General features: G+C 46.6%; 2 protein-coding genes across 3 annotated transcripts; one reads left to right on the plus strand and one right to left on the minus strand.

Moving 5' to 3' along the window:
- Positions 1-11,315: 11,315 nt before the first annotated feature.
- On the plus strand, positions 11,316-93,084 carry AHNAK2 (AHNAK nucleoprotein 2). Of its 2 annotated transcripts, XM_086462658.1 has the most exons (18): positions 11,316-11,370; positions 61,507-61,595; positions 62,370-62,459; positions 63,203-63,259; positions 63,856-63,997; positions 64,753-64,934; positions 65,713-68,443; positions 68,492-69,561; positions 69,610-70,639; positions 71,786-72,835; positions 72,884-73,933; positions 73,982-75,031; positions 75,080-75,537; positions 76,612-78,345; positions 78,394-79,423; positions 82,766-83,815; positions 83,864-84,913; positions 87,158-93,084. In XM_086462658.1, exons 1-18 carry the CDS (start codon positions 11,316-11,318, stop codon positions 93,082-93,084), a joined length of 19,845 nt encoding a protein of 6,614 aa, XP_086318784.1. The 2 variants fall into 2 exon arrangements, with proteins under 2 accessions (XP_086318784.1, XP_086318782.1); XM_086462656.1 differs by lacking the exon at positions 11,316-11,370 and adding an exon at positions 19,374-19,455 and having other exon boundaries at positions 65,713-71,145; positions 72,220-73,356; positions 74,416-76,650; positions 77,710-93,084.
- A 5,682-nt stretch (positions 93,085-98,766) lies between these two features.
- On the minus strand, positions 98,767-121,493 carry PLD4 (phospholipase D family member 4). Its single transcript, XM_086462968.1, has 13 exons — positions 121,415-121,493; positions 120,231-120,292; positions 113,969-114,028; positions 110,868-110,957; positions 109,017-109,225; positions 108,146-108,329; positions 106,632-106,752; positions 106,137-106,264; positions 105,763-105,963; positions 105,228-105,367; positions 101,724-101,889; positions 100,607-100,703; positions 98,767-99,275 (listed from the first exon to the last, which is right to left on the minus strand). The coding sequence occupies exons 1-13, from the start codon at positions 121,491-121,493 to the stop codon at positions 99,067-99,069; spliced, it is 1,746 nt and encodes a 581-aa protein (XP_086319094.1). The 3' UTR covers positions 98,767-99,066.
- Positions 121,494-122,189: the final 696 nt, after the last annotated feature.

Here is a 122,189-nt window from a genome sequence, read left to right on the forward strand (position 1 = left end):
GTTTAATGGTCCATTGCAGGTGGAAACCGGGGGTACAGAGACTAGGTGGCCAGCAGATACTCGCCGCTGCTGGAGAGGCCTCTGTTCAAGTGCACAGTTACAGAGTCTCTGCTTGAATGCTCAGAATCTCTGCAAGGCACAACACTGTGCTGAGATGCCCTCACTTTCCATAGAGTAGAAGGGGGTTATTTCTTCAGAAGTCCCATTACCTCTGATGGTACAGGAGCTAGCTTCCCTCTCACCAACTGCTTATCCCTCCTCCGACCATACACATTTGTCAGTTATACAACAACTTCCGTGTTTGGGATAATTTTTTGTTCATAAGCAGAGTGTTTTCCTATGGAGATCAGTACAAGAGCATTACATGTTTGATTTTTGTCCCTATTCTCTCAAAAATAGTGCAGCCAGCCTGACAGTGTCACGCCAACCAAGAAGAAAAGCCATCTCTGCGTGCCCTCCTGTCTGGCTTGCAGCCCGAATCAGCGCTGTGCACAGTGACAGATCCTGTTACCAGCAGTGCAGGAACCGGTCCCAAACTTTTACAGCAGGCCATGAACAGCAGCTGCAGCTAGTGGTGTGTCCATGTGTGCTGGCGGCACGGCCGCCCCTCCCCGTGTGCCTGGCTGAAGCCGTAACTCCCTGCGGCAGCAGCTGAGTCACTCTCACGTTTTTCCCTTCACAGAGGTACTGCCCATATGAAATAAATAAATAGCAGCAGCCTGCTGAAAGGCTCGTGCCTCACTGGAGACCAGGTGAAAACCCCAGCAGGCAGCAGGATCACCTTTTCTGTGCCTCTCCCTCCTCTGAGCTTGCTCTCCCAGCTCTCCTCTGTGAGCAAAAAGGGACAAAAATCCTACAGCCATAGGCAGTCCCCATCCTGATGGGAGAGGGGATGCCTGGGCGTGGAGGGGCACAGCTCTCACTGCCAAGGAGAGGTGGGAGAGTAGAGTAAGAGTTGCATGAAGCCTGCTTCAGGGTTTCAGGCTTTGGCCTTTTAAGCAGGAAGCAAAATGCTCTCCCCTCAACCCTGGGAGAGCCCCCGAAGTGGGAAGGGTTTTGCAAACACACAAGATATGGGAGCCCCACTCAGAGACATCAGTGGATGTTGGCCTCAGGGCCCACCTGAGGTCAGTCTACAGCATGAGTGAGCAGGATGGTGAGATCCCACGTGCACAGGGAGCAGTTGCAGTGCTTGCTGCACACCAAACCCTGGCCTCCGGGAAGCTGAGCTCATGCTGTTCTCTGGATATCCCATCCCGTGTGAGTCACGGCTCTCCCTGCTGCGATAGAGCCTGGCGAGCTCAACAGCTAACAGCTCAGTCGGATGCTGCAGAGGTTGCAACACTGAAGTGATCCTGCAGCCCTTCTCTGTATCTGGGTCTAATAACAGCGCCAGGCACTGTCCCTCCTCTCTCCCCAAGCAGAGCTACTATTGCAGCGCAATATGAAAGTGCTCAGGTTTTCGGAGAACACCACCATGCACAACTTGATCTCCTGAGGATAAGTAATTATAACATTGTCTGCTGGTGCCTGTGGGGACCAGCAATGCATTTCTTGGCAGCACCTAAATGTTGTTCAAGTCAGGTTCCCTGCATAGATCCAGGTGCTGGCTGTCAGCCACAAGTAGGATGGAGACGAATGTGCCCGCTCAGGAAATGATAAAGGAATATGCTTTTGTTCATGAAGCAGCATCACTTGGAGAGCTGTGAGATCCCCTTCCGGAGGCAAAGGAAAAGTATGGAAACCACAAGCAGCTCCTAACCTCGTGCCACGTGTTGGTTCTTGCTGGGTGAATGGCATGCATGAGCTGGCAGCTGCCACAGTGGTAGCAGCATCCCAGAGCTTGCCATGGGCAGAGCAGCACCTTGCCCCTCTGCCACTTCCAGCCCTGCCAGGGGTCCCATCCCAGCCTGGTCACCAGTGGAGATTTGGCATCAGCACCATGAGCCACCCCCATGGGGTCACGGAGGGACGCCACTGCTGTAACGTTGTGTGTTCGGTGATCCCCAGTGGGAAGGACTGACCCCAGGTCTGTATTGGTTGAGGTTCCAATACTGAGACTTCTTGTTACCTCAGCAGAGGAGCCTTGAGCAGGAATGAATTTTCTACCCGATGTCTTAACCATTAGACAGTTTTCTGATGCATTAACACTTGCCCTGGAAGCCACTGTCTTAAGCTGTAACAAAGATTTACTTGAAGTGTTGCAGTTACTCCTATAGTCCTCAGTCACAGAGGATGGCTTCTGATTAACTCAGATATTAACTTTCATCAGCATTTTGTTCATTAATACACTTTTCTTCTGGCTTACTGTGTGCTTCTTGCCACCTGGTAGGCACAGGCTGAGCGTAAAGTACTCACACAGCAAAACAAACCCATCAGCCTTCTCTGCCTGGTCACTGAGGAATTACTGTGGCTGCACGAACTGCGCATGCAGGGAGCCAGCACAAGAGTGTGGCAATCAGGTAACACTCAAAAGGACCTTAATGCATTGTCATCTCCTGAGTGGTCCCTTTGGGAACCCCACTGATGGGGAAGGGAGATGGCCAGAAGGATAGTGATCTTGTTATGAACTCATCCCTGTAAAAGTAAAATATTTTTCTTTACAAAGCCAACCTTGGGAAATCAGGGGATTTGGTCAGGAAATGGTCTTGGCACGGATGAAGCTGAGAGAAAGAGAGCATATGTAACAAAAGCTAATGGAGCGGGAAGCATTACACAAGTGCCACATGAGTCTACAGTAGATAGAAAAGACATATCAGCAAAGATGGACAGGGAGGATTTCAGCACTGGGGCAACACATGAAACCCTGGGGTTAAAAGTAGTTTTTCTTGTGGAAGATTACTTTGCAGAGATGAGTCTTATCCATATAAGCTTTACAGATCAACCATCCTCCAAGCCAGCAAGCGCTAGATCAGGGCATCTGGCAAGACAAAAAGAAGAGGTGCCCACCAGCCAAAGCATTTTCCCAGACGTGCAAAAACTCAGTTCCCTTTCCCTGCTGGGTTAAGGGATGTTTTCATGCAGGGCACAGTGCCTCTTTTCTGCTGCAGTGGTTCTCTGTGGTGTAGCCGATGCACACAAAGGACTCTTGTAAAGCAAGAACTCACCTTCAGGCATCCTTCTCCAGGAAATGGAGGGAATTGCTCTTCAGCTTTCCGCCTACCAGAAGAGTCCTCCAAATGCTGAGCTATTGCATGCAAAAGGAGACAGGCATCTCCCCAGATATGTTTTGTGACAAAAGGGTGACTTGGACATGATCTCCAGGAAAGAGTCCATGGTTACAAATCCAAGGTGTGAGCAGGTACCTCTACAGCACAGAGCTGAGTGTCTATATCTCTTTGCAGGTCCCTGCTACTCTCCTTGCCATTTTCTGCAGGCTAACATAGGTGATTGTTCCTTGTTGGCTTTGATGAATCCCACTTGTACATGTCCAGCTCTCCCAGGATCTGCACAGGACTCAAATCAGAACTAGAGATGGAAACCTACGAGGTAAAGCCCTGAAATACTCAGCCCTGCAACATCTGAGTCCTTTCAGTCCTCTGTATCTATTTGGGTAATGCATATCACCTGGGTAGCTAATAGATCATTACTTTTTTGTCTGGTTAATGGAGGAGCATTGATCTGACTACTGTGGAACAAGAGGTCTTTCTGCACTGATATTTTCTCTTCAGCTGGGAAGAGGAGATTGGGAAACAGAGCTATAGAAAACTAACAGGTTTTATATAACCAATGGGAATTTTTCCAAGTTCATAGTACATTTTCATAGCCCAAGGAAAATAACAATGAAAAATATGTTCTTGTGAAAGGGAAGAAATTTCTGTAATTGATTTTCTGGGACTCAAATGGCTGAGACAGAAGGAGAAATATGAACTATCCTTGTAACTGGACAAGTCAGAGTATGCAGGTAGATTCTTATAAAAATGAAAGCTTTGATATAGTTGAAGTTGATACATTTCACTCAGAAACATTCAGATATATTTTGATGAAACTTTCAAAGTTTTTTTAATAGAACATTAACTAAAAGAGTCTGTCTGGGTAAAACATTGAGACATTACACCTGGTTGACTCAAAAAAGAAGCCTGAAAGTGAATATATTTTACTAGGAATATCTGTACTGCACTTTTGCATTACTACAGTTTGACAACAGAGAGGAGACTAAACCTGGCCTAAATCTTTCCTGTGGTTTAAAGCAGTGAAATCTCTTGTGCCCAAGCTTTTTGTATCTGCCTAAAGGCTTGTCAGGAGGAGGCTAAAACAGATGGTAGAGAGGGGACTCGTGTAAAAGGCACGAAAAGCAATAGTAGAAATTCTCCAAAAAAAAAAATTGGGCCACAGAAGGCCCAGTTACATCAACAGCAAAATCCGGTATCTTTACAAACAATAATCATGGAAGGGGTCAGTCTCTACAGGTCTTGCCTAGTCCTCTGTCAACCTGAGTCAGATGCTGAACTATATTGAAAAGTCCAGAATCTAAATGGCTTTCAACAGCTGGTCAGTGGAGCTTGGCCTAAGGAATGGCTGAGTCAGGACATCAAAGCCTGACCCTACAGACCCTCACCAGACACTGTATATTTTCCTCCTCCCTTGCCCCATGGATGTGCAATACACACTCTCATGCAAGCACCAAATACATATGTGGAAAAAACCCCACCCAAAATAACAAGATCCTTGAAAATCAGGACCCATATTCTGGAGTCTTCACTCTGTCCAGCAAAGTGGTGTGGCCCCAAGTAACTAAAGCCTGGAAAAGATCTCAGTCTAGAGAAAAAACAACAGTGTAAACAGCTGGCCCAAATTTTCATAGAACATTTACATTTTGTGCATCTGGACTGTACAGGCTAAAGACCAGTGCACCTGGGCTCCTTCAACACCAGAAGGGCTGCAGCAGAAACCATGTGGTGTCTCACATCTTCACTTTGGATGGTGCATGTGCACAGCTCCAGCAGCTGAACAAATCACGGACATATTTAAAAAGGAGGGACAGGGCAGGAAGGGGGAAATTGAGAAGGTCTTTTTTTGTTTCAGGCAAAATATTTTAATGTTTTATATCTATTTTTCCATGCACAATCATTAGCTCTGCCTGCCTGTAGGAACAGTTTCAGGCAACTTCTAAACTTCCGCCTAAGTTCTCCATTCCGTTCTTGCAGTGCTGTTTAAAGCAGAAATACATAGCAGAAAAGAGTGACACCCATTTGGCTCCAGTGAACTTTGTTGCCTTACTTTTACATTGCGTTTGTGCCAGAAAAGGTCTGTACATCTGAGATGAGAGCAGCTCCCTAAGCAGATTTTTACCTTGAGGAAGTGGATGTTACCAGCAGAGGAGATTGATAGCTCAGCAGATACCAAATCAGAAAAGCCAGGTAGGAAAATTTACTGGAGCTTGTCCATGCCACGTAGACTAAAACACCTGATCATCTAGAAAGTTAGGTTAAAAAAGCAAAGACAGATATAGCTAATAAGGCAATAGTTAATTCAGGAGAAGCTGTAGGATCTCAAATAGCTGAACTGGCCAGAGCATAAATCTAAGCAGAAGAAATCTAGCAAATAAGAATGGGCACATTTCAGGAGGTCATTGAAGGGGAGAGGGGAGGCTGGGGAGGTACTAGCTGCACCTTCTATTGGACATGCCAGTGTGAGCATGTTTCCCAGGACAATGCAGCAACCTGCTGGTCCCAGTGGAAAAATCTCCTGCCATCCGTTTTTCGTATTTGCCCATGCAGTGGCAGTACTGTCTGACCAGCAATCAGCAACTGAGGATCAATGGTAAAGAATAGAGGGAACCCTGCTTTGAAAGCAACAAAGACGGGAAGGAAGAGAGAGGGATAAGGCCTTTACAAGAGCAAGGATATTAATTTGGCTGCTAGAGTCCAAATGTGGAGAGGAATGTAGGACTCGAGGCTGGAAGATAGCTGTGCAACCTGGGAAGTTAAAATGCAGAGTGACAGTGACATCTGGGCCTGTGGAAATGAAGGAGCTTCTCCCACTTCAGAAATGTACTGTTGCAGAGCAGCTGGAGGGCTAGAGAAGACACTGACAGCCTCACTGAGAACAGATGCCGGTGGCCAATCAGCTTTCACCCAGCTCCCAAGTTTCAAAGGTGCTAGCTATGTTCCCCGTGTTTTGCCCATATATTTGAGGATCAGGGAGGAATTTGGCCCCATTAACCTCTCAGTGGTATGAAAACTGCAAAGTAGGACAGCTGGAATTCTTCCTCCTGTACATATCGTTGCTGACCTATGGGAAAGTCATCTGAATGCATTGGTTTTTGGAGACGTGGTGAGGGCTGACCCAGCCAACACTTGGGGAATTTGCTCAGGATACCTTCAGGAAGTAGATTTCTAGCCCGAACTCTCTGTACTATTTGTATTTTTGACAAGACTATGGCATTATTGTGCAAAACGACTGGCTGCGGGAGGAGATCAGGTGTGCCACAGCCAACACCAGTCGGTGGCTGCTCCATGCCCTGTTCTCATCCTGCCGTTGTGCTCCTGCACACACCATCTTCCTCCAATGATGTGGAGGGAACGTGGTGTGCCTGGCCAGAGCCATATATCCTACTGGAAGAGCCCTACCTGTGAAACAATCTAGATCACACATTCAAAGAAAGAATTTTCTAACAAGAAGCCCAATTGCTGTTTCTATCCAGTAAGCACATACAGAAAGAACAGAAACACAAGCTCCTTTGAGGTCCTGTCTTCGCACGTATTTCAAGAACTGGGAAAAAGGAACTCAAACAAAAGAGGTAGGAATTAATGTAGAAAAATATACAGCTCAGAACAATTGCAGTCTACACATTATTCAGATTGTCAAGATCCAGAACAGATGTGTTGACCCAGGTTTAACAATGTAAAAGTGAGACCTCCTTGGCTAGGTTCAGTTGTTCAAACATAGGCAAGTGGTGCTCTCTGAGTTGGTCAGGGTATCCTGCCTTGCCTCGGCTGGCCGGTCTGGAAGGGGACACATATTTCCTGGGTCTCGTGTCAGATCTGCCAGCCCCATGCCATGTTTAGGGGCCCTAAGGTGGCTGGATGGGCACTGTGCACCCATGCACACACAAGGAAATGGAGAAACTGGACTGAACTCATCCTTCCAGGCTCCCTGTGCAGTAATGGAAAGGTGCGTGTCTTCAACACCCAGTGCTGGAGACGGGGCAGGAATCCTCCTTCAGAGGTGCGTTTCTATTTCTAGGCACTGTAAAAAGATCTTTAAAAATTAACGTAAACTGTGCATGTCCCTCTTAAAAGCTAAAGACACTTGAGTTATTCCCTTCTTCAGTCACACACTCATACTCCCTCCAATATTTTATTCCTGGGACTTGTAGACTCAGTGGGAAATACCACACCAACAACCTCCTTCTGATATGTAATGACTTCGCTCACTCTGGGACATTGCTCTCTTGGTGGCCTGGTCAGGCCTCACAGCCCTGACATACCATGGACAACTCAGCCTGGTCTAGTGGACTGAAGTCATGACAAGCAATGAAGGGATACAGAGCAGCATGGCTGCGCAGAAGATGGAAAAAGGCCCCTGGACAGGCAGTTTTCCCAAACCACAACCCACTGGGTCACTTGCACCAGTGGCTGCTCTCCTGCTGTGACCCTTCTGGGGTATGAAATGTCATGAGAAAGGTCTGGTATTGTGTTTTTTACCTTATTCTTGTTTGCAGCCCCTGAGGGAGCGTTAGCACATTGCAATTGCTTTTCCCTATTCTTCTGTCATCTGTCGATGTTGTCATGACATTTTTGCCCTGAGGCCATCAGTCCCAGCTGCCAGCCCTGAGGGCATCTTCACTTGGCTGAATATAATGAGCAATGGAGAGAGGACATTTTCAGAGGATAAGACATTTGGATTTTACAAAGAAAGGGCATGCTCAGAAAATGCTTGCAGAGAGCAGCAGGAAGGCTGGCAAGAGCCTAGAGAGGACAGACTCAGTTTTGGCTCTGCAGAGGTTCACCAGCAGGTCTCTCCGTGTGGTTGTGCAAATACAACAAAAGAGCAGCCCAGCTCCACATAGCCAGCAAGTGCAAACAGAACATGCTGGAGCCCACTGATTGCAGCTGTGTGCATGCTGTGCGATTTCCAAATCTTGGTCCCTCCCATCAGCACCTCAGAAAACCCCATGTTTCAGCAGTGACTACCACTGTGATGATGTGTCCAACAGCAAGGAGCTGCTGATTTCTTGCCATTTCCTTTATGAAGGGGCTGTCACTTTCCCTTCATCTGCATTCGGGAAGACTCTGCAAGCAAGAGGCACAGACTTTTCATAATGGCCTCAAGAGAAAATGCTTTCCAGACCCAATGCTGCTCTTTATTCATGTCTCTGGTTCTTCTGAGATAAGGAAGATGTGGATCCAAACCCTAACCCTCGCAAAACAGACTAAGAACTGAACCTGGACCATCAGCATGCCAGGAGAGTGCTCTGTGGACTGAAGCATTATGATAAAAGTGGGTACAACCCTAAACCACTGCAGGTGGAGAAACCCAAACCTGCTAGTGTGGATAAAGCATGCTCCAAGGACACCTAACAAAACGTCTCTGAAGATCCAGTGGACTGAACTTCTTCCACATGACAGCTGTGGGCACATGCAGGAGCAGACCCAGCAACAGAAACGAGGTACCTCCAGAGTATATTTGTGTTCAGCATTAGCAGCCCAAGCAGAGAGCTGGGGTGCTTGGCAGCACAGCGCTGGACTAATTTCTGCACACGTCATACTTCAAGCTCCGAAATCTCATTTGTCTTCCAGGTCCTGCCCTTCTGCTTCTTGTCCTGGATGGTGACATATTGGTGTATTCCTTATCCTGCACACTTTCTGCGTTCTACAGGAATTTGCTGCAGATATCAGAGGCAAAAATAAAGATAACCAAAAAAAAAGACCTACAACAAGAAGTGTTTTGTCTTTGTAGGTGCAAACACATGGACGAAATGAATAAATACAGGGAATCTTCCAGCTGAGCTGTTCTCCTGAGTGTGTGCACATGTGTGCTTGTATTTGCATTTTTACTCAAATTGTTGTCGTCTTCACTAAATATATTACTGTGTTCAAAAGCATAATTTTTAAAGGGCTGTCAACACTAGGAAACAACACGTGGGGTTTTATTCCTCTGCTGCACTAAGAATAATTTGCTTGTCAGATGCCACACTGCTCTCCCGATCAGCTGATTCTGTAAATAGAGAGAAACCACATCCTATGTGCACAGAGAATCCCTGAGTCACCCCTCTATCTTCTGATTCATCTTTCCTGTATTCAAGCGGTGACAAGCTGGGGGGCCTTGGACTGGCTCTGCTGCCCAAGGTTATATGCCATCAGGCATGGGTGGCAGAATATAAAGCATAGGAATACAATACTCTAGCAAAATATTTATCAACTGCCACTACTGCTCCTACCCAAGTGGTGCCGCAATAGACGGCACTGAGATGGTGAATATCCTCTATTCAAGCCCTGTTGAGGTCCAGGTGGGTGTAAGGGGATCGCACAAGCAGAGCAGTTGTGACCTTCCACTCACATCCTATAGTGAAGGCTGTGCCTGTCACAAGCACTGACCCAGCATTGTGGCAGTGGGTTAATACGGGCTGGTGTATCTAACACAAAGTTCTGTCTCATCTCTTGATCCTCTGCAGTAGCTCACCTCATCACAGGCATCTACAGTCCCACAGACACCTGCGGTGGCATTCCTCTCACCTAGCTGTAGGTCTCTACACCTAAGCTTGGTGTCTCAGCTCCCAGGGTAGTTCAAGGTGTCAAGGGTCTACAGTCAAGCAGTCGACTGTAGGTTGTATGGTCCATACAGACAATGAATTCAAAAGCACAGTCTTAACACCCACATATGGTTGGACGACTATAGTCCTTTGAATACAATGGGACACCCAGAGTTACAGAATGTCAGGGATTTTCTGCAGACATCTGAAGCCATGGGAGTTGAACCTTACCCTCAGACATCCACAGACCCAACTTCTGGTGGGAGTCAGCTCTTCTAAGCTCTTTGAGGACCCAAACGCCCACAGTCCTGGCTGGGCCCAGCTAACTGGTGTCGTGGGGGTTATGGCCATTAAGACGAAGCAAATGCTAAGTACAAACTAAGCTGGGTGCCAGAAGCAGCAGAATCATGTGTGTTACCTTTATTGCCATGAAATGCCAGTCACCGGGTGACTGGTTACTGTCCAACTCCAACATGAAGCCTTGAAGTCCCTTCCCACCCTGTGCTGCTTGCCAGTACCACTGCAACAGTCACGATCAGAAAACAGGGGTGATGGTACAGGCAAATTCCCTGCCTTCAGCAGCACACACCTCCTGGCTCACACTAGTTGCTCAGCTCCCATGAGGATCACGGAAACCTGACCCACTGATCTTGGTGGGCACTGGATTGGACCTAGTGTGCGTTCTTGCACAGCAGTTGGTTTTGACCCCAGGCTGGTTGTATGTGGAGCAGGCAGTACAATTTCCATGTTTTGTAAAAATTACTAACTAAAGGCTTTGGGATTTCTTTGTTTAATGTGCAATGCGTAAATATCTGAGCATTATCATAAGTAAAATACTGAAGATCTACATACAATTTATCTTGCTCTTTTTCATCCTTGATAGTGGCAAGTATCTGGCTACAAATTGTTCATGCCCAGGACATGTCTCAAGCTGCTTTCTTTGTTGGTTGACTAGGTTTAAGTGTGTGATTTTTAAGCAGTGGCAGATGAGCAGGAACCCTTCTGCTGGCTTCAGTGGGGTTTGGATCATGCCCTGCCTCACAGGGAAGGGAAGATCTCGGGGTCTGCTCCCCTTTCTTGCACGCCTCCCTGCGTTCTCCCAGGGAAGCATGCAGAAAACCTGCCTTGCCACTTCTTGGTCCTGTTCCCCCTAGGGCTGTCCTGGCTCTCTCCATCACTGGGAGGCTGCTGCACTCTCCGTGTCAGCTTGCCCTCTCAACTGGAGCTTGGGGAGTGCAGCAGCCAATCGGGCAGCCAGGCAGCCTGGGTATCCTTCATCAATCTCTTTAAGTGTCTTTGGGCTCTGCTAGGAACATCCACATCACTCCTTTTCTCTCTCTGCAATGACCTGAAGCTCCAGCTCTGCAAGCAGTGATCAGTCAGGCATAATGCAATGCAGGGCAGCCCGGAATAATCTGGTTGGCATCCAAGGATGTATATTCACCGAGAGGCTAAGGAGTGTGTCAGCATTTAGTTTCAGTCTAGCTGCACTTTTCCTGCAGCACAGAATCACAAAGTCTCCGTCTCCTCCTCTGGATTGGGACTGATTCTGCACTGGGATCCTCTGAAAAGACAGTTTTCCTCTCTTGTTATTGCTGTACCACCATAATCTACCAAGATGTGTGACTGCTTTCATCTAGTTCTTCCTAACTGGCCAGGATCTCCAGCCAGTGGTGGGCTTACATTTTCTATACTTTTCTGTATTCTGCTTCTGCTTCTCTGTGCTCTGCTAGCTGCGTATCAACCTCCGAGGCAAACTCTGCAGCTTCTAGGGTGTGGCTTTCTCTGATGCTGCATGAATCAGATAAGGAAAAATAGAGTTAAGAAAAGCCTGTCCTTACCTCCTCTAAACTTTCTTCTGTGCCTGCATTATGTTGAAGCTAAGCTTAAGGAAGCCTTTGACTTTGTATACAAATTAAATTCAGTTGTGTCTAAATTAACTGTTTTGGGTTGCATGCCTCAATTTACATGCTTGCCCTTCATTTCTCATGGCGATTAGGAAGCGACTAGCAGGATACAGTGCATGATAGAATCTACCTGGCATATACAATAGCTAAAAGCTGTGCTGTGTAGTGTATATTTGCAAATTCAACGTGTCCTATGCTCTGTGTTCAATCTGTTGGCTGAACAATACAGCACACTGGAAGAAAGGCTTTTTTTCCTGTCTTTCCCTACTGCAGAGCAGAAGGAAATTAGCAATTTTAGCATTGCAAAATTAGCAATAACCTCTTTTTTAAAGGGGAAAATATACACCTTTTAATATAAGATATTGCTGAAGCAGAACAGTGATGACTGGAAGAATGAGTCAAAAGAGTAATGAAAACCAGTTCTTAGCTGGCAGAAGCGTATCAATAAATTACAAATCTGTTCTTTAGCTTATGCACAGATTAGCCTTTTTTAAAATAAGCAACTAATAGTCTTAAGGTTGTGTCTACAAAAATGTCAAGAATCTGAAATTTGTACAGTATCTTTTTTTCTCTAAAATATACAAAATCTATGTTTATCTACGTTCTGCAATAAATTTCTTCACTATTTATACTGGTAGAAGAAGTTATAATCTACAAAACACAGTCTGTGTACATTTTTATAGCCTAAAAGTGGAGAGGTTTTTTTTTTCAAATATGCCTTATTATTTCTGCTTTTCTTTTGTAAATAGTTTAGGATTATATTTTCCACAACAATGGAAAGTCAGAAATTGCTTGTCAGACTCCCAGTCATACGAAGTAGCATCTTATTGCTTAAGTTGCCTTGTTGAAATCAAGGAGACGACTCAAAGAATAAGTCAGTTCTCTCCACCCAGCGAGAAGATACAGTCCAACCCTCTGCTCGTTACCTGGCGTTTAGATTAAGTAATTGAATTGGTATAAGCAATTATAGCAAATATTTTAGGACTACACCCAGACAGTAACTTGATTTACTCAAAATATACTCGATGAAAGTTTTGGAGGAATGATTTTCTTTTATAAACGTGACTTTTTTAGTAGTATCATTTTCTTAATGTTTGTCTGCCTGCACAGATTTACTCATTTAGCAAACAAACGAGTTATGTGGCTCTTACTATTCTCTACATCAGAGAAATTGTTGGGACTTCTAGGTGTTACCTAATAGAAACAAATAAAAACATAATAAGAACAGAGCGCTCCACGTAGCCGCCCTCCAGGCTTTCCCCACTGACTAGCAAAACATTTGGGTTTTGTTTTTTTTTGCTGAGGAAACAAAATTCTCCTACGTCACGAACGTGGTTTGTTATCTTTCCGGTGCCAGTTTTTTGGTGGTGTGAAAGGATGCTGCGGTGGGTCACATGCAAGGGGAGCATGTTCTGCACCATGTCACGCCACGGCACCGACCGCACCCCGGTGCCTGGTCTGGGAGGCGCAGAGCAGGAGCAAGGCGATGGTATCGACAGTGGGGTCTGTGATGGGAAAGGACGCGGCAGGGAAAGCCGGTTGCATGTGAAACTTGACAGGCATCTGTTTTCCAAACAGTTATTGCTGATGTTTCTTGACAACGGGTTATCATCCTCAGAGGTCAGGGTGCGGCAGGGAAAAGCAGCTTTGTTTTTCTCAGACAGGTAGGCTGGCTGGCTGCCTGGGGCATGTGATATGTGTTTGAGAAAGCCTGCCAAGCACAGGAGAAAGAGAGAAAGAATATTAGCATGGTGATGAGGCTGGCTCATCCAAACAAGGGTGGGGAAAACCACACCATGAATCCCACATCAAGCAGTGCATATTAAATCCCTTGTTTCCTTCACAGCATGGAAGGAAGGCTTGTTAAAAATAGGCTTGTTTTGTAAGCTGCTGTCTCTGCTGGCTATATTAATCTGCCCTCACTTTAGCTGACTGTCATGATGACACAGGTGAGAAACAGATAAAAAAAAAATTTGCCAGTTTTCTTTATTAGCCAGGCAAGCACAAGCATGCACTCAGATCTAACATCTGGAGGATGCCGGGAGCATTTTGCAGTTGTTGATGAACCCCGAGACAATGTTTTTAATGGATAATTTTTGAGTTAGAACAACAAATACATGAGTAGGAGAAGAGAATGTCTGCATCAGCAAACTGTGGCAATTGGCCAAATCCCAAAAGATAAAGTTTTTTCTAGCACATGTGTTTTCTAAATCTATTTACCTTGTTTGGGGCATGATCTAAATCCCCCCCCCCCCCAAAATGGCATTCAGTAAGACAAGTTTGTATGGCCTCCTGATTGCCACAGGACTGGAGCACAGGGTCAAAGCAAAACGTGTATTTTAGGACTTTGGTGAATGGGCACTTGAACTGCAATGGTGCTGCTTCTCAGCTGCCAGCTTCATCGTTGCACTGTGTGAGAACAGCCCACAAGTGGGTTACTGAGATCAGCCAGAGCTGTGAAAGTCCCTGGCCAGGACATTGCAAGCTGTGACATCCAGAAAACACTAAAAGCGAGTTGATATGCCTTCTCCTCTGGTCTTATCTGTGATGCCAAAGGCACAGCGATGGCTGGGTGTCCATTCCATTTTACGAGCTGCTGAACATGGCCCACAACTTTTGAGGATCTAAACCAAAATGCTAGCTGAGCTGCATTTTTTCTTATAAATGTTTTCTCGAGAAGTTTGTCTACGAGCTGCAACAAGGTCCATTCCAGCCCCATTACAGGACAGAAATAAACAAAACCTGTAGGAGACAAACTCACAGCTCGGGTGAGGAACACCCTCCCCGACTCTCAGGAGAGGCTCTGACCTGACATGCCAGTGTATTTCATTTTCCCTCCTTTTACTTCTTTCAGTGAGTGTAACTGTAAAACGACACAAGCTGTTTCAGTTTCAGCAAACACTCACTGTCTGTCCAGTAACGCTTCCCAAATACATGCTCGTTCTACCCCTGGTGACACCAAAATAACTGTGGTGCCAGCACAGACTGAAAGGGAATCTGATTCATCTGGCTCTGACAGAGAGCTCCCTGCCAGCACCATGAAGCAAGCTCAATAAGTTGCACGCCTCTGGCTCCTCTCTGTTCTACCTTACTCCAGTTTTTTATTTTTGGTTATTAGTTTCACACTTCTATTTCCAATGGGAACACAGGCCCTTTGGTGACATATGAGCAGCAAGGGGAAGAGAAACATCAGTGTGACAGAGTCCCACAGGCAACAAGGCTTTCTTTGTCCATCCACTGTGCAATAAAGTGTATTGCTGTTCTCCATCTAACTGCAAGAAATGAGGATGGTATGTACCCGTTAGAGGCACAGCACATTGTGTTTGCCACAGTTTCTGATTCATACAAGGAAGGAACATACCCTAGGAGCAAATCAAAACCAGCTGAAAAATGTTGATTTTTCTTTACTTCTGCATTTCAAACTTCAAGGAAGAAGAAGAATTAATAGAGATCTCAAGTCAGCTTTGGTAGAGCACTCCTCCCTGAGCAATTTGGACTTGTGATGCATTGGCCCAGGGTTTTGTGTGCTGTCTGTTTCTGTCCAAAGCACTCTGGCTGCAACAGCCTCTTTTTCAGGGCCCTTGTTACTGTGTGAGAGGTGGAGGAATGCACAGCGAAGGCCAGGGAGAGCCCCTGCCAGCGAGGGCCTCCGGGCTGCTGCTATTGCTACTCGCTCTGGTGAGGGCTGCCACTGCCAGAGATAAATGACACCGTCAGTTTGATGCGGAGACTCGCTGCCAAGACAAACAGTTAACAAACAGCCAGGCTGGGCTTGTCCGTACAGAGGAGCAGCTGCAAAATAAGCCCGGATCTGAGCTTGCAGCACACACGGTCACCCACTGCCGGTGTCTCATGCAGAGGGACCTTGTATTTCCTGGCACCACAGTCCCGTGCACCCTTGTCCCAATCACAATCCCATCCCCAGAGCATCTTTCCCGTGGTATCTGCTAGCGCAGCCGCCACGGATAACCTGAACACGTGGGATGCTCAAGGCTGCATTATTTAGCAGCAGGATATCCCCATGTGTTTCAGTTGGCAGTGAGATTGCAGGAAGGTTATTTTCACCCTAGTCTGACTTAGAGTGCACCTGTGGGGATGATGGGGCAGTGAGGAGGTGCAGGAGAGAGGATCATGCAGAGCTCCTAAGGCCAGTGTTGCTGTCAAATAAAAGGCACATGGAGCTGGTCTTCTGCACAATTGTATTCCGTTATGAGACACGGATAAGTTTGAAAATGCCTACAAGATCCTGATTTTTCTAGGCTTCATCCTATGTGCTTACTAGTAGTGGATACTACTGCTAAATAGTAGTATCTATGTACCAAAACTTACTGGCGTAACGTCTTTATTTTGTGTCAAAGTGTCTTTGGGGCCATAAAGGTTGCACAAGAGCAACCTTTCATTTCTGTTTGTCCATTAGTTTGTTCCTCTACTAACCCTGCTAGCCCATGTGCCTGCACAGAGCTTCACCATGCAGATAGCAGCCAGGTTTGAGGTTAGAGTAATTAGTCCTGGCTGGGCTTGCAGGGTTTTCTTCAGTACAATTGCACCATTAGATTTCTATCAGTGTGAATTCCTCTGTCAGAACAGGCTGAAAAAAATCTGTCCAGTTGTTAAAATCACTATGGGATAAATATTAGTAAATTTATGCTGGTAAATTAATTGTAAATTGTAGCATGTACTCTTTTACCTGCATTTAATGCTGCATTCATAAAATACGTAAGAGGCAGGAAAACAAACTACTTCATCTGTCCTTCGTGGCCACAGGGCTTTCCATCTCACCTCAATACAAACTTTTTCTAATGGAACACACAGCTGGGATGGACTAGCAGATTAGACCAGCATGAGAGCAGAACACGCACCTATGTACCAAGAAAAGAAGAGGAAGCAGCCCTGTCACCTTCACCCTTTTCTTAGGGCACAGAAGGCAGATGACTGCATAATCTGGGAAGTTTTCCAGACTCGATCTCTATTTTTTTAAAGTTCATGACACACAGCATGAAGAAGAATGCTTTAAAATACTGTGGCATCACACATTTTTCAGGAGAGATGCTGTGAATGCAGATGAATACAGAACAGATCAGGTTCCCCACACTTTTGTTTTCAAGGTCTGGCAGTACCAAAGCAGTGCTCATCTTGGACTGGCGATCAACATCAGTAAATCCCTTTGGGATTCAGCAGCAGTATGAAAGGGGTAAATCCACCCCAGTCTCCCAAGGGACCAGGAAGCCTGCTGCCATGGGCTAGAAGAGGAAATGTGATAGCCCCCAGTGAAGCCAGTGCTATATGGGGTGGTTTGTCACAGACATTCATATTCAAGTTCCCTCTACCACTGTTTAATGAAACAACAAGAAAGGGGTCTTCCACCAACCCGAAATTCAGTATGACTGTGCCATGAAAAAGACTCAGCACTTCTGTGGCACCCGTTTTCACAGTGGGATCAATGTTCTGGTAGATCAGGCACTAGAGATGAGGACTCTTCTGTTGACTCCTGTCACTGACTGTGACCTAATAAAATCAATGGGGGATTTCACCACAAAGCCAGCTTGGACCCTTGATATGTACCTTTGAGAACATTGCTGTTGCCTTAATGCCTCACCCTAAAAATGATTACCCTTGTCTTTATTGGGCTCCCATATTTAATTAATGGCTGAAAAGCATCTGGAGAAGGTTGAAGTAGGCAAATTATGCAACTTCACTCTAAGTCTGATGATTAGTATCACCATTCCCAGACTACAGTCTCCCTTTGATATTGGAAACAACAACGAGAAAGATGCTGACGATGGTGACATTGGTTTTGGCTCTAGCTGATGGAACGTAGTCATCTCATATCTTAGAATCCCAATTACACCAGCAGATTTACTCCGGATTCACACTAGTGTAACTGGAAGAGGTAGTTGGACCACAAAAAGCTTTAGTAAATGGGGGTTAAAGCAATGATTATGAAAACAAAAAGGATTAAAACACAAGGTATGGAAAAAGATGAAAAAGGTGAGTCTCAGCAGCAAAGTGTGAGGAAGCTGGATCTCAAGCTGTGGTGAAGTATGAAGAAATTGGTGAACTGGTCCAACAGTCAGAGTTTCTGAGCCTTCAACAGCTGTTCTCCGTGTTACAGAGAAGGGTCAACAACCTGATGGAAGAGAGAAGCACGGTTGGACTCCAGTCACTATACAGATAAGAAGAAGCAGGAGAACATAAGAGACTTGGACAGCCACACAGATCCCACATCACCAGAAAGGCAGCAGTAGCATTAAAGGGAGGAGGAAGAAAATAGCCTAGGAAAGCTTTGCTATGAATGATCATGAAATTATGTCAAGCAACCTATAAACAGTCTCAGGGAGAAGCTAAATAACAAAACTTTTCTTGTCTCCCTCCCTTTGCCTTTGGGTCCTCTCTTAATCCAGAGTGACTGTAGCAAAACAACACAAGGATAGTTGGGCTCCACCTAATTCAGACTAAGGGTAACTCACCTCCTCCCCACCCTGTTTCCAATTCTTTTCTGTAACTGTGCCATGCTTGTCTTTTACACTCTGATCTCTGTCCTGAGCCACAGCAGGAGTGAACAGGGAGAGGAGGAACATTAACCTTTTCCTTGATAAGCAGAACAGAACATGACTGGTGTGAGGGGGAGCATAGCGCCTTTGCTTGGCCACTAGATTAAACAAGTAGAGAAAAACTTCCATTTGCATGTCACTATCCTGATTTCCAAAGGCGGAAAAATTCATGGAAGAGATTATGCTCCTCACCACCATCAATCCTGAAATTTAACTGAACTTTAGCAAAATATTTGCTGTGTTATGTAATAGAGATGGATTACAACAGCCTGCCACATGGCTGAAAACTGCAGTTTTAACCCCTGGACAGACTGCCTTGCGATAGGTAAAGATAAGAAATATCATGGAGTTATAAGAATAGTCCAGCTCAGACAAACCTCCAAAATACAGTTTGAGGGTCCATCTGATAGAACTGCTCTAAATATCTGAGGCCACATTTCTTACTGATCTTCTTGGCTATGTATAGCCTTTCGATCTTTCTCCTCACCTCTCCTCCTGAGCAGTCTCAGAGCAGTTCTTCCCATTCCCCAGGTGCCTCTTTCTCAGACTTCCCACCCTTTCTGGCTGCTGAGGACCCCTTGAAGACGTTCTCTTGGAACCCATGAGTTTACAGTGTCATCCTTGATGTTACAGCCACCTCTCCTGCAACCAAAGGTGTTGTTAATTACCTCATTATTGCCTTAATTCAGTGATCTGTGCCAGGACTAGGAGCAAAGATGTGGTAGTTTTGGCTGCAGGGCACTGCAGAAACCAAGGCATGAACCCTACAATGGTCATTAACCTCAAGACACCATATCGTCTCTGATGTTGTTATATGCATTCAGCTGGATGAATCTGCCACAGGCAGAGTAGCACCTTCATTTTTCAGTATAGCTGCAGCCTAGGCTTTAAAGTCTCTACATCTGGTCAGCTATTATTTGGGGAGCACTTAAAAACTGGAGAAGCTGAGTATTGTAGCTAATTAACTGAGCCAGAAAGACACAAAGAATGTTTGAAACAGAAGAGAAAACAAACAAAGTCTTGGAGAACATTCAAAGGCAAGGCAGACTCGCTGCAATTTGCCGCTCAACACACAGAGAGGCTCATGAAGGCTTACAGAAACACGGGCAAAGGGAGTTGCCTTTGGGAAGACCTAGCTGAGAAGGGCTCACATGATGCAAGGCGGGGTTTGGAGCCGAAGCCGCCCCATCTGCCCTACCCTGTGACTTGGGCCCATGAATGACCCAAAGCACCTCATTCATCACGGCGGGGACAGCTGTCAGCCAGGAGACTGAGACTGAGACCTGCCCACGGCTTCCAGGTAGGAGCTTGCTTCTTGCAGCATGTCTCTCATTGCCTTGCCTCATGCTGCCTTGCAGTCACTGCTGCAGACGTTCAGGAGGAGAGGCACCTAGTGCCCTCAAGAAGATGCATTTTCTTGCTTCTCTGAGCACATATCACATCAAGATCTTCCACCTGTGTCTTAGGTCTCCTCTCTCTTTTCCCCAGCTCCTGGGGCTTGAAAATCTTGCTGAATGTGTGCTAAGGCAATAAACTGGTTTTATTTCCCTTCTCCTGGTGTTGCTGTCATGACAGAGGAAGGTAGGATGCCCTCTGTCTTGACAGAGCAACCTATGTGCTGCTGTGACATGTACATTTGCTTTCTTTACAAATGCCTGGAAAATAGAGTGGCGAGGAGCTTCTTGAAATGGTTATGAATCATTGAACTTAACTGGCACCCACCCAGGCCCCCAGATGGGAGAAGAGGAGCTTTTTCTAAGCCCTTCCCACATTCCTGTGCAAATAGAAGGGATGAATGATCACCATACCCAATGCCAGACGTTTTTCTGGGCCAAATTCACACATGAGTCTAAGAAAGCCAAAGGGAACTGAAACTGGTGTAGCTCTCCCTTTCTTCCGCTTCTTGCAATGACTATATTTCATATGTTCAAATCCTTCTGGGATTGCTTAGACTGACTTTGTGTAATTATTTTCATCCTTGGATTAAGCAGGCCAAATATGTAAGCTGGATCTCAGCTTGCTGAGATCTTCTTTTACACCATATTTTGTCCCTCTGGCATATACATTACACAGCAGCAGATTGGATAGAAGTAGTTTTTTCAGAATAAAAGTCTGTCTTTGCTTGAGGGTGTCAATTTTCTAGTAATTCTTGCTGCTCTATCTTGTATGGATACTTCAAAGGACCGTGGAAGAGTCCTAAACCAGGCATCTAAGCACACTTGCTCTCTGTAAACACTATCTGACACCCCTCCAGATTTAGAGCATGCACACATTTCTCACCCTAGAGGTTAGGGGGAAGGTGTGACTTGGTGCAAAAGCATTTAACTGCAACCTTATTTCTACCAACTGTTCTTGTCCTTCATTGGTCATATCAGCTTGTGATCATTGGTAAGATGTGCAGATTCATGGATGTACCTGAACCTGGAGGATATCTTTATCTGCAGATGAAATAGAGAATGGCGCTGGTTGAAATTAAAGACAAAAGGATACAAAAGCTGTGGGACCTCCAGGAAGGAGCAGTGGCTTTGAAGTCAGCTTTTAGTTGCCTTGTTAGATGCCAGTAGGTATAGCAGAAAGTGTGGACTTCCAGTGTATCATGCTATGGGAAGTCCTGAGTCCGTCCTGTGTGGAGTGGCACGGTATTTATGCATTATGAAACATTTAACGTGTTCCGTCTGCCACCAGGTCAGGGTCAACAGGTGCAGTTAAAAATAAAAACAATATTTTTGATGTGCACCACCTTTCTTGATGCTGGCACAGTGCCACTTAAAAGCTTAAATCTTTCATGATTGAAAATTATTTACTGAGCAGCCAGAGATTTCTAGGCTTTTCCGGGAAATAACAATAGTTTTGAAATCTCCAGCTGTGGGTCCTCTGTATATTGGTCTTCCTTAATTTTTGTCATGAGCATTTGGGGGCTAAAATTGGAATTGTGTTGCTTGGCCATTACTGGAGACACTTTGGCTAGAGAAATCTTACTGTCCAGTTTCTACATCTACTATTAGTACATGCTCAAAGTCTTCCTTTAGGCTCTTCCCTATGAACTTGTGTGCTAGATGATTTGTTAAATCCAGTTGTGATGGGCAGAAAATGCACAAGGGGCAAATCTCAGCTACACATCCGGGAGGACTCTTTCCCACCAGACCCATCTCTCCAAGACTCCCTTCCTCCTTGCTCCACACAATAAATTCCAGTTTCTTCTGTGCTGCTGACATCTGTCTCCACACGTACCTAGTTCAGTCCAGGTTGAAGATGCGCTCTCCTTGGCCAAACCTTGACCAGGTCCAGCTTGTACCTGACCCTAATCCATCCAGCAGTAATGCCTGCCATTGGGGTTTTTTCTGCTGTCTCCTTTCTTCAGCTCTGTAATCTTGCAGGATTTGTTCCAGGCAGGGGCTGATGTGCTGCCAACCTCTCCTGCCCCAAGACGGCTCCCGGTAGGGACATGTTCTGTCCAGAAACAGAGAAGTTTTAAGGCAAAACAAACATGGCCACTGAACTAAGTCAAGTAGCTAAGAAAATCTTGCAGTGGTTTGGAAGGAATGGCTGCTTCAGGCTCCTGTCTGTCTCATGTTGGCTTTATCAGGAGCACATACCGAATGGTCTCACCATCCTGGCTTGGGCACTGTTCTCTTGGTCTGCCTATTGCCTGGTCAGTCTGGTCTTCATAAAATGACTGTGTCTTAAAATTCATGGGCGGTCTTGCTGGTAAAACTCTAGGTAACATCTGGCAGAATGACTTTTTCCTTTTTGCAGATCAGTGGATGATGACTGTGGGCCTTGACCTGCTGATTCCCAAACCGGTTCTGGTTTGTAGGCACCCCAAGGGCTGTTCTGCAGTGCTGCTCTGTTCTAACTTGTTTCCTTCTTAAAAGTCAAAAGCTCCTCCAGATTAAAAAAGTGTAAATAAGAACATGAAAGATTAATGCTGTACCTGAAACTAATCTCTTTTCCAAGCTGTCTTTTATGGTTTCACTGAGACTTCTCTTCCATGCATTTACCCAGGTCCAATTCATCCATGCCCTTGTTCCTCTGTCTCACAACCCTTAGTCCTCTCTCCAACTTTACTGGCAAGTTAGATGAGTGCTACAGAATGCAAATAAATCTTTGAAGGTATTGCTGGCATCTGTACTCTTCCTCCTTCCTCCAAATCAGTGCAGGGAATTAGATTTGCAGCTTGGTTGAGATTTAGGCATTTATGAGGCTGTAAATAAAACATTGTTCAAACTCGTCTGTGATATCCATGGTCTTCTGGATTTCTGGATTTGCTGATTTTGCACCAGGCTCATGCTGCTATTTAAAAGTGAATTGACTGTCCTGTCTCATCTCTTCCTGGATAGCATGACTCATATGAGAAACCTCCTCACGGGTTTCTAACAACTTCGTTATGGGGTGTGCACATACAACATCTTTTTGTTGGTCTCGGAGTTTGTGAGATGTGGCTAGATTTTCACAGAGACCACACAAGGTATGATAATAAAACTGACCAATTGGGCATTTGGGATGTTTCACTCCTTCATTCTTTTGCCAGTTTTAAAGTGTCAAGTTGCTGCTTGGGGACTTCTCATTGCCTCCAAGGGCTTGTGGTTTTCTGTGATGCATGATCAGTTTGGATATGGAGATGGTTAATGGGTCCTTCATTTCTTGCTGAAGGATCTTTAAGGAAGGAATAAAGTGCAGGAGAGGAAATTCATTATTTTCCCCAGTGAAAAAAAAAGACCATTTCTCTTTGAGCGAGAATTTTATATCTGAATATAAACCATGTTTAATTGGCTTTTCCCTGTTGAAATTTTGCAGTTTCAGCGGAGGGATGACAAAACCTTTTCAGCAAGGAGTGACAGGATACTCGGGAAAAGACAATCTGCAGCCTTTTTGCTGTGATTTATTGACAAAATAGACTATAGAAATAGTCTAAAGCAGGGAAAGAATAGTCCTAGGCCACAGCATTACAGATGTGTTTCCAGAATTAGTCTTGGAGCTGAAAATGCTGAAAGCAAGGTGAGCAGAAAGTTGTCTCTGCAGGGGTCATGCTGGAAGCACTTAGCGCCCGATGCGAGGTGCTCAGTCCCTCCAGCCCCCTCCTGCAGCTCAGCAGGAGGCAAGGTGGTGATGTTCATGTTTCTTACTGAACCCCCGCAATGAGAAGGGCTCAGAAATGAATGAGAAACCCTCTGAACTGAAGATGAGAGGAGTAGGGAACACAAGACAAATCAAATCTGGTTAATTGTTGTTACGTTGCTGTTTCCATGTGCTAGGCAAAATCTGCTCTGCTATCTTATCCCCATGTTCACAGGGGTAGAATATAATTGCACCTCCCTCCGCCATCAGGGAGAGCTGAAAGGCACCTGGGGAAACAGATCTAGTGAATGAAGTCTCACCCGGGGTGCATGTGCCATTTTTACCCATGCGTTTTTCAGGACTGAGAGAAAGATAAATATCGTTGTTAATAAGATAAATTATTAGGCCCTGTAGTTGTACCTAATTCTACAGAACGACAGACCTACACCCAGTGAGGCCAGTTTTCCACACAGCATGAATCACTTGCTCGTTGTTTTGTGCTCACTAGTTTCACATTTTGATTTTCCATTCCCCTGGCTTTCCTCATGCGGATGAATAATGGACCATTTATAATACATCAACAATATTGGAGCACACGATTATGGCTTCAGCCTGTGTAATCCCTTCAGACAGTTCACAGAGCACGAACGCCTGTCGTGCAGAGCCACATCCTATTTCCACAAAGAAAACAGAAGGGGTTGCCAGCCTGGCAGATTCTCCCCTCTGCCACTCAAAATAGCTCTCAGGAGCTGAGTCATGAAGTGGATCCCAGAATAACGGGCGATTCCTTTAACCCAGGGACAATAATCAGCTGTGCTAACAATTACAGATGGAAATGGGCTTCAGGCAGTAGTTTATCATAAGACACGCTGAGCCCTTCTGTTGCTGTAAATAAATACCTGGGTGAACTTTCTTTGAATCCAACTAAATAAGGCTGTGTAATCGAGCTTTATTCTGTTGCATCAGGGGCTGAGCCTGCTTCTGCTGCACGTAGCTGTGACGACTTCAGTGGGTCGTTGTGCAGAGGCAGAAGCAGCCCCGAGGACCGAGCCTGTGTTGTTTTCCCACGTCACTGCAGGACCTGCGCTGGATACTGGCACATTCAGCATCCTTATCTTTCATGGATACTGCTTTAAGGATAACATGCTTCTCTCCACACATTCAAAGACCTTAATTAAGGACTACCAGATCAGACTTAAGCATGTGACAGATGCTAATTGCAGTTCTGCTCTTCTATTTCCTTATCACACCATTTCTTCTGTCATGTATTTGTTGAATATTTGGAAAAGAAATAGTTCCCTGAAACCAGGACTTTGAGTTTGGAAAACTGTAGGGTCAGTGCTGCTCAACTGAATCACTCTATACATAGCATACAGTCAGCAGAAGAAGGTGATGAATCATGTGTCTATTTAGTGTGAAATGGGAAGCCTTCACAGAGCTGCTTGTGAGTTATCACATGCGTTTGTTGCCTGAGTCACTCACATTACTCAGAAACATAGGCTGGGATGTGGCCCACGGGTCTGCCTGGGAAGGAGCCTGGTCCTTATAGGATCCTGCAACTGCCAGTGTGACTCGGAGGGAGCTCAGGATCATGTGAGCAGAAGGATCACCTAAGTGATGACATAAGGAGCACTACAGGCATCCATTTTAATTTCTTCAGCAAGAACTTAGCAATGGTCAAAAATGACATTTAAAAAATTCCCCAATAACTCTGTCTTACCTATTTATCGATAGGAATACCCATTATAAATAAGAAAATTTTTCCCATTTTTTGAAAAGAAAGGTGTTTAAACAAAGTAATTAAACTGACCAAGCATGAGATAGAAAACAGCAAAGCTACATACCCTCTCCCTTCTTTGTATTTTTTTGCTGGTCAATCTAGGTGCTTCTTGGGATTCTTTTAGTTAATAACATAATTTTATATAACTTCTTATTTGAAAAAAAGATAAAGAAAAAGATAAACTATCAGTACTTCTTGATTTAGCTTTCCAAATACTTTAACGAACGTTGTGGAAAAATTCAGTTCTCCTCCTATTCCCCAAATACTTCCAAACCCCCTTTTTTAGGAGAAGGAAAACTAAAAGATTTTTCTTTACAAGCAAAGAAAGACTGAAAACACAAGCACTAGTGTGAGGTAACAGATTATAGAAGAACAGGACTCACTGCTGACAGCGTTGAGCTTGCTGTACTCCCAGAGAAAGTGCTCTTCTCTGCTCCCAGCCCCCTGGCCATTCAGGCTCTGCAGTTCTTCTCAGCCTGCATTCACGGAGTTTGCATCAGAAACTGACAGCACTTCTGCTGTCAAAACTCCACAATATATGTAAATTTAAAAAATGTGAGTTATTTGCCCTCATTTCATTGATCCCTATCTATGGGCAAATGCAGCCAGAATCAACACAGCACTTTGTGCGGTGCAAGACTGAGCAGCAACTCTGTTTACCATTAGCATCATTATCAAATTATGAGGAATTAATTATTACACATTGTGTTTGTTCGTTCAACCAAGTAGTTGGCAGCTAGCTCAAAGACATTACCATCAGTAATATTTATTATTCTCCAGCACCAGCCCGCTGAAAGGCAGCACGATGTATTTCTCACCCCTGACTGAGGTTAGTTCCTGTTGTTCTTTCTCCTGTTCAGAGGGAGAAAGTTGGGAACGAAGCATTAAAGGGCTCAACCTTGCTCCCATTAAAGTTGAAGGCAAAACTCCAGCTGATTTCAGTGACAGCAAACAGGGCGTGAAAAGGCCTGAATCTTTTTCAGCACCGAGATGCTACTGTGCAAATGTCAAAAACCTTAACGCGCAAAGATTTCATTGCAACTTTGACGATGCTGAGAACTGCAGAGAATGAAGCCAACACTGCACCACAAATGCATCGTGGAAGGAGCAGTCTTTTTCTTACTCACTCTTGGCTGCCATTTCCCACAAGTTTCCTTCCTGGGGCACCAGCGAGCCAGTTCAGCCGAGTAAGTTGAAGTGCAGAAGTCAGATAAATGTGCAGATTATTTGGTTTTGTTCACCCTGTACTTCTGGCTTTTCCCTTTCCAAGGGAAGGCTTATGTGTAGTGGGGTGTAGGGCTTTGATGTGAATTCCATGTCGTAGGAAAATCAGTCTCAGCTGTATAAGGAAGCAGGAGACATCGCAGCCCCGGATGGAGTTAATCAAATTTCCGTCTCTCAGGGATGTTGTTTACACAGTGCAAGCCAGTCGAGAGTGGTGAATAGTATATTTAAAACAAGGTCCTCTAATATTTGGATCCACCCCATCATTCGACTTGACAGATACTTGATACTGATAAAGTGAATCACTTCATTAAGAAATAAACCCTGCTGTGTTGCTGACCTCCAACAGCAAACAGTGAGCCCCATTGTCATCTGCTGAGTCCTTTCTGTGTCCCAGCCCACGCGCCCTGAAGATGCACACCGAGTCACGGGCACAGCAGCAGCACTGACCCTGTTTTTCCACGGCGGTGGGTGCCAGCCACAGACACACAGCAAACCCCTGTGTGCGTAAAATACCCTCGTTTAATCCCCGGTCTCCCTGCATGCCCCTGCAACGGAGGGGCAAATCAGGGTGATCATTCATGATACGGAGGTAAACCGTTTATTTTGTTAGCAAGACAGGAGCTGGTGCTCATTCCCAGTTTAAGGGAGTTCCTCCTGTTTTTCCCGTTCGTCTGGGCTTCTTACTTTTGCTCGACAGCAGCATCTGCCAGCTCCTGCCCACAGAGCAGGGCACAATATAGGCCATGAGTAATCCAATACCAGCTGGTATTCAAGATGCATACAAGGACCTGGATTAAAACAATCCGAAAAGAAGTAACTGTAAGAAATGTCCCCTCATGCTCAAAGCTGCTCTGGCAAACAGCCCTTTCCTGAGCAAGGCTGCATGGTACAGCCAGGCCCTCAGGTGAATATTCACACCCCTTCCACCACCAAGGGCAGGTTTCACTGGGACTCCGGAGCCAGAGGAAAGGGATTATTTCAGTGCAGTTCCCAGTTGCTCCTTTGTCTGCTCCACTTCAACAAATGTACTAATCACTGGTGGTTCACTAAATGCCATGGAAACCCCAGGGCACATAGTGAGATCGTCTGCCAGTACTTTTTTATTTTAAGTTTTTTGTTTAAGAACTGTTTTCAAGGCTTTGGGAAAACAAAACAAGGGAGGGTTCACTGAGAATCATTTCCACAGCTAGAAAAAGACTTCGTCATAAGCCCTGGCCATACAAGCCCCCACAAAAAGCAAGAGTTTATACACCTCTGTACAGTGACTGGTAAAAAGAAAAAGAGCCAAAGGAAAAAAAAATCATAATGAAGCAAACAAAATGTGTTTTGTTGTAATAACTGAAACCTTTTACTTTTTTGCAATGGCATCTGAGCTACTACATGAAATGTTTATACTTTTATCAGTGTCTGATTTTTATATGAGATCTAGAACCATCAGTGGCAACATCCTTTACCTTTCAGTTTGGTAGAAAAGAAGTGTGTCAATCAAATACAACAAACGTCCCATAAAGATTCTTAAAAGAACTGTTCTCTTCCGAAATATCCAACTCAGTGGACAGTTGCTCTAAAATACAGAGCTTGTGAATGTTGTATTCACAGTTTGGCAGGCTTTAGGTCTTTTTTTCCCCTGAATTTCCAAACTGAAGAAACATGACTGACTTGGCGATAACTAGAAATACCAAAACTGTGGCAAGAAAAGGGCTTAAGGCAACATAAGGACATTGCAGAAAGATAAATAATTTGGCTCAAATTGTTAGTTTTTCAGATACTTGAGCGTTACCACCTAGTACAATCAGGTTGTTCATGTGTAATTAACACCTATCTTTCCAGCTTGAATAGATGCTTTTGGTCACATGGTGTCGGCTATTGTCACTAATATTCACATTTTAGGGAGGAGCCTGGTTCTGCCTTCTATCCAATGTCATCGGCTTTGAAATAGTAAAATAATAAAGGTCCAGGATCAGCCAGCACTGAATGTCAGTTGAGCAGAGAGTTAAAAACAGCAGAGAGAAAGGGAATGAGACGGTTGAGTGAAAAATGGAGTAAATATTAACTTTTAATTAAAGCCCTCCACAGCACCCCGTCCAGAGACAGATCTCCACCAGCAGAGGAGGAGGATGTTGAGGGTTAGGTGACCACAGGCCAGGGTGTGTGAGGAGTTCTGCAGGCAATGGCTCTGCTCCGAACGAGCTGATACCCAGCTGATGGGGCAGGAAGGCAGCAACTGCACGAGCACCACGGTTTGCTGCAATTCCTGTACGGGCCTTGCTAATTGTAGCAGTTTTCCCCCAAGTCCGTGGCCACAGCTGCATTGCCCCTTGGTCTGGCTGGCTCCTTTTTTTGATTCATTCTGTCTGGGCTATTTTGACTGGAGAAGGTTAACGCCAGCACCGTGAGGGCCAGTGGAAACACATTTGGGGGACAGACGGAGATGGAGCATTTGTCCCAGGACAAAGTAAAAGAAACTGTCCAGAGTGAATTAGTTTCCTTTTTCTTCTCCTCCTGTTAGTGAAAGGATTTGCCTTGGAAATGTCTCATTTAGTTTCATTTCTAAATAATGCTTTCTCTGTTGTTGTTGGGGTTTTTTTTATTTATGCTGATTGTAGATCAGCATTTTTAGCTTCCTTTTCTTTTTTTTTTTTTTTTTTAACAGCAAGAATATTAACCACTGAAGTGAAAAACTATGTATCCTGAAAACTATGAATCCTGAAAAACTATGAATCCTGAAAGAGAACACTTGACTTTCTGAAAACACACAAGTCTTCCCTGAGTTTGTTTGGGCTATTTTCCCTTGAGTTTGGCTCTTGCTACTCCATCCCTGAACACTGTGGAGTTGACATTTTTTTATCTTCACAAAGGAGAAACCTGTTACTACTTGAAATACTAGCAGTTGCAGCTTGCTGTCAGTGCAGCATGCACGTAGTGTTGGTAGAACCTACCAAGAGCAGGTAGACACTGAAGCCTCTTTTGAGTGAATTCTTAGATGAAAACGTTATAAAGAACACAAGACTAATTTATTGGAGGACAGATTCCAGTTAGGTTGCAAGATATGTGAATGGCACCCATTCACTTTTTTTGGGGGGGGAATTCGTCTGAATTGACTAACTTCAGAATGAGGTCTTTGAGTCCAACACCAAGTCTTCTTAAAAGAGGCAGTGATGAAACTTCATTTCCATACCTGGCTCTCTCTGTGAGGTTATATGCCTACTTGCAGCTGGAAGAGTTTTATGCAAAAAAATGTTGAAGCAAATCAATCAAATTAATGGCTTATGTATTGCAAAAGAGAAGAAATTCAGAGGAAGTTTGTGTGACTGGCCAACATACTTTTTTAGTTCAAAACAAGTGATTGTAAAATATATAAACATATACATTTCCATGTCTTCACAAAATGTGGAGTCATGGGAGACAAAGCATAGGAGATGTCTGTAAATTGGTGGTTAATATTATATTTATCTTCCTCTGGACTTGGTCTGGGAGTTGGTGACCAGATCCCTCCACAGTTGTCTATTCATTCTTCTCGTTGCTAGTCCAATATTCAGTTCCATCTACTCCTCTGCATCTTCTGTTCACACTGATCTTGGCTTTCTCTTCCTTTTTCTTTCTTCTGTGGTTCCTTCCCTTGGCAGCCCATTTCTCATTAAGCCGGAGGTCCTCAATTTTTTAACTCCTTTCTGAATTGTGGTGACAAGTTTACTTTCTGTAGCTGGTCTTCTCTGCTATCCAGTCTTGTCTACATGTGGAAGTTTGTGGCCTCATTTTTTCCACAAATGTTTAAAGATTCATAATTGCTAAAAAGGAAAAAGATTAGAAAGAATCACCCTCACATTTTGTCTCTCTCTCTTTGGACCAAAGAAAACACAAGAAAATTCCCATTGTTTTTAATTTCATTTTTCAATTACTAGTAAAGCAACACACCCTTATGTGCAGGCCTAACAACAATCCGTTCACAGCTCAGGGTGTGAATATCACTAATAAAGGAAAGCTTGTGTTCAACTGTGTGTTCTCAGCCTTACCTGTGAACCTGTGAGTAAAGAAAACAAAGTTGTAATATTAGGGAATTGGGAAGCGGGGTTAGAGGTGGAACAGAGAAATGTGAGATACAATGGTACTCCCTGGCAAGGCAATAGAGCAGAGAGGAACTTTCAGTATTGCCTCAGCATAATTCAAAGAGTTTCTCGTTTGATATTTAGATGGCTACCAAGAAGAGTAAACACAAGGCCTATTTGGAGTGTGCCCACTGAATAAGTCATCTCTGTTGTGGTGGAATCATTTGGAGAATTGGAAATCATAGTCTTGATAGCATTTTTTAATAGCTCAGTAGATAAGCAGTTGATTCAATAAATATGTTAAAATAAATCAAGTGAACATTATGCATTCCTGTCCATCAAATAATGTTATAATAATTTGATAGTCACAGGACTCCACTATATTGGCTGACAAGAGGGAAGATTTTAAACCTGAAGTTATGTGGGGTTAAATCTCCAACACAGGAGTTGCATTCACTGGAGTTAGAGCAGCAGGGTGCTGCTCAGACGTTAGGGCTTACATGTTCAGTTCCAAGATGAAACTGGAAAAAAGACCAGTGACAATGAACGTAGATTTCCCAATACCTTGAAAAAGAATATAGTAATTTCTTCTAGGTTTATGGAAAAATGGTTGGCGCCTTTCAACTTAGCCAGGGCTTTGTCTCATGCTTTAAAAAGATCGAAACAATGCCCATCAATATATTTGGCAAAGGGAGTTGAAATAAAGCGTTGAACGGGGATCGAGCACACTGCTGCTGTTACACCACGGTCCTCACCCTGCTGAATTGCTGCTGCTTGCACTGCTGGCCCTGGAGGTAGGAGCCAGATTTCTGCATCCAGATGAGCTGTCTGCATCAAACCATGGTGTCAGGTTGGGCTTCCTGGTTTGCATGTCTGTTTCTAAAAATACATGTTTGTCAAGATGATGTTGAAAGATAGTTCAGAAAGGCTGGACCTAGGTATAGTCCCAAGGAGTGAGCATAGAGATAGGGATGGCAGCAGACCAAGCCAAAAGCTAGTGATTAGAGAGGTCTTGCTCCCTTTCCCAGCCATCACAGTTTACTTTCCTGTGCTGACCACACCTCAGGAGGCCTTTATGGCTTCTGGTTGCCTCCATGCTTGAGGCAGCTGTGGCAGGTCTCATGTGAAACATGCCACCTTGAAGAGTCTCATATCCCCTGTGCTGGCACAGTCCCGTCACCACATCACCCTCCTTCGCTGCCATACTTCCCTGCACTGGATGCAGCCATCATATTTTCTCTTTCTCAATGTGCATGCCACACTCTCAAGAAGATAGAAGTTGCATATGACCTGCATAGTGCTTCACATAATAGTTATATGAATTATATATAATTATATAGAGTATATAATCACACATTATGTAGATTATATATTATATATTTATATATACACAATATAATCATATAATAAAAAGACACATTTTATGAGGCTCTATTCAGTTCATATGCAAACAAACTGTGTATATTAATTAGATAAAATTACATATAGTGTTTCTAAATGAATTTATATATGTGAGCTTATATAATTAATATATAATGTATAATTAAATACAATAATACACATTAGTTAAACAAAGATCATTAGAGAATTGGCTTTAATATAAATACTGTAGTTCTGTTAAGACCCAGCTTTCACAACATGCCTGTGTTAAGTATCCACACAGGATGGAAGCAGAGCTGTATGCTCAGTTTTCACTGTCAGGTTTCCACACGCCCTCTGCAGAAGCCACATGCGCCCATTCTAAACTTGGGTCCAGAAATCCCACATCTACAGAATTTCAGGTACTGAAACATATTCAGAGCCAACAGCATAAAAATCCCCAGCTTGACATCTGACTCAACGTGAAGTGAGGCTGCTCTGTAAACACGGGGGTTTTCCTTTGGCTGGCGTGTGTTTTACCTGTCCACGTCCTGCTCTGTCGTGTTGGCAAAGAAGCTGGAGTGATTGCAGGACACTCCCAGGGCTGCTTAGGTGTTGTTTGCACCCTCTCTCACCTCACACATATTTGTCAGCATGCAAACAAACAGCCAAATACTTCTGTGAAACAAGGAAGCCTGAACTGAAATCTGTTGCTGTGATTTTTTTAAAGCTTCAGGGAGGAGGAATCAGAGGATCAGTGGAATTCCTCGGAGAGGGAGGAGTCAGCTGCATTACAAATTTCTTTCCTTTACAGGGGGTCGAGAAATAACAACAGGTGAGAGGAGGGGGTGGGAATCTTAATAAATCAATTTCTGCAGACGCTAAACATCTTTCTTCATGTGTGCGTATCAGGACACACTGCAAAGGCAGCCCTAAGCACACTGGCACTCCCACGCTGTGAGCCATGGTAACGCTTCATTTGGTGTACGATCTGTCACTCAGCATTCAGGGGTTTTTTGGAAAGTATTAAACAGCTGACTAAAAATGACAAGGAAAAATGAACTTAAAGAGGACACTAGAACAGCCTTGAAACTTGTTTCAACCACGCTGTTGTGACAGACTGCTTCCTGTGTGTGTGCATGCTTGCATGAGAATTTACTAATCCATATAATGTAAATTACCCACTTACGTCCTGAAGCAAGGCTGGGAATGAATTTCAGGAAAAGAGATGTTTGTTTTGCGCGGGTGCCCACATCCCATATACTTTCAGTCCCGAGGAAATTGCCCCGTATCTCCACCCTGCGCGTGCTCGTGCCTGTAGTTGTAGTCAGTGAGCGGGGAGAAGACACGGAGCTTTCAGAAACCCACATACTCCTGTTCCTCCACGTCCCCCGGCATGGAAAGCCTGACCAGCAACAAGCCCGGGGTCTACCCGCTGCTCCCGCCTCAGCTGAAGCCGTACAGCTGTTGCCTTCACGGAGAAAGGGATTGGGTTTCACAGGCTGTGTAATCTGCGACAGCGCTCTTTGGCTTGGGGATTGCAGCAAGCCTCACCCAGGCTTAGCCATCCCCGTTCTGCCCGTAGAGGCACGCCCCAGTCGACATAGAAGGAAAATTGTTTGCTGAATTTCTGTACAGCCCTCCTTCTCATTGCTGGAGAGAGAGGGGGAGTGAGAAAGAGAGAGAGTTTAAGGCAGGCTCTACACTGGTGTTCTGGGCTATTTCAACTTCAGGGCAACTTTAGAGAACTTCAGTTGTTTTTGGTAAGTTGTTTTTTTTTAAACAAACCCCTCTCTCTCTCTCTTTCTTTCTTTTTAATCTCTGATGCAGATTGAACAAGTTTGCAGTAGATGATGGGCTTTTAAAATTGCAAAGAGACGTGGGCGTGTATATTCTGCGTCCTTTGATACAGAAACTGGACATTCCAATTATAAAGACATAATGTTCCCGGCTGCTGTACTTCATAAGCGAAATCTGAAGGTGCTGTGCATTGAACAATACTGCCAGGGCAAAGTATGACCAGAACTTCAGCCAAGGTGCATCCCATCTGGTGTAAAGCTTTGCTTCTTTCTTGTGTCTGGGAAGAAGTGAGATCAGGGATGAACGAATGTGTTCAGCCTGCTAAAAAGTTTCTGATCCACATTTTTGATGCAGGGGTTTCAAGCTTGTGCACTAAGCCTCCCAAAGCTTTCAGAGGGATGTTGATTCTCAGTTGTATACACACCCCTCCATTCAGTAATCTCTATTCCAGATCATGCACATTGTTTTTCTTACTTCCTCTGTCTGTATACTTAACCCATTGTACAATCTCAAAGTCAGTGAAACTCTCTTTTGGAGTACGAAGAGCCAGTCCCAGTTGTTGCAACGAATTGCAAGGTGCAAATTGCAGTTTACTTACAGTGAAGGTGGTTTCTGATGAATATGAGTTTTCTGTTATTTGTTGTCCCCATAGGTATGTTTTGGTTTTTATAGTATCTGTGCTTCTACAACAGGAATTCTATTTGTGTGGATACTATATCTCATGATACCATCTGGAATGTATATATGTATTAGAATAATCTGACTTGGCACTAGGATCTCTGTATGTTAGTGGTATTTGAGACAAAGATTAACCTTGAAGCATTTAAAAAACAGATCCATAACCTCATCAGTAGAAATGGGATCCTGTGTGTGATCACTGCGAGGCTGCTGAGACTACTTCACAAAGTACTAGGAAATAGGCTGAATAAAATTATTCTGTCCATCTATCTAGGTACTTTGCCCCATCCATGTACCTTAATATGTTTCTGAACACATGAATACAGATGATCAGAGGTAGATTTGTATCTGTAGGCACCTGTAGAGAGAATGAAAAGTATGTGTTCTTAAAGCTTTGATGGAAAAGAGAAAAATCATTATGGACATGAGAGAAAGCACCAAAAGTCTACCACTTTATGACAAAAATAATCATTCTTCTTTATAATTGATGAAACAAGACACAGAAAGTTGGAAGGTGACTCTTAAGAGATATAGTAGTTAGCTTATGATCACCTGTTGCATGCACAAGGGAAATCTTCTAACTATTGCCCTGCTATATCTCTTACTACAATTAAGAAAAACTATAAGGAATTTTGCAGATCCAAGGAAATTAGAGGAAGTTTATGACAGCCAATTTACTTCCAAAATCTACCCTAACATAGGTCAAAGATCCAGCATGAAAAAGTTTCAGATGTTTAACAGCACAGGAAAACATGCAACATCTCAGAATTTATTGGGTTTTATTAGCTATATTTAAAAATTATAAGTGTGACTGGAACTTTTAATAGCAGTAACTCTATAACAATGGAGTTAACAATAACTCTTCAGCAATAAACTGAAAACTACAAATCTGCGCCAGGCGCTCTGCAGTGCTGACATCTTTCATGATGGCTGTAGCTTTTCTGTGGAAGCATGTAGATTTGTTAGCTAAAATTGCGTTTTACTATCTTTGGTGTGGCACTCTCATAAAGTAAACTCTCCTATTAGATTACAAGTCTTGTGTAAATCTCTGACTGAAGTCGGTTTGACTCTAGTCAGTGCTCATAAGCAATTCATCAAGGATGGCTGCCTTCCAACCTCTTCTACAGCGGGTGTTAAAGTCTTTTCAGTCGGACGGGGCAGCGGTAACTTCTAGCACTGATTCACCAGGGGTTTGGAGATGGCATGTATTTGCTGCTTTTAATTGTCTTGGACGCTCAATCTATATTCACAACTATGAGGTCAACGTGCCTCTATTCACTTTTGGCTGTACTTGAAGCTCATCACTGAAACAAAATCCAACAGTCTGTTATACACGGTCAGGGGAATAGCTATGATCTGAGTTAACCTCCTGTTGACTTCAGTGGTTTCAGCACCCCGTACTTGGATGCACCCTTCTCTGGGAAGCCACGCCAGGAACTTCACAGGCACGCTACTTAACATCGTCACTGTGAGTGGAGGGAGTAGGACGTACAGCATCAGGATTTTACTGAAGTGTCATGTCTTGTATGAAGCCACAGGAATGTATATTCCCTTGGTTTGAGCCTCTAAGGATTCATAGAGCTTTGGGTTGGGTTTTTTTCCTCAAGTTTTCTACTAGGGAAAAGAAGTCAGTTCATCCTACTCAAGTGTAAAACACCGAGGGATTTAAGTAAGATTTTTTCCAGGATTCCTCACATCAGGAGACCTAAATAATCAGGATACAAGGCAGCATATTTGAAAGGTGTGAAAGTTACTGGCTTATATTCTGAGTAAATATTTGAATACATAGATTCAATCTATTTTTAAATCTAGCTATTTTTACATTCCATAGTGTCTCTCACATCAGAGAGCAGCAAAATATGCCCTGGAAAAATCAGGTTTTCCACCTTTAGAAAAACATTTCACTGTGTTTCTGGGCTCTATGTTGCAGGTTCAATCCAAACCAGTAAGGCTGACAAAGGCCTCAACATTAGCCCTGCTCTGAGTGAGGAGGGGACCTGGCCCTCCGCACCAGCACAGGCAGACTGAGAAAGGGCGAGCTTTTGCTTTCAGGCAGTTTGCCATGTCCCTGAGTCCTAGTGCACTAAAAAACTCTTTTCCTGACAACATCATCTAACAACTAGCGCCTTTCCTGCTTCCCTTAGCTGTAACTTCCAATCTGTCTAGCAGGCTTTTCCCTCCAAAGCCAAGTGGCAGAACAGTGCCGAGCAATGTAGGGGATTCAGCTCCTGACGGAGCAAAGATTAAACCCTACCAAGACTAGGTTGCCATCTCTCCACATGTGACAGAAATCAAGACAACATTCTTGTAATAAGAAAGATCCTTTGGATGACCCACTGCTGTGACTAGCCCCACTGTGTAAGGATTACAGCTGCCCATAGGGGAATTTGCTGAATTCACATGTTCGCTTATCTCACTCCGGATTTTAAAGGCAAGGCTGAAATTCACTATTTTATATTGGAAAAGAAAACCTCAGGCTAGGAGAGGACCTTTCACATACTGAATACTTCCTACCAACATGTTTACTTCCTGAAAGGAGGCCATAGGTAGCCAAATATCTGGAAGTAACCACTGACTTGTTGCAGAGAAAGGGTCTACAGTATTCTGTCAGGGAAGGGGAACCCATGGGTTCACCACCCAAAGCTGACAAAATGTGTAGTCCAGAGTGGCTGGAACAAGTCAAAGTATGTTAAGGTTGTTGTGTCATGTAAGGAATAAATCTGCTCCCATGGCATAGGGATGGCAGCTCTGCAGGGAGCGAGTCCCAGGCGACAGTAACAGCCCAAATCCCAGAGAAATTCCACAGAGCAGGAATGTAAGTGCCTGAAGAAGAGCAGGCACTGAGCCCACTTCATCTGCCCAATAAAGATAGCAATGTCTTCAGAGGGCAAAGTTATCTGTTTTCCAAAAACACAAACAAAGAGATAAGGTTTATATGGTTTCCAAGCCTGCTGATAAATGCTCGAGACTCCAAAGACGGAGTAACTGTTCTTCACTGTTGGGCAAATGTTATTTCTTCTCTGTAGTTAAGAGAACAAACACCACTTGATTTTCATAGAGGTGGGCTGTGCCTGATACTCGCAGAGTCAGGGGAGCACTGTTATCCATGCAGCCATCTGATTTTAAATACCTTTCTACCTGCTCACTGACCTCAGCTCCCCCCCCTTGAAGAGCGGTATGTTTGCGGCATTGGTCAACCAGCACTGAAAAGCAAAAGTTTCAAGCTGCAAGTATTTCTTCCCATTTCTATGAGTCCTAGCTAAATAGTCAAATAAACTACCGTAGATATAAAACCTTCCACCTTGCAGGGAGTTTTGAAAGCTCACACGTTTTATTAGTCCAACCATCATTTTTCCTAAGTATCCGTACTCCGTACCAGCCCTAGAAAGCTAATGTCATTCAGCTTTCACAGGTCACCTCTTCGTTTACTTGCTGTGTGGTTCACCCCAGCACCCAGCCCTTTGACTGTCAGCCAGGCACAACGCTCAACTTCTCCCTCAAAATAAGCACATGTAGAAACTTTTCTTTTCCTTGCCTCATGTCGTTCTCATTTTAATCCTAAAATTCAACTGTAGCAGAGTTACTTGGAGGAGTGAATTCTGAAATTGAAATTTTAGCATAAAGAAGAAACTCAAAGGGCATGCACACAGGAACAAAAATGAGAGTTTGGTAGCATATGGGATAATGACTTTCCTAAACAGCAAGAGTTGCTTTAACTCATGTTTGCATTAAATTCTGAAGGGGAAAAATGTCTAAGCAGGATTAGGTATCATTATTTTGAAAAATAGTTCAAAATCAACTTTTGGTGGACCTCAGAGAGGTTAGCAGCTCTCCCTCAGATCAGATAAGCATCCAAAAGGTTGGGTTGGGTTTTTTGTTTGAAATGTGTGTGGGTTTATTGGAAGGCATAAGAGCCAAAGATCTGTGAAACTGTCACAAGAAGCTAGTGGTTTTGATTGCTGATATTTCCTGGTGAGAGCTGAGCTTTCCCTATTCCTGCTCCTAAAATCAGCTGAAAGCAAATAATTTACAAGAACACAAATATGTCATTAAGCATTCCCCAAATATTTTCATATATGTCAGAGCTGATCTGATTTATGCTTTAGTGAAAGGTTGCAATGATTTTTATATGAACTGTGTCCTCGCACTCTTTAACGCTGACTTTTTCATATAATGGTCCTGATTATGAGAAAAAAATTATTTGCGCAACAAATAGCTTGGACAACTCAATGCCTAATTAAAGTAACCAGTTAGTCAAAGCTCATTTTGGAGGCAAACTGGGCAATTTCACATGAGAATGACTACATGTGGCATTTGTACTTGTGGTGATGGATGACTACAAAGGCAATGATGCATGCAGTTGTGATACCAACTCGTTAATCAGGCTTCCTGTGAACAGACAGTGGTCATGAAGTGTAATATGTTCTTAGGCTCTGCTATCAGTCTCTTCTTTTAGGGCATGTGTTTGACTAGAAAATTATTGACTGTGTAAGTGGTGTAAAACAGACTTTTGAAAGTTATTTCACACACGAGTATTTATTATATATTATATCTCTGTGATTTACAGAGCTGGACGGAGGCAGGACACCCACCCCCCCACCCCCCCGAACTGTTATGAAAGGAATACATTTAGTAATGGCACTGTGATCTTACATCTATATTTGGATTATATGTCCACAGTGGATTTAACAACTGCTTCAGTCAGTCTAAGAGGAATCTGTGAATGAAATGGTTTGGACAGAGATAGCAGGAGAAATCATATTTTTCTTTTTAAAATTATCCTTCCTCAGAGATTAAAAAGAAGATTTTGGATAACTGTACTGGGTTATGCCAGGAAAGCTCATCACAGAGATTAGGGCATTAATTACATAATTATAATGTATACATTGCATGCTTCACCAACCAAATATATAAGCCTTATTTATTCCAAATAAACCTCAAAGCCCAGAGAATAAGCCTAGCACTTGCAGATAAGTTCAAGAATGAATGTAATCTCTCATAAATACACCAGCTTCTTTCTTAGAAAGGAAACAGAGTGCTCAGTGGATATGACGACAAATCGTCCCTGGGTCTCATGGTGGGGAGATCAGAGCAGCCATCAGGAGTCTCCGAGGAGCCCAAGCAAACTGTCCACAGCACATTTTCCTAGGAGCTCTGCCCTGTACTCCCTGCTCCTTCTCTCCCTTTCTCATTTTTTCTGTTTTGCTACTGTGGATAAACAGTTCCAGTCCAGCACAACTGCTCAGATTCTGACCATGTGGCCAGCCCTAGTCCATTGGGTTTGTCCTGGAGACCTGGAATATTGTCCCTGTTCTGCTGCTGCTGAGCACAGCAGGACTGGGAGCATGGGCAGGTGCATGGATGCATGGGGTATGCCTATTCAGAGGTCAGGCTGCTCAGAGAGTGTGGGAAAACACAACACCCCAGAGTGGCAGGATTTCAGCAGCTGGAGGTAGGGGGAATCTGGTAGCACAAATGTTGTTTGGAGGGCATCAGTGTTTTGTCATTTTGGGGCCAACGCCCATAGCTACATGTGTCAACAGTGTTTACCGTACATCCAGTCAGTGCCTGGCAAGATGATGTTCCAGTCAACCTAGGGGCTCTGGAGCATGTTGGCATATGAATGCAGAAATACATCTCCCTCTTTTGATTTAAAAAATGATGCAATCCCTCTCTTTCGGCATAGGGCCATGGCTTGCCCAGGAGACAACTGCACAGTGCAGCAGCATGGAAGGCTGTGGCACACAGATGGCAGAGCAGATGGGTTGATGGTTCAGCAGGTGGGGTGTTTGCATACAGGCAAATGGTGCTCAGCCCGGCAGCACAATGCTGGCAGGGGTGTTCAGGGCACTAGCCACTGGAGGAACGCCAGGTGCTCTGAAACAGATCGGTCGAAGTAGCTAAGTCTGATTAACTTGTTGGATGTGGACCATAGCTGTTGGCAAACCTTGGGTAGGAAAACCTGTGGAAAAAATCTGAGTTCCTAATTTCAGTTTCTAGAGTTTTTTCTGAAGAAGAGTTTAAATTCATACAGCACCTGTGAAGGAACCTTGTGGCAGGCCCACCTTGAAGTCCTTTGCAGGCTGGTGTCTCTGAGGCCAGTCTGCCCGTCAAAGGCAGCATTGAGAGAAGAGACCCTGGCAAAAAGACAGGTCTGGGAGCAGGAGAACCCACAGCATGCCTCACAGCCACAGACCAGTCCCTCAGCAAGGCTGCCTAAAGGTGCCTGCAAACCCTCGTGATGCAGTGACGGAGTCAAAGACAACCCTGGCGCAAGGACAGAAGCAAGTGACAGGGAAAAACTCAATGATTTTGGATTATTTCTCAAGGGTACTGAGAAAGTAGCCAGCAGGGACACATATACACCCATCCAGCCACAAAACAGTGAAAACCAGTGTCGGCGAGAAAATGCCACACAGCAAAATGCCCTCATTGCCCCCATGGGCCACCATAGCCTTTCCAGGCCAGAGGAAACACCTTGTAGGTGTTGCATCAGACCCAGGCACCACAGAGCTGTATTGGCAGGTAAGTAGCAAGACTCACAGCAGTCCTTGCAGCAGTCAGGGTGTTTGGGGTGTTTCTGCTGACTTCTGCCCCCACCACTCTCAGCTGTGTTTTATTCATTTATTTGCATTCCTTTGTGTCTGGGGCTCATTTCTGGTTCATGCTCAGTCTCTGCCCTGCTTTGAAAAATGGGGATTGGAGTCAGCAGATCTCCACCCTGCCGTGTGATAGGGAAGCAGCACTTTTGCAATGCTCTCCCAAGTTGTGACAAGCATTGAAAACAGGTCTTCTGCCAGAAGTCCTCTGTGTAGGGAACTGCGGGTTAATTCAGGTGCTGCATGAACACCTCTCTGCTATCACACTGTTATTTCATGGCCTGGGCTGACAAAAGTCAGGCCTCTGGGCAGCACACACAAATACAGCCCATGAGTCTGGGCCTGGGGCTTTTTTTTTTTGCATCAGAGCAAAGGGAGAGTGAAAGAGATATAAAAAGCCATGGGCATTTTCTCCTTCCCACAAATCTTTCTTTTAAATGCCTGATAAGGGATGGAGAGGGAGGGAAAACCACCATCCTCTAATCCAAAACAGGAGCTGGCTTTCACACCAGCACAAACAGGCCACGCTAACTCCTCCACTAACTTTGTTCTTGCAAGCAGAGATGGAGTGTGATAAGGTTTTGGCTCTCGGACACACTTGGAACTACGTGCGAGGTCAGCCAGAGCCTGTGCTCTCAGGGGAAGCGAGCTGGGACTTGCTAAGTTGGCACTGAGAAATTGCAGCAAGGAGCAATGTCCTTGACCTGGCTGCAATAGCTGCGAGGAGGAGTGAGAGTTTCCTGCTTTGCAGAGACTTTGCAGAAGGCAATGTCTCTGGCCTGAAGGCAGGCTCAAATCTGTCAGACTTACTATTTCACAAAAATGGCACAACTCAACCATGTTTGTCAAGACTTATTCTTGTCATCTATTGCTGCTGCAGTCTGATCACAGGTTAAGGTCCCCAATGTGTTAAGTGATACATAGCCACCTACCTAGATGTGCCTCAGAAGACTTACAATCTTTGTGTCAAGCAAGTCGAGCAAAACGGAGGTGGCAGAAATGAGGAAATAGTGGAAACAGCTTTACAGAGACAGAAAGAAGGCTTTCCTGGGCTGTGTTTTGGTTTGTTTCATTGTCTAGAAGATCTCAGAAATCCTCAGTCATAATAAATCCCCGTTGGCTGGAGCAAAGCTGTGGATGCAGTTCTCCAGCATGGGTTCATGCAAAGCTCTCATGGTGGAGGCACACAGTACGACTGAGCAAGAGCACTGTGATCTTGCTGTGTGTGGGATCTCCTGCTGCTGTCCTGCAGAGGGAGAGACCTCTGCTTGGGGACCTGAATGCAAAATCTTGCATACGCTTGTTTTCTAGTCAAGAAAAATGAGGGAGCTCTGCAAAGAGGAGTTGAATATTCTAGGCGACCTGCAACGGCTAAAGTTTTTTGTTCCTACTGTCATGCCCCTCAGATGTTCTGGGGAGAGAAGGTTACAATGTGCAATGCTGCATTTCTTTTTAACTTCTGTCCAGCTCCCCTGAAGTACCCTTCGGTAGCCACAGCAACACATTGACAGTAGAGTTTCAACAAGAGCAACACAACACCTACAATTCCCAGCTGGACTTTTATGATGACAAACAGGAAAAACGGAGAGGCATCACCTCGAGGGTGAAAAAAAGGGCAAGAGTTTGTTCAACGGCTCAGAGACATGGACTTACCTTGGGCTGACAGCAGTAAGGATATTTTGCTGACAGGACATCAGTTATTCCATGGAAATGAGATTTACATTGCTTTTGGAAAATATATAGAAGTGGTCCTCCACACAGACACTATAGACAGCTTAATGAGCAAATTTTAAATATATGGGCATTCTGTTCACAAAATAAATTAATGGAAAATTAATGCTAATTAGCCATCAATCTTTAGGCAGACCTGAGTGGGTTCAGTGCAAGAACCATCCTGACAGATCTTCCTACCTTTCAACAAAGTAAAAAGATATAGAGGCGTGATTTAAGTCTATATTTACAAAAACCATGATACAGTATCTTATTTTTTTTTAATATTAGCAGATCAGTGTATTCACTGCTCAGCTGAGTTGCTGTTGTGCTTTAAACCCAGCCGGCAACTCAGCCCCACCCAGCAGCTCACTCGCTCCCTGCTGCTGGGATGGGAGAGAGAATGGGAAGGGTAGAAGTGAGAAAACTCATGGGCTGAGATAAAGACAGTTTAATAGGTAAAGCAAAAGCCACGCACACAAGCAAAGCAAAACAAGGAATTCATTCACCACCCCCCATCAGCAGGCAGGAGCTCAGCCATCTCCAGGACAGCAGGGCTCCATCACGCATAACGGCTACTTGGGAAGACAAACACCATCACCCCAAATGTCCCCACCTTCCTTCTTCTTCCCCCAGCTTTATACGCTGAGCATGATGCCATGTGGGATGGAACATCCCTTTGGTCAGCTGGGGTCAGCTGTCCTGTCTGTGTCCCCTCCCAGCTTCTTGTGCACCCCCAGCCTCCTCGCTGGTGGGGTGGTGAGAGGAGCAGAAAAGGCCTTGGCACTGTGTAAGCGCTGCTCAGCAGTAACGAACACATCCCTATGTTATCAACACTGCTTTCAGCACAAATCCAAAACATAGCCCCACACTAGCTACTATGAAGAAAATTAACTCTACTCCAGCCAAAACCAGCACAGTTGCAAAAATAGTATTTTTGTAATTAGTGGTTCTTTGCAACGTCATGAAATATGTGTGTATATATATATATATATATATATACACACAATGTGTATCTATATGAAAGCACTATGTGCTTAGATAAGTTTTGCACTGATAGGCTAGTTGGCAAAGAAATCACTTTTAGTTGTCCATTAGTGCTGGATTCAATAGAAATGTTGGCTGACTTCACTGCAAGCCTTGGAAACCATTGGAGTATTCAAGGCTTAGGCAGTCAGATGCCTGCTTTAATTTCTATTGACAAAGGAAAAGGAGGGATGAGTAAATGTAAAACATTTCCTTCCAACATCGAGCTAAGAGAGGCAGCATGGTGCAGGGAGGAGGTGGAATCCAGGACATCTGGGTTGTATTTATTGCTGACTCTGCTGCCAACTTGCTTTGTGACTGAGTAAGTCTTTTTTTGTTTGCTTTGCTACCTTACTTTCTGTGAGGCAGAGAGTTTGTCTGCTTTCACATGGTGTTCTGGGCAGGTGCAGGGACCTTCTCAGTGACCATGACAAAACACTGCAGTTGCCAAGGTGGCAAATTCCTATGCACCAGGCAATGCTCTCTGGATGATCGATACCCCAGAGGGTGCAAGGGGTAGCTATGCCCTTTGAGAGCCCAAAGAGAAAGATGCTCATTAAGTAGCACTGTTCCTGGTTAAATGCATATCCATAAGTACTAATAACCAGTGCCTTCTGCTACTACAGATCAGAAAGTCATTCAGAGCAGGAGTTGGGTTGGCAACCTCTTTCACCTATACTTACGAACTCTTACTTCATTTACTACACCACTCCCAGGGACAAGCAGTTGCTTTTGGAGTAACTCACGGGGAATGAGGCAGATCGTTTGGAATGGTCTCTGTATGGTGCTTCCAGCACCCAAAGCTGTTTTCAGGTTCCCAATGTGGAAGAAAGAAGTCTGGCATCTTTTTTTTTTCTTTTCTGTAAGATTCGTTTTCTGCCCAATGTGAAGGACCAAAAAAGCATGTGAAAGAAAGAGCAAGTCATATATGGCCTTGTGCATGTCACCAGCAATTGTTCTGTAGTCCAGAAGCGATATTTAGGCTATAGCTGGAAAACTTCTTCCTACATCTTATTTGCCTTTGTTTTTCACTTTACACAACACTGATATCTTAATATTACTTGCTGTGTATATCAACTAAATTCATGGCTAATCTACAAAATGCTTGTATTTTTTCCTAAAAGATTTACTCTTACAAGGATGCAGGTATGATTGCTGTGTGCAGTGCTGTGTGCTATGCTGGATTTTACAAGATGGAGCCAAAGCTGGTCTCAGCCCATATCACAGTCTGAATTACAGAATGAATGTGATGTAACATCCTATATATCAGTTTCACTGAGGCCAATGGATGTCTTGTTTGAATAGGCACAGAACAAAATCTCAATACTTCAAGACTTGATCCTGTGGCACCAAGTGACCAGCAGGTAACAACTGAGTCCTACAGATTTTTTGTAAGTTTCCATTTATGGCAATGTCCTGATTATCCTACTGACAAGTCAAGATGTGTTTCATGAACACCCCCTTGGAAATACCTGAAACACTGGAGCTTGGGCAGACCTACCTCTCCACAAAGCTGTATACAATCTCAAGACTCTCTGCTGAGTGTTAGGATAGATGATGGAGGAACTTGCCATGAATTGTGATAGTCATATGCCTTTAAGTACAGTGATTCTGTGAATAAAGATGCAATATGTAGTCTAGAGCTAGAGTAATTAATAGCAACAGAAAACATTGATAGAAACTGATCTGTATCTATACACTATACAGGAATATTCCCCCTTATTTTTTTTAACCCATGAGGGAAAGAGGTTATTAAGAGCAACAGGGCAACACTAGTATAAATTTTGCCTGGCTTAATATAGCTTTGTTGTAAGCTATCCTAGTTTAGAAATCGCTTTAGCTGTATTGATTTTCCCTCCTCTGCAGTGTACATAATGTATTCTTCTCCCCACAGCAATATATTTGGCAACCTGAATCAGTCACCTGAACTGGGGTGCAAGACACCTGAGTTCAACCTCTGATTTGGTGGGTGATGTAGTCACATCACCTCTCTGTCTCTGCTTCCCACTCTCTCTCAGTCCATCCTCCTCTCCCTTTGGCTCTCCCCATTCATTTGACATAAAGCTCTTCGGGGCTGACATTGTTCTCCATTATATATTTGTACAGCATAATGAGGTGACAGTCTTGGGACAGGCTCTTGGAAACTACCAAAATATAAATTGTAATAGAAATCAATTAAGTTAATACCAGTGTTCTAGGTGTCAAGGCAGAGTGTAAAAATAATCTCGAGTGAAGTGGTCTCAATGCTTTAAAGTGTGATCCAAAGCTTCTCCAGACTTCAGAGGCTTAAATCCATCCCTTAAAATGCAGCCAAGACTTCCTGCAATGTACCCTAGCCCTGCATAGACAACTTTGCAGCATGAAATAAAAGCTGTATTTGAATCATCGTGGGTTAAAGCCGGTTATTCCCACAGTTCCCATTTCCTAATGCTTTCCACTCACGATGTTCTTCTCTTTAAATGTTCATAGGAACTTGTGCCAAAAAAGGTGTTTCCTATCATGTTCTCCTCACATTGTGTGTTATGGGGTTTACTTTTTTTATTCCATATTTTCAATCCCCAGAGAGCTAAGGTTAGTCATAAACATGCTTTTGGCTATCAGATTCATGTGTGGTTTGCTATAGCAACAAACAAAAGCATTAGTCAGAAACTGGCATGAAGCTATAAACACATATTTTTTTGTGATATTACCCAGAGTTAGTTTAATTTCTGTGGTACACTGTTGCCACACAACTGCATCATAGTTAGACTATTATGCTTGTTGAATAGGAACTTCATAGAAAACCCAAAGAATATATTACAGAGAAAAAAGCAAGTCTGTTAAGTGATGTTGTCATCTGAAGTTCACAAGCCAAATTCTGCTGTTGCACTGGTATAAATCCAGCTGAACTCCTTCACAATACACATTTAGAACAGAGGATAAAGTCTGAATCTATACCTATTGAATAAGAGGAATATTATCATCAAGAAAATAAACACTCACTTTGCCTTTGCCATTTTCGCCTCCATAATTTTACTGCAGCAAAATGATTAGAGGTAAGCATTATCAGATTGCAGTAGATGGTTTAAGTTCACTGCCAACACGCTCGGAAAACATTATCTGCAGCATGGCACTGAGAGCCAGGTATAGTTAAAGATAGACTCTCTCCTGTTCTGCCTACGCAGCACTGGGAAGGTGTGGTTGGTGTAGAGCCAGTATCTATCCAGCTGGTCTGGGGACAGGGAGGAGTGGCTTGTGCAGCAAGTACTGACTTCCCTGGGGAGTTGGTTGGGTTTGAACTGCATTCACTGAAATCCTACAGCTCGACAGCTATTAGTCCCTGAGCCAGCTAGTTTAAAGGTTGCCCTGAAGGCTCTACAGAAGTGGTGATTTTTGCCTAGGCAGAGTAGGCACATTCCTGTTAATGCTTTTTTCTATACATTTGTCTTCTCTTTGCTGCACCTTTTCAGGTACATGAGACCTCCTCTTTTCTGACAGCTGCATTTAATAAAAAACACGCGCATGAAAAATGTGTTTTCCAGTATCCCTGAGCTGGCACTGCTCAGAAAAGAGAGCTTAAACGTCTCTAGAAATTGTTCATTTTCAGACCTTTCTCTTCAGACATATAGCGTGAAGTGTTCATGACCTTCCTCGCTGCAGAGGTGTGCAGAGTAACATATAAGTAATATCCACGTGTGTCCAAGTGATAAGAGTAACAAAACCCTCAGACCCTTCTTGAGCCTACCAATCCAGAAGTTTTTAGCTGGGACAGTGGTTCCAGCTGCAGAGGATAATCCTGCAGCAGCAACACATAGTTTGCACATGCCTGCAGAGACCCTCTGAGAACAGGCCTTCGAAGTCCAGGGATCAAGAACAAGATCTAGCACCAAGCTTTGACCAAGCCATGTTCCAAAAACGAAGAGCTTTTTGCCCTAGCCAAACCCATAAGCAGAAGAACACATGCTAGGAGATCCTACGTTTTAGCCCTGACCCTGTTCACTGTGCTTTGCTTAGTGTTGTTTGTTCTGGGTCCTACACACTTGAGACCTCGGCCCTGGTGTCTTTCAAGACCTTTGAGATAATCTTAGCATGGTAGATTTACCTGGTGTAGAAGTGTAAAAGGACCTGGTTTTCAGTTAGCAGCTCCTGAAGTAGAACTTATTCTGGGCTATGTGTGGGTTGTCTTTGCCCTTTTCCCATCTGTGCCCAGTTGCATCAAGCCCTGCATTGAAAGCTGTCAAACACTTGATTTCTCTGAAAACAGGAGATCTTTGCGTGTTTGTCTTCTTCAAAGATCAGCCCAGTGCTTTTCTGTTTCCCTTACTCCCTTTTGTTCTATGGGGACAGACCTTCCCCATAAGTGTTCAAAGTGTGATTAAGTAGCGTTCAAAGCATTTGCAATGAAGAAAATACAAATTCTGCTCTCAGTGTAGTTGTAGAATGCTGTCAAAACTGACCCAAACAGCAGTGTATAAAGCAAATATTTCAGTCATTGCTAAAATGTTATTGACATCTCAGTTCACGGAGGACTTTGGGACTGCAGCATTTAAAAATGTCACAGTAAGATGGTGGTGGAGCTTTTTGGTTGTTGATGATAAAGTGAAAATTATTCCACCTTGTAAACTGTAGACAGGAAAATTTCATAGTAGTAATTGTTCTCCTTTTCTGTCTTTATTGACTGTAACTGTGTATGATAGTGGGGCAAGGAATGCAAATGCACCTTCCTTAGGAGAGAGTCTCTATGCTGCACATGATGAACTGCAGCTCACAGACAGAAAGCAGAGTCCTCACTGGGCCTTTGGATGAGGCAGGGTGCAAGAGAGCACAAGCAGTAAAACACCATTGGTCTTAAAATACTCTTTGCAAGGTTGTGCAGAAAAACCTACGGATGGACTGAGGGGCATCTCCAGGTGTCTCCCATTCTAGCCTCTTGCACTCAAACTCTCCACAGCTCTGTAAACTGAGGTGATCATTGCCATTCTGCAAAGTGGGGACAAGCCACTGGATTGTCCTCCTGTCGCACAGATTTAAATGACTATGAAGAAGCCAGCTGAGAGAAGAATCACATCCACTTACTTGCACTAGATCTCAAAGACTGTAACTGAAGCCCTGGGGTCTTTCTTTTCTTTATACTAGCTTTGTATTGCTACCAGGCTGTTGATTTCAGCAGAGCCCTTGATCTCGCTAAAGGGCAAAATGTAATTTACTCTCCCTTATACATGTCTGAATCTAGCACAGCTGTTCATTGAGAAAAACATTACCATGTGCCTTCAAAAAGAATGCATCCTGGTTTAACTGAGTTCAAAAATATTTAACCTGTGTGTGGATAGAGCGTTACTCATTTCCATAAGATATCATTATTTTCTTATTCCAGAGAGGCTCTGAATGTTTAGAAATATTATGAATCAGCCTTAGGGCTGATAATCAAATAAAAAAAAAAAAAAAAAAGTAGTCCTCTTAGTGCTTTCAAACAACTCCACCCATATCAATTCATTCACCAGTTCCTACGTGGATGAACTGCAGTGTACTTTCTTGCTATTTGAGTCTTTAATCAAAAAGAAATCCAGAACTGCAGTAACGAGTCTTTAAATTTTTTTTTTTCCCTATCATTTATACTAGCCTCTGTGAAACATAAAACTGAAATCCATTTTCCTAACTAAACTGTACTTTCCTCTAACCCATTAGGCAAGCATGCTGGTTTGTTATTTTTGGGTGCCTTAGTACTGTCTAGAAGGTGCGGAGAGGGAAAATAAGCACTGAATCATTTAAAAACCACATGCAAAGATTCAAATAATTTTTTTTTTGAAAAAAAAAATGCCACAAAAATTTGTCATCTTCAGATTTTCCTTCTATAACTTAACATACATTTAAAATTCTAATGCTTTTCAGTCTTACATATCTAATTATTTTTAATTTCAAACAATATGGTTTCAGTTCACAGATTTAATTTGTAAAAGAAGACAGTTATCAAACAGCAAGTTTAGAAAATTTTGGGGCAAGCTATACATCTGCTACGGAAAGATGTTCAAAAAAGAGGTGAAAACCAATGAACTGAAATAAGGGGACAACATTTTTGAAAATAAGTTAGTCATCTGTTGAGCTCTTTTGAAATCTGACCTCTTTTTTGGACTGAAAACCAAGTTTATAGTCTATTCATTCAGATTTGAATAACATTGATGTGAACAGAACTATACTAATTAATTTATTTGTCTGACTCAATGGATTAATTTGTCTGTAAATGAGCTTTTATGCTCTTGCAAACCCACAGTCTGCATCCAAAAATTCTAATTTTAAAGGGACTTTCCTACACCACAGAAAAACAAGAGAAAGTGAGCTGTGCCAAATACTGTTTTGCTACCATAACTGTTTATTGACAGAAAAGATTTTTATCTTAACAAAGTGAGGGAACTGCTAACTTTATCTTTGATGTAAAATATTTTCCCACAACAATTTTCTGTCACCTTTATCCTATATCTCTTATATTACAACTACATTAAGGAATTTAAAAGCCTAAACGATATTTTCTTCTATGGTGATTTACATTCAAACAAGTTGCCCAGGGAATTTTCTCTTAAACTGAAAACCTGTTTCCAAGGGCAGATATTTATATAAAAGCCCCCATAAAAGGTGGTGGAAAAACTACAAGGTTTTTCCTGCATTCTTGTTTTGAGAGGGGCTATGCCCAGCATACCAGAGAGACGGCCAAAGTAACATCACTCCATTAATATTGCTGCCCCTAGGCACTAAATTTTGCAGTGAATTTTATCAGTGGAGTAAAAAGAAATGAAATCTTCCTAGACCATATGGATCTTTAATGTGAACTCTCTCTATATATGTGTATCTATGTATAGATAAAAATTTTTACTGTGTGTTGATTCTGACGAGGATATTGTTTAAGCAGTGGTTTTGAAGAGCAGTTTGAGCTGAAAAACCTGTTTCTAATTTAGAGTGGTAAATGCCATTTGTATAAAGCCTGTATCTGTTGCTTTGGGCTTTTTGTTGTTCGTCTAATGTTAGTAGATCTTGTATTCTTATTCTTAAGACCTTTGCTTAGGGGACAAATGTGCTTTCTACCAAAAGCACCAAGAGTTAGTATACTCCTTTAATGTGTCAGAGAGAGAACAAAGAGTAATCTGCTTCCCTTGCTACCTCTCCAGTTCAGTACTGGGCTATTTTAAGAGACAGCTTGGGGTTATGGCCACTGCTTCTCAAGCAATACTGACTCTGTGGACAGAAAAATTGACTCTCCAGGCTGCCAGTCAAGCCTACATGGGCAGAATGATCATTTTTAATAAATGTAGTAATTTGATTAATTTCTGAATAAGAGCAGGGCTGTGCTTTGGCAGTGGGACAGGCAATCTACTCTGGGAACAGCCTGGATTCTTGGGAGGGTGAATCAGTGAGGAGAAGGAATGTGGGAAAGTTAATTTTTGTGAGGTTTACTGGCTTTATCTGCAATAGGCACCCACCTACCTCCACTTCCAGGCAAGTCACGATAAGAGCTGAGTTCACAGCTATCTAATAGGGAGGACAAGAGGAATCAACTGCCCCTCGCTCTGACAGGAAGGCTGCTTTGTGTTCACTTTCCAAGTCTGGTTTGTTCTATAGGTGAAGGGGTTTCTTTCAGAGGGAAAAAAAGCTGCAACATGCCTCATCAATATATTGGATAACCAAATAATTGCAGAGTAGTTCCTACTAGGGTTTCTGAAGATGGTAAGCAAGCAATTGAGCTTCACTTGCAACATGCCCCTGAAGCCCTTCTTAAAATCCAGACCATCCAGATGGACAGTGACACCCTGGGAGATTTTAGCTGGGTGTTGATGCAACTATTTACAGCATTGGTAGAGATTCAATCACAAGTAAAACCAGTATATTCCAAGAGATAAAACTGTTGAGAGTCACAGTGGATTTGACCAGTCTCTATTACTTTATTTGGCTGTGAATCTCTAACTCACTTTTGCCCTGTCCAAAAGGGTGGTACATAATTTTGGTTCAGTCCAGGAGCTAGGACATACATAACAACAATTGCTAAAGAGTGATTCCCTTTTCTTTACTGACTTTGTGAGAACAGAGGCCCTGCAGTCCTGGAAAAAATCATAGTTGATAATTATCAGAGAGGGTCCTGATGTCACACCTTCATCACACTAATTATACCCCAGAACGCCATGGGAATTCACGCAAGAAGTAAAACACACATGGAAACCCATTGTGTCACGTAAAACCTGAGAGAGGAAAATTCCTGCCTAAGACAAGCAAACACACAGACACAGGGCAGGACATTACACCTACCCTCCAGGAAATTATTAGACTGAAAGTACAGAGATAATGCAGAACTTGTACTTCTGGGACACAGCCCTTGTGTAGGGAAAACAGCAGTGAACCTCTGGTCTTCTGGTGGGTGCCATGAGCATTTCTTCAGCTGCCTTTTTCACCCTGCCACTTACAGCTGTATTTTAACTAGTGAGAGGAGGGGGGCCAGGAGAGACAAATTCATGTGTCAGCCACTGCCGCCTGCTTTTGCTGTCTCTTTTGGACATCGTTCTAATCATGTTCTCACAACAAACTTTGGCTGAGAGCTTATTTTCAAACACCCTGTTACTCCTATGAAACATTGTGCTTTTTTAGCAACAGGTGGAATATCAGACTAATAAAATACTTTGGTAAATATTTTGGTGCTGTACCAGAAGAGTTATGTGGATCTGGCCAAATTATATTTCCTATGTAACCAAGCAACCAAAAAATGGTGATAGCTGGATGAAACTCATTAACCCAGGATCTGGGAAATTTCAAATTGACAATTGAAAAAAAAAAAAAAAAAAAAAAAAAAAAAAAAAAGGATTCCCTGTGCTTTTCATGTTTAAATATGACTCAAGCTGAGAAAGTCTGTGCAGAGCCCCACCAGCATGATTTATTCTTGTGCTCTGGAATGTCCTATGGATTCTATTAAGTTTATCTTTACCAACAGAGGAAAGACGGACCACTGTAAGAAGAAAGAGCTTCTTTCTGATCGGTCTCACTAAAGGTTTTGCTCCTGTTGTGAAGTGTGAGCCGGCATGCTTTTAATAGTTTTAAATCTGTGGGCAGAGCTTATCAATAAACACACACTCACAGGAAAGCCATTCACTCTCCTTTTCATCTGGGGGCTGTTAGTTTCTCTTTTTATGGTAGTGTTTATATCTGTTCTTAGTTGCCAGTACTCTTCCACATCTTCCCTGATATTAGTCAACCTGTAGAAAATGCTCTATAAAATCCTACAGAGCTCAGTATGGTCTGTAAGAAATGTTAATTCCATAGACATTTCTCTACTTGGATGTACTTTGCAGAGCAGAGCACTATTCACTTTTAGGAGCTAAATTCACAAACAGGTCTCTAGCCAGGTGAGGAGACTGATGGTTGTAACTTACACGTATTTTCTGATTTTGGAAGGTTTTGAGATGAGATGATTTGAAGGCTTTTAGTGAAGTACTCTAACTGCAGACAAGGGCAGCTTAACATACCAAGGCGTTGAATCAAAACATCTTGTTCATGCCTTGAATGGAAGGAAACTATTCACACGTTGGTTATTTGGGAGTAGCCACTCCTTGAGCTCTGCTGTGCTACAAGCCCCTACTTTTGGCTCCAAAGTCTGAGCTACATTCATCACAGTACAAGTATGCAGCCCAGTGACAGAGTGCAGCCAGGGGGCATTACTAAACCAAAGGCAAAACAAAGGCAGGAGTTCAGCTTAAACACAGGCCTAGCTGGTTCTGATAGCATCCTGCAGATAATAAGGCCTGTTAAATCTCTTTAGCAGCAAAATCTTTATCTTCATTCCACAGACTTTGTCTTCATGCCACAGAAACAGTTAGGGAGACCAGAATTTCAGGGCTTGGTGTGGAGGGTCCAACTCCCAGCACAGGGCAGAGGGGAAACACTAAAGAGGAGGTACTATTCCTTGCTTTATCACTTTTCCTGAGGCAGAACGGCTGATTTTTCCACTGTGGCAATCATTCATTTCAGAGCTGACAAGCTGGTTCGTCTAGGTGGAGGTACTGGGTGCCCCCTCTGTCTCACTGGCAATGGTTCAAGTGAAGTAACATTACATTCCTGCGATAGAGGGCTGGGAGAGGCAGCCTTCTCCGTGACATTGTGCCCGCATCTCCCCATTGCCGTGTATCCTGCCCGGATAGGGTGACAGACGCAGCATTCCCGTGGCGGTCCTGCCGTGCCCCAGAGCCCTGCCCAGCAGTTGTTGTAACTCAGTCTGTGGGATATTGCAGGACAATGGAATGAATCCAGGTCTCTGGAATGTGCTAGAAAATCTCTGTAAAAGATGAATCTCATGATTTTTCACTGATGTTTTTCCCCAGCATAGCTGGAGCTTCTTACTGGGAATGCCATGGGCCTGCTGATGCTCAAGGTCAAGTTTACACAGACTGTGCAAGAGCCTGTGCCGTGAGCTGTGCTTTAAACCTCATGGCAGCTTCCTCAAGGAACACGGTGCATGCATAAAAGAGTTTATTTGCAGACACTTTCATGTTCTTATCTTTGCCAACTGATGCTTGCAGGATCATTTTCTTCCAGCATTGCTTGCTTGGAAGGACATGACTCCTCCACCACAATGCCCAGGAGGATTTGGGTGGTGGGGATGATTGCTCTGAACTGCCACAGCCAAGCCCCTTGCACTGAGAAGTCTTGCTACACCTTTGTGTTCCCAGTTGTTCTTGTTCATGATCTTCACACTTAACCTTGGCATTTACACTTAAGAAAATTCACAGCCGAACCCAAGGTGCAGTGTTAGAGCAGATGCTCTTTGCCATGTAGCCTCCAGACAGCAATTCTGGACAACAGATCTGCTGTGGTTTATTCCTTTGTAATAACAGATTTTGAAGCATTACACTATTACTTAGCTTTTAGCCCTCTTTAATGTAGCACTAGGTGGGTACTTCCACTTGTAACTCAAGCTGGGGAAAAAAGATTCAGAAGAAAATAAAGAGAAATACTGAAACATTTCAGGCTGCTGCTGCTGATACTGAGTAACTATTTTTGTGCTTGTACATCTCATTTGCACAACATTTTTAGCTCAGGGATTGACAAATTCTGTCTTGTCAAGCCAGTTGGTGCAGTTAGCAGAACACAAAGATCTGCTTGTGGATTCAGAGATCTTTAGCACAGCTGATTTTGGAGAGTGGTGAAAATAATTCTTTAGAGTGCCAAAAATTCACGTTCATATGCAGAAAATGGTAGCTGAGATGGAAAAGGTGGTCTTTTTGCTGTTATTGTAGCTTTGTCTGTAAGGGCTTTTAAAAGAATCTGATTTAGGCCATTTTCCAGTCACAGGAGCTTAAGAAAACCAAATAATGCAATAGCTTATATGCATGATGACACTGCCTAGCTGAAGTGACATTTTAATTAGCTAGTTGATCTACATTTATTCATCAGTCTCCAGTCTTCTGAGATATCCTGGGAAACCCAAAGAACCCACTGCAAGGTGCATTAATTTAATAACTCATCAAAATAATAGAGACACTGGACGAAGATGGGTATAAAAAAGAAGCAGACATGGAAACTGAAGCACTGATGTTGCCAAAGAAAAAGTAAAATATTTGTATTGCTGCCTTTCTGCCCGTAACCCTGAAGTGAAAAATTTCTCTTAGTAAACTAAAGTCAGGTGAACTTACCTATCTGAAAAAGTGTTCTTGAGAGGCCAGGATGAATGCCAAGCATGTGCATAGTGTTCTTGTTATCAAGTGCTTTCCTGAACTGGGACCTATGATTTTAAATATTCTAGCTATTCTAAATATTCCCTATTTCAAATATAAGAAGTGAATCAGAAGGGGCTGCAGAGCTTCATAGCAGTGCTGCTCAGGCGACTGTGAGAGCTCTGAGGGAAGAAAAGGAATCTCAGTAATTGCAATACCTGCAAGAGAGGGAGAACAAGCTGTGGAGAAAAAAAAAAAATCAGGCATTTTGAGAAAGGAGTTTAATTTGAAAAATAGGAGGGTTTTTGGAGCAGCGCATTAGCAGTGACTAGCCATGCGTGCACGAGAAGTAACAGACGCATGACAAGGTGCCTGAGGGCACAGGGACAGAGAGATTGGCAGATTCAGGGACTGATGCTTGCAGGGAAAGAGGTCTGATGCAGGAGGCAGCTGAAGCTGTCCATGACAGCAGCGGTGCTCAACCTTATTTACAACAAGACATAAGCACATGAGGCAGCATGGTGAAAGCTGCTGACCTACATATACAAACCCTTTGCTGGGTCAAACACAGTGCTGACAATGACAATTGTGTTAAATTATTACTGTTGTTGTTTGTCTTGCACCTATTCACTCCTCCACTATATTAATAACACAAATCAAGTTGTGTGCCCAGAGTGTGCTTTGCACTGTAGGAAGAGACCTGATCTGAACATATCCCAGCCTTGCCCACATGTCAAGGCACGAGTCTTCTAACTGGTTATGGACTCAAAGCTATTAATGTCCGCAATACTGCGCAAACAGCACTGTTTGTTTGTGTGCTGATTTTGGCTGGGATAAAGTTAAATTTCGTCACAGTAGCTAGTGTGGGGCTATGTTTTGGATTTGTGCTGAAAGCAGTGTTGATAACATAGGGATGTGTTCGTTACTGCTGAGCAGCGCTTACACAGAGCCAAGGCCTTTTCTGCTCCTCTCACCACCCCACCAGCGAGGAGGCTGGGGGTGCACAAGAAGCTGGGAGGGGACACAGACAGGACAGCTGACCCCAGCTGACCAAAGGGATGTTCCATCCCACATGGCATCATGCTCAGCGTATAAAGCTGGGGGAAGAAGAAGGAAGGTGGGGACATTTGGAGTGATGTTGTTTGTCTTCCCAAGTAGCCGTTACGCGTGATGGAGCCCTGCTGTCCTGGAGATGGCTGAGCTCCTGCCTGCTGATGGGGGGTGGTGAATGAATTCCTTGTTTTGCTTTGCTTGTGTGCGTGGCTTTTGCTTTACCTATTAAACTGTCTTTATCTCAGCCCATGAGTTTTCTCACTTCTACCCTTCCCATTCCCTCTCCTATCCCAGCAGCAGGGGGCGAGTGAGCTGCTGGGTGGGGCTGAGTTGCCCTCTGGACTTAAAACAGTTTGTTACCTTAGCTGAGAAATGGTAACTAGCAAACATCAAAATCCTAGTAAAGAAAAGGCACAGGTTGTGATGTTCATATATTAACAAATAATAATAAATGAATGAGCAAAGCATACAAGTGTTCACCTGTGGAAAGATATTTAGTACAGGTCAGGTTTCTGTCTGTTAAGAGAAACTATTTGTTGAAGTGAAGTTAGATAACTCATCCCAGTTGTTACATGGCAAGAAAGAACCTCTTCTCCTGGTGAAGATATCACCTGGGAATGAGTGATATTTAACCTGTATCTCTGTAAGAAATATGTGCTTTGCAACCATTGCTCCTCTTGTCAGTTTTAACTGATCTATGTTAAAATCCCATGGAAAAGAACACAACAACAGCATTTTAGTTCTCTCCAACAAAAAAAAAAAAAAAAAAAAAGAAAAAACAGAACAAAATTAAATCAAATAGAATAAAACAAAGCCACTTTTAGCAGGAAAGATAATGCCTAAGAAGTTGATGCAAGGAAAAGGTATATGTTTAAAGATAAGAACAGTTTATTTAAATTCACTACATTCATATTCAAACATAATTTTAATATAAATCTTAAAAAACACAAAGCCCAAATCTAAGAATTGCAGAGAAAGCGTTACAATTCTTAAGCAAGGAAGCAAAAAGGATGATCAGCAAAAGATGTTATAGTTTCTTTATTTAATAACGTCTCTAGTATTCTCATTTGATGTTTTTAAGTAATTTGATTTTGAAGTACACAGATAATGATAATTTTACATGCCAGTGTCCCAATTAAATCTAGATTTCTCTTCAATTTATACAATACATTAAACCACAGTTGACTTGAATTCAATGACACTGTCATATTTGAAACTGATTCTAATATCTCAAATGTGGTTTTGGAGACTGTTACTCCCTGAATGTGAATACCAAAAAAATAACCTGGTTTTACGTTTTTGTGGTCTTACCGAAAACAGTCCAGTTGAGTTGCTAGATTAAAGATAATTTTTTTTTAAATTGCATTTAAAAAAGTGAATACACTTTTCAGTCATATGATATGAAAATGTTCCAGCCTATATAACTCCTACTGCCTACTTTCAAAAAATTCCCTTGTTCTGAAGTCAGTTCAGTGCCTGTTAGAAGTAGTCACTGATGTAAATTCCATCTTGTTTATGAAAACATTTTGAACAAAGCATTGATTGTCCAGGGTTTATAAAAAAAATTAAAACCTATAAAATTTTGGCATCACTACTATTTGGGGCATGAGAATGACATGCATATAAATCATAGTTTATTGGTACAGTCTTTTACACACAGAAAGAAGGCTTTGCTGAAAATGGAATTCATCGATGTACTGTAATTCCTCTCTTTTATAGGTTTGGTTTTGAATTATTCTGAATCGGGGAAAAAAAATGAAAAAATCTTAGTGTACAGTGGGAATCAGGGGCATAGGAAGTCTTTTACGACATGGGTTAGCTATGGTAAAGGGGCAGAGTAGGCAGAGTTTGGGGAAATCAGAGTGGATGGAAAGACCTTGGTGTGAAGCTTTGGGAGGGAAGGTCATTTGTGTAGCTGATGTCCCTCCTGATGAGATGCAATCTCAGCCACATCTCTATTAGCCCTGGGGGCAGTAATCTGTTGCTCCATTTTGTAGGCAGGAGTCCTGCTACCACCATTTAGGAGAGGCAACATTTTACTAAAGGCTTTCACAGGATAACTCTCTCCCTTCCTACCCATCATGAGGTGGGTGAAAGAGGCCTTTTACATTGACAGATTTTCCTTTTAACAGCAGGGGATTTTTCTCATGACATTTTGGCAAACCTTGATCTGCAGCCCGTCTGGCAAGGACAAGGAAAGCAATTGGCTGCTAATACTTGGCCAAGAGTGTGAAGGCACCCTTGTGCCTCATACACCACTGCTTTGCTTGATCATCGGCTGGTAAAAAGTAAAATCCTTCACTCCTGGTCCAGACCCAGATGAGATGTCATCCAGGCCAGCTCTATCTCTCTACATGTATGCTGAACAAGAATTGGCAGTGTCTTTTGTTGCTTTGAAATTGTGCTCTGATGGGAAATAATTGTTCAGGGCTCACTGGAGGAAGCGATCTCTTGGATTTTATAAGTAGCCTGATCTTAGCAACAGGAAGATTCTGGAAGTGTTGGTCACCTAATCATTCTAAGAATCCTGTGTTTGAAACATCTGGTTTTAAAAGTTTCACCTCTGTTAGAACCTGTAGGATAGCTGCAGTACCCTAGACTCAGAGGATATGCCCCACTGGATGATGAAATATCAACAGCAGCAACTAAACAGGACCGTTCAAGTCCTGAGAACTGAGCACCCCATACTTGCATTGCTCCAGTTCTAGGCAACTAAAATGTCACTGGAGTTACACCACAATAAAAACAAGAGAAACAGCAGTGAACCAGCCCAAGAATTCTCCCAGATAATTCTTTCCCCTTTCTTTTCCACTAGCAAAATTATTTGCAACTGCCAGGGATCAATGCTGTAATTAGCCTTGAAGTGCTGCACTGAAAAGCAAATGCTCTAGCAATCCAAGCAATATTCTGTTAAGTAATTCTACTGGACTGCAGGGCTTGTGGGTGGGATTGTCCCAAGTGAAAAACACAGTAATGCCACAAGGCTAAGTCCTTACTATTTCTTGGAATTTTAGTAACAGCCATGAAGTTCGCTGTTGGCACCTGAATCTTTAGAAGCACTAGGGAAATGAAACAATCAAGCCTCCTCAGTCCTCATGTGATGCTTATTACAATACATGTGGTGAAGAGCTTCATGAATGGATTCCAGAATTTTTAAGCAGAAATGCTTAAAATCAGGTTCATAAATCCACACCTAAATTTTGTTAGAAGGTTATGCTCATTTTCCAATTATCTTGAGCTTTTGAAAAATGCAAATGCTAGAGACTTTTTTTTAAAAAATCAAGGCAATTTATGCAGGTCTTTAATCTGAATTAGGGTCTGCATTTAAGACTATTTTCTAGAATTGTCTACTGTAGACATCAGGACTAGTCCTGTGAGGCTAAAAGAGGCATGGTCTGGCAGCTCTGAAGTGTTCTGAGTTGATCCTAGTTCTCTGGAGTTAAACTACCACAGGTGAGCTGATTAAGATGATGCAGAGATGATTAATGAGGATGCCTTCCATTCTACCAAGTTTGGAAACTTGACCTACATACTGACATGGGATGTTCCCACTGGAAGCACACTATTTCCATTCATCTTAACAAAGTGGTCCATTACTGATCACATGGCATAACTCTTTCAAAACCCTACCTGTACTAAACAATTTCATCTTCAAAAAATCAAGGAAAAAATAAATGTGGGAGACCAGAAAACTGAAGAAAGGCTAGCAAAATCACAGCCATTTTAGCAAGAACTTGGCAGTTTGTGTGAGTTAGAGTGATTGAACACATGCAGAAGTTGTGCCAGCTTCTCTGCATACATAGTGTGTAATATCCACATCCAAAAATGTTGTACTCCATCCCAAGGACTCTTCATTTAAAGTAGACAATGAACAAATTGCACAGTTCTGCTTGCAGTTGTCTTCTTTAGTGTTCAAGCATTTTCTTAAGCCAGAGGGTCTGTTTAGGAGAGCCAAAACTATGTATAATAATGGCAGTCGCAGAACTGGGTGTGAGAGAGCTAGACAGCCTGATGACTTGAAAAAAAATGGGGCATGGGACAGGAAAGAGACATAGTTACCAGGACAAGGACTTCTGCATGTATTAAAACAGCCTGTGCATCAGGGAATGTGTAATTCAGCCACACTGTCCTCTACTGGCTAAGCCTGGATCTCTGAAAACAATGGTGTATTCATGTTGTTTTCATTCTTCAATGCCCAGTTTAAGGCATTTCAACAGAATCATACTTTCAAAGTGCCCATCTCCTTCACTTTGTCTCTCTCTGCCGTCAATACCTTTAAAAACCAAGAAAGCAGAGTCTTTATGACTATCAAAGCTTCATGAGGTTTACTCACCAGCTCTTAAAACCTCTGTCAAAAGCAAGGAAGAGTTTCAAGATGGGGAGTTTCAATCAATTTAGTTTATTGCAAATTAGTGAACTTGTAATTACTGATTTGGATATTAAAAACAAAGCCAAACCACTTAGGGAGAAAGACCTCAGCTCCCCTCTGTACGCTTCTCCTTCCCTCTTTCTGGTCTCAAATCCCCTCACTGTGGGCTGCACTCAGTCCCTTTGGGGAGGTGAGATCTGGTACAGGAGACAGGGGTCAGCAGATGGTGGCTGCTTTTCTATTTCCCCTCCTTGCTTCATGCTCAGTTGCCCCAGGTGGGTTCCTCCACCAGCCACTGACCCATTAAAGTTGAGCCTCCTCCTCTCTGCCCTTGCGCAAGCAGCTTTTCTTCCTCTTGAGATTTTATTTTGCTCCAGCATTCTCCTGCTCGGCCGTCCCTTCTCTCTCCTGCTCTGGTGTGGTTTTCTCTGTCTTTTTTTTTTTTTCTCCTCCTCTAGTGGTGTTGTCTCTTTTTCTCTGTGTTTACCACTCTTTCTTAAACGTGTTTTCACAGAGGTATCAGAAACTCCTCTGGTTGGTTCAGCATTGCAGGTGGAGCTTTCTGCAAGCAGCTGCATCCAGCACAGGGTGGTCCATGACCTTCTTCCACAGAGATCACCGCACAGCCACATTGCTGTCAAAACTCTGCAATTCTGCCCAACACACCTCAAACCACACTTGATAATCAAAAAAAAAAAAAAAAAAAAAAAAAATTTGCCAACTTCTAGTTTTACATTTTCTCCAATCTGAGGATTTTTTCCTTCACAAAAGCCTTTACATTTCTGTGTACGAATATTTCTGGTATCTTTGAAAAGATCAGCCTGATGAGATCTGAGATAAGGAATGTAAATGAAAGCAGGCTTTCCTACAGCTGGCGGGTGCACATTCCCCAGGCATGCTGCTCTGGAGGGCTTTAGGTTGCAGGCTGACTGCTCTGTGCTCTCTGTGGCTCCCATAGACACCAACAACCTGTATGCTGCTTTCAGGTTCTGGACGACAGCTGAGACCGGCTGAGCCTCCAGGAGATGCTGATGCTGATGCAGATGCAGATGCAGATGCAGAGGATGAAGATTCTGTGAGTTTTTTTTTAGTTGGGTTTATTTTGGGACGGGAGTTTGGCAGTTACCTTATTTACCAAATATTTTGTTTACGGCTGGGTCTTGCTGGTGATTTTTCTCTCCATTAAAAATGTCATATCTCTGCTTGGGATTCTCCTGCCAGATCAAAATCCAGAATGATGCTTCAATATGAAGTGATCTGCTCTTTGCCATGATTCACCAGCATAAGTTTAATACCGAGACTTAGCAAACTATGACGTGGCTGTTGACTACAGTAACTTTAAAGCTTTAGCCAGTTTAGGTTCTCTGTCGTTTGACTCCAGAAGGAAGCATGCCAAGTGCTTGTCAGAGAAATCCCTGCTGGGACTCTTCCATGGCTTGCTTGGTTATAGAGGGCAATAAAGTTTGAAGCTGCAGGATGCAAAGGTTAGGCGTGCAAATAAACCAGGGCAGGGAATTGTTAGTGCCTTTTTCAATTACTACTAATTGATCTGTCAGTATTTTCAGTCTGTTCAGCCCATAGATGCATACTACATGCAAGGAAAACCAAAATCAGCATACCATTGTTTTTGTCTCTCAGGAGCCTGTCACTTGTATTCTTGAGTAACGTCCTTATATAAGAATTGTGTTCTTCACCTAAGGAAAGAGTTATTGGTTATTCCATATCCACCTTTACCAGTTAAAGAATTGTACACAGAAGGAGACTGTGCCTACGTAGAAAAACTCTCCTAAAAATCGGTGTCTGTTTAATGGTGGATATTCCTTTCCCACCACTCATTTCTTTTCCACAGGTTAATGAAGTGGCAGTAGAAGACATCCGTCCAAGGCCACAAGGATCCTCTCCAGTTTATGAATATTCCATAGAAGAAGAATATACAAAGGCAAGACAAAGAGTTTTCATGCAGGCGTGGGTTTACCAAGTTGATTCAAGAGGCTTTAGCTCCTGCAACAAGCTGAGACCCATACATCATGTAACAAGATGTTGTTGCAGCCATACTGTCTTCCTGTCCCCACCAAAATTAGAGCCATGTTTATCGATGGTTTTATATTGTACGGAACATGTTGTTGACCATGTTCTTGTTTCTTGGCAAAAAATGCATTTGACTTCATTCCTTAAAGGACCTCGGGCAGAGAATGTTAAGAAATCACAATGTTTAACTGTCTTGAATCTGACTAATAGGTATTTCAAAATTACCTGGTTATTCACAGATAAAGATTTAATTAGTGCAGTCGTGTAAAGAAAAGTAGACAACAGTTTGAAATTCATGCTGAAGTCAAATAAATAAAAAAATGCATGTTCACAAAAATGAAAGCATGAGAAATGTGCTACATGAGTAACACACAGAAAAGCTCCCAATGTCTTAACACAATTGGTCTCTGCTGTTCATTTATGCAAATTTTGGTACAATGCAGGGAGGCCTTAACATCTAATCTAGTACTGGGAATAATATAGTTAAATTGTTGATGTTGTACATTGCACTTGTAGACTCCGATTTTGCTCTGTTGCCATTAAAGCCAGATTCAGTTCTTAGTCTAAACCAGGGATTTTATCTGATGTAGGACTTTTGTTGTATTTACAACAGCATGACTTCTGAACACTAAATAATTGCAAATTGTTTTTCAGCTTCAAGAAGAAAACAAAAAATATTCTACAGACAAATCAAAACAGAGTCATTCACAGGTCAGTCTAAAAGCACTCCATAGTTTTAGGTATGTGGCTTGCAAAATAGTAAAGTCTGTTACACAGAGGTGGATGGGTGGACAGAGGGAAGGACAAATGGGCAAAGATTCACTTTAGAATTTTTTTGACCAGGAACTTCACAAATTGCATAGATGTGTCACAGGAATGAACACTTGTCCTATTTGGGATTCTTCTATAGTTCTTTTTAGCATTCTTTAGCATTCTCTGGTTTGAGTACAGTACAGCATTAGCTCTTAGTCTGACTTTTCTGGCCCGTTGAATCTAATTCAGGTGCTCAACATCTTCACAGAAAATATAATCTTTCAGCCCTGAAAGATACCATATGTTTCACATTTTAAAATTATAATCTATTTTTCCTATGGCCCTGATCCAGTATAACCTTAACACATGTGCTTAATTCTAATTTAGAATAAAATCAAAGCCGCACTGAACAAGTACATTCTCTATTTTAGACAGTTTTTCTTGAGCTACTGAATATACACCTGTAGAGGCTCAATTTTTTATTGTAGAATAATGTAGAACTCTTTGATACAAATAAATAAAAATTATAAATTCACACCTTTTTCTATATCTAGGAGACAATGGAAGTGACCCTGAAAACAGAAGTGGAAGCTGGTGCTAGCGGTTTTAGTGTGACGGGTGGAGGAGATGAAGGAATATTTATTAAAAAAGTACTTAAGGAATCTCCCGCTTCAAAAATATTTAGTCTGAGAGAAGGTACAGCCTGATTTTCTGTTTTGTTTTGTTGTTTAATATCTTAAAATAATCAGTATGTAGCTCTGTGTGCATATATGTACCTGCCTAATCTGACATCTCTTTAGGTATCAGACATAGTACATCCCAAACCAATTAATGTTATGTGTGAGTTTAAACTTTCCATATGAATAATTTCAAAGAACAGTTCTTAAACAATAACAAAATGTGATTTTTTTTTTTTGTATACCATAAAAATAATAATCTGTTTTTCACTGGAACAGTGAAAAAGAGACACAGAAAGTAGTATATACACAACTAAAAAAAAGAACCCCGACTCATTATATTAATGAAAAACCTGGGTTTGACTCTTTCACAAAATAGTATGCCACAAAACTACAACAAATAATGATTTAAACAAGAACAAAAGTCCAAAGTCTAAATACAGAAAAAGGTAAGAAAAAGATTTGTTACTGTCAGAGTTGTCAGACACTGGAACAGGTTTTCCAGAGATGTCGTGGACCATTCTTGGAAATCTTCAAAACCTGACTGCACACAGTCCTGAGCAACAAGCTGTAGCTGACCTTTCGCTGAGCAGGGCAGTTGGACTAGATGATCTCTGAGGTCCTTTCCAGCCTTAACTGTTGTGTAATTCTATTATGTGAACATAATTTCATGTTTTAAATAAATAAAATGTGATAATTTTTTTGGATGGGCATTAAATCAGAAAAACTGTGAGAAAACAAACTAATTAAAATGATGTCTAATTCCACTTGCAGGTGATCAGCTTCTAAGTGCTACAATATTTTTTGATAATATTAAATATGAAGATGCACTCAAGATTCTCCAATATTCCGAGCCATACAGAGTACAATTCAGCCTAAAAAGAAAAATTGCTGGGAAAGAAGAGTTAGAACACGTCCACTCCACAGCCCAGTACAAAAACGAAAGAAAAAGCCAGGTAAATATTTGATTAGTTTACAAAGTTTGGGTAACACTGTAATAATGTGCTGTGTGAAAATAGATGAGAAAATACACACTTGTGTCTTCTTAAGACTTAGGAATGTGTTTAAACTTACTAGCATGAGCATTCATGAGAAGAAAAAAATCCCTCAAAATGTTTGCAGCTTCTTTAATATCCTGGGCTAAACTATAGATTTTGGATAAAGCCACAATCTTGTGTTAGGGTAGACAAACATTCTCTAGTGAGTCAGTTGGGTTTTTCTTGTTGCTAAGTGTCCACTGACAGAAGATAAGATCTGTAACACTTATATTCAATATTTTCCAAAATTTCAAATATTAGTAAATATTTTTCTCAAAAGTACATCAGTGAAATTTTCTCTTCTGTCTTTCATCACTGATATCTCCGCAGATATGATCTGCTCATAGGCCTCTGTCACATTAAAAATGACTTTTCATCCACATACATATAAGTATTATATATATATATTTGTACAGACACATATGTAGAGAGAAAGATATAGAAACCTTCATTTACTGCAATGGTTTGCAAAGACTGTAAACCTTCAGAAATCCACATATTACGGTCATATAATCCATTTGTTTTATGTAATTTCTCCCTGAATTATATACCTCATTTTCAGGAATTTTTTATGTAACAAGTAGGTACTGTGAATAAAAAGCAAATTTTTCTATATATTTTATAGTATATATTTTATTTTGTGTTGCATCTACACTTAGGTGACTTTTAATCTTCTGACTACTATTTGTTCTTTCAGGAAAAAGAACTCAGTGAGAGCATTCCTGAAGAAACACTGCATGTTTCAGGAAAAGCCATTTCAGAAGAAGACAGAGAAACATTAATTGTAAGCCAAAGGGCAGGAAGAAGCAAGAGACCTAAAAAAGATAGATTATCATGGCCAAAATTCCAGTCAATCAAAAATAAAAAGATACTGGGGCACAGAAGATCTCATAGTACATCAGATGCATATGAGCCTGCTATACAGGATATTTCCCCTACAAGCACAGACACAGAGTCCCAATCTCAACAAGAAGTCCATATAAAAGAAAAAAAAGGAAGCCAAAAGAAACTGAAGTTCCCTAGCATTGGATTCAAAATGCATAGATCCAAACCAGAACCACAAGACAAGCAAAAAAAAGAAATAAAAACTACACTGCTGTCTGAAAGAGAAAAAATCCATAAAGAAGGTATCAGCTTGGAAAATCCCGAAATCCTAACTGTTGAATATACCGCATCTCCAGCTTACGAAATTAAAACAGGGGAGGTACATGAAACTTTAACAAAAGACTTAAATGATATGAAAAATGGCATTCCATCTCATGCAAAAAAATGCCCTGAAGTTGAAATAACCATTAAAAAAGAAAAAGAAAAGGAATCAACATCAAAGTTTACTGTACCTGAAGTATCAGCTGTAACAACACAGATATCAACACCCTGCTTAGAAACACCTGATGTGAAAGAAAGCCCAACTAAACAAACACCACAAGCATCATCAAAATCCCGAAAAAAGAAACAGAAAGGAACAGCAGATAAAAGAGTAGGAGAGAGTGGAATTAACATAGACATAATGGGTCACACAGCACAAGGATCTATACAGTTAAAAGGTCTAGAAATAGCTACTGCTAAAACAGAATTACACATGACATATGACACACTGGAAACAGGAGAAAAACAAGCCGAAGAAGACACACATATACTAACAATTCAGAAGACAAAATCTGGGATTTCAATGCCCAAAACAAAAGAGTCAGAGGCTGAAAAAAACAAACCAGGAAGTGATGGTCCACATTCAGTACCAGAAAAAACAGTTGATAAAAGTTCAGAGGATGGCAGGAATTTGGAAGTGAAACCTCACATGTCTGACACAGAATCAGAAGTATCTACTTGGAAAATACAGACACCATCATTGAAAATGGCAAAAATACCTAAAGTTGACATGAAAATACCAAGAGAAGAAAGCACTCTTGAATCAGTAGATACTGTAAAAAAGGAAAAGAGAGAAGATAGTACGTCTGCAAGTGATAAAAGCTTGAAAATGGACATCGGCATGAATACAATGGAAAAGGATATAGAAGGAAAAGAAAGCAAATTCAGACTGCCAAAATTTAAATTACCTACATTTACATGGGCAACTACAAAGGATGAGACAGGGCAAACAGAAGGTAGGCTAAATGACAGGGAAACAAAAATGCCAACACTAGAGGAATGTGCAAAACCAGATTTCAGCATACAAGAAGAACAAAAAAAGTATTCAAAGTCTGAAACTGAAATGGGGATCTCCAAAAAAAAAATAAAGGACAAAGATAAAATGGAAATGCCAGAAGTCCAGATGTCAAGCCTAAAAAGCATAGACACAAAAACTTCCTCAATACAGAACCATGTGGAAGAGCAAGAAGAAAAAACGGCAATTACCAAACAATGTATTGAAAAGAAACCTGGTTTAATATCGAAGAAAACAGGAGAAATACCTCAAAATACACAAGGTGACATCAAAATTCCCAAGGTAGACATCAGCCTCCCGTCCGTCGACGTCACCCTTCCAAAGGCCAGCGTCGACCTGCAGGCGCCCGAGGCGGCCCTCACCCTCGAAGGGGAAGCAAAAGCCCCGGAGAAGGAGGCCGCCAAGACCAAGGACGGCAAGTTCAAGATGCCCAAGTTCGGCATGCCTTCCTTTGGCTGGTCCAGCAGCAGAGAGGCCAAGAGCACCGTGGCCGCTGACGTGGACGTCAGCCTCAAGGAGCCCCAGGCGACGGTGCCCTCGGGAACGGCCGAAGTCGACGTGACCCTGCCCGGGGCCGAGATCCAAGCGCCCGGCGTGGAGGCGGCGGTCGAGACGGCCGCCGGAGGAGACGGCGAGAAAGGCCGATTCAAGATGCCCGACGTCAAGATGCCCAGCGTCAAGCTGCCCAAAGTCAAAGCTCCCCACGTGCAGGTCAGCCTGCCAAAGGCCGAGGTCTCGCTGCCCAAAGCCCAGGCCGAAGTCCCGGAGGGCGAAGCCGCCCTGCAGGGCCCCGACACCGAAGGCGGCCTGGAGGTGGCGGCCGGCAAAGTTGAGGGCGGCGGCATGAAAATACACATGCCGAAAGTCAAGGTGCCCAGCGTGGCCTTCTCCAAGCCCAGCGTCAAGGCTCCCAAACTGGACGCAGACGTCGGCCTGCCCAAAGTCGACGCCAGCCTCCCAGAGGCAGACCTGAAGGCCGGCGCCGGCGACATCAGCGTCGCGGCCCCCGACATCAAGCTGCCCTCCCTCGAAGGCTCCCTCGAGCTCCAGGCGCCCCAGATAGACCTCAAAGTGCCCTCTGCCGAAGGCTCGCTCGACGGCGCCGAGCTGGAAGGCGCGGGCCTGAAAGGGAAGTTCAAGTTGCCCAAGTTCGACAAGCCCAAATTCGGCGTGTCGCCCCCCAGGGCGGAAGGGCCCGAAGGCGAGGTCAGCCTGCCCACGGCAGAGGTCGACCTCCCCTCCGCCACCGCGACGGCCGCAGGGGAGGGCCCCGCGCTGGGCCTCAAAGCCGACGTCCCCGGCGCCAAAACCGAAGGGGCCGGCTGGAAGCTGGAGAAGCCCTCCCTCAAGATGCCCAAAGCTGACATCAAAGCTCCCAAGGTGGACGTCAGCCTCCCGTCCGTCGACGTCACCCTTCCAAAGGCCAGCGTCGACCTGCAGGCGCCCGAGGCGGCCCTCACCCTCGAAGGGGAAGCAAAAGCCCCGGAGAAGGAGGCCGCCAAGACCAAGGACGGCAAGTTCAAGATGCCCAAGTTCGGCATGCCTTCCTTTGGCTGGTCCAGCAGCAGAGAGGCCAAGAGCACCGTGGCCGCTGACGTGGACGTCAGCCTCAAGGAGCCCCAGGCGACGGTGCCCTCGGGAACGGCCGAAGTCGACGTGACCCTGCCCGGGGCCGAGATCCAAGCGCCCGGCGTGGAGGCGGCGGTCGAGACGGCCGCCGGAGGAGACGGCGAGAAAGGCCGATTCAAGATGCCCGACGTCAAGATGCCCAGCGTCAAGCTGCCCAAAGTCAAAGCTCCCCACGTGCAGGTCAGCCTGCCAAAGGCCGAGGTCTCGCTGCCCAAAGCCCAGGCCGAAGTCCCGGAGGGCGAAGCCGCCCTGCAGGGCCCCGACACCGAAGGCGGCCTGGAGGTGGCGGCCGGCAAAGTTGAGGGCGGCGGCATGAAAATACACATGCCGAAAGTCAAGGTGCCCAGCGTGGCCTTCTCCAAGCCCAGCGTCAAGGCTCCCAAACTGGACGCAGACGTCGGCCTGCCCAAAGTCGACGCCAGCCTCCCAGAGGCAGACCTGAAGGCCGGCGCCGGCGACATCAGCGTCGCGGCCCCCGACATCAAGCTGCCCTCCCTCGAAGGCTCCCTCGAGCTCCAGGCGCCCCAGATAGACCTCAAAGTGCCCTCTGCCGAAGGCTCGCTCGACGGCGCCGAGCTGGAAGGCGCGGGCCTGAAAGGGAAGTTCAAGTTGCCCAAGTTCGACAAGCCCAAATTCGGCGTGTCGCCCCCCAGGGCGGAAGGGCCCGAAGGCGAGGTCAGCCTGCCCACGGCAGAGGTCGACCTCCCCTCCGCCACCGCGACGGCCGCAGGGGAGGGCCCCGCGCTGGGCCTCAAAGCCGACGTCCCCGGCGCCAAAACCGAAGGGGCCGGCTGGAAGCTGGAGAAGCCCTCCCTCAAGATGCCCAAAGCTGACATCAAAGCTCCCAAGGTGGACGTCAGCCTCCCGTCCGTCGACGTCACCCTTCCAAAGGCCAGCGTCGACCTGCAGGCGCCCGAGGCGGCCCTCACCCTCGAAGGGGAAGCAAAAGCCCCGGAGAAGGAGGCCGCCAAGACCAAGGACGGCAAGTTCAAGATGCCCAAGTTCGGCATGCCTTCCTTTGGCTGGTCCAGCAGCAGAGAGGCCAAGAGCACCGTGGCCGCTGACGTGGACGTCAGCCTCAAGGAGCCCCAGGCGACGGTGCCCTCGGGAACGGCCGAAGTCGACGTGACCCTGCCCGGGGCCGAGATCCAAGCGCCCGGCGTGGAGGCGGCGGTCGAGACGGCCGCCGGAGGAGACGGCGAGAAAGGCCGATTCAAGATGCCCGACGTCAAGATGCCCAGTGTCAAGCTGCCCAAAGTCAAAGCTCCCCACGTGCAGGTCAGCCTGCCAAAGGCCGAGGTCTCGCTGCCCAAAGCCCAGGCCGAAGTCCCGGAGGGCGAAGCCGCCCTGCAGGGCCCCGACACCGAAGGCGGCCTGGAGGTGGCGGCCGGCAAAGTTGAGGGCGGCGGCATGAAAATACACATGCCGAAAGTCAAGGTGCCCAGCGTGGCCTTCTCCAAGCCCAGCGTCAAGGCTCCCAAACTGGACGCAGACGTCGGCCTGCCCAAAGTCGACGCCAGCCTCCCAGAGGCAGACCTGAAGGCCGGCGCCGGCGACATCAGCGTCGCGGCCCCCGACATCAAGCTGCCCTCCCTCGAAGGCTCCCTCGAGCTCCAGGCGCCCCAGATAGACCTCAAAGTGCCCTCTGCCGAAGGCTCGCTCGACGGCGCCGAGCTGGAAGGCGCGGGCCTGAAAGGGAAGTTCAAGTTGCCCAAGTTCGACAAGCCCAAATTCGGCGTGTCGCCCCCCAGGGCGGAAGGGCCCGAAGGCGAGGTCAGCCTGCCCACGGCAGAGGTCGACCTCCCCTCCGCCACCGCGACGGCCGCAGGGGAGGGCCCCGCGCTGGGCCTCAAAGCCGACGTCCCCGGCGCCAAAACCGAAGGGGCCGGCTGGAAGCTGGAGAAGCCCTCCCTCAAAATGCCCAAAGCTGACATCAAAGCTCCCAAGGTGGACGTCAGCCTCCCGTCCGTCGACGTCACCCTTCCAAAGGCCAGCGTCGACCTGCAGGCGCCCGAGGCGGCCCTCACCCTCGAAGGGGAAGCAAAAGCCCCGGAGAAGGAGGCCGCCAAGACCAAGGACGGCAAGTTCAAGATGCCCAAGTTCGGCATGCCTTCCTTTGGCTGGTCCAGCAGCAGAGAGGCCAAGAGCACCGTGGCCGCTGACGTGGACGTCAGCCTCAAGGAGCCCCAGGCGACGGTGCCCTCGGGAACGGCCGAAGTCGACGTGACCCTGCCCGGGGCCGAGATCCAAGCGCCCGGCGTGGAGGCGGCGGTCGAGACGGCCGCCGGAGGAGACGGCGAGAAAGGCCGATTCAAGATGCCCGACGTCAAGATGCCCAGCGTCAAGCTGCCCAAAGTCAAAGCTCCCCACGTGCAGGTCAGCCTGCCAAAGGCCGAGGTCTCGCTGCCCAAAGCCCAGGCCGAAGTCCCGGAGGGCGAAGCCGCCCTGCAGGGCCCCGACACCGAAGGCGGCCTGGAGGTGGCGGCCGGCAAAGTTGAGGGCGGCGGCATGAAAATACACATGCCGAAAGTCAAGGTGCCCAGCGTGGCCTTCTTCAAGCCCAGCGTCAAGGCTCCCAAACTGGACGCAGACGTCGGCCTGCCCAAAGTCGACGCCAGCCTCCCAGAGGCAGACCTGAAGGCCGGCGCCGGCGACATCAGCGTCGCGGCCCCCGACATCAAGCTGCCCTCCCTCGAAGGCTCCCTCGAGCTCCAGGCGCCCCAGATAGACCTCAAAGTGCCCTCTGCCGAAGGCTCGCTCGACGGCGCCGAGCTGGAAGGCGCGGGCCTGAAAGGGAAGTTCAAGTTGCCCAAGTTCGACAAGCCCAAATTCGGCGTGTCGCCCCCCAGGGCGGAAGGGCCCGAAGGCGAGGTCAGCCTGCCCACGGCAGAGGTCGACCTCCCCTCCGCCACCGCGACGGCCGCAGGGGAGGGCCCCGCGCTGGGCCTCAAAGCCGACGTCCCCGGCGCCAAAACCGAAGGGGCCGGCTGGAAGCTGGAGAAGCCCTCCCTCAAAATGCCCAAAGCTGACATCAAAGCTCCCAAGGTGGACGTCAGCCTCCCGTCCGTCGACGTCACCCTTCCAAAGGCCAGCGTCGACCTGCAGGCGCCCGAGGCGGCCCTCACCCTCGAAGGGGAAGCAAAAGCCCCGGAGAAGGAGGCCGCCAAGACCAAGGACGGCAAGTTCAAGATGCCCAAGTTCGGCATGCCTTCCTTTGGCTGGTCCAGCAGCAGAGAGGCCAAGAGCACCGTGGCCGCTGACGTGGACGTCAGCCTCAAGGAGCCCCAGGCGACGGTGCCCTCGGGAACGGCCGAAGTCGACGTGACCCTGCCCGGGGCCGAGATCCAAGCGCCCGGCGTGGAGGCGGCGGTCGAGACGGCCGCCGGAGGAGACGGCGAGAAAGGCCGATTCAAGATGCCCGACGTCAAGATGCCCAGCGTCAAGCTGCCCAAAGTCAAAGCTCCCCACGTGCAGGTCAGCCTGCCAAAGGCCGAGGTCTCGCTGCCCAAAGCCCAGGCCGAAGTCCCGGAGGGCGAAGCCGCCCTGCAGGGCCCCGACACCGAAGGCGGCCTGGAGGTGGCGGCCGGCAAAGTTGAGGGCGGCGGCATGAAAATACACATGCCGAAAGTCAAGGTGCCCAGCGTGGCCTTCTCCAAGCCCAGCGTCAAGGCTCCCAAACTGGACGCAGACGTCGGCCTGCCCAAAGTCGACGCCAGCCTCCCAGAGGCAGACCTGAAGGCCGGCGCCGGCGACATCAGCGTCGCGGCCCCCGACATCAAGCTGCCCTCCCTCGAAGGCTCCCTCGAGCTCCAGGCGCCCCAGATAGACCTCAAAGTGCCCTCTGCCGAAGGCTCGCTCGACGGCGCCGAGCTGGAAGGCGCGGGCCTGAAAGGGAAGTTCAAGTTGCCCAAGTTCGACAAGCCCAAATTCGGCGTGTCGCCCCCCAGGGCGGAAGGGCCCGAAGGCGAGGTCAGCCTGCCCACGGCAGAGGTCGACCTCCCCTCCGCCACCGCGACGGCCGCAGGGGAGGGCCCCGCGCTGGGCCTCAAAGCCGACGTCCCCGGCGCCAAAACCGAAGGGGCCGGCTGGAAGCTGGAGAAGCCCTCCCTCAAAATGCCCAAAGCTGACATCAAAGCTCCCAAGGTGGACGTCAGCCTCCCGTCCGTCGACGTCACCCTTCCAAAGGCCAGCGTCGACCTGCAGGCGCCCGAGGCGGCCCTCACCCTCGAAGGGGAAGCAAAAGCCCCGGAGAAGGAGGCCGCCAAGACCAAGGACGGCAAGTTCAAGATGCCCAAGTTCGGCATGCCTTCCTTTGGCTGGTCCAGCAGCAGAGAGGCCAAGAGCACCGTGGCCGCTGACGTGGACGTCAGCCTCAAGGAGCCCCAGGCGACGGTGCCCTCGGGAACGGCCGAAGTCGACGTGACCCTGCCCGGGGCCGAGATCCAAGCGCCCGGCGTGGAGGCGGCGGTCGAGACGGCCGCCGGAGGAGACGGCGAGAAAGGCCGATTCAAGATGCCCGACGTCAAGATGCCCAGCGTCAAGCTGCCCAAAGTCAAAGCTCCCCACGTGCAGGTCAGCCTGCCAAAGGCCGAGGTCTCGCTGCCCAAAGCCCAGGCCGAAGTCCCGGAGGGCGAAGCCGCCCTGCAGGGCCCCGACACCGAAGGCGGCCTGGAGGTGGCGGCCGGCAAAGTTGAGGGCGGCGGCATGAAAATACACATGCCGAAAGTCAAGGTGCCCAGCGTGGCCTTCTCCAAGCCCAGCGTCAAGGCTCCCAAACTGGACGCAGACGTCGGCCTGCCCAAAGTCGACGCCAGCCTCCCAGAGGCAGACCTGAAGGCCGGCGCCGGCGACATCAGCGTCGCGGCCCCCGACATCAAGCTGCCCTCCCTCGAAGGCTCCCTCGAGCTCCAGGCGCCCCAGATAGACCTCAAAGTGCCCTCTGCCGAAGGCTCGCTCGACGGCGCCGAGCTGGAAGGCGCGGGCCTGAAAGGGAAGTTCAAGTTGCCCAAGTTCGACAAGCCCAAATTCGGCGTGTCGCCCCCCAGGGCGGAAGGGCCCGAAGGCGAGGTCAGCCTGCCCACGGCAGAGGTCGACCTCCCCTCCGCCACCGCGACGGCCGCAGGGGAGGGCCCCGCGCTGGGCCTCAAAGCCGACGTCCCCGGCGCCAAAACCGAAGGGGCCGGCTGGAAGCTGGAGAAGCCCTCCCTCAAGATGCCCAAAGCTGACATCAAAGCTCCCAAGGTGGACGTCAGCCTCCCGTCCGTCGACGTCACCCTTCCAAAGGCCAGCGTCGACCTGCAGGCGCCCGAGGCGGCCCTCACCCTCGAAGGGGAAGCAAAAGCCCCGGAGAAGGAGGCCGCCAAGACCAAGGACGGCAAGTTCAAGATGCCCAAGTTCGGCATGCCTTCCTTTGGCTGGTCCAGCAGCAGAGAGGCCAAGAGCACCGTGGCCGCTGACGTGGACGTCAGCCTCAAGGAGCCCCAGGCGACGGTGCCCTCGGGAACGGCCGAAGTCGACGTGACCCTGCCCGGGGCCGAGATCCAAGCGCCCGGCGTGGAGGCGGCGGTCGAGACGGCCGCCGGAGGAGACGGCGAGAAAGGCCGATTCAAGATGCCCGACGTCAAGATGCCCAGCGTCAAGCTGCCCAAAGTCAAAGCTCCCCACGTGCAGGTCAGCCTGCCAAAGGCCGAGGTCTCGCTGCCCAAAGCCCAGGCCGAAGTCCCGGAGGGCGAAGCCGCCCTGCAGGGCCCCGACACCGAAGGCGGCCTGGAGGTGGCGGCCGGCAAAGTTGAGGGCGGCGGCATGAAAATACACATGCCGAAAGTCAAGGTGCCCAGCGTGGCCTTCTCCAAGCCCAGCGTCAAGGCTCCCAAACTGGACGCAGACGTCGGCCTGCCCAAAGTCGACGCCAGCCTCCCAGAGGCAGACCTGAAGGCCGGCGCCGGCGACATCAGCGTCGCGGCCCCCGACATCAAGCTGCCCTCCCTCGAAGGCTCCCTCGAGCTCCAGGCGCCCCAGATAGACCTCAAAGTGCCCTCTGCCGAAGGCTCGCTCGACGGCGCCGAGCTGGAAGGCGCGGGCCTGAAAGGGAAGTTCAAGTTGCCCAAGTTCGACAAGCCCAAATTCGGCGTGTCGCCCCCCAGGGCGGAAGGGCCCGAAGGCGAGGTCAGCCTGCCCACGGCAGAGGTCGACCTCCCCTCCGCCACCGCGACGGCCGCAGGGGAGGGCCCCGCGCTGGGCCTCAAAGCCGACGTCCCCGGCGCCAAAACCGAAGGGGCCGGCTGGAAGCTGGAGAAGCCCTCCCTCAAAATGCCCAAAGCTGACATCAAAGCTCCCAAGGTGGACGTCAGCCTCCCGTCCGTCGACGTCACCCTTCCAAAGGCCAGCGTCGACCTGCAGGCGCCCGAGGCGGCCCTCACCCTCGAAGGGGAAGCAAAAGCCCCGGAGAAGGAGGCCGCCAAGACCAAGGACGGCAAGTTCAAGATGCCCAAGTTCGGCATGCCTTCCTTTGGCTGGTCCAGCAGCAGAGAGGCCAAGAGCACCGTGGCCGCTGACGTGGACGTCAGCCTCAAGGAGCCCCAGGCGACGGTGCCCTCGGGAACGGCCGAAGTCGACGTGACCCTGCCCGGGGCCGAGATCCAAGCGCCCGGCGTGGAGGCGGCGGTCGAGACGGCCGCCGGAGGAGACGGCGAGAAAGGCCGATTCAAGATGCCCGACGTCAAGATGCCCAGCGTCAAGCTGCCCAAAGTCAAAGCTCCCCACGTGCAGGTCAGCCTGCCAAAGGCCGAGGTCTCGCTGCCCAAAGCCCAGGCCGAAGTCCCGGAGGGCGAAGCCGCCCTGCAGGGCCCCGACACCGAAGGCGGCCTGGAGGTGGCGGCCGGCAAAGTTGAGGGCGGCGGCATGAAAATACACATGCCGAAAGTCAAGGTGCCCAGCGTGGCCTTCTCCAAGCCCAGCGTCAAGGCTCCCAAACTGGATGCAGACGTCGGCCTGCCCAAAGTCGACGCCAGCCTCCCAGAGGCAGACCTGAAGGCCGGCGCCGGCGACATCAGCGTCGCGGCCCCCGACATCAAGCTGCCCTCCCTCGAAGGCTCCCTCGAGCTCCAGGCGCCCCAGATAGACCTCAAAGTGCCCTCTGCCGAAGGCTCGCTCGACGGCGCCGAGCTGGAAGGCGCGGGCCTGAAAGGGAAGTTCAAGTTGCCCAAGTTCGACAAGCCCAAATTCGGCGTGTCGCCCCCCAGGGCGGAAGGGCCCGAAGGCGAGGTCAGCCTGCCCACGGCAGAGGTCGACCTCCCCTCCGCCACCGCGACGGCCGCAGGGGAGGGCCCCGCGCTGGGCCTCAAAGCCGACGTCCCCGGCGCCAAAACCGAAGGGGCCGGCTGGAAGCTGGAGAAGCCCTCCCTCAAGATGCCCAAAGCTGACATCAAAGCTCCCAAGGTGGACGTCAGCCTCCCGTCCGTCGACGTCACCCTTCCAAAGGCCAGCGTCGACCTGCAGGCGCCCGAGGCGGCCCTCACCCTCGAAGGGGAAGCAAAAGCCCCGGAGAAGGAGGCCGCCAAGACCAAGGACGGCAAGTTCAAGATGCCCAAGTTCGGCATGCCTTCCTTTGGCTGGTCCAGCAGCAGAGAGGCCAAGAGCACCGTGGCCGCTGACGTGGACGTCAGCCTCAAGGAGCCCCAGGCGACGGTGCCCTCGGGAACGGCCGAAGTCGACGTGACCCTGCCCGGGGCCGAGATCCAAGCGCCCGGCGTGGAGGCGGCGGTCGAGACGGCCGCCGGAGGAGACGGCGAGAAAGGCCGATTCAAGATGCCCGACGTCAAGATGCCCAGCGTCAAGCTTCCCAAAGTCAAAGCTCCCCACGTGCAGGTCAGCCTGCCAAAGGCCGAGGTCTCGCTGCCCAAAGCCCAGGCCGAAGTCCCGGAGGGCGAAGCCGCCCTGCAGGGCCCCGACACCGAAGGCGGCCTGGAGGTGGCGGCCGGCAAAGTTGAGGGCGGCGGCATGAAAATACACATGCCGAAAGTCAAGGTGCCCAGCGTGGCCTTCTCCAAGCCCAGCGTCAAGGCTCCCAAACTGGACGCAGACGTCGGCCTGCCCAAAGTCGACGCCAGCCTCCCAGAGGCAGACCTGAAGGCCGGCGCCGGCGACATCAGCGTCGCGGCCCCCGACATCAAGCTGCCCTCCCTCGAAGGCTCCCTCGAGCTCCAGGCGCCCCAGATAGACCTCAAAGTGCCCTCTGCCGAAGGCTCGCTCGACGGCGCCGAGCTGGAAGGCGCGGGCCTGAAAGGGAAGTTCAAGTTGCCCAAGTTCGACAAGCCCAAATTCGGCGTGTCGCCCCCCAGGGCGGAAGGGCCCGAAGGCGAGGTCAGCCTGCCCACGGCAGAGGTCGACCTCCCCTCCGCCACCGCGACGGCCGCAGGGGAGGGCCCCGCGCTGGGCCTCAAAGCCGACGTCCCCGGCGCCAAAACCGAAGGGGCCGGCTGGAAGCTGGAGAAGCCCTCCCTCAAGATGCCCAAAGCTGACATCAAAGCTCCCAAGGTGGACGTCAGCCTCCCGTCCGTCGACGTCACCCTTCCAAAGGCCAGCGTCGACCTGCAGGCGCCCGAGGCGGCCCTCACCCTCGAAGGGGAAGCAAAAGCCCCGGAGAAGGAGGCCGCCAAGACCAAGGACGGCAAGTTCAAGATGCCCAAGTTCGGCATGCCTTCCTTTGGCTGGTCCAGCAGCAGAGAGGCCAAGAGCACCGTGGCCGCTGACGTGGACGTCAGCCTCAAGGAGCCCCAGGCGACGGTGCCCTCGGGAACGGCCGAAGTCGACGTGACCCTGCCCGGGGCCGAGATCCAAGCGCCCGGCGTGGAGGCGGCGGTCGAGACGGCCGCCGGAGGAGACGGCGAGAAAGGCCGATTCAAGATGCCCGACGTCAAGATGCCCAGCGTCAAGCTGCCCAAAGTCAAAGCTCCCCACGTGCAGGTCAGCCTGCCAAAGGCCGAGGTCTCGCTGCCCAAAGCCCAGGCCGAAGTCCCGGAGGGCGAAGCCGCCCTGCAGGGCCCCGACACCGAAGGCGGCCTGGAGGTGGCGGCCGGCAAAGTTGAGGGCGGCGGCATGAAAATACACATGCCGAAAGTCAAGGTGCCCAGCGTGGCCTTCTCCAAGCCCAGCGTCAAGGCTCCCAAACTGGATGCAGACGTCGGCCTGCCCAAAGTCGACGCCAGCCTCCCAGAGGCAGACCTGAAGGCCGGCGCCGGCGACATCAGCGTCGCGGCCCCCGACATCAAGCTGCCCTCCCTCGAAGGCTCCCTCGAGCTCCAGGCGCCCCAGATAGACCTCAAAGTGCCCTCTGCCGAAGGCTCGCTCGACGGCGCCGAGCTGGAAGGCGCGGGCCTGAAAGGGAAGTTCAAGTTGCCCAAGTTCGACAAGCCCAAATTCGGCGTGTCGCCCCCCAGGGCGGAAGGGCCCGAAGGCGAGGTCAGCCTGCCCACGGCAGAGGTCGACCTCCCCTCCGCCACCGCGACGGCCGCAGGGGAGGGCCCCGCGCTGGGCCTCAAAGCCGACGTCCCCGGCGCCAAAACCGAAGGGGCCGGCTGGAAGCTGGAGAAGCCCTCCCTCAAGATGCCCAAAGCTGACATCAAAGCTCCCAAGGTGGACGTCAGCCTCCCGTCCGTCGACGTCACCCTTCCAAAGGCCAGCGTCGACCTGCAGGCGCCCGAGGCGGCCCTCACCCTCGAAGGGGAAGCAAAAGCCCCGGAGAAGGAGGCCGCCAAGACCAAGGACGGCAAGTTCAAGATGCCCAAGTTCGGCATGCCTTCCTTTGGCTGGTCCAGCAGCAGAGAGGCCAAGAGCACCGTGGCCGCTGACGTGGACGTCAGCCTCAAGGAGCCCCAGGCGACGGTGCCCTCGGGAACGGCCGAAGTCGACGTGACCCTGCCCGGGGCCGAGATCCAAGCGCCCGGCGTGGAGGCGGCGGTCGAGACGGCCGCCGGAGGAGACGGCGAGAAAGGCCGATTCAAGATGCCCGACGTCAAGATGCCCAGCGTCAAGCTGCCCAAAGTCAAAGCTCCCCACGTGCAGGTCAGCCTGCCAAAGGCCGAGGTCTCGCTGCCCAAAGCCCAGGCCGAAGTCCCGGAGGGCGAAGCCGCCCTGCAGGGCCCCGACACCGAAGGCGGCCTGGAGGTGGCGGCCGGCAAAGTTGAGGGCGGCGGCATGAAAATACACATGCCGAAAGTCAAGGTGCCCAGCGTGGCCTTCTCCAAGCCCAGCGTCAAGGCTCCCAAACTGGACGCAGACGTCGGCCTGCCCAAAGTCGACGCCAGCCTCCCAGAGGCAGACCTGAAGGCCGGCGCCGGCGACATCAGCGTCGCGGCCCCCGACATCAAGCTGCCCTCCCTCGAAGGCTCCCTCGAGCTCCAGGCGCCCCAGATAGACCTCAAAGTGCCCTCTGCCGAAGGCTCGCTCGACGGCGCCGAGCTGGAAGGCGCGGGCCTGAAAGGGAAGTTCAAGTTGCCCAAGTTCGACAAGCCCAAATTCGGCGTGTCGCCCCCCAGGGCGGAAGGGCCCGAAGGCGAGGTCAGCCTGCCCACGGCAGAGGTCGACCTCCCCTCCGCCACCGCGACGGCCGCAGGGGAGGGCCCCGCGCTGGGCCTCAAAGCCGACGTCCCCGGCGCCAAAACCGAAGGGGCCGGCTGGAAGCTGGAGAAGCCCTCCCTCAAAATGCCCAAAGCTGACATCAAAGCTCCCAAGGTGGACGTCAGCCTCCCGTCCGTCGACGTCACCCTTCCAAAGGCCAGCGTCGACCTGCAGGCGCCCGAGGCGGCCCTCACCCTCGAAGGGGAAGCAAAAGCCCCGGAGAAGGAGGCCGCCAAGACCAAGGACGGCAAGTTCAAGATGCCCAAGTTCGGCATGCCTTCCTTTGGCTGGTCCAGCAGCAGAGAGGCCAAGAGCACCGTGGCCGCTGACGTGGACGTCAGCCTCAAGGAGCCCCAGGCGACGGTGCCCTCGGGAACGGCCGAAGTCGACGTGACCCTGCCCGGGGCCGAGATCCAAGCGCCCGGCGTGGAGGCGGCGGTCGAGACGGCCGCCGGAGGAGACGGCGAGAAAGGCCGATTCAAGATGCCCGACGTCAAGATGCCCAGCGTCAAGCTTCCCAAAGTCAAAGCTCCCCACGTGCAGGTCAGCCTGCCAAAGGCCGAGGTCTCGCTGCCCAAAGCCCAGGCCGAAGTCCCGGAGGGCGAAGCCGCCCTGCAGGGCTTCGACACCGAAGGCGGCCTGGAGGTGGCGGCCGGCAAAGTTGAGGACGGCGGCATGAAAATACACATGCCGAAAGTCAAGGTGCCCAGCGTGGCCTTCTCCAAGCCCAGCGTCAAGGCTCCCAAACTGGACGCAGACGTCGGCCTGCCCAAAGTCGACGCCAGCCTCCCAGAGGCAGACCTGAAGGCCGGCGCCGGCGACATCAGCGTCGCGGCCCCCGACATCAAGCTGCCCTCCCTCGAAGGCTCCCTCGAGCTCCAGGCGCCCCAGATAGACCTCAAAGTGCCCTCTGCCGAAGGCTCGCTCGACGGCGCCGAGCTGGAAGGCGCGGGCCTGAAAGGGAAGTTCAAGTTGCCCAAGTTCGACAAGCCCAAATTCGGCGTGTCGCCCCCCAGGGCGGAAGGGCCCGAAGGCGAGGTCAGCCTGCCCACGGCAGAGGTCGACCTCCCCTCCGCCACCGCGACGGCCGCAGGGGAGGGCCCCGCGCTGGGCCTCAAAGCCGACGTCCCCGGCGCCAAAACCGAAGGGGCCGGCTGGAAGCTGGAGAAGCCCTCCCTCAAGATGCCCAAAGCTGACATCAAAGCTCCCAAGGTGGACGTCAGCCTCCCGTCCGTCGACGTCACCCTTCCAAAGGCCAGCGTCGACCTGCAGGCGCCCGAGGCGGCCCTCACCCTCGAAGGGGAAGCAAAAGCCCCGGAGAAGGAGGCCGCCAAGACCAAGGACGGCAAGTTCAAGATGCCCAAGTTCGGCATGCCTTCCTTTGGCTGGTCCAGCAGCAGAGAGGCCAAGAGCACCGTGGCCGCTGACGTGGACGTCAGCCTCAAGGAGCCCCAGGCGACGGTGCCCTCGGGAACGGCCGAAGTCGACGTGACCCTGCCCGGGGCCGAGATCCAAGCGCCCGGCGTGGAGGCGGCGGTCGAGACGGCCGCCGGAGGAGACGGCGAGAAAGGCCGATTCAAGATGCCCGACGTCAAGATGCCCAGCGTCAAGCTGCCCAAAGTCAAAGCTCCCCACGTGCAGGTCAGCCTGCCAAAGGCCGAGGTCTCGCTGCCCAAAGCCCAGGCCGAAGTCCCGGAGGGCGAAGCCGCCCTGCAGGGCCCCGACACCGAAGGCGGCCTGGAGGTGGCGGCCGGCAAAGTTGAGGGCGGCGGCATGAAAATACACATGCCGAAAGTCAAGGTGCCCAGCGTGGCCTTCTCCAAGCCCAGCGTCAAGGCTCCCAAACTGGACGCAGACGTCGGCCTGCCCAAAGTCGACGCCAGCCTCCCAGAGGCAGACCTGAAGGCCGGCGCCGGCGACATCAGCGTCGCGGCCCCCGACATCAAGCTGCCCTCCCTCGAAGGCTCCCTCGAGCTCCAGGCGCCCCAGATAGACCTCAAAGTGCCCTCTGCCGAAGGCTCGCTCGACGGCGCCGAGCTGGAAGGCGCGGGCCTGAAAGGGAAGTTCAAGTTGCCCAAGTTCGACAAGCCCAAATTCGGCGTGTCGCCCCCCAGGGCGGAAGGGCCCGAAGGCGAGGTCAGCCTGCCCACGGCAGAGGTCGACCTCCCCTCCGCCACCGCGACGGCCGCAGGGGAGGGCCCCGCGCTGGGCCTCAAAGCCGACGTCCCCGGCGCCAAAACCGAAGGGGCCGGCTGGAAGCTGGAGAAGCCCTCCCTCAAGATGCCCAAAGCTGACATCAAAGCTCCCAAGGTGGACGTCAGCCTCCCGTCCGTCGACGTCACCCTTCCAAAGGCCAGCGTCGACCTGCAGGCGCCCGAGGCGGCCCTCACCCTCGAAGGGGAAGCAAAAGCCCCGGAGAAGGAGGCCGCCAAGACCAAGGACGGCAAGTTCAAGATGCCCAAGTTCGGCATGCCTTCCTTTGGCTGGTCCAGCAGCAGAGAGGCCAAGAGCACCGTGGCCGCTGACGTGGACGTCAGCCTCAAGGAGCCCCAGGCGACGGTGCCCTCGGGAACGGCCGAAGTCGACGTGACCCTGCCCGGGGCCGAGATCCAAGCGCCCGGCGTGGAGGCGGCGGTCGAGACGGCCGCCGGAGGAGACGGCGAGAAAGGCCGATTCAAGATGCCCGACGTCAAGATGCCCAGCGTCAAGCTGCCCAAAGTCAAAGCTCCCCACGTGCAGGTCAGCCTGCCAAAGGCCGAGGTCTCGCTGCCCAAAGCCCAGGCCGAAGTCCCGGAGGGCGAAGCCGCCCTGCAGGGCCCCGACACCGAAGGCGGCCTGGAGGTGGCGGCCGGCAAAGTTGAGGGCGGCGGCATGAAAATACACATGCCGAAAGTCAAGGTGCCCAGCGTGGCCTTCTCCAAGCCCAGCGTCAAGGCTCCCAAACTGGACGCAGACGTCGGCCTGCCCAAAGTCGACGCCAGCCTCCCAGAGGCAGACCTGAAGGCCGGCGCCGGCGACATCAGCGTCGCGGCCCCCGACATCAAGCTGCCCTCCCTCGAAGGCTCCCTCGAGCTCCAGGCGCCCCAGATAGACCTCAAAGTGCCCTCTGCCGAAGGCTCGCTCGACGGCGCCGAGCTGGAAGGCGCGGGCCTGAAAGGGAAGTTCAAGTTGCCCAAGTTCGACAAGCCCAAATTCGGCGTGTCGCCCCCCAGGGCGGAAGGGCCCGAAGGCGAGGTCAGCCTGCCCACGGCAGAGGTCGACCTCCCCTCCGCCACCGCGACGGCCGCAGGGGAGGGCCCCGCGCTGGGCCTCAAAGCCGACGTCCCCGGCGCCAAAACCGAAGGGGCCGGCTGGAAGCTGGAGAAGCCCTCCCTCAAAATGCCCAAAGCTGACATCAAAGCTCCCAAGGTGGACGTCAGCCTCCCGTCCGTCGACGTCACCCTTCCAAAGGCCAGCGTCGACCTGCAGGCGCCCGAGGCGGCCCTCACCCTCGAAGGGGAAGCAAAAGCCCCGGAGAAGGAGGCCGCCAAGACCAAGGACGGCAAGTTCAAGATGCCCAAGTTCGGCATGCCTTCCTTTGGCTGGTCCAGCAGCAGAGAGGCCAAGAGCACCGTGGCCGCTGACGTGGACGTCAGCCTCAAGGAGCCCCAGGCGACGGTGCCCTCGGGAACGGCCGAAGTCGACGTGACCCTGCCCGGGGCCGAGATCCAAGCGCCCGGCGTGGAGGCGGCGGTCGAGACGGCCGCCGGAGGAGACGGCGAGAAAGGCCGATTCAAGATGCCCGACGTCAAGATGCCCAGCGTCAAGCTGCCCAAAGTCAAAGCTCCCCACGTGCAGGTCAGCCTGCCAAAGGCCGAGGTCTCGCTGCCCAAAGCCCAGGCCGAAGTCCCGGAGGGCGAAGCCGCCCTGCAGGGCCCCGACACCGAAGGCGGCCTGGAGGTGGCGGCCGGCAAAGTTGAGGGCGGCGGCATGAAAATACACATGCCGAAAGTCAAGGTGCCCAGCGTGGCCTTCTCCAAGCCCAGCGTCAAGGCTCCCAAACTGGACGCAGACGTCGGCCTGCCCAAAGTCGACGCCAGCCTCCCAGAGGCAGACCTGAAGGCCGGCACCGGCGACATCAGCGTCGCGGCCCCCGACATCAAGCTGCCCTCCCTCGAAGGCTCCCTCGAGCTCCAGGCGCCCCAGATAGACCTCAAAGTGCCCTCTGCCGAAGGCTCGCTCGACGGCGCCGAGCTGGAAGGCGCGGGCCTGAAAGGGAAGTTCAAGTTGCCCAAGTTCGACAAGCCCAAATTCGGCGTGTCGCCCCCCAGGGCGGAAGGGCCCGAAGGCGAGGTCAGCCTGCCCACGGCAGAGGTCGACCTCCCCTCCGCCACCGCGACGGCCGCAGGGGAGGGCCCCGCGCTGGGCCTCAAAGCCGACGTCCCCGGCGCCAAAACCGAAGGGGCCGGCTGGAAGCTGGAGAAGCCCTCCCTCAAGATGCCCAAAGCTGACATCAAAGCTCCCAAGGTGGACGTCAGCCTCCCGTCCGTCGACGTCACCCTTCCAAAGGCCAGCGTCGACCTGCAGGCGCCCGAGGCGGCCCTCACCCTCGAAGGGGAAGCAAAAGCCCCGGAGAAGGAGGCCGCCAAGACCAAGGACGGCAAGTTCAAGATGCCCAAGTTCGGCATGCCTTCCTTTGGCTGGTCCAGCAGCAGAGAGGCCAAGAGCACCGTGGCCGCTGACGTGGACGTCAGCCTCAAGGAGCCCCAGGCGACGGTGCCCTCGGGAACGGCCGAAGTCGACGTGACCCTGCCCGGGGCCGAGATCCAAGCGCCCGGCGTGGAGGCGGCGGTCGAGACGGCCGCCGGAGGAGACGGCGAGAAAGGCCGATTCAAGATGCCCGACGTCAAGATGCCCAGCGTCAAGCTGCCCAAAGTCAAAGCTCCCCACGTGCAGGTCAGCCTGCCAAAGGCCGAGGTCTCGCTGCCCAAAGCCCAGGCCGAAGTCCCGGAGGGCGAAGCCGCCCTGCAGGGCCCCGACACCGAAGGCGGCCTGGAGGTGGCGGCCGGCAAAGTTGAGGGCGGCGGCATGAAAATACACATGCCGAAAGTCAAGGTGCCCAGCGTGGCCTTCTCCAAGCCCAGCGTCAAGGCTCCCAAACTGGACGCAGACGTCGGCCTGCCCAAAGTCGACGCCAGCCTCCCAGAGGCAGACCTGAAGGCCGGCACCGGCGACATCAGCGTCGCGGCCCCCGACATCAAGCTGCCCTCCCTCGAAGGCTCCCTCGAGCTCCAGGCGCCCCAGATAGACCTCAAAGTGCCCTCTGCCGAAGGCTCGCTCGACGGCGCCGAGCTGGAAGGCGCGGGCCTGAAAGGGAAGTTCAAGTTGCCCAAGTTCGACAAGCCCAAATTCGGCGTGTCGCCCCCCAGGGCGGAAGGGCCCGAAGGCGAGGTCAGCCTGCCCACGGCAGAGGTCGACCTCCCCTCCGCCACCGCGACGGCCGCAGGGGAGGGCCCCGCGCTGGGCCTCAAAGCCGACGTCCCCGGCGCCAAAACCGAAGGGGCCGGCTGGAAGCTGGAGAAGCCCTCCCTCAAGATGCCCAAAGCTGACATCAAAGCTCCCAAGGTGGACGTCAGCCTCCCGTCCGTCGACGTCACCCTTCCAAAGGCCAGCGTCGACCTGCAGGCGCCCGAGGCGGCCCTCACCCTCGAAGGGGAAGCAAAAGCCCCGGAGAAGGAGGCCGCCAAGACCAAGGACGGCAAGTTCAAGATGCCCAAGTTCGGCATGCCTTCCTTTGGCTGGTCCAGCAGCAGAGAGGCCAAGAGCACCGTGGCCGCTGACGTGGACGTCAGCCTCAAGGAGCCCCAGGCGACGGTGCCCTCGGGAACGGCCGAAGTCGACGTGACCCTGCCCGGGGCCGAGATCCAAGCGCCCGGCGTGGAGGCGGCGGTCGAGACGGCCGCCGGAGGAGACGGCGAGAAAGGCCGATTCAAGATGCCCGACGTCAAGATGCCCAGCGTCAAGCTGCCCAAAGTCAAAGCTCCCCACGTGCAGGTCAGCCTGCCAAAGGCCGAGGTCTCGCTGCCCAAAGCCCAGGCCGAAGTCCCGGAGGGCGAAGCCGCCCTGCAGGGCCCCGACACCGAAGGCGGCCTGGAGGTGGCGGCCGGCAAAGTTGAGGGCGGCGGCATGAAAATACACATGCCGAAAGTCAAGGTGCCCAGCGTGGCCTTCTCCAAGCCCAGCGTCAAGGCTCCCAAACTGGACGCAGACGTCGGCCTGCCCAAAGTCGACGCCAGCCTCCCAGAGGCAGACCTGAAGGCCGGCGCCGGCGACATCAGCGTCGCGGCCCCCGACATCAAGCTGCCCTCCCTCGAAGGCTCCCTCGAGCTCCAGGCGCCCCAGATAGACCTCAAAGTGCCCTCTGCCGAAGGCTCGCTCGACGGCGCCGAGCTGGAAGGCGCGGGCCTGAAAGGGAAGTTCAAGTTGCCCAAGTTCGACAAGCCCAAATTCGGCGTGTCGCCCCCCAGGGCGGAAGGGCCCGAAGGCGAGGTCAGCCTGCCCACGGCAGAGGTCGACCTCCCCTCCGCCACCGCGACGGCCGCAGGGGAGGGCCCCGCGCTGGGCCTCAAAGCCGACGTCCCCGGCGCCAAAACCGAAGGGGCCGGCTGGAAGCTGGAGAAGCCCTCCCTCAAAATGCCCAAAGCTGACATCAAAGCTCCCAAGGTGGACGTCAGCCTCCCGTCCGTCGACGTCACCCTTCCAAAGGCCAGCGTCGACCTGCAGGCGCCCGAGGCGGCCCTCACCCTCGAAGGGGAAGCAAAAGCCCCGGAGAAGGAGGCCGCCAAGACCAAGGACGGCAAGTTCAAGATGCCCAAGTTCGGCATGCCTTCCTTTGGCTGGTCCAGCAGCAGAGAGGCCAAGAGCACCGTGGCCGCTGACGTGGACGTCAGCCTCAAGGAGCCCCAGGCGACGGTGCCCTCGGGAACGGCCGAAGTCGACGTGACCCTGCCCGGGGCCGAGATCCAAGCGCCCGGCGTGGAGGCGGCGGTCGAGACGGCCGCCGGAGGAGACGGCGAGAAAGGCCGATTCAAGATGCCCGACGTCAAGATGCCCAGCGTCAAGCTGCCCAAAGTCAAAGCTCCCCACGTGCAGGTCAGCCTGCCAAAGGCCGAGGTCTCGCTGCCCAAAGCCCAGGCCGAAGTCCCGGAGGGCGAAGCCGCCCTGCAGGGCCCCGACACCGAAGGCGGCCTGGAGGTGGCGGCCGGCAAAGTTGAGGGCGGCGGCATGAAAATACACATGCCGAAAGTCAAGGTGCCCAGCGTGGCCTTCTCCAAGCCCAGCGTCAAGGCTCCCAAACTGGACGCAGACGTCGGCCTGCCCAAAGTCGACGCCAGCCTCCCAGAGGCAGACCTGAAGGCCGGCGCCGGCGACATCAGCGTCGCGGCCCCCGACATCAAGCTGCCCTCCCTCGAAGGCTCCCTCGAGCTCCAGGCGCCCCAGATAGACCTCAAAGTGCCCTCTGCCGAAGGCTCGCTCGACGGCGCCGAGCTGGAAGGCGCGGGCCTGAAAGGGAAGTTCAAGTTGCCCAAGTTCGACAAGCCCAAATTCGGCGTGTCGCCCCCCAGGGCGGAAGGGCCCGAAGGCGAGGTCAGCCTGCCCACGGCAGAGGTCGACCTCCCCTCCGCCACCGCGACGGCCGCAGGGGAGGGCCCCGCGCTGGGCCTCAAAGCCGACGTCCCTGGCGCCAAAACCGAAGGGGCCGGCTGGAAGCTGGAGAAGCCCTCCCTCAAAATGCCCAAAGCTGACATCAAAGCTCCCAAGGTGGACGTCAGCCTCCCGTCCGTCGACGTCACCCTTCCAAAGGCCAGCGTCGACCTGCAGGCGCCCGAGGCGGCCCTCACCCTCGAAGGGGAAGCAAAAGCCCCGGAGAAGGAGGCCGCCAAGACCAAGGACGGCAAGTTCAAGATGCCCAAGTTCGGCATGCCTTCCTTTGGCTGGTCCAGCAGCAGAGAGGCCAAGAGCACCGTGGCCGCTGACGTGGACGTCAGCCTCAAGGAGCCCCAGGCGACGGTGCCCTCGGGAACGGCCGAAGTCGACGTGACCCTGCCCGGGGCCGAGATCCAAGCACCGTCTTTTGATGTTGTCATTGATTCGTCTTCTCTTAAAGAGGATATTGTTGGAAAAGATAAAAGTTCTCTCTTTAGAATGCCTAAGGTTTCCCTTTCTAAGAGTTCTAAACCTCAGACACACAGTAAATCCGTAGTTGAAATTTCCGTGTCAGAAGATCTTTGTTATTCTGTAACGGAAGAAACTCCTGCTGTTATTTCAGGCAGTGTCGGATCTAAACTCACTGATACTAAGGGAGACAGTGGTTCTAAATATACTAAATTCAGAATTCCTAGCTTGGGTTTCTCGAAGGTTGATATTGGTTCTTCTAAAATCGAGCTGGATTCCCCATTACCAAAAGGGGATATTACTCTTACTAAATATCAAATTAATCTAGCAGAATATGAGTCAAAAATATCACCTCTTGCTGACAAGAATCTTTCAGTAACAGATGCTGAAATTTCAAAAGAATATGTTTCTTTGGAGCAAAGAAGTCTGAAGCCAGGAATAAAAACACCAGCTGATGAAATATCTGCGGTTGGCACAGAGTTTACAGTTAAAATTCCTAAATTCCGAAAACCAAAATTTGGAATTTCTTGGTCAAAAGGAAAACCATTAGAAAGTGACATTGTTTCCAAAGTGGAATCTGAAATTTCAAAGGGAAGAATAACACCTGGTATGACTGATATTGATACTGAACAACCAGCTCAGATCTCTGATGCTGAATTAATTGTAACGATGCACAGGCCTTCACCTGAAGTTACACTCAATGCACCAACGCTGGATGTCAGTCTCCCATCAATGGAACTTACCATGCCAAAATTAGAAATCCATGGCCCAGATTTAGATGGCAAGGCAGAACAGGAAGTAGTTTCAGGAGAAAAGGACACTGAGGAGAAAGAAAACACATTTAAAACATCAAAATTCAAACTGCCTTCATTTAGTTGGTCACCAAAGAAAGAAGGTGTTGCTCCTTCTGAAGTTGAGGGACATATGGAAGAACCCACTTTGTCTACTTTATCTGGGGACACAGAATCTGAATTAACATTTCCTACCCCTGAGAATCAATACCTTCATGCAGAATTTGATACATCAACAGAAAAAGATGGTGAAAAGGGCAGAAGCAGGAGGTCTCAATTTATTGTGCCAAAGATTTCATTCCCTAAAATTAAGGGTCAAAAAGTCCAGGTCTCTCTGCCCATACTGGAAACTGATGTTTCTGGTCCCAAACAAGAAAAAGAAGGTGTTTCAGTACAGAAATCTGAGAAAATAAGTAGTGGAGAAGGAGCAGGAATGGGTATAAAAATGCCAAAAGTTACAGTCCCAACTTTGGAATTTTCCAAACCAGAAATCACAGCTCCAAAAATAGAGATGGACATTAGCATGCCTACAGGTGAGGTCATACTTCCTACATGTGAAGAAGATGACCTGGTATCGAAATCAGCTGCTGCTAATGCCAGCCTCTCCACCTCAGATACTAAGATGATAACTGAAGGCTCCCTTGAGGTGAAGAGTCCTGACACAAGAGCTGGAAGAAAATCAAGTGAAATTGCTGTGAGTGATGTAGAAATAAAAATTGAAGGTCCTGAAGGGAAAACAAAAATGTCTAAATTCCAAATGCCAAAGTTTGGAATTACACATTCTAAAGGGAAAGGGTCAGAAAAGGAGGCCAGCCAAACCAAATCAGAAGTCAAGGTTCCCCAAATAAAAGCAACGGTAGAAATAGCTGACATTGCTGTTGAAGCACCAAATTTGAAGGTGGAATGTGGTACAGGTACAGAAACTCACAGCCCTGAAGTCCAAATGACCAAAGCTGACAATAAGGTATTAGAGGCTGACATTCACCTCCCATCAGTTGACATTTCTTTTCCCAAAACAGACAGTGATATTCAGGATCCAGATGCAGCACTTAAAATCAAAGGAGAAATAAAGGAAGATGGAGATGGAGAAGAGAAAGAAGGACACTTCAAGATGCCAAAATTCAAACTTCCATCCTTCAGTTGGTCACCAAAGAAGGAAGCAAGTGTTAAACCAGATTCTGGAGTAAATTTGGAAGATCAGAAAATTGCTGTAAAGTCAAACAAAATAGACACAGAAGTGAGAGGAACTGCAACTGAAGATAAAGGTACTGGGCCAGCCCTTGATCTGGAAATATCTGCAGGGAAAGTTGAACAAAAAAGTACAGTTAAAAAGCCTCAATTTGTCATGCCCAAAATTTCACTCTCCAAGATCAAGGTTCCCAAATCTCAGATGCATTCACCAAAAGCTGAAGCTGATGCTACTGTTCCTAAAACAGAAGGAGAGGGTGATGATTCAATACAAATACCTGATATAGAAAGAAGTCATTACGAAAGGAGAGAAGGGGCACAAATAAGCATAAAACTGGCTGATGTTAAGATCCCCACTCTGGAGTCTTCCAAAATTGAAACTGGAGCCCCCAAAAGTGAAATGGGAGTCAGCTCAGCAAAGGCTGATGCTGCTTTGCCTCTGTCAGAAGGGAGTTTTCAACAGGTTGTCCTAAAATCAAGTTCTACCGATGAAGATACCATTCAAAAAACAGGTATTAAGTTCCCCAAAGGAGAAGCTTCAATTGAACTGAGGGGCTCTGAAATAGCAACAGAAAGCTCAGCAGTTGTGGATGGAAGAAAGATGAAATTCGAAGGTCCTGAAGGGAAGATTAAAATTCCCAAATTCCAGAAGTCAAAGTTTGGAATCTCCTTAACAAAAGGGAAAGGCCCAGAGACAGAGATCAGCTCTCCAAAAATAGAAGCTGAGCTACCCCAGCTAAAAGTGACAAAGGAAATTGCTGACATTGCTGTGAGAGTTCCAGCATCAGAACTCACATCTGATATGTCAGATCCTGGAGTAGGTGTTTGTAAGATAAAAACACCCCAAAGTCTGACAGCTGGCATTGAAGCCTCAAAGATAGACATAAGCCCCGAGTCAGTGTCTAAACCAACGGCAGAGGGAGCTATGGAGAGCCTTGAGGAGAAAGAAATCAAATTAAAAGAAGAACATGAAAAAAAAGCTGAAGAAGTTCAGATTGAAGAACATCAGGGATGGTTTAAAATGCCAAAATTCAGAATACCTGCATTTAGCAGGACGTCCTTAAAGGAAAAAAAAGGTGATGCTGATATTGAAAGAAGTATGGAAAAAGCTCATGCAGGCATTCCCTCTGCCGAAGTACAAACTGAAACAAGTATTCCTGAAAATGCCTTCTCATTACCACACACAGTTGCTAAAATTACTATTGGAAAAGAAGGGATTCCAAAATTAGGAGATTCTGTAAAGAGTTCTGATGTTAGCTTGTCAAAGATGGAAGGAGATATTTCGTTATCCACCAAAAGAACAGATAGTAGCATGAATATTCCAAAAAATGAAACTTATGCAGACATAGTTAAGCACGGTGCTGAAGTACAAAAACTGCGTACTTCAGAATTCACAGTGTCTTCAGCAGAATTGTCTAAATCATATCTAAGTGCTTCAGAAATTGAAAAAGAGAACAGTTTAACAAATAGCTTTCCTACGTGTGCTCTGACTCTTCAAGAGTATAAAGTTGAACCACAGGATATAGAAGTCCCAAAGGCAGAAAGTTGCACTAAGTTAGAGACTTCAGGAATAGGATGTAGACTATCATCAGCTGAAATTACTCTGGATGCAACACAGGAGAAAATAGATGTTAGTCTTCCAAAGGAAGAGCTAGATATTAAAAATCAAGAGGCAGCAAATAAAAAACAAAAGATAAAGGGTGAGATGAAAATTATAGGAAAAGGCAGTGAAGGAAGTGAATTAAAAATGCCTACATGTGAATCGTCTACAACAAAGGGATCAGAAGATGGTGTTTATGTTACAGCTAAGCTGGAAGATGTAAAGGTAGAGGTTCCAGGAGTGAAGATGGATGTTAAAATTGCCAGAGTAGATCCTGAAATGAAATTTCAAATGAAAAGTGTTGAAAAGGACATGTCTGCTGGAGTGGAAGTGCAAGTAGAAGACAGACCAGAAACAAGTAAAATTAAAACATACAAGTTTAAGATTCCAAGGTTGGGACTATTGCATTCAGAAGTGAAGGGTTTTGAAGATGATATCAATTTGCCAAAGTCAGAAGCTGATTCAGTATCTAAAACTGAAATAGGCACAGCAGAAATGCAGTTTCAAAAATCAGAAGGATCTATTGGCCTGAAAAGTCCAGCTCTAGCTCATGTGGAAGCACCTGCCAGAATAACAGTGGAAACAGTGGACAAATCACAAGGTGGCCCAGAAGTAAATATAAAAATTCCCAAACTAAAAATACCAAGATTCACTTTCAAAGCTCTCCCAACTGAAGCTGATATTTCAGTGTCAAAAGTAGTAACAGATCCAAAGGGATCTAGTACTGACATTGAAATAGTGCAACTGCAAGCAAGCTCTGCTATCCCTGGACAAACACCAGATGCTCTGGAGGGTGATATTCAAAAAGCAAAAAGCAAAATTCTAACACTGACTGAACCTGACATTAAAACAGCAGAGATGACTACAACCATAGAGTCCTCCCTTTCAAATATAGGGCAAGACATTCATTGGTCATATGTAGAGGGTCAAGAAGTAAGTGAGAAAGTAGAACCTGAACATGTTGCTATTGAAAGGTGTGAGATTTACACTACTGAAATACTGAAAGAATCAGAGATTCTCTCATCAGAAGTCAAAACTGCTACGTTGGGATTCTCATTGCTCAAGGTGAAGATGCCTGAATCACATAGCAATTTAGAAGTGCTAGTCCAGCAGCCATCTTCAACAGAAGATGTATCAGTGAGCAAACCTACATATGCTGATGAAAGCTTCAGAGCAGCAGCACAGAGGACTGGCAGTGCTGAGCTTAAACTACCTGAAAAACCACAGAGTGAGAGTGAGGGATGTAGTGGAGAAGTAAGTTTGCCCAAGCTAAAAACATTTGCTGCTGAAGCAAAGCCTTCCAGTAAACTTGAAGGGAGTCTTCTCAATAAGTCACCAGAGGGAATAACTGCAGGTCCTTTCTCTAAAGATGAGGATGTAGCTGAAGCACTAGAAGATGAAGAAAAAGACATAACCAATGAAAAAGAAAAGACTGACAGTAAAAGATCTCCTGGAAGATTCAAATTTTGGCTTCCAAATATTGGCTTTTCATCTTCTGGTGATGAAACAAGCACAGATTCAAAAACAGAAGTAAAAAAATCAGTTCCAGAAGATGTGAAACCTGCTGACACATCAGATACTGATTCTGCTAAGCAAACTGAAAAAACCGGATGGTTTCGATTTCCCAAACTTGGTTTCACATCTCCTTCCAAAAAGCCTAAGTCTGTTGACAAAGAAGAGATGGGTCATAAAGAGGGAATAATCTCAGACGAAGAAAGCCCATCAGATAAGCCTGATGTATTTTTTGATGCACAGGAAAGCTTATCACCTAAAGAAACAACAGAGGGTGAAAAAGTTGAAATTGATGGGGCCTCATCCAGTGTTCCAGTTTCTGGAACTATCGTGACATCTTCAGCAAGAACTGAACTAATCTTGTTGGAGGAAGAAAAAGATAGTCGATCTAATATTCCTGGAGATACAACCAAATGAAGATTGTCTTTTCTCAATCCTCAATGAAAATAAAATAATCTACATGTACAGAAGCAATGTTTTCTTAATTTTCTAGTAAGTGAAAATTAAACAAAACCCAAAGCTGATATTCGTGAAAACAGTTGAACAGAATTTACCACATTTAAATGTTCAAGTACATGGATGTGCTATACTGTGCACTAAAACACTGATTTCTTCAAATCTGTCCCAAAGGCAACAATTACTGCAGCTACAGAGGAGCCCATAGTTTTAGCAAAGTCTGAAAAGATATCTGAACCTTGAAAGTAAACCATTGAAAGGCTTGATGATAGCGAAAAGCCTTGTTAATTAGACTTCTCAAAAACATACTGATTATGTTTAAATTATAGATTATTTCCAGAATGGAGTATAAATTAGTGCTACGAGAACTATACTTACCTGTTTAGATTTTGGCATTTTCTGACCTACTTTTGTTTTCTTATTACAATATTTTTCTTTATTTCAGCTAAGGTAATATGTATATTCTACAAACATTTTAAAATGCAAAATAAAACCAAAATACTAGTGTAGAGAGACTAACGCTTTACCTCTTCCTCTTTTCTCATTTTCTGATTATTGTGGTGGGTCATATTTAGCCTTAAAAGAATTTTTTAAAACCCAGCAGAATAAATTCAAGACCGAAACCCATATAACTAACTCACATTTTTAAGATACCAAAACAAAACATGCTGATGAATAACTATTAAGATGTGGATAAATAGATTTTAATGTATATATTTACTGGATAGTTAAATGCACAGAATGATCTGCCACACTGGTAGAATTGCTTCAAAGATTTTCCGGGAAAGGAGATGTATATAATTATTTGCTACTTTGTTTATATTAAATGCTTCTCTCGAGAACGTAACAAAAACCAGAGTGCATATGTAACAGCCTTCACATGTATCATTAAAACACTGTCTGTATTCTTTGTTCACAATAAACTCACCATATGAATAATAACTTGAGTAGCATGAGTTACTGACAGTGCTATTAGCATTTTCTAATTCTGAAAATCCCAGCTTAAATTTACAAAAGATTTGAGTATACCCCACTATCCGCTGAAGTGGCTGCTTAATGACAGCACAGTTTCTACATACAGTGGTAGTGGAGACTTTTCACTCGTTACAACCCCGAGTTTTACAGATTTGCGTGTGCAGACATGTTTTTTAACAGCAATTTTCTCATCTTGTGTTTTCTTTCTCCATATTCTACTTAGTACAGGGAATGCAGTCACAGCAAAACATCTAGCAACTGGGTTGTAAAGGAAGTGTACTTGGTTGTCCAACCATCTGTAGCTTGAGGTGTTCTTAATTTCTAGCTCTTTGTGATAGGCTTCAATATTCTAAAGAGAACTGCTGGCAGTTATTCTAAAGAGAACTCTAATTATCTCTGAAGAGACTGTTCACATAAGTGTTAGGCATCTATCATTTATTTGGATCATGCAGCATTTCCCTGAAGTTTCCCCAAGTATAGAAGTCATTGTTCAACAAACCCAAAATTACCACATCAGACAGCATTGGAATATACCAAGACTGAGGAAAATGTTATGATCAAGACAGAAAAATTGAGTTCAGACAAAGGTAATGTATGTAACAAAGGACATCCCATTCTAACAGCAGCTCACATCTGCCTGCAAAGCAGCCTTCTCATAAAATGTTTCTCAGGTAGTCTCCGTTTACTTAGGCCTACAAATAGGAATCCACCTAGACAGCACTGAATGTAGGAGTCTGTCACAAAGGTGACAGAATCGTCAGTTAAAATTGAGCTCTGAGACAGTAGTGACCACAGAGCTATAATCACTATGATGTTTTTGAACGATGAATTAAATAATTAAGGGAAGATCAGGAGAGAAAAGAAGCATCCAAACAGTCTACTGTCAGCTTTGGGAAAGGTGAAGGTTACTGGAAAAGCAATCAGGTTAACAAGATATTACCCAAGGTCTGAGTGCGGGAATAGCTGAGAATAGGGCTCAAAAGGATGCAAGGAGCACAGACACAAACCTGCAGAACATAGATATTTTATCAACAGTCTGACTGACCCCACCTGCATGCTTAGTTTGAGATGCTCAGGTTGTTTTAACTGTGGTAGGTTTTCTTGATTACTGCTACTTATTTTTTAACATCTGAAAAAGTGGGCTGTTCAGCTAAACGTCGACATACAGTCTCCAGCCAAACAAACCTACAACTGTGGTTTGACATGTAAAAGAAAGTATAAACACATTAAAAAGAAAGACACTCCCACCCCGGTATTTGTTACATTGTTAAGACATGAATACATCTCTACAGGTTGGCTATTTTGTGTTATATTTGAAGCAGGACCTCTCATATATCCCAAAGGCAAGAGAGGCAAAATTAATCCTGAATGAGATAATACATGTGAGGAAGAATAGAATAGAATAGAATAGAATAGAATAGAATAGAATAGAATAGAATAGAATAGAATAGAATAGAATAGAATAGAATAGAATAGAATAGAATAGATCAGGTCACTGGAAGAGGCCTGCAACTGTCATCGAATTCAACTGCCTGACTGCTTCAGGGCTGACCAAAAGTTAAAGCATGTCATTAAGGACATTGTCCAAATGCCTCTTAAACACTGATGGACATGGGGCATCAACTACCTCTCTAGGAAGCCTGCCCAAGTGTTTGACCACCCTCTTGGTAAAGAAATGCTTCCTAATGTCAAGTCTGAACCTCCCCTGATGCAGCTTTGAACCATTCCCACGCATCTCATCACTGGATACCAGGGGGAAGAGATCAGGACCTCCCTCTCCACTTCCCCTCCTCAAGAAGCCGCAGAGAGCAGAGGTCCATAAGGCAGTGCCGATGACAGAAGAGCTCTCTTCCAGGGGTTAGGGAGATATTTATGACTCTCAAAAATTTGAGTGTACATTGATACAGCATAAACGGTAGATGAAAAGTTTTCTCAGTACCTGGATAAAAGCAACAAAGTCATGATTTATCTGAAACAAATGGGAAAGGAAAATCCTGGGTAATGAGGGAAAAAACTGAAAACAGATAACACTAGAGCTTTTGGAGCAAGCTAGTGTCTAACGTGTGAAGCCAGGTGACACTGTAGTCCTGTCAGAACTCATAAACCTATGGAGCCAGCTCATTTCTGTCTTGCTGCCATCTGCATTGCTGTCAGCAGTGCTGTAGCCACAAGGCACTGCACCAAAACCAAGCGCTCTCAGAAATGAGACTGCCAGGACAGCAGTACAGCAGCTCTGCATGAAAGCCACCCAGGTAAAGCAGGGCCTGTTCACTTAAGTTGTGCTCCATCGTAACACAGGTATGTGAGATTAGCTGATCAGAGAGTATCCATGCTCAAGATCCAAACCAGCAACTTTTTCTAGACATGAATAAACCGATATTGAGAAAAATCTGAACTGGTTGCAACCAAGAAAATCCATCCAAAGACAATAAATAGATGCTAATGAACACTACTGGGGAGGCTCCAGCTTACATTTGGTACAGTCCTTAACTTGAAGAAATCACAATCTAAACAGAAGAGACAAGCAACAGGTGAGTGGATAAGGACTATTATTAACCTTGTTACATAAATGGAAAAGTACTAAGAAACTCAAAGCACGGTTACAATTTACACCGTAGTCTACATTTGTAATAGAGAAAAAGTAAATTAGAATCAATTATGAAGGGGCCTAAAAAGTCTCACAAGAAATCAAGGAAATAAACTCAACTTCCTCTTAGATCTAGTTCATTGTCTAAATCATAAACCGCTCCTTCATATGTGGAGGAAAAACAACACACATAATGCCAGTAAAGAGAATAAAAGAGCACTCTCATAAGCATCAATTTTTACTTTATGAGCTGAACTTTACTCCACACGGGTCTTATGTTACCAGAAGACAAGTCTCCCAGCTTGCCTAGAAACTCTCCCACTGAACAACTTACCCAGCACTGTCAGATTTGAGCTCACAAGTAGAGGAGAAAGAAGTTTTCTTCTTAGTCCTGCAATATCTATCCCCCCAAAACCAGTGAAAACATAGCTTCGAGTGCCACCTAGAGGAGCACACGCCTCTTTAGAAAACATTAATATTGGTTAGAGATGAAACTTCTCAAAAAGATTTTCAAACTGACCCAGCATTCACATGTGCTCATGGCACTGGGAAAAATCTGTCCAATGTCTTTAGCACATGCAAGTATTAATACAGCACGTGGTTGGATATATCTGTTGGCACAAGGTAATAAACTTGTGAAACGGAGCTAATGAAAACCAGCTGGAGAGGTTCTACTTGGCCAGAAATTTTAATTAGTGAATGGAAATCTCAAAATATTAAGCACCCTCTAGAAAGGAAATAGGGGAGGAGAGCATTAAAAGCTCCTGCATCTTCCTCAATATGTTTGCACATATGTGAATACTCAAAATTTTGGTGTTATCTGTAAATGTAACTACATGTCTTAAAAATCTGCCTTAATAACAACAAGCATTGGTTTGTAATGATGGATAAAACAATCCGAAGAATCTTGGAAGTGTCTGAAAGACACAGCTAAGGGGCAGCCTGGAAACCAAAAAATGGAAATTTAGTTGGCATCGTCGCCAAAAGACCTCATGGGGAAGAGGCCTTATTTGTATGGGCATAGATCAGTCCACACACAGACGATCACAGCAGGTCCCTTTGCCATTTTCAGCACAGGGCAGAGATTCAAAAAGCACCAAAACGCTTCGTCTAGAGGATGAGGAGGTTGCACCATGATGGGGAAGTCTCTACTCCTGCTACCAAGTGCTGTGTCTGCAGCAAGAGAGATGGGCTCAGAGCCAAAATGCAACTGAATGAGGGCCCTGCCAGGACAGGAGTGAAACCACGAGGTGCCACACGCATTCAGGACAGGAGAGGTCTGCTGCACTTGGACAGCTCAGAGATGGAGTGCCAGGACAGGGGGTTTGCCCGACCCTTCTGTGGAGCCATGGTCTCTCTCACCTCTGCTGTACATCAGTCCCAAAGGAAAAAGTTCATTTGGCGATTACACTTCCAGTGTCAGACAAAGGTGCACAGCCCTGGCAAGGTTCACGGACTCCCAGCCCAGTGTCATTTGCACCACTCCACAGCTGGAGCACATGTCCTGCTTTCCTGTCCCTTCTGAGAGTCACCCAGGGCAGAGACACCATGCAGTGGTGGATATGGACATAAGGCACCAGGTAGCTCAGGTTTATGGTCCCCGTGTGATTTCAGAAGGAAAGGTAGCCCCGAGACACAAAGCTGGTCAGGGACAGCCCTAAATGAACGAGGAGGCTCTCCAAGCACTGCCCACAGTGCAGGTGGGATGCCTTTGCTACACCAACACTCATGCAGCAGCTTTGCCCTACTCCTCCCATCCTATTTGCTGCATGAGGCCAACACACAGACATCCAAACATCCCCAGACACTCAGGGGTCCAGGGCAGCTGAGCTGGAAGCTGGACTCAAAATCTAAATCCCAGGAATTTAACTGGTGACTAGCCTCAATATTTAAATACAGGTATTTCCCTGTGCCTCTAATCCCTACATGCCTTAAAAAAATCTGCCCTCAGTATTGTAGGTTATTACTGACATCGTTCAAATCTTAAAGTGGCTGGGAATTTATTAAAAATATGCTTAAATACATGTAAGCAAACACTGTTAATGGAACATTGTTTGAAATATATAGCTTCCTAAGATAAAATAGCACAGCAATAACGATCTGCATCTCTGATATATTAAGATCTGGTTGTATCTTCCATGTTTGCTACAGTATCAGACAGCTCGTCATATAACACTGTATGCATTTCATTAACTCTGGGATGAGGTAATCACACAAAAAAGGAAACGTCACACACTGACTAATGGTTTTGCAGGTAGAGTCAACTATGAGAAGTTCTTGCATCATCAAAGAATGTGGACACCACGAGGAAGCGATTTCTCTGATAAGGACATAAAGAAGAAAGCTCCTTTTTTCTATTTTAATGTGTATTTCAATTCACTTCAGAGTCTGCCTCTCCAGTTACAGTCTTTCTGTCCTTGTACATCTTCCAGATTCACTGCATATTTGGATTGCCAGTCTCGCTCAAAAAGGTTTTTTAATTGTTCCTGGAGAGGCTGTTGCCTTCTTTGCAGGTTGGTCAAATTCTGTTTGATAATTAGTCCCACGCCAGCTGTATTAATGAAGTAATCTTCCGACCAATTGGAAGTCCCTATGCAATGGAAAAGTAGCTAATCAGAAAACATCCATTTCCCAGAGTTCTGTTTGATCTCCATACTTGTTAAGTCCACATTGCCTGGCTCTGCTGATTTGCTGTACAACTGCAAATCTCATTAGGACCAACAGAGCAGCAAAAATCAGGTCACTTCCTTCTTATTCCAGACCTCGGGTTTCAGAAATTCAGTATTAACTGCAGCCCTGAAGATTCGTAACCTGCTGATTCCTTACAGCCTGTGGCAGAGATGCACTAATCTACTAATTATAAATATGGGAATAGGGTGCCACATTTGGGTATTAAGATGGGTAAAAGCTAGTGTTTGATATGAGTTTCTGTATTTAAAGAAAAAAAAATCCTTAATAGACTTAATTCTCTTTGCTTGTTATGGGGAAACAAGTGAAGAAACTGAACCCTTGTTCAGTAAATCCTCAGGAGCTGTTCTGAGCTCAGCATGCAACAACTGCTTTTAAAGCAGACAAAGCTGGGCACCCAGCTGTAGACATTGTCTAGGTCTCTCTCCAAAGCTACCACAATTCAGAAAACCAAACACCATAAAAAACACACACTTTATCACTTAGCACTTCTGATGATGTTCGCCTTAGCCAGAAAAATCTACTGTCAATTCCAGAAGGTGCTTAGGCATGAAAACAAATTATCTGCATATCTATCTTCAAAAGACAACTCAGTAAGAAAGACCTTCCATTAAAGGCAATTGGAGCTGCAAGTCCTCAGCCCGTTGGAAGATCGGGCTGTTTGCTGGTTTGCATTGCTTGGAGGATGAGCTGACTGAAATGACAGAGCCCTTTCACATTCCCTTTTTTTCGAGGGATCCTAATAAGAGTGAAAAACAAACACCATCCTGATTTTCAGGAACTGAACATTAAGGTTTTCTCATTTCCTTTCCTAGAGTTCTGTTCAACAAACAGTGCGTGGAATTGATTCCTCCCAGCAATTTCTTTTTATTAAAGCACGATAACGTTATATACTAGAGCATCAGCTATCACTGCATCATTCTGAGCACAGTCTGTGAAATTCCTACTGTGCTTGTCACAGACTGTGCACTCAGACTTGTCATGCTCTGTTCTTAATGGTTCATAATCGTATGAAATAATCTTTTACTGAACTTGACCTACATTATTGGCTCCCCTTTCACATCTCACTTCTTTATTCAGGGTAAACATTCTGACGGAGCCATATACTTTGATATGTTTATCTGCTTTACATGACAAAATGAGGTCTTTTTTGACATTGCAGCCCATCCTATCTCAGCCTCAGTCCTATAGATCTGAAGGTACTGTAAGTGTTTGGAATAATGGAGTACATACCAATATAGGCTACTTTATCAGTGACCATATATTTGTTGTGATTCACTCTCCCATGAGGAATATTTGTGTGATTCAGAACTGGAACAATGAAGAGTTTCTGGAGGGAGAGAAATTAAAAACATAAATAGAAATAATATTGAGTGAGGAACCGACTGACTAATTGGACAATGCAGATTTTCTATATTTTCAAAGAATAAAATAGCACAGAAAGAAGAGAATACTCCACACACTGTTATTAAATGTACCATAAAAGAGATTTTACTCTTATCCAAGAAAACTAACAAATAGTACTTCCCCTATACACAAAATTGGATAAGCAATTAAGATCAGATAAGGATAATGTTTGCTTCACAATGTTCCATTAGTGGCACAGCTATTATCATTACAGGGCAGACAATTAAATGCAGTTTTAGGCAGCTGTTTAATAGATCAGCATTTTCCACTGATTGCTGCTCTTATTTTGTGCTAGAATGGGCTGATCACAGACACAAGGGGTAATGCAGGCAACAATAATGCCTAACTTTTTCTGTTAACTCTTACTAAAATCTACTTTTATTTTTTTTTGTTAAAACCATTTCTCTTTACTTCTGTGACATCTCTCTGTCATGGTAACCACATCATTTTGGGAACTTCCACACCATCCCCACTCTACTTCATACATTCCAGTCTAGTGCCTATGGCCTGTGTGTAATATTTAGTGTTCAAAAATAGATCCATTTGTATAGACAGTCAGCAGAGCTCTCAATTGTAAAAAAATTGATAGCAATTAGACCCATTTAAGATATTCCATACAGGAAAAGGTCTATAAGGAGAGCATTAATTTGTCATATAAACTGTTAGTGCCATGGTGCTCAGCAAAAGCGACTGCCTGGGTAATGTCACAACTGGTGCAGCTAGGCGCATCCCTTGATATCACTCGTAGCTTGCAATAGCTGCTTCCTCAAAGATTATCTCTTGGGCCTTACTTTCTCTAGGACCTGAAACAGTCACTGCAACAATGGACAATGGCTTCTCTAAAACCTGGCACTTGCACATGCAACTGGCAGCTTAGACTCAATAACTGGTGTGAGGCCCATATCCTCAAGCTGTCTTTCCAAAATCAGGTTTCTTATCGTACCACGTCAACACTGATGTGGGCTTGTGGGTTGTTGAGAGCACGCAGGGACCTCAGATAGTAGAGCATGGCTGGGTCGGAGTGGGTCCAGCAGCTGACCAGAAGCCGGATTTGTACTCTGTAGTTGAAAGCTGCACGTCTCAGAGCGTTGTCAATGGCTGGCCAGTATCTACAGAAAAGTAGGTGATAATAGGGGTACGAAAAAGGGGTATTTTTGAAAGAGTTCAGTAGCAAGCTGTGACAATAAACTGAGAATACATGAGATGCTGTGCACAGATGGGTTCTCTGATGTCTAGGAAGAGGAACACTTGTGCCTTCACTGAAGGTATAAATAAGATTCCTGCCTTCTACCCAGCCAGTTCTTTTCACAGTGTGTTTTGAGACCTCCAGTCTCTGCCAAATTGGATTGAAACTGGTCAAAAAGTTTAAAGCTCAGTAAAGTGCATGTAAACAGATACACACACAGAGCATGGTGCCATCATGCTTATTTCCTTAGGAAAGTAAAAATAACAATATCAATTCCAATGTAAAGCAGCTCATACAGCATGAAGTAAAAAGGACAGTGCAGAGCCCAGAGGAAAGCCCAAGAGCTGTTTTATAGAATATGGCCATTTCAGGATCCTGGAGACTGTTTCTAGTGTCTGCAGTGGTCCTGTGCCATCAGCCAGCATGGATGGGCTCTGTCCCTCCCCATCCCTTCTTGCCCTCTTTATTATGCCGTGTGCCCCCGAGGTAACACACACACAGCTGTGCTTTCCTGAGCACTGGGCTGTCCGTTTTCCTGACACTTGTGTTGGCAGTAGCCCAGGGGGAGATTTTTAACATCCTTCACCCAACTAGGCAATACAAAAGGCTGGACAACGTACATCCCAGGACTAGTAACGCCAAATGCCCATGTAGCATTTTTGTTCTGTAGATCTTAACAAGTGCTGCATGGAGGAAGGCAAACATCTTCAGTACAGATTGGAGGTCTGGTACAGGGGGAGGTCTGGCACTCACTCACAGTCCCATGAGCAATGATGAATTAATTTGCCTAACTTATTCCTTTTGGTCTTACGTACAAAGGCCTGAATTCTCTAATCCTCCCTCTCACATCATCCTATCGTAATCAAAAGACCGGCCATGTGTTTCAGGCTCAGGCTGACTTGTAGATACCAAAAACACTCGGAAAAACATTACTATTTAGAAATACTATTTTTGAACATTTTCCGGTTTTTAAACATATCAGTTTCTAGTTGATTAACACTCAGGCATTAAGACAGCAGCTTTGTTTCCTCTGCCTCAGCTGCTGGAGGAACCTAACCTGAACTAATCAGCCTCAATTCATTGCACTACAGCTGGTTGCTGTGGAGATAGCCCAAGGCCCTGCGCATCTTTCCCTAGGCCTTTCAAACTCTTGTTTGCATCTGATCAGGCCCTAGATGTCACAAATGGTGGATTAAGGCTTCAGATGAAGAATGAGGAGTATGAACACACCCGTTCTTAAGGGGGAAAAGAGACTTTCTATGAACCTATTCTTAGCTAACATCAGGAGATGTGAAACCCAGAGATTCAACTGTACGACACAGAAACCGAAAATCCTCTAAGCTGTTTGATTTATGAAAAATATCCTCCAAGTGGAAGGTAGTCTTTGAGATTTTGTTTCAAGGACAGTGGAATTATCTGTGTCTATCTATTATCCTACACTTTTCCTGCTAACACACTCATGCCCAGCTGAACAGCAGAGGCTTTACAGAGACGTGCCACTGGACATGATGCATGGTATAATTCTGGCTAAATGGCAACCTAGAGCTCACCGTATACTTTACAAGCCATGTTTACATGATTATTTCCCTTGAACTTCTTTCTCAGACAGATTATTTAGACAATTGGAAAACCCCGAAATTTTACAAGCAGGTAATACTCATAGCACTTGGTTGCATGTAAACATCCTAATTCAAGCATGTCTAAATTCATTTGGAGTCTTATTGGTTGTCCCATGACTGACTAACTTCCTGTGTTACTCAGATTTGAGTTGATGTGCAGAGTCAGCATAATTCTGCTGTGACCCTGGGCCCGTTGCAGCGGTCCACCACACATAATTTGATCGCTCCAGACCACCACTACCACCTTCTCTTTGAGAGCTGTTGCTGCATTGTCCTAGGTTACAGTGTAAAATGTGCCAAAAGGAAAAAAAAAGTATTCTATTACCATCTTCAGGAGCTGTTGAGACCAGGTGGGGCGCTGCTCCCTGCCTCCCCCCTCTGGACTATCTTCTGTTAATGGGCACAACAATGCCTTATCGCCTGACCCATCGATAACTGCTCCTGGACTATCTCCTGTCAATGGCCCATCAAGGAACTGCCTCACGACTCCCTATCCCATTGTGAGATGCTCCACCCGGGGGGAAGGAGCCAAGCAGACCATGCCAAATAAAAACTGAGATTTCGAACACCCTAGCAGCCTTCTTCCACTGGATTCCCAGAGGAGTTTTTCCCCCCACTGGAGTTCCAGAGGACAAGAGCTACCTACCTACCACTGGACCTTCGGAGGAAGACCAGACTCTTTTACCTGATTGCTGCTTCCACAGAACTACATCCATCGCTTCAGGAGGACTGCAGCCAGCATCTTATCGGACTGCTACTGCCACCCTAACAGGGTGTCAGGTTGTATTTCTGACTCTGTCAGTGTAAACCAGTGGGCTGTTTGTTTTTCCCTGCCTTGTGTTATATATATATATATATATATATATAAATATAAGTAAAGAACTGTCATTCCTATTCCCCATATCTTTGCCTGAAGGCCCGTTAATTTCAAAATTATAATAATTTGGAGGGAAGGGGGTTGCACTTTCCATTTCAAGGGAGGCTCCTGCCTCCCTCCGCAGACACCTGTCTTTCAAACCAAGACATGCATGCATCCAGCATGCTTCAAGAACTTGAATATCCCTAGATGGAATTATTAAAAAAAGTAAAATAAAGGCCCAGAAGTTTCTTTTAGAGACCGTTTCAGCTACCACTGCAGAGATGAGCAAAGACAGTTAAGAATCACCCTCTAAACTATGGGTCAAGTATGTCAAACAGGCAGCAGAGCCAGAAGTTCAAGAACCTTCAGAAGTAAAGAACAGAAAGAGAGAAAGAGGAGCAGAAGAGGGGAGAAAATTTTTCTCTGAAAAGTCTGATATCAGATATATTCCTTCTGTTCCCATTCCTCTCTCTATTCATAAAGCTGCTCTGTTGTATTTTGAAAGGAGCTGTACCTGACTGTCCCTAGTCTGGCACTTCACAGTTTTCTTGCTGTGTGAAGAGCACAGGAGGCTGCTTTAAAACACTAACGAAACGCACAGGCAGTATGGGATACCATCCTTCCTATAGCATCGGTATTTGCACAGTTCATGAGGTGGCCGTGAACGCAGAACAAAGCCTCAGTTCTCCCCACTCTGAATATTTTCATTGCAGAAGGGGTGGAATAGTATATTTTTCCTTTAGATAGTGCGGTCAACTGATTTGCTCAGAATTGAAGTTGTACCTTTCTGGATGCATGAAACGGCTGGTGGGGAAATATTCCATAACAGAAACATAGACAAATTCCTGTGCCTCACTGATGATACTGGTTATAGCAAAGAGGTCATGGGTGCGACCTTCTGGACAAAATGCTGGAGGAGAAGCCTGTAAAGAAGAAAACACACAGGTCAGTGATTTCATCCTTTTTTTCTGTCAGACTGTGATTCATTTATATTTAGATCTGTTCAGTTTTCATTACAGTAGCACAAAGCACTTGAGGTAGACCACTACCATTCCTCATGCCTTCCTTGTCCTGACGGGTCAGAGACTCATATTTATTGAGGCCACAGGTGATTAAAGGAGACCTGCACTCTGTTCTTGCCATCCTAGCTGACAGCCAAAGCTAGGTCAATGTTTATTCCTTGAGTAGTTCCAGAGAAACCTGTTGATTGAATTATTATCCAGCTGGAACACAAGTAACTGAGGACTGCTGAAGATATTTTCTGGCCAATGCTTAAACACAGTTTACAGTCTACTTTGTTATGTTAAAACATACTTACAGAAAAATAGGCCTTTGTCAAGATTCCATTAAATTCTGCTTCCAGAGGCCAATACTTGTTAATGTGGGTAGAATAATTAAGAGGCCAAGGGAATGGGATGGTAGCATTTGCATGTCCAAGATCCCAGTAAGTACTAAACGTTTTCCAGAGGTCTTTGGCCAAGCAGCTGCAGTTGTATATCACAACACCACACTCTTTCACCTGCAAAGAGAGCAAGCTATGATACAGCCCTAGAGAAAGCCACCTCCACCTCCAGGGGTTTCTTTGCTGTTTCTCCCACTTGGTCAATAATTTACATAATTATGATTTTTCTCTATTATGTTCTAGAACATTAATTTCCCCCAGATTTTTGAATATGCAGCAGCAGAGCTTACCTGAGATAAAGATCTCCAGTCCATATTTGCACTACCAATATATATATGTTTCATGTCTACAATCCAGAATTTGCTATGCAACACTCCTCCTGCCAAATGTCCAAAATCAATCCTTTTTACATGAGCCCCTGAAGAAGAATGGGGAGGGTAAAAAAGAGTTTAGACACAGCATGGAGATAACAATCTATACTGCTCCCCTGACAGTCAGAACATGTCTGGATGTCTAATAATGGCAGCCAGTAATAACTACCAAAATTCACAAGCACTCGTGCCTGTGAACACAGTAACTTGCAAAAATACACAAAATGTGAACTTTCAGAAAAATCCTTAAGGGCATGACAACATACACAGAAGTCGTGAACTAGTGAACACATAGTGCTTGTCCTCTGAACTCATATAAACACCACGCCAATACAGGCCTTGGAGACCAGTTTCTCTCAGATGCCTTTTTGCAATACTGAAGTTGTGAGTGCATCACTGAAGTGAGGTAATTACCTTTTTCCTCTAAAAGCTCAAGGTCAGTTGAATTTGTAGCCAAAGTTGGCATACTTGCTGCAACATACACAGAGACATTCTCTGCGAGTAATCTCTCAAACCTCTTCAGAATATCTTCACCCTGCATGGTACATTGTTTGTTATTTTTTATATTTTTTCATAGAACATGTAGTAAGATCTATGCAAGTAGAGTGTTATTAACGGATGCTTCCTTTGAAGAATCCCAACACAATGAAGGTCAGAAATTTCACGTATTTCAGGAGTGTTTCCAGTACAGAAAAAAAGGGAACAAAGATTCTCATCCAATGTATGAAAAAAAAAATTATTTTCTGTCATTTAATGCTATTAGATATAACATTTAAAAGTATGACCATAAACATCCCAGACTTCAAAGGTGAATGCCCCAATGAAGATCAGCTTTGAGATGCTCATGCTCAACAGAGACGCTAGGTCATTTCTCTCTGAGGGTGAAAGTAACAGAGACTCTCCTACACCGATCCACCCCTTTGGCAGAGACAGGGCTCAGCCTTATATCTGCCACTTTTACTTCTCATGTGGAGGGAATGAGCCGACTTGAAACAGTGGAACAACCCGGGGAGGAAGACAAGGAGAGCAGTCCCAGAGGGACCATGAGGACAATGAGGAAGGCATGCCAGGAGGGAGGTAGAGGCTTGGCCTCAGTAATAAACAGGCCAGCACCTGGTCTGTCGGCACACAGCACGATTCCTGACACACGACTATACTTTGTACCTGGCTGAAACAGGGTGGCCTTGTCCCTTCTGCTTTTCAGAACAGTCCTCCAAACCCTGCTCAGGCTTTCCTGGGAGGTTGCCTGTTGCCACAGGCCAAAAGAAAGCCAAGGGACAATTGAACATGGTGGACAGTCACAAGGTGAGCCTGTGCTGTGGCCTCTGTTGTTTACTTTCGGTGGTGGAGCCAGAGAGGCCTCACAGGAAGCCTGGCAGCACAGGGAGCCCAGGAGGACAGCCCTGCAAAGGAGAATGAATGCCCTAAGCTGCTGTCCAATGGCATGGTTCAAGGACACCTGCAAAATGGGTGAATACAGACGCTGCATCTGTGCACAGGGGAGAAGAAGCCGCTGAAGCAGTCAAAAGTCCAGCAGACTTTGCTTCCTGACTCTTCCAGCTAATCAGTAGGAACTGGCACGTTCACTAGTATGGGATCCTGTAGGCTCTTCAGCCATGCACTGGCTGCCCCTACCACAGGTTGACCATCTGCCAGGTAAGCGAGTGTGGTTTTGAGGCTGACCTCTGGTCACTCTTAAAACACAGCGTAGAAATATTTTGAGACACAGGCATAGCCCGGATGGAGTTGAACTTGACTGGAGGAAGAAAGTTGGTGTGCTGCTTCAGACCAGGATGGAAAACCTTTCTGGGTTTGCAGGAAGAGTCAAGCAATGTCTCTGGGAGACAGACCACACAGTCAATCTGCCATCTGCCACATGTGCATGACACATACAACCATAGATGTACTTGTCATTGATTTTCTCCTACCTGCTTGGAAGATGAATCATTGACGTTAATATCCTTCCCAGTAAGAGACCAATAGTAAGAAGCCACATGAATTTTTTCCTGGACTGTATCAAGGAGTTTCATCCAGGCTTGGTACAAGGGTTTGGCTGCAGTGCTGTTTATCTCAAAAGCTAAGTCATAAGGAACATTTTCCACAAGTTCAAAGCTGCAATGGCAATTGTAATATTGTGAAGAAAGCAACTGTGATTCAAGCAGGAAACCAAGCACCTGTCAGGCCATACAGCTGACCATTTTGGACATCAACCTCAAAAGCAAACAAGCTGAGCTGGACAAACAAGCTGGGAGTACTCTCTAATCCGTTTTTATAGCCCAGCATATATTGTACATTGCCCTCTCAAATTCAGCAGAATGGCTTCTCAGTAGCTGTTCTGAGCTTTTATTTTACCATCCTGAAGACAAGGAGAAAAGTAGCCCCCTGGTGCTGGATGTCGCTTTGGTACCCTCCCTACCCTCTGCCAGGACAAGTATCTGCTGCCACCTCCAGCCTCTGAAAGAAGGTGAGCTCAGCAGAGGCTGCTTTGCCCACTGGTTGTTCTGCTGCCTCCCACCGCTGCCACAAAGAGAGGGTGGCTGGAGGTGGTGGAGTAGGACCAGAGCTGTGCTAAACATACAAGCACAGGACCAGTAGTGGATACTTCCCTGACTGTCCCTCGTAACGGGTGACTACCAAAGACCCAGTGCCTAAACAACACCCCCACTCTTCCCAAATAAGTCGTACTTTATCACTTATGATACAATGGGAAGAGAACAAAAGCCATGCTGATATTGTCAGCATTGTAACTATTTCTCCACCTGGTGATCGCTTCTCCATGTGCCATCAGGCCTGGCTTACCTGCAGGAGTCATTGGATCTGTTGGTGCCCTCCTCAATTACTGTGGTTCCTGGCAGATCTCCGTAGAGTTCTTCTTCCTCCTCCAACTCTCCATAAATGCTGACAACTGCTTCTTCTCCATTAGGATGAACTATGCTGTTCACTCTCATGAAGTAAACAGCCATCAGGACAACAAGACCAAGTATAAAAATTGCCCCTAAGATTTGAAACTAGAAGAGAATCCAAATAGGACATTTAAGCGATCACAAAGTCACTGATACACCAGCTAACAGATGTCTACCTGTTGCAGGTCCGTAAATCACAACCTTTGAATAGCAGTTCTGCTTTCAGCTACTGGCAGACTGTTCTTAGATACACCACTGGAAAGGAGGACCACAAGATACACAGGGTTTAGTTCATGTGAAGACCATGATTTTAGTTTTGGCTTCATTTTTTCTGTGCCAACATATCAAAAGCCTTTTTTTTCCCAAACCTTATGATTACTTTGATGTTGATTAGCTTTATTTTAGTGCAAGGCAAATGGGTGTTCAACAAAATTTCTGCCAAAATCAAAACAAGGAAATGCATAACGCAAGGTTAGCTGTCGGCTCAAGCCCAGCACTACCATAAAGAGGAAGTTCATGAAGTCAAGGAAGAAAAAAACAGGTCTGAAAATGTCAGAAGCAGAAGGACATTTTGTGGTTTCTGAACATGTTCTGATTTTGTCTTCTAACTTAAATTTCACTTAAGTTAAACTACACAGATCTCATTTATCTGTGTGGCGAGTGAATAGTATTTCCTTGTCATTCTCGTGTGATGAGTCAGCTTCATTTCCCTTTTTCTGTACATCTTTTTTTTTCCTGAATGTAAATGGAAAAAAAAAGTAGCCGGGCCACCTGGTGTATCCAGATCTGGAGTCCAGCCGCTTACATGCTGAAACGTATAGCCCAGGCTCTATATGTTGCCCTATACTGAGGAGGAAAAGACAGCCACCAGTGCAGATCCATTTCCCCCCAACGATTATAATGTCTGGCTCCTGATGGCAATTCTTGGAAACTGCGACCTTCCACCATGCTCTGATAGGCAATGTGCACTTCAGAGGTGAGTTTTTGAACCTCCAGGCAGGAGAACTGAGTCTGGGAGAGGTCGTGAGGCTGTAGCTATACATGTGGGCTCCTGAAACAGTACATATGAAAATTGCACAGAAACCAATTGCCTCTGAAAGTATCTATTTCGGTTTCTATACGGATGAAGTTTCTTACTTTTCATTTTCTCTTCTTTTCTCAAGATCTACAGTGCTGGCATCAATTTCAGGCAGTGATTTGAATGAGAAAAATGTTTTTAAACTGACTATCTACTAAAATTTTTGTCCTCTGGCTTGTTCTCCCTCTCATTGAGGGCAAAAAACCCCACCAACTTTTAACAGTTCCACTTTTCATCCCATGAACACATTGGCAAGACTCAAACATCGCACAGATTTTAGAAGACGTAAGGTAAGAGATCTATTTGAAGTCACATCATGGCTGTCACCATGCTGTACACTGTGAAGTCCAGGTGCTCTAGGCATGCTGAATAAATAAATAAATGCTGTGCTAATGGTGGAAGTGGGGCTATTTGTACAAGCAAGGTTTACTGTCCTGAGCCAGGGCTGCAGGATTAGGCTCCACATAACTCCCTCTTGGCAAGGTTTGATCAGCCTACTGGATAAATCGATGAGGGTTTTGTCAGTCACTTGTTTACAAATAGAATCAAAACCTACATGCATTTCTGAAACAGGCAATAAAATCATTCTTCTTAATCTGTTATTTCTTTTCAGAAATGTCAGTGTAACCTCAGCTCTTGTAAGCAAATGTAGTGTATCCCAATAATTACCGTTTTGACGTCTTTTTGATTGTTCACGCTTAATTTCATGTTGGAGGACTCATTAAACATCAAGGATGTTTTTAATGCTTTTTTCACAATCTGAAAAACAGAAATGTATGGAAGGGGAAAAATAAAGCTTTATGGCAACATTTATATAAAGCCAGTTACAGACTAGAAATGCAGGTTACTGCCGTTGCTTTATGTAGTGCTCTGGGATTTAAGTACGGATCTGGGCAATATCCTCCCTGTACTATGGGTCTTGAGTGACATTAACAGATTCCAAAGTGAGAGGGAGAGACAGGTCCCTGCAGTTTTTCCCTGGTGCTGCCTACACACAAAACTCACTGCAGTAATTAATGTGTAAACAACTACATCGCTGCCTCTTCTAGTTACCCTTCAACACCCATTTTTGTCCTGTTGCAAGATAACACATTTGCCAACAAGCAATAATTAAGTGCAGAAGCCGTGGGTGACAGTGTACAGCATCAATGTCATCCTGTGTGTGACTCTATTAGGCTCCTGCTCTCTTCCTGTGCTTGTGAACTGTCTTCAACGCGAGTGTCTCTTCCAGAAGGGACTCTGTCAAGCGGACAGGGACCAGGCTGAACTATAAACTCCTCTTCTCCCGTTGCAACCATGACCCTAGAAAATACGTTAACTTCTTATCCTCCCCAGACAATATTGCTCCAATCTTGTGCTACCACCAGGAGAGGCAACCACAAGAGCAAACATCAAAATATGCCAAAACTCCAAGCAGATGGTAGAGCACGGGTAGTTGGCCATTTTCTTATTTTGCCTTCTCCAAAGGTCAAATCAGAAACTTCACACATGCCCAACGGGTCATGAATCATCCCTGCATTGGCAGAGGTGAATTTACCCCATAGGAGTCAGCTGTCATTTTTCATGCTTAGAAGCAAGCAGCACATCCTGGGTTATGGTAGATTTCAGAAAGTGTTACCAGATGATATCACCACATGTCCAGTCCCCAAACTACCACTTCGTATCCCTGAGCCACTGGGTGTGTGTAGCGTGGAGGACGAACATGTGGTGACGGTATCAGATATGCAGTTCCTCTGTGGGTGGCCACACTCAAACAAGTTTTAAGTAGGAAGGATCCTGCCAGCCTTGTTCCATCTGTGTTGCCACACAGTCACAGCTATTGTCATCTGAACTGGGTGGGCTTATGGTGTCTGGGCTCATGGTGTCTTCTCTCCCACACCAGTAAGGCAGCATGGCCACACATGTCCGTGCTGCATCCAGCTCCTGCCCACTCTGCCTTTCTGTACGGATGCTGTGACCATATGGAAGAGGCAGGAGTTGGACACAGCACAGACATAGCCCCAAAGGCTTCTTGTGGGACCCAGCTCACAAGAACCAGTGGGGCTGAACCAAAGAGTTGGAGGATGTCTTGGGAGACAAGGGAGGTGGCTGTGAAACAGTGACTTGGGGAATGGGGAGAGGGATGTGAAAAGAGAGGACTCAAGGTAAAAGAACTGAGAATGGAGAATGAGAAGGGTGGAGAGGGAAGAAAAGGTATGAACAGTGGTGCTTAAAAGCATGCTAGAGCTGCAGAGATGAAAGCTAAGTTTCCATTTCAGGGTCTGCTTGTTGTTGTTATCAGCTGTATCAGCACAGCAATGCCTACTTTCCAAGGCAGTTTTACTCACACTTTTCACTGGCCCTTCCTTTTGCTGCCCCCAGATCCAGATGGATTTTATACACTAGAAATAGTTATAAATGCTGGCAGGTAATCACCCATTCTCCCAGTCCAGGACAAACTGAGCTGCTGCCAGCAGCGCAAGACAGTTGCCCGTTCCCTGGTGAATGTCAGACTCCCATGCCCCTGAAACCTAAGTTCATGCTTTAAGCACAGAACAAAAATGTGGCATCTTATCCAAAACAGCTTACAGCACAAGCAGAGAGAGGAGATATGACACACCGTGCAGAGCAAGCGACCCGTGCAGAGCAAGGTTCCCCAACCTTGAGAGAAAGTGGTCAAATACCAACCCAGAAAACTTAGTGGGAACAAAACGAGGAGGGAGCAAGGGACAAGGGGCTAAGGATTTTGGCAGAAAACTGAGGCAAAGGGGTTTTAAAGGAGGATGAGAAAGGCAGCTGAAAAACAACAGCAACGGCCCTTCAGCCTGGGCGAGGAAAGCCCAGCGAGGTTGCAGGTCACAGTCCACAGCTCGTTGCTCCAGCGGCAGCTGTCGCAACCAGCTGGGCTATCTGGTAACAAACGGGTCCCCAGGCTGCCCCGGGTGGTTCTCATCACACAACCAGAGCCTGAGAAGTGTCATCTTGCTCCTTGGTCCCCAAAGCTAAAGTGCTCACCACAATACATCTGGCAACCCAAGCAGTGTCTCGGTAAGAAACTGCAGCGCGTCGGTGCACTTCCAGCCATGTGATGGCTTCAGAAGGACGGAACTTGTGAGAAGCAACTTGTTTCGGTTCTCTTTTTTGGCAAGTTACAAAATGGCTTCAAAGAGCAGCTTTTCTCTTAAAACACAAAACCGAACAGATCTCATATGTGCCATAATAGAGTCATCTACCGCTTGGTTCAAAAAAAGTCCTTGGTATCTTTGACTGGTGATGGGTTAGATTCCCAGCTGCTATGCAGAAGTCATGAGAACTGCACTAACATATGCAGTTTAATTTTCAAGAAAGAAAACATCACAGACTCAACCAGAATTCTTACTAATAATATTGTAGCTGCTCAGTAATTAACTATGGCTCCCTCTAAGCTTTCAGAGCTTTACTAGCTGCCAATTTCAATGACTAAAGTTCATCCAAGAGCAATAAATACAAGCTCTACTTAGTGTTGCTTCACAGACTGGAACACAAGCTAATACCACAATCTGCTGAGTACACACAGGAGACTGTAGTTTATAACATTAGGCTGTTTTCTCCCTGCCCCCAAAATAACTTTTTGGACTTCTTTGCTCCATCAGCATCAAACTGTTTCAGATTTTGGATTTCAAACAAGGCTGAGACTTTTCACTGTAGAAAATCCTCCCCAGAAGCTGTTTGAAGTCCCTCAGATTAACAAGGCGCATTCATCTCTCCATGACCACCCCCCAACACTCGGAAGATGATGGAAAATTACTTACCACCCTGGAAGACCTCCTCCTGTGTGGATGTCCTGCTGTAGTCTGATGTGACTCCCAATCCTACTTACAAGAGGCAGCATACATGATTTTCACCAGCAGATAAGTTTCAGGTTCTTCTGTCTTATAACTCCTCCTGCTGCAGATTACTTCCTCTTAAACACTGAGTGTCACAACATGCACTGACAGAGTCCCAGGTTACCATCTAGTTGTTACTACCCAGTTCTTAGACTGCAGGTCCTGATCTCCACCTGTTTGGCACAACTTTCTACAGTGCCTGACCTGGCTCAAACTCTGTTGAAGCCTAAGTTCCCACTGCCTTCAGCGGTGTAAGATCAGAGCCTAGGTCAGCTCTAGAAGACACTGGTTGAAAGGACTGCTCAGCTTTGGTGCAGTTTGCATCCCAGACATGGCAGTATCCTCACTGCTTCATTCTTAACCTACCAGAAGCTTCATTTTAAACCGAGGAACAAGCCCTCCAAAACTGCCCCTCTACCTAGTTCCTCTTGTGAGCACTCTCCTGCCCAATCATCCTTGGACAAACTAGCCCCTTTGAAATAATACAGCTTTCGTCTTAAACAAATGGTATTTGGGATTTGGCGTGACATTGTTGAGGAAGAAGGTTACATGCAATGTTGAGTTTGAGGCAACTTCTAAGAAATGGTATCTTCTGTAAAAATCCAATGCTGCACCTCAGTCGACCCAACTCAATACGGCAATGCTGCTGTTATTCTCCAGGCGATCCCTCGATCCTACTGAACTGAAGGCTGCAGTGCCCTAGCTCAGTACCTGAGGAAGGCTGCTGTAGGGGGGAAACAACAAACATGCAACTGTGGACTAACAAGGATCATGAGGCTTTATCATTCCTCATAGTAAAGCTGCTGAAGATGGAAAAGCTAAGAGGAGCCACAGGATAGGTCAGGTACAGCAGAAAGAGGCCTTTCTCTGGGAAGCTGAAGGTGTCGTGAACCGTATGCTTCCCCTAGGACCAAAACACAAGCAGTAACTCAACAAAAACCAAAAGTGAGAGAAAAGAAGATGGTGGAGCAGAGAGGAAGCCTGTTTGACCAGCCAGCTCTCTCCTGAATTTACTGCTGTGCACAGATCACCAGTCACTGAGGCCATCCCAAATCTCTATTAAAACAGGGCTTAAAACCAAGGCGAAGGCCACCTCCATCCCTTCAGACTCAGGTTACCAGAAAGCTGAAGGCAGGATCCTGCTTGACCAAGGTTTCATCTGCTGTCAGGGAAAAGAGGCAGCTCCAGCAAGCCACCACGCTAAAGGTCCAAATCGCCTGTGGGAGGTGTCCCCGTCCCTCCACTGGCTTCAGAGGCTGAGCAACTAAACTAAATACTTCAGCCAAGCACCTCACGAGTTCAAGTCAGCCTGTGTACCGTGCATGTCAGCAAGCTGAGCAACGAGCCGCCTTGCTCTGTTATGTGCAGGACTGAAGCCCTGGCACGAGCTATGCCGACATAAATCACGAAAGTTCCCGCTGACTTCAGTGCATTCAGGATCATACCACACAAGCAGCAGCACATTTGTATGAAGTTCAGAACTTATTCGCTGCTTCACTATCACCAGTTTAGTTCATACTGGGAGAGGCTGGGTTGTATCAGGGGGAAGAGCACCTTCCAGAAAAAGACCCATGTTTCCTCTCCTCCTTGGCAGCTCTCTAAACACTTACAGCACTGACTAATCTCATCGTCCTCCTCCTCTCCAGCTTGCAAAATCCTGATTTTCTTCTGCTTATCTGATCTCACATACCAGCCCATCAATTAGGCATTTCTGATCTTACTAGCAGTGTTGTAGCTTTGAGGGTTTAAGGATGGAAGTGGGTTTGTGGGGAGAATATAGTTTATTTGATCAACTCATGCAATTGAATGGAGGAAAGGAAAGGACTGACAAGTTTCAGGGTAAACATGAAATCTTTTTCATTCCTCCTCTTCCTCGTCTCTCAGACAAGGCTCCTTCTACCAGTTGCTCTGGTTGACTTGCCACCATCCCACACACAGAGTAAACACATCTCTCACTGCACAGTTGGATGCCACTCTGCAGATAACGTACTCCCCCTAAAAAGCATGCTTGGACTCCAGTTTGTTAAAAGGGTGCATGAAAAGATACAGTGAAAGGTCTTTTAACGCCTGTGTGGGAAGTTTGTGAAGAAGAAACTGCCAGTTTAACACATTCTCATCTCCAAGAACTAATAATAGACAAAAATGTCGCCACCACTGCAGAGATTACTACAGAACTACACTTCCCGTTTAATGAGGACTAGGTGGCTGGGCTCCGAACACCAACAGCTGACACAAGGGTGGGAGGCAGGAACAGCCAGGGTCCTTACACTTGAAAAGAAAAATGCTCTGTTTACACTTTGTGTCAAAAGATTGTATACTCAAACGAGCCAGGGAAAAAACAAAAGCCATGTCACATCAAGAATTGGGAAGTGATTCAGCTGACAAGCCTAGAGAAAATTTCAAAGTCTAAATAAAACTGATTCTTTTGTTTGGATATATTTTTAAAGATTTACACAATTTCCACTTTTTGATATTCAATAAATTTACTAAAATATTTAACCACGGACTTGAAGCCTTTAACTTGAAATATTTAACACTTATTTGGAATAATTTTGTTCAATTGAAAATTAAACACTTGTCAGCTTTATTTTGCCTGGAAAAATACTTCAATTGGGAAGAAAAGATCAGTGATTTGCATAGTTCAAGTGATTGCAGAGAGTCATTTGCTGTCTCAGTCTTGTCACTCCTCTTGTGTGGCACTCACCCTTCAGTCACACCTAGGAAAGATGGCCTACAAGTATTAGGAAAAGCTTCAGTATGCACTGTCTGTCTTGAATACATCTGGCTTTGTATTACAAAAACTACACTCCTCTTCGATTTGCAAAGCACTGGCAACCCAGGAAACCACTGGCCCGATGCAACTGCTGTCCTCGGGTCCTCCTGAAGATACAGAACATTTTTCTTGCTCACACAGAGGCTGCCTTGCCTGTGGTGAAGGTGTTACAGGCTGTGTTATAATCCACCCCCTTCAAGCCTGCCCAGCTGCCAGCGGCTAGGAGAGAGATCCATTCTCTGGGAGAAACATACCACTCACAAGAGCGACCTCTGAGACCCAAAAGAGCCATCTAGGGTTACTGCTATGCTAAAGCCACAGGTCCTCTGGCTGAAACCGAATTTCACTCATGCCTCCCGATATTTCCTTGCCTACAAAGTGGCCCCAGGTGCAAGGCGGATGCCACATTTCAGGTTTGTATTTTTTTTTTCCTTCCTGTGAGCTGGAGGAGGTTGACAGAGGCAGCAGCGTTACTGCTGAACAAGCCTTTTCTGGCACCAATTCTTTTGTCAAGTACAGTATTTTCAGTAATTTCTGTTCAAAGGAGGAAAAAAAGCTTAAGCAGGGTAAAGTCCTAGTGAGTACTATTTTCTTATGTTCATTTTCCTTGGCTTCCCTTGCTCAGCCCAAGTCATTCAGAGACCGAAGCAGCCAATCCATTAAAATTAAACACTTTTTCTAGATAACCACATCAGGTGTGCGCTGGTGCACAGCTGCTCCAGGTCTCTGCAGGGATGAATCCGAATGGTTGTTCCCCTCCTAAGAAAAGCAGGACACCCCACAGCTGAACATCCACCGCCGCCCCGCACCAACCCCATCTGACCAGAAAAAGCTGAGACGAGCAGGGCTTTGCTCTTGAACAGTCCACAAACGTGCTTGTCCAAAGAGGCATGGTCCTCCCCCGCCCTCGCGTGGGCAGGACCCACTAGACGAGGGTCTGTTGGTAGATCTTTAACATCAGAAAGTGAGATGATGACTTAAAGTTTTGCTCTAAGGAAGGATGCTGCAGACCCTACTCAAGGCAACGCTTCCTGGCGCTCCCTTCTATACGCACGTGGAAAGCCAGGCTCTATTTCCCAGTGCAGCTGAGGATGCTGAAGAGCCAGGCAGGATTGCAGCTGAATGCTCAGCAGGAAGATGCACAGAGGAGTTCATTACATTTACCATCTATCCTTTATTTTTAAATCCTGCCAGATAGCAGCTTTCATTACGTTGCAAATAGTTTTGGCCACAGTTCCACAACCTCTTACGTTTATTCAGTCAGGCTGTTAAAAAATAATGAAGTGGATGCACTATTGATTTCAAAAGGGCACTCTGCATAGCTCCCGACTCAAACACCATTCAGTGCTGCCGGGGAAGCCTGCAGAGAGGCAATATAGTTAGTGCGTAACCCAGCCCTGTGCTGTAGAGAACACAGACTTCTCTGCAGACACAGAACACACAAGCTAAGCTTAAGAAAGCTTTTTAAGACAAGTAGAAGAATTTTTTTTAATTTCTTTTTTATTTTTCTAGTTATTTTTTTAAAACACAAAATCCTTCCCTAAAACTTTAAGCATAAAAGGTCTCATGTTCAAGTACCTAATGCAAAGCTCACCAGCGGATGGGAAGTGTCCCACTGATCCTGGTTAGGTACTAATATTCCCCCCTCCCGCCCCCCACCCCCACCTTTGTGTTGTAGTTATTGCTGGCAAACAATGACACGTTCTACTTCCTATAGAGCGCAGAGAACTTGGAGGCAGAGTCTCACATGGCACCGAGCAGGGCTGGGGAGGCTGCAGGCACCTGAGGGCTGTGCACAGGGGAAGGACAAATTAATGTTATTTCAAAAGTGCCTGGAAGGATGCAAAGGTCAGACAGAACTGCAGGAGGGAAGGAGGACAGTGATGGAATGAAGAGAAAAAAAAGAATTTCAGACACAAACTTTTTTATAGATAGATAGATAGATATGAAATATATCTATCTATCTATCTATCTATAAGGCGAGAGCAAAAGAGTGAGTCAATGTTTTTCTACAATCACATACCTGCTGGGGAATGATCATATCCAGGCTAGATTTAACTACCATTGTTAATCATGGCAATGAAATAGAACAGTACTAAAAATTAAATCAAGTATCACCATACCGTACTCAGAAGTAAGACCACCCTCAGGTAATGGGGACTTGGGGATTTCAATCTGCAAGTACGGTGGCAGGGGAAAGGGGACTCCTGTGCTACCGGAGAAGGATCTGCCCCAGCCATAGGTGTCACCAGGACACCCCCAGCTGCCCTGCGAGTCCTCAGTTGCCGACAATTCTTTCATTACACTGTATTTAACATAAGTGTGAACAGGCATACGGAAAATTTAGTCTGCCAAACGCATACTCCCCCCAAAGTTAACACACAAAATCCAGAATCATTGTCACATGATAAAAGAATGATTTATTAGAGCAACTTTATGATAAAATTATATAAAATAACAATTTGTTTTTTTAAAGACGTCCACAATATCACCTTGAAACAAAATGTACAGATACTGCCTATAATCCAAACAAAAATAAATTACCATCCAAAAAAAAAAAAAAAGCAGAAAAAAACTGGGCAGGAGAAATAAATCAAAATTATACACAGCATTTCAAGAGGGTGTTGAAAAGAAAAAAAATCATTGATTCAAGTTATACAAACGTGTTTCAGCTTTACTCTCAGACAGCTCAGCTTGCATTTGTGTTGCATGCAAATGGAATGATCCAGTGAACAGTTCAGAACAGCAGAATCAGCAGCATAACAACAGCAGAGAGTGAAATAGGCACAATTCAGCACGGGGCACATCGAAAGTGAACAGGTAGTTCTGTCAGGTCTTTGCAAAAGTTATACACATTTACGGAACTTCAAAAAATGGCTAGTGTGATCTGCAAACCAAGAAAAAACTAGCAGAATCTTGCACTTAAAGAGTTTACACTTTTCACTTTATCTTTTCTTTTTGTCTCCTATTTTTTTCAGTAGGCTGTATGTAAACATTCCACTAGTATGTACCTTTACTAAAATACTCAAAGATGATGCAGACGTTCTTTTCTCCTGGAGCACAACCACAACATGACATCATCGTAGACACATTTAGGTCCTCGCTCACAAAGCTCCTACACATTCTCACAGGAATTTACATTCACGCCATCAGAACAGAGCAACAGGTTTTTACAGTTGAAAGCGTCGAACTGAGAACATGGTTTTCAAGTACAGCGGAAGAGCTGAGGGCTGGGATTTTGAAAGGTGCTCACGGCGTCAGGTACCCAAAGCGTATGGAAACCCAAAAGGACCTGAGCACTTGCTTCACTAAGACTCTGGAAATCCCACCCTTCGTTACATTTCTTCAGTCAGATACAAAACACACAAAAGCCATACGGTACGAGAGCGACCCTCAGGCCAGCAGCACCCTCACCAAGCTCAATGCAAGGCCCATCCGCAGCTCACGGAAGCCAACAGGTATCTTATGCATCGATCCTGGGCCGCCCAGATACACCACGACACACCTGTTAGGCTCACGCTGGCGTCACACAGAGGCATGTTTTCATAGTTACATACAGTACTGCTTGTAAGAACGAACAATCAGCAAAGGAGTAATAGTCAGGTGGCTAGCTCAGCTCTTTGGCTTACCTGGCGCAGACAAGTGCAAACGGGGCGTACTTCAGAAGCAGTGAATGCAAGAATAAATATATTGCATTTCATGATTGACTAGCAAAATTGTTTTAAATACAGAGGATCCAGGGATGAACGTCGTGTCAGGACACAGAAGCATTTTACAGTTTGGCCGAGTCACAAATCAAGCTGTGCATCCTCCCCCCACTTCACACGCACATTTCCAAATTATAAACAGACACCAATTGTTGCATCCTTGTTAGTCACTTGAAGAGGTGCCATATTTTGCAGGTTGATTTAATTGATGTGAGGTGTCTGCAGGCTCTCTCTCAAGTTCAGAACAGAGCAACCAAGGAAGAAAATCCATCCCTGATGTGTTCATGAATGAAAGAAAAATCAAGCAACTTTCACATGAATGTAAAAGGAAGTCTCATCAAGGATACGCTGCAGAGAAACAAAATCCACTAGAGCACAGCCATGAAGATGTGGAAACGTGGGTAACAGGTAATAATCAAAGTCAGATGTCTGAGTAATTCACTTGTCTCTACAGCAAAACTGAAACTAACAGCAACACCTTATCTGTGAAGGTCCTTCAACTCCTAGTGAGTCAGGGTAGCACCTGGTTGCTTCAAACCCTAACCAAGAAGGGCTTGAAAAATTGTCTCTCATATATCAGGAACGATACCACCACTTAAGATATTAATCAAGGACACAGTCAGGTATTTCAAGAAAATACAGATCAGAATAAATGACTGAGTGAACATTCAGATAGTGCGTATATTACAGGCAGAACATCACCAAGGGCAAGTTCTTTTTTTATTCTGCATTCATCCATGTGAAATCCAGCAGATTTGTTCACGGAAGAGCATCTCCACACAAGCAGATGAGTCTTATAACCTACTGGAAATCTTGGAAGGATATTTGCACCTATTGTTTACCAGCCAGCATCTTGCACACTCAAAAGAAACTAATGGCCTGTTGACATACTCCCATTTTGGGACTGATCCTGTTTCTGCTGAAATTGATGCAAAGCTCCCACTGGCTTCACCAGGAAAGCAATCATCATCGTTGCTAGTAAGATTAAACACTTTGTGAGCATCCCTATTGATTTAAATTATTTTAACAGGTTCCCACTGTTACAACATTCTAGCAGAAAAGCTCAGGTAACTACTGAAGCTAACTAAGGAATCCACTACCCACCCCAAAATATATAAAGCCAGCACACAAGAAGCAGTCAAGCTTGGGAAACCATTTTCACTGGTTAAACTACACACTGTATGAGGGCAAAGTGGAACTCATCCGCTCACCCTTCCCAGTAATCGTATCCTCCACAGCTACAAAATAATTTCTTTACCCGATTACTGTTTATTGACCAGGAAGAATGAAAAAGGAATCGATACAAGACAGAAAAAACTGGGAGCAAACACAACTGGAAGAGGTCCCCTCAAAAATCAAAACCTTTGTTCTTAAAGCAACAAAAAATTGCTTAGTGTTTTGCAGTTTAACAGAAAGACAGAAATACAACAAGCAACTTTTTAACAAGAAATTGCTCCGTGCAAACTGCACATAATCCTTAGTGTTTCTAGGATAACAGACCAAAAATGAAATCCAGACAAAAATCCCAGATGTACCAAGTGCTTGACACTGTTGAATAGTTCTGAAGAACACCACAGAGAGATGGTCTTCAAGCACTTTTGCATTGAAGAAAAATCCATAACAGAACTAGCCAAAAAGGTGGAGCTACATTTAGGCCATTATTTTT

This window comes from Leptosomus discolor, chromosome 3, assembly GCF_034619465.1.
Source record: "Leptosomus discolor isolate bLepDis1 chromosome 3, bLepDis1.hap2, whole genome shotgun sequence".
In the NCBI taxonomy this organism is placed as follows: domain Eukaryota; kingdom Metazoa; phylum Chordata; class Aves; order Leptosomiformes; family Leptosomidae; genus Leptosomus; species Leptosomus discolor.

What these genes read in the sequence shown, in the direction of transcription:
- PLD4 (XM_086462968.1), bottom strand. Translation starts at nt 121,493, where the DNA reads ATGATGATTGCTTTCCTGGTGAAGCCAGTGGGAGCTTTGCATCAATTT. An exon ending in TGGGCCTTGCATTGAGCTTG is followed by an intron (nt 114,029 to 120,230) that starts GTGAGGGTGCTG and finishes TCTTGTAAGTAG; the next exon opens with GATTGGGAGTCACATCAGAC. An exon ending in TGAGCTTTTAGAGGAAAAAG is followed by an intron (nt 106,265 to 106,631) that starts GTAATTACCTCA and finishes ATTCTTCTTCAG; the next exon opens with GGGCTCATGTAAAAAGGATT.
- AHNAK2 (XM_086462656.1), top strand. Translation starts at nt 19,374, where the DNA reads ATGACCCAAAGCACCTCATTCATCACGGCGGGGACAGCTGTCAGCCAG. An exon ending in AATATTTAGTCTGAGAGAAG is followed by an intron (nt 63,998 to 64,752) that starts GTACAGCCTGAT and finishes TTCCACTTGCAG; the next exon opens with GTGATCAGCTTCTAAGTGCT. An exon ending in AAAACGAAAGAAAAAGCCAG is followed by an intron (nt 64,935 to 65,712) that starts GTAAATATTTGA and finishes TTGTTCTTTCAG; the next exon opens with GAAAAAGAACTCAGTGAGAG.